General features: G+C 40.0%; 1 protein-coding gene across 4 annotated transcripts; it reads right to left on the bottom strand.

The window, feature by feature from the left end:
- Nucleotides 1–30861: 30861 nt before the first annotated feature.
- On the bottom strand, nt 30862–126730 carry LOC140716924 (D(2) dopamine receptor A-like). 4 transcript variants are annotated; one of them, XM_073030037.1, is made up of 9 exons: nt 126465–126730; nt 82317–82419; nt 73822–74127; nt 54796–54905; nt 50574–50710; nt 44069–44265; nt 42782–42868; nt 40007–40346; nt 30862–32450 (listed from the first exon to the last, which is right to left on the bottom strand). In XM_073030037.1, the coding sequence occupies exons 3-9, from the start codon at nt 74098–74100 to the stop codon at nt 32254–32256; spliced, it is 1347 nt and encodes a 448-aa protein (XP_072886138.1). In that variant the 5' UTR covers nt 74101–74127; nt 82317–82419; nt 126465–126730; the 3' UTR covers nt 30862–32253. The 4 variants fall into 4 exon arrangements, with proteins under 4 accessions (XP_072886138.1, XP_072886135.1, XP_072886137.1 ...); XM_073030034.1 differs by having other exon boundaries at nt 40007–40360; nt 42784–42868; XM_073030036.1 differs by lacking the exon at nt 82317–82419 and having other exon boundaries at nt 40007–40360; nt 42784–42868; nt 126460–126730.
- Between the last annotated feature and the right edge of the window lie 17449 nt (nt 126731–144179).

The raw sequence follows: 144179 nt of genomic DNA, 5'->3' as shown, positions 1-144179 counted from the left end.
CACTGAGAGACCTGATACCTGACCAGGTTCATTTCCCAATACCAGATCAAGTACAGCCTCTCCTCTTGTAGGCTTATCTACATTTTGTGTCAAGAAACCTTCCTGAACACACCTAACGAACTCCACCCCATCAAAACCCCTGGCTCTAGGGAGATGCCAATCAATATCTGGGAAATTAAACTAATAATAAAAAAATGAAATGGATATTGATCTACCACATTGAATAAATTGTACATTCTGTGCACATTTCTTGTCCACCCCACTTCAAACAATATAATCCAAATGTCTACGTAAATCATCAGAGACATGAAGTTGGATGAATTATCCCAGAGTATAAAATATCAGCTGCAGAATGTCTCAGCTCCTTATTTGAGTTCAGGTGAGCTCACACAATGCTTCTCATCCATTCATTTCTTTTGGAATGCAGACAATATTGAATCAGTTTTCAGAGTTTTTAAGGTCTGTTTTCTCTGAAATACGCACATTTAAATAGAAAGATGACAAGGGGAAACTTCAAAAGGACAAGGCAGTATTTATTGCTCAGCCCTACTGCATGAGGGCAAAGGTCACAGCAGTACAGATCCTCTGGCAACTTGTGGTGATTCACAACTCATGACATAACAAATCCTTGGTGCAAATTGCAGGAGGATTTCCACATAAGTAGTGAGTGGATTAAAGTTATTATTTTATCACCAGGTTCTGGGCCAATTCCCTCCTCTTCAATTCCAATCCAGCCCTTTTTCAATTAACAATTAATAACAGTCAGAAAAAGGGATGTAATGTAGCTCCCGACTTTTGTGATTTATGAGGTGATTTAGTGTTGCCAGTGCAGTAAGTGCTTTAGTCTGATTTATGCTGTTCAGTCTTTTGCGCAATCTGACAGGAAAGATTATTCGTTGATATAAAGCACTTCTCTCATCTCCACGGTAACACAAGCATGAGAATGCATCCTCCTTTGTTAAGGAATAATATCCATCTTCACCACTGTTTCAATTAATTGAGAAAAATGCCCTATGATTAAAATGGTACTTAAAATGCAGGGATAAGTTATATTTCAGAAGGTATATTACATAATAAGATCACCAAAGATCAGTTAATTGTGCTTTGGAATTGAATAAGGGTTCAAGGACAATAAAACAGTATTTCAGGTCGAACTCCAGCTCTACCAAAGAGTTAACAAAGTTAACGTTTCATGTCAAAGACAATTCAGCAGAACTGGGCCTGATTGATGGTTTCTCTTTCAATTCCCGCCTACTTGGCCTGATGACTGTTTCGAGTATATGCTATTTTTCTAAAGTGTTCACCGATGGTACCTCATTCCAACTCTATTTTTAAAAATAGATTGTTTTCCCTCGATGGCGAAGGTTTTCGTTTTTTGTAGTTTTGAAGACAAAAGATATCCTTTCATAGAGAACAGTTGTAGCTCAGTTAGTAGCCCTCATAAGCCCAGAGTCAGAAAATAGGGAGTTCAAGTTCTTCACAGACAGTATCATTGGCTAAAGCTTCAGATCAATACTGAATGCTACATAATAGGGGTGCAGTCTTTTGGATGAAGTCAAAACAAAGCACTACCTAACCTTCTGGGGTGTCAAATATCCCCATGGCAAAATATGAAGGAGATTAGGGAGATATTAGAAATCCTTGCCAATATTTATCCTTCAACCAATATCACTAACCAATGTACTGATTTATCATCATCTGATAGAGTGAACTCAGCAGGTCAAGCAGAATCTATGGAGAGGAATAAACAGTCGATATTTTGGGTTGAGGTCCCTTCATCAAGGCTGGAAAGGAAAGAGGAAAAAGCCAGAATAAGAAGGTTGGGGGGTGGGGGAGGAGGAAAAGTACAAACTGGCAAGTGATAAATGAAGCCCGATGAGGGGGAAGGTGGGTGGGTAGGGGGTGGGTTTAAAGTAAGAAGCTGGGAGGTGATAGGTGGAAGAGGTAAAGCATTGGAGAAGGAATCTGATAGGAGAGGTGAGTACACCTTCGGAGAAAGAGAAGGACGAGGGCCAGTGACACAGTAGCTTAGTGGTTAGCGCAACGCTTTACAGTGCAGGTTCAATTCCCGCCACTGCCTGTAAAGACCATCAAGCACCCAATGTGCAGAGATAAAAAGCAAATTATGCAAACAGTAAAAGTAAGCAAGTAACATTCAGAACTGAAGTTTACAAAATTGAGTCCACAGCCATGAAGCCAGTCACAGCCGATTCAGGAGCCCATTAGCTGCAGAATAAACGTCGTGGAGTAGCGAGCCGAATACTAGCCCATCCCTTGCCTCCAGCCTCAATACCTTGACCTTTTCAGTTTGGCCCTGTGCTTAAATCAGTGGAGCCTTGGGTCTTTCCTTGCTCTTGGGCCCAGGCTCTGCCACTTCAATATGCTCCTGGGCCCCACTGCCTCATACTTGACCTTTCCAACCTGGCCTGGCACTTAAATCGGCCAAACCTCAGGTCATTTCTCACTCTCAGACCTGGGCCCTGCCTCTTCGATACACTCTTGGGCCCCACATTGGCTTTCTGTCTTCCAGCATCTTCCACACTTGAGGAAGATCATTTTGATCGTGGTCAGTAACGGAGAATATGCACGGCTGATTTAACTGCACTTAAAATCTAAAACACGTGGCTGAATCAATACTCAAATAACAAAGTTCAAAGTAAAATTTATTATCAGATACATACTATACATGTCACCACATACAAACCTGAGATTCTTTTTCTGTGTGCATACTTAGCTGATACTCTTGTATGCCAATTCAACACCACATTGGATACAGCCCACAACAGTGGCGTCATCAGCAATCTTGTATATGGTGTTGGAGCTGTACTTAGCCACACAGTCCTAGGTGTAAAGCAAGTAGAGCAAGGGGGGGGGGGGGCTAATTACAGATCCCTGTGGTGCTCCTGTGCTGATGGACATTGTGCAGGAGATATTTTTGCCAACCCGGACTGACTGGGGTTTACAAGTGAGGAAATTCAGGATCCAATTGCACAAGGGGTTATTGAGGGTATATCATCATTTCAAAATCCTGGAGCTCCCTGTTTAGCCATATTAATGGATTATCTTCACCATATGGTCTACACCAGTTCACCAACTGAAGTTCAAAGTAGATTGATTATCAAAGTACATATATTACCTGAAAATCATTTTCTTGCGGGCATTCACAGCAGTGGTGGTGGGGTGGAGATATGTCACTACCAGTGGAAGTGTAAAGCGCTCCTTCCCACCGCCAGCCTGCAGGTCACCCTTGGGCAAGGTGTAGCATCTGCTTAGTCCCCCGATCAGGGTCAGGTGAATCCATGGGAGCAGGTGGTGCATATCACAGATCCTGAATATGCGACCACTGGCGCCAGACAGACAATCTCTGAAGGGTATTGATAATAACTGGGGTCACCTGTCTTGTAAAGACACTGCCCAGAAGAAGGCAAATGCAAGCCACTTCTGTAGAAAAATTTGCCAAGAACAATCATGGCCATAGAAAGAACATGATCTGGGTGACATCATATGACATGGCACATAACGAACAAACAAATAATTCACAGTAGGACAAAGAAATACAATAGAATCAATGAAAAACTACACACAAACAATGACTGGCAAACAACCAATGTGCAAAAGAAGGCAAACAGACAGACAGACCGACAGACATACTTTATTGATCCAGAGGGAAATTTGGTTTCGTTACAGTCGCACCAACCAAGAATAGTGAAGAAATATAGCAATATAAAACCATAAATAATTAAATAATAATAAGTTAATCATGCCAAGTGGAAATAAGTCCAGGACCAGCCTATTGGCTCAGGGTGTCTGACAGTCCGAGGGAGGAGTTGTAAAGTTTGATGGCCACAGGTAGGAATGACTTCCTATGACGCTCAGTGTTGCATCTCGGTGGAATGAGACTCTGGCTGAATGTACTCCTGTGCCTAACCAGTACATTATGGAGTGGATGGGAGTCATTGTCCAAGATGGCATGCAACTTGGACAGCATCCTCTTTTCAGACACCACCGTCAGAGAGTCCAGTTACACCCCCACAAGTGCAAACTCTAAAGTGCAAACAGTGTAAATAGAGTCCTTGAAAGTTTGTTTATAGGTTGTGGAATTAGGTCAGTGTTGAGATGAGGTGAAGTTATCCACACTGATTCAGGAGCCTGATGGTTGGAGGATAATAACTGTTCCTGAACCTGGTGGTGTAAGATCTAATTACCTTTCCCTCTCCTACCAACACTGTAGTCACAGGGCGATACCTCAATCAATAAAAAAAAACAAGTTTAGGAAGTATTCCTAATAAGACATCTGTTATGAACCCCGTAACTGGGTCACTTACCAGCAAAGATAGAGAGGTCTGTTGAAGTCTGATGATACTATTTTTAACAGTATTTATTAGTAAAAAGACACAAAAATAATATCAATGCAAACATACAGATAATATACGTCATCAATACTAAATCTGAAAGTGCGGGTATAATAATAATCAATAAGAAATAAGCTCTATCGTTGTCTGGGGATAATGTATTGTCCGATGGAAATATAAAAGTCACTCAGTTCATGCAGGCTGCAGCCTTTGGGGACTGCTGGGTTTGCAATTGTTGGAGAGAGAGAGATTTTGAGAAAAGAAACTTGCTGGCTTTCCTTGATCTGATCTTGATCCGTATTCATCCTTTAGCGAGGCTGTTCCGTGGAGGACTTGTCATCCAGGCAAGGATGGACACACACACATACAAGTCCCCACTGGTCTCATACATTTCTCCTGGTGTGTCTAAAGGGGTTGTTCCCCAGACCCTCTTTTATCCTTACTCACGGGGTCTCAGATGTCAATCAGGTTGGGATGATGCAATCCCTCAAACAGCCCACTCTGGTCATCCCCTGAGGGGTTTCAATGAATAGTACAGTACTCAATACACAATTCCGTCTCCAAGAGACAATAGCCGTTATCAGTGGTTCCGTCTTGCTGAGGCCAGGACACATTCCAAACCCTGTGTATTCTCTCTCATTTCCTGGGTCCCAGACCTGAATTAATAGCGATCTTGTGATTCTCAAAAAGGAGGGGGCTACTTTGTACCCTTCGGCCCCTCAGAGTTGTGGCACATTCGTAACACATCAAATACCTAAAGCTTTCAATGGGATGAAGGGCTGGAGTGTACTTAATGGGTTATTGATGATCTAAGCAGATCTTTTAAGTTAAAGGCTACTCATTGTTGTTAATGGACACAAAGGTATAAAGTCCTGGTCCCTGGGTGTGACAGGAACTTTAATCCAATTCTGTACTTCTGTTTACAGATGTTAATCTAGTTACTTCCAGCAGTTACACAGATTGATGACCCCAAGTGCATAGTGCAAATATTTCTACAACAAGAGATGATTGGACAAAGTTCAGATATTACTGATACATTTTAGCTTTATTAACTTTTATCACTTTCAAAAGTCTTTCAGCAAAAAAGATATTCCTTGAAGTAGCTCATTTTTGCAATACATTCTCAAGAACATACCATTTATCTGCTTAACTAAGGGAACATTAAGTAGTCAAGGTAATGCTTGTTAGAATGTACAAAATGCAATGATAAGCTTATGCACAACCACTTTGCACAAATCGTGATTAATAAAGTAACCTGGTAATCTATTTTGTGCTTTTGTTTAGGGATATACGCTTGCCAGAATACAGAAAGGACATTTGTGCTCCTTCTTAAAATAGTCTTTCACGTCCACTTGAAAGAACAGACTATGCCCCATTGACAAGACAGTAGTTGCTACTATTATGTTTTGTAACTCCAAAACCTAATAGAAAGTAAAACATAGGAGCTGGGATTAAACTCATGTATGTTTAGTTTTACTTAGTGAGGTGCACACATTAGACACTGTGGCATAATGACAAATGTCATTCACATATCTTTACTCGAAATTAAGTATTCCTTGTTGTTTAATTAATTAATCAAACAATATATTTACAATATTTCTCAAATATTAAATGCACTACACCCCTTCCTGCTTAGCTATAAACTTCAAATCAATTTAGAATGCATCTCAATGAATATTTTTTATCCCAACATATCGATGTAATTATAAAGAAGGCAAGACAGCGGCTATGCTTCATTAGGAGTTTGAAGAGATTTGGCATGTCAATAAATACACTCAAAAACTTCTATAGTTGTACCATGGAGAGCATTGTGACAGGCTGCATCACTGTCTGGTATGGAAGGGCTATTGCATAGGACTGAAAGAAGCTGTAGAAGGTTGTAAATCTAGTCAGCTCCATCTTGGGTACTAGCCTACAAAGTACCCCCAGGACATCTTCAGGGAGAGGTGTCTTAGAAAGGCAGTGTCCATTATTAAGGACCTCCAGCACCCAGGGCATGCCCTTTTCTCACTGTTACCATCAGGTAGGAGATACAGAAGCCTGAATGCACACACTCAGTGATTCAGGAACAGCTTCTTCCCCTCTGCCGTCCGATTCCTAAATGGACATTGAATTCTTGGATACTACCTCATTTAAAAAAAATACAGTATTTCTGTTTTTGCATGTTTTTAAAAATCTATTCAATATATGTAATTGGTTTACTTGTTTATTATTATTATTTATTATTATATTTTTTCTCTCTGCTAGATTATGTATTGCATTGGACTGCTACTGCTAAGTTAACAAATTTCACGTCACGTGCTGATGATAATAAACCTGATTCTGATTCTGATATATATAGTATACTGTATAATACAGCTACTACATATATAGATCTCCACAGCATAGCTTCTCATCTTTTTTTTCCAGTCTTGATGAAAGGTCTCAGCCCAAAGCGTCGACTGTTTACTCTTTTTCATAGATGCTGCCTGACCTGCTGAGTTCCTCCAGCATTTTGTGTGTGTTGCCTTGAATTTCCAGCATCTGCAGATTTTCTTGTATTATCAAATTTTTAAATTGTCACTTTTAGGCCTAAAGATTTAATCACCGTGGAGGATTTCTTACTCTCGTGGGATAATATCTTTCCTGATAAGGGTTGGGGTGGTCACTCTACTTGGCAGGAGAAACCTGTGGCTGTGAAACAATCTCAGGTTCTGGGACCTCCTCCACTGTGATTGTAAAGTTGACTTTGGGACTACAGGAAGTTGTTCTGACAGCTCTGGACACCTTTCTTCTCTAACAATTGACTTTGAACTCCTCAATTGATTGTTGTGTTGTCTCCAGATAACATCAGACACAATCTCCGCTGAGTAGGAGAGTGGTCCAATTCTGTTCTTAATGTTTCCAAGTACCAGCTTTCACCAGGACTGTTTGTCCAGGAGTGAAACCTCCTTGTTGGAGGAGCCTCAATCTGTCTCAGCTGTTTGTCCTGCGTACTCCTTCTGAGATTGGTTTTAAGGAGATCTAAGATGCAGGAACAGCATACCTGGTGAGTTGTTGGTTGTAGAGTATGCTGCATTGTGATATGCAAGGAAAAATTTGCAAGCTTCTGACTCAGTGTCTTCTGCTGACATTGTTTGCAGTGCATTTTTTAAACCTTTCCACCAAGCCATTTGTAGCTGGGTGGTACGGTGCAGTTGCAATATGTCTTATTCCATTCATTTTCAGGAATGACAGAAACTGTTCCACAACAAACTGCAGCCCATTGTCACTGACTAAGTGTTTTGGAACATCAGTCCTTGAGAAGAGGCTTCCCAATACACCAACAGTGTGCGAGGCTGTAGTGGAGGCTATTGGGAACACTTCTGGCCACTTTGTAGCTGTACCCACCACTACCAAGATATTCGTGCTCACAAATAGTCCAACAAAATCCTCATGAATCCTCTGCCTGGGCAATGCAGGTCATTTCCAGAGATGGAGAGCAACTGCTCTTGGCATCTTCTGGACGTGTTGGCCTCCCGAACAGTGTATGGTGAGCTGCTCAATCTGCTGATCTATCCCAGGCCAGCAGAAAAAGCTGTGAGCCAACACTTTAATTTTGACTATGTCTAGTTGACTGACATGTAGCTCCTCCAACACTTTAGCTGTCAGCTGAGATGGTACAACAACTCTTAATCCCTATATAAGACAACCTCTGTCAAGGGCAAGTTCATCCCAGTGCTGGTAAAAATGGGGAAACTGGAATTTCTGCTGCACATTCCAGCCATTTTGGATTGCCATGTAGACCTGAGACAGTGTGGGGTCTTTTCTGGTTTCCCTTTGGACCATCTCTGCCATAGTAGGGAGACTTTCAATTTGCATTAGGGAGAATACATCAAAAGGGGTGTCCTCTTGAAAAAAAAATCCTTTTCCAGGGGCAAATGGGAAAATCCATCAGTATTTCCATGATTAGTTGCCCTCTTGAATTTGACCTTGTAATTGTGTCCTCCAAGAAACAGAGCCCATCTCTGCATTCATGCTGCTGCTGTTAGTGGAACACCCTTCTGTGGATTGAAAATGGACACTAGTGGTTGATGATTAGTACTGAGGGTAAACACTCTCCCATGCCAGTACTGGTTGAAACGTTTTACACCCCAAACCAGATGCAGACCTCTCTGTCAAACTGTGTGTAATTTTTCTCTGCAGTGGTGAGGGATCATGATGCAAAGGCTATGGGGCATTCACTTCCATCACTCATTACATGTGACATGACTGTACCTATACCATAAGGTGAGGAGTCACAGGGAAGCTTCACTGAACAATGTGGATGATAATGTGTGAGTACACGGTTTGATATCAACATTTCCTTTGCCCTTTGGAAAGCCACCTCACTCTGCTTTGTCTATTGCCATTTCTTCCCAAACCTGTTATAGTAAGTGACAAATCCTAAAAAGGACTGGATCTGTGACAAATTCTTTGGCCTAGGGGCATCCACCATTGATTGAACTTTCTTAGCACACTTGCGAAAACTTATGCGTCAGTGGTGTGACCACAATAAGTGATGCTTGATTTAAAGAAATCACACTTGTTGCATCATGGTCTGAGCCCATAATCTTCTAATCTTTTCAACACTGTCTTGAGATTTTGGCGATGTTCCTAGTCATCCTTAACAGGAACAATGATGTCATCCAGGTAACCCTGAGTGCCTGGACAGTCTTGCAGCACCTGGTCCATAGCTTTCTGCCAGAGTGCAGGTGCAGATGCTATTCCAAAAATAAGCCTATTGTAGTGATAAAGCCCATTGTGAGTGTTTATGTGAGAAACAATTTGGGTTCTTCTTCTATCTCCATCTGCAGGTAGGCCTCAGCTAGGTCCACTTTCCCTCCAGAAAGGTTTGCAGATATATCCTTTATCCTGGGTAGAGGGCATTGATCTACTTTCAGTACTGGGTTGATGGTGATTTTAAGATCACCACAGATCCTGGCAGACCCATTCTTCTTGGCTACTGGGACCACTGGCATTGTGCATGGGCTCCACTCAATCTTGAAAAGAATTAATTCAGCCTCCATGCGATCTAGCTCACTGGCTACTTTCACAGATGCTATAAGAATCGGATGGTCTTTGTAAACCTGGGATGTGGCATTTTCATTTAACACTATTTTACCCTTGATTTGTTTGAGATTTCCAAAGCCATCCTTGAACACTGCTGTGGCATCATCCAGTACCTTTCATAATTCACCTTCAGTTGACTCTGCTACTGAGGATGTGGCATGCAAATGGTGGATGGATCTCCAATCAACTTGTAGTTGTCTCAGCCACTCATGACCCCACAATGCTGGCCCTGGTGTTTTTACTATATACAATCCCAATGTGGTTTGTTGGTTGTTGTATTTCACTGTTACAAATGTCATTCCTACAGGAGTGATCATTTCTCCAGTATAAGTTCTCAGTTGGATATCTGCAGGTTTCAGTTCAGTATGTTCAGGATGCTGTTCAAACTCATTTTGTGGAATGACTGAAACAGCTGAGCCAGTGTCCAATTCCATTTTCGTTAATTTGCTGTTCACTTCTGGTGTAAGCCACATTGCTTGCCCCTTGTTCGTTTTCATATTGTAATCTCAAGGCTAACCAGTCTCAATCTCATCATTATCAGATCTTTCATTAACAATATGCAGATTGGTGCTCTTTTTGAAACTGCAACTTGACTTTTTATCTTTTTCTCTTCCCTGTGCAGTCCAATTTATTTTTGTTTGCCTGGAATTCTCTTTGTCTATGTCTTGCTTTGTTACATTTTCTGCAACTTTTGCTTTTAAACCTGGATTCGTCTGTGGTGCCACAATGGCAACACAGTTTTTCGACCAGGCAGGTTTCTGTTGAGATGTTGCAATTTTGTTCACACTCACTTTCATTCCTGACTGCAAGTCAATTGTGTGTCCGTCTACTCCTACTGTTTCTATTGATACAGCTATTTCAACCACAATTTTAAATGTGAGTTGTGCTTCAGTTAGGTGTCATTTTTGAATGCTTTCTTGCAAGATTCCACAAACTAAATGATCTCTCGGTGTATTATTAAGCCCATCATTGAACTGACAATGCTCAGACAATCTCTTTATTCAGCCATGTAAGCTGAATTGGTGGCAATTCTTTGGAGGCAGAATATGTATTACCAGTCTTGCCATTCATTATAAAGTTAGTATAGATTAGGTACTGCATTTCAGTCTGTGCCCATCAGCCATACCAAATCACACATCCTGGCCGAAGTTTCTCCCTTAAAAACAGATGATACTGTTGTTATTTATTGCTGTTTGTAGGCACTGGTTGAAATCCTCTTTCCTCCCTGCTGACATTGCATGCACATCTCAAGAATGTGAGATTAGCCCACTGTTCTACCTCTCTGTATACTCATGACTATGTGGCTAGGCACAGCTCAAATGCCTTCTATAAACACTGTTGTTAGCAGAATCTCAGATGGTAATGAACAGGCACACAGGAGTGAGATAGATCCGCTGGTTGAGTGGTGTCATAACAGCAAATGCACTCAAACTCAGCAAGACCAAGGAATTGATTGTGGACTCCAGGAATAGAAAGCTGGAAGAACACAAACCAGTCTTTATTGAGGAAATCTTTAGTGGTGGAAAGGGTGAGCAGCTTCATGTACCTGGATCCAACAGATTGATGCATTCATGAAGGAGGCACATCAGTGGCTTTACTTCTGAGGAAATCTGGTATGTCACCAAAGACAAATTACAAATTTTTCTAGTGATGTGGTGAAGAGCATTCTGATTGGTTGCATCTCCTGTGTACATGATTGCAGAAGGCTTTGGAGCCATCTCCATCATAGCACAACCCTCCCCGCTGTGGACATCTTCAAGAGCTGTTGCCTCAAGAAGATGGCATCTATTTCCATAAACCTTTGCTAGTCAGGACATGCTATTTTCTCATTATTACCATCAGGGTGGATGTATAGGAGCCTGACAATATAACTACTCAATCTTTCAGGAACAGCTCCTTCCCTTCTGGCATCAGATTTCTGAACAGTCAAGATTCCATGAACACTACCTTGTCATTTGTTTCTGCGCTATTTAATTTTGTAATTTTTGTAATGTTATGGCTCTGCACTGTATTGTTGCCACAAAAAGTAAATTTCACATTCTGTAAATCACTAATAATAAATTGCTTTCTGAATTTCATTTGGTTGCTGTATGATAATAGCAGCTTTATAAGTGTATCAGTGATTGAACAATGCTTTGGGTGATCTGAATGTCATGCATAATAGGCATTCTTAATAAATACAAAATCCCGGTTCTTTTAGGAATCGGGACGCTCAGGATGAGAAAGAATGGAATAGAGATGGAACTGCAAAAATAATGTAATAAATTAGCCTGAATATACAAGCAGTATTACTACTATTGTGCTAAAAGTCACAATAATAACTCAGGCACGATCATATTCCTGTTTGTACACTGAATTATCTCAAATGCCAGTTATTCTCTCTTATAAATTAGTATTTGTATGTTCACTCAATTGTTAATTTTATTGAGAATTGTTTCAATATATGTTTAGACTACATTGTGTACCTAGCTTTCCATTCCTCTGTACAGCTTTGTGAATAAAATTTAAGAATATTTGGGAAATTATTTGAATTACAAATTAGTCCAAATCAGGTTGACTACAATGGCATTTGATACATCTCTTTCAATTATGAACAAATCAGTACAATGATAAAATTGGTTTGTCTGCTTCAAACAATACGATTTTCTCATACTTTAAAGTAATTAACTGAGTTTGGGTAAAAATAAAATCTCTCTGAATAAAATTGGTCTTGACAGCAATAGAAAATGCCCTCAAAACAATGAAAGTTGCTCATGGTTTTACAAAATATTTTATTGTGTTATTCATTAATAAGAGCCCATGGTATTTCTGTTTATTTATGGTTTACCATATAATAATTGATACAGAGGTTGAATTAAGCAATTGGATGATCACCACCAATTGATATAACAGCCTAAAATGAAAGATTAATTGAAATTAATTGCTCTTTGGTACTAACTTATTCCACAAACTACAGCCTTGGTTTGGAGGACTCTACAACCTGTGTTCTCATTGTTATTTGTTTACTTTTATTTTTTCTCAGCTCAAACTGGTAAAACCTGAAGTCAGGCATAGTGAAGCACACTCATTTCTCAATTACTAGGAACTTTTATACTATTCTAGTGGTGTTTAGTATTGTGGCTTTCTGGACATTTGCTTAACTATTGCTGTGTAGGCCTAATTGTTTAATGCCATTGTGTAGTGACTTTGGGATGACACCAGTTGTAGATATTACTATTGGGACAATGTATACCCTGTTCATGTGCCATAGTCCTTCAATTTCTGGCATATTTCTGGTGTTTTTTACTTATTGATTTCTGGATGTTATGTATGTTTGGAATGGCTATACCTATTAAGTAAGTTGTTCTTGCTTGTGTATCCTGTATTATTGTATCTGAATGGTTACTATGGATCACCCTATCTGTAAGAATGGATTGGTCACAGTATAATTTGTGTGACTCTGACTCTAGAACTGGAACAGACTTGTACTTATAGTAAAACATGGTGTCCTTTATGAGTTTGTATTTTAAAGCAAGATTTTGGTGAATGAGGTTTGCCACTTGAATGTGCCTGTGTAAGTAATCAGATTGAGTTAAACTGCTGCAGGATCCTGAAATGGGTTGGATTTTTTCTGATTTTTCTTGGCATTTTCTGCATTTATCATCTTGAATTTGTTGGTCTTTTATTATGTATTTTGATATCATTTGTGTTAACCACCTGGTCCTGTATTGCCAAAAGGAACCCATCTGTTTCTGGGAAGAGATCTCCAACCCTGAGCCAGGAGTTTGATGCTTCCTTGTCAACATTTAGTCTGCTCGGATTGTGGGGATGTCTTCCGTGGAGGGCCATGCTCCTCCATTGGTTCACCTTTTCTTCTATAGTGATAATTTCTTCAGTTTTCTGTTACGTGCTTTCATTTAAGTTTAGTGGTGCGTACTTCTTGTCAGAATTGTGTATGCTCACGTGGAGTGCTGAATCCTGTTTTCATTGATAAAAGTATATCCTTAGAAGTTTTATCTGACTGTTGTGTAAATTTTATGTCTGCTATTCTTCGTCCTCCTTCTGCCCTAGGTAGTGTTAATCTGAGTGTTATCTAAAATTTGCCATTTCAGTTCTTATTTTTCTTTGTAAATTCTCTAGATCAAGACCAAGATATTATGCCAAAAGAGTATGTTACTATTTATGAAAGTGTTTATTTCCTTTGTTATATTTCTACGATTGAGCTTGTTTAGCAGATCTTCTTAAGCCTTGAAGTAAATTCTGTTGAAAGTTTTCCCTTTATCGCAGAATGATCTATTTTCTTTGCTTGTTGATATCCCAAGTGCTTGTATGTTTCATATTCATCCATCGGTTGCATTGTATCCTGTTGCCCTGTTTTATATTTTGCTAGCTCTATTGTACCTTTCTTTATGTTTAATGTTTTATGTTTGATTATTACTTATTGCTTATTTATTTTTAGACCATAAGATATAGGAGCAGAAGTAGGCCATTCGGCCCATTGAGACTGTTCTGCCATTCATTCATAGGCTGATCCAATTCTTCCAGTCATCCCCACTCCCCTGCCTTCTCCCCATACCCTTTGATGCCCGGACTAATCAAGAACCTATCTATCTCTGCCTTAAATGCACCCAATTTCTTGGCCTCCACAGCCACTTGTGGCAACAAATTGCATAGATTTACCACCCTCTGACTAAAGTAATTTCTCCGCATCTCATTTTGTATTTGCATAGCTTGTCTTGTTTGGACAATGATATAGGCACCAGGCCAGATTGAAAAGTTCATTCAGGGTGTTGGGTGAGGGATGGGCCAGTTCAGCTCACTGCTCTACTCTGCGCTGAACTAAAGGTCTGTGGACAGACACAGACTCTCTTTGTGGACTTCAGTTCAGAACATCATTCACTTGTGTTCATTGTTTGCATGACTTGTTTCTTTCCTCTCTGCACATTAGGTTGTTGAAGGTTTTCTTTTTTAAAAAATCGGTTCTTTTGGGTTTCTCTGTTTTGTGACTGCCTGTAAGGTGACAAATCTCAAGGCTGTATTATGTATAGACCCCTCCTTTGTGAGAATCGCAAGAGCCCTAGTGAAGGGGGTGGGGGGGGGGGTCAATGACCCAAGAGAGAGAGAGAGAGAGAGAGACGTGCTGAACAGCCACAGGAAATGGGAGAGAGAGGGAGACGTGCTGAATACCACGTTCCACCGGGATGCAGAATAAAGCGACCCTGGCTATTGTCTCATGAAGACCACGTGTAAAGCCCTCGGGCAAAGTGGGCTGGTTGAGAGAGAGATTGACACCTGTGATCCCGTGAGGAAGTATAAAGGAGGGTCTGGGGGGGACGACCCCTTTAGACGCACCAAGGAGACACGATAGCGATCCCGTCGTAGCGGGAAGCCATTTTGAAGGAAGCCACCTGCGTTAGATTCCGAATCGGGAGTCTGTGGCTGGAATCACGGACAATCGCTTTTAACTAACAACAGGAAAGCCTGCTCTCCTGATTCCACAGCTTTGCTTCATAAGGACCTGGGCAAGTGTTCCTTTTCTCACCAATCTCTCTCTCTCCAACACGGGAAACTCAGCGGTTCCCAAAAGGCTGAAGCCTGCCGACTTTTGAATGACTGTTATATTTTTCCAAATGGACAAGATATTATCCCCTAGACAATGACAGAGCTTATTTCTGATTGATCATTACTATACCTGCGCTTTAGATTGAGTACTGATGACTTATGGTATCTGAATGTTTGTATTAACCTTCCTTTTGTGCCCCTTTATAAATAAAAACGTTTAAAAATGGTACCATCAGACTTCAGCGGACCTCTCTATCTTTGCTGGTAAGTGATCCAGTTATGGGATACGTAACAACACTTTGATAATAAATGTCCTTTGGAACGTTGAATCACCTATAGATGCACAGCGGAGAGTATCCTGACTGGTTGCATGATGGCCTTGTCTGGAAACACCAACGCCCAGCAATGAAAACGACTACAGAAGGTGGTGGATACACCGGAGTCCATCACGGGTAAAGCACTCCCCACCATTCAGCACATCTACACGGAGCGCTGTCACAGGAAAGGAGCATCCATCATCAGGGACAGCCACCACCCAGACCATGCTCTCTTTCACTGCTGACATTAGGAAGGAGGTACAGGAGCTTTAGGTCCCACACCACCAGGTCAGGAATAATTATCAGCCTTCAATAATCAGGCTCCTGAACCAGCGTGGATAACTTCACTCACTTCAACTCTGAACTGATTTCACAACCTATGGACTCACGTTCAAGAACTCTACACCTCATGTTCTCAGTATTATTTATTTACTTATTAGTGTAATTACACAGTTTGTCTTCTTTGGTGCATTGATTTTTTGTCAGCTTTTGTGTGTAGATTTTCATTGATTCTATTGTATTTCCTTCTTCTACTATGAATGCCTGCAAGAAAATGAATCTCAGTAGTATATGGTGAGATATAAACACTTTGATAATAAAGCTACTTTAAACATCAAACTTTGAACTTGTGTCTTTGGCTTTGGATAATTAGGGCAGGTTTTGCTGTATTAACCCATTAATATGAGCACCATTGTAACACTTATCCACTGAGCATGAATAGAGAATTCGTGTGTGTGTGTGTGTGTGTGTGTGTGTGTGTGTGTGTATGTGTAGATATAATTTAACTTTATAATGTATTATAAGTAGTGCAAAAGCAAAAATTTAAAGAAGTGGTGAAGTAGTGTTTATGGTTCAATGTCCGTTTAGGAATCAGATGGCGGAGGGGAAGAAGCTGTTCCTGAATTGTTGAGTGTGTGCCTTCAGGATTCTGTACCTCCTCCCCGAAGGTAACAATGTGAAGAGTGCACGTCTTGTGTGATGGGGGTCCTTAATGATGAATGCCGCCATTTTGAGGCATCATTCCCTGAAGATGTTCTTGATGCTGAAGAGGCTAGTGCCTATGATGGAACTGGCTGAGCTATAAATATATAGAAATGAATCAGTGAACGTGTCCATGAAACTGTTGGATCATCATGAAAAATCCATCTGGTGCGTACAGAGAATGTGAAATGTGGTTCTTATCCACTATAGATCATGGGTGGCTTCTCATATCAATATAGTTGACACATGCCTTCCTTCTGAACAAGTTGCATAGTCATAACTGTACCATAACATTCAAGACAAAAGCCCATCAACACCTTCTCAAGGTAAATTCAATTAAAATTGCAAGCCAGGGATTGGTGAGGGTTGGTTCATATAGACCAAGTGAATAATGCCTGTGGATTGTAGCAAATCAGGGTTCAATACAGAGACCTTGATTAAATTATATAGGGTCTCAATATCCTTTCTGAATTAAAGGTAGTATCACAATGTACACTGACAATGTCAAAACCAAGAGCAGAGGAAAGATAAACTCCAATGTAGAGACCAATGACCAGAGTTTATTCATAAGAAGTCCAGCAGAACATTGGTGGCTCAGCCAAGCGACACTGCAAGATGTAACATTACCAAAACTAGGACCCCACGAATAGCACTAATCTGGTGTCTGCTTAAACAACACAGTAACCTGGAATCCCTGATCCCATCAAAATAAACTTTACAAGTTCAAATAGAAAGCACAAGGAGACTACATCACAAAGAGCGAGTCACTCGAGAAAAAGCATAAGCAACTCAAAACAATTAACGACTGGAATTAAACAACAATTAACCAATTCAGGTGCTCTAAAAATCTTGAAGCCCAATGCTGTCTGGCTCCCTGCACAAGCCTGAAGAGGTCATTAGAGGTAGTCACTTAGAATTTCTTTTATATTGTGTAATTGAGGTTTGGTTCATCAGTCTGATTGTGATGGAGCTTCTGAGGTGAATGGTTTTATTTTTGTTCCATGCTTTCTTGATTCATTTGCTTTTTTAGTTGTTAAATCTAGACACTCTGACCTCTTTTATTGTGTTCTGACAATGGCAGAGTCATTTCAAGTAGAGATGTCCTCAGAGGCATAACTAAAATGTCATCATGTACTTCTGAGAAAAGATCTAATCAGAACAAAGGCTTAAAGAGACAAAGAGGCCAACAGTTAAGAAGTATTTATTAATAACTCTATTTCTCATTGAATTCCATTTCTTATTGTAAGTAACCCCACAGCTAATTATCAGTTTGCATTTTCCAGAAAGCATTAAAATTTTGTATGGAGTATTATTTTAATGGTTGAATGGGGCAAACTCAGACAGATCTTCGTAAAATGCAACAATCTTTAATCAGTGGTTAGATTTATACATACTACTTATGTGCTCCAATAATTAATTATTCACACTGCTAAATATAAACTGTCTTGCCATATTCTGTGACTAATACCAAGCCTGCTAATTCTCTTCTGGTTTTGCGTTAGGTAAGTTAATGTGTGTTCATGTGATTATAGAGGCATAGAACATCCCCCTTGAACCCACCCTGCTCACCTTCAACGCATACCCTCTGGTATTAGATATTTCAACCCCGGTAAACCTATCTACTCTATCTATGCCTCTCATAACCTTACAAACCTCTATCAGATCACCCCGTGGTTTCTGCCATTTCAGAGAAAACAACCAAAGTTTATTCAACTCCTCTAAACCAGGCAGCATCCTGGTAAACCTCTTCTGCATCCTCTCCAAAGTCTCAATATCCTTCCTATAGTGGGGCAACCAGAACTGTACACAATACTACAGATGTGGCCAAACGAGAGTTTTATAAAGTTGCAACATAACCCCTTGACTTTCAAACTCAGTGCCTTGACTAATAAGAGCAAGCATTCCATAAGCCATCTTAACCATCTTATCAACTTGTGTAGCCACTTTCAAGGAACTATGAACTTGATCCCAAGATCTCACTGTTCAGCAACACTGTTAAGGATGTTGCCCTACAGTGTACTGCCTCCTTACGTTTGCCCTGTCAAGGTGCAATACTTCACATTTATCTGGGTTAAACAAAGGATAAAAGCACACCCAAAGGAAGTTTTGATCTCTTTCCTGTTTGGTGCCCAATTTCATTAATTGTACATGTTTAACAAAGTGAGGGACAAACTCAATTCAAGGGAATTGTGTAATTATTATCTGTATATAAAGGTTTAATAACAGGGTCATATTAAAACAATGCAGTTGGGAAAATGAATGGAATTTGAGGAGCATGTTTGTGAAATTCACAAGGTATTAAAGACAAACACCTGCATTCTCCAAAACAAATGAAGAGTGCTTCAGTATGTGCGGAGTGCAACTGATCTATATTGTGCTGCATTCTTTGTCAGTCTGATGCTATCCACAACTTCATCAATCTTGTTATCATTCACAAACTTGCTAACCCACCCATCTATATTTTCATCCAGGTCGTTTGCATACATCACAAACGGCAAAGGTCCCAGCATAGATTCCTGAGGAACTCCACTAATCACAGACCTCCAGCTTGAATAAGCCCCTTCAACCACTACCCTTTGTATTCTATGTGCAAGCCAGTTCTGAATCCAAATGGCCAATTTGCCATAGATCCCATGCATCTTAATCTTCTGAATTAGACTTCCATGAGCAACTTAGTGAAATACCTTACTGAAATCCATGTGGACAACATCTACTGCCCTACCCTCATCAATCTTTCTCATCATCTTGTCAAAAAACTCAGTCAAGTTGGTAAGACACAACTTGCCCCTCACAAAGTCATGTTGATTCTCCTTAATTAGGCCAGGGGTTTCCAAATACTTATAAATCCTATCCCTAAGAATTTTCTCCAGCAATTTCCCTACAACTGATGTGAAACTCACCAGTCTATAGTTCCCAGGATTTTCCCTTGTTCCCCTCTTGAACAACATTAGCCACTCGTCAGTCCTCCGGGACCTTCCCTGTGGCTAGGGAGGACCCAAAGGTACTGGCCAAGGGCCCAGCAATCTCGTCTCCTGCCTCCTTCAATAACCTGGGGTAAATCAGAATCAGCTTTATTATCACCAGCATGTGACATGAAATCTGTTAAATCCCATCAGGTTCCACCTTAATATTCATTAGGAGGTCCAACATTTCCTCCTCCTTGATGTCTAAATGCCCTTGTGTATTTGCATACTGAGCACTAATCACCTGGTCATCCATATCCTTTTCTTTGGTAAATATTTATTAAGTACCTCACTCAGATTCTCTGCATCCAAGCAAATGTTCCCCTCTTCATCCTTGGGTGGTCCCACCCTCTCCCAGTTATTCTCTTGCTCTTGATGTATGTCTATAATGCCCTGGGATTCAGTTCGATCCTACTTGTCGAGAACTTTTCATGGCCCCTCCTGGCTTTCCTAATTCCCTTCTTTAGTTCTTTACTGGCTTCTTTATACTCTTCATGTGCTTTGTTTGATCCCAACTTCTCCTTTTTCTTCTGGAGGACCTGGAAAAAACCGAAGTATTCCACAAGGAGGACGTACAGACTCCTTACAGATGATGGAATTAAACTCAAAACTCTGATGCTTTGAGCTGTAATAGCATCACACTAACTACTACGCTACCATGGTGCCCATGGTAATTAATCAATTGAAAAAGAGTAAGTTTTTAGGGAGTGGTAGGATCCCTTTGGACCCAGTTCATGCATATACATCTCTCCCATAGTTATAATTGGGTCTGTTTCCTATTTTTAATCATGTCCCTGTCTGGTTCGTTAGAGCAAGGGAGATTAAAAAAACCACTTAGAAGAAAAACATAGATTTTCACAAATATTCTCAGTTGCAACCTTACAGATTTTAACTCCAAAAAAGTACACAATAAACTGCATTGGATGTGATTATATTACTGTAAAAAAAAACAGATTTTGACACTAGTGTAAAATGAGTGCAAGCTTGAGCTGCATCTCTTCTAAATGGACATGACAAAGTAAAACAGGTTATTAACTTGTGTCGAGGTGTTTATGATGATGAGAGGCATTGATCGTGTGGATAGTCAGAGGCTTTCTCGCAGGGCTGAAACGTTTAACACGAGAGGGCACAATTGTCAGGTACTTGGAAGTAGGTACAGAGGAGATATCAGGGGCAAGTTTTTTACGCAGAGGGTGGTGAGTATGTGGAATGGGCTGCCAGCGACAGTGGTGGAGGCGGATACGATAGGGTCTTTTAAGAGACTCCTGGATAGGTACATGGAGCTCAGAAAAACAGAAGGCTATGTGAAACTCTAGGTAATTTCTAAAGATAAGGACATGTTCGGCACATCTTTGTGGGCCGAAGGGCCTGTATTGTGCAGTAGGTTTTCTATGTTTCTAACTTGCTATCTTTCAGTTTTTGTTATTGTGCATTGACATAGTCTCTACTCCAGTGTGACAAATTGCTCAGCTTACATTTTGTCTTGTGTTACTGTTTGCATCAGAGAAATATTTAATGTATTTATTTAATTTTACTGTGTGGAATAAGCCCTTCCGGCCCTACTAGCTACACCGTCCCAGCAACCCCAGATTAACCCTAACCTAATCAAGGGAAAACTTACAGTGACCAATTTACCTACCCAGTATGTCTTCGGACTGCGGGAGGAAACAGACGCACACGGGGAAAACCCACACATTCCATAAAGCCATGAGATATAGGAGTAGAATCAGGCCACTTGGCCCATTAAGTCTGCTCCGCATTGAATCTATTCACAGAAACACCTTCGTCACGCTAACTGCTACGCACGCGCCCATTTGTCTGATGTTTTCCAGTAAAGGAGACTAACTTTACAATTCATCCCATTTTAAGAGCTAGTTATTAAACAACTGTTCCAGCAGCCTTATCCACAGAAAAAATTATCCGTAAACAACAAGGATGAAGAGAAATCTTGAACCTTTTCCACTCTGTGATATAGTCATTTAGATTTATTAAATAATTTGAGGATTTTCAGACAAAATGTTTTTGTAACTAATTCAGAGTGAACATTATACTCTTTTAACATTTTCCATGTCTAATTTCTGTGTTTTAAATCATCTATCATAGCATAATTTGTAAAAATATTAACCACAACTGCCTAGTTTTATTGGCAGTTTTATTACTTGATCTCTTGCACTTAGAGAACAAATCATCCATATTATAAAGTGCAACATGTCTTTCTTTCCAGTGCTTCTGTCTGTAAGAACAACCTGGGCCTTAATGCTTCTACCTGGCTGGTGACTGATTGTTCTTCCATGCTTCTCTGTCACTGAGAGGCACTCAACACCTCTCTCAAATGGAGCAAGAAATAATCCACAAGAGGAACTCAGTGCATCAAGCAAACTCTGTTGGAGGAAAGGAATTACCGGTATCAACGACCCAGGTCGAGTTTTATTTATTTACAGGTACAACACGGAACAAGCCTTTCAGCCCAGCAACCCACCAGTTTAACAACACACACAAAATTACTGGAGGAACTCAGCAGGTCAGGCAGCATCTATGGAAATGGATGAACAGTCCCTTCTTCAGGACTGGAAAGGAAGGGGGGAAGATGCATGAATAAAAAGGCATGGGAGGGAAAGAGGCTAGCTAGAAGGTGATAGGTAAAGCCAGGTGGGTGGGAAAGCTAAAGGGCTGGAGATGAAGGAGTCTGGTCGGAGAGGAGAGTGGACCATAGGAAAAAAGATAGAAGGGGACCCAGGGAAAGGTACAGGCAGATTAGAAGAGGTAGGAAGCCAGAAATAGCAGAGGAGAGGAGGGGGGGATTTTTTTTTTAACTGGAAAGAGATATTGATATTCATGACATCAGGTTGGAGGCTACCCAGACGAAATTTAAGGTTTGCTCCTGAGGGTGGCCTCATCATGGCACAGGATGATGCCACAGACTGACTTATTAGAATGGGAATTGAATAGGTGCTCAATGAACCTAACATAGCCAATGAAGAGGCTGGCATAGCTGAGGCCCATGCAGGTTCCCATGGCAACCCCTTGAGTCAGGAGAAAGTGTGAGGAGCTGAAGGAGAAATATTTGAGGGTGACGACTAGTTCCGGCAGATGGAGGAGGGTGATCGTGAAGGGGAACTGGTTGGTTCTTTTATTGAGAAAAATATGGAGAGCTTCAAAGGCCTTCCTAATTGGGATAGAAGTGTATCAGGACTGGACATCCATGGTGAAAATGAGGTGGTCAGGGCCAGGGAATTGAAAGTTACTGAGGAGATCAAGAGCATGAGAAGTATTGCAGATGTACATAGGTGGGAAGGGACTGAACCAAGAGGGATTGAATGGAGTCAAGGTTTGAGGACACTAGTTCAGTGGGGCAGGAGCAGGCAGAGACAATGGACCTAACTGGACAGTCAGGTTTGTGGATCTTGGGTCGGAGGTAGAAGTGAGCAGTGCTGGATAAGGGAACTATGACAGCTTTTGGGAGTTCTCCAGATTTGATGAGATCAGTGATGATGTTGGAGCTAGGTGGAGTGGGGTCCTCTTCGAGGCATAGGTATGAGGAGGTGCCTGAGAGATGCTGCCTGGCCTCAACAAGGTAGAGGTCAGCCTTCCTACAGCAACAGTACCTCCTTTGTCTGTGGGTTTGATGATAATGTTGGGATTGATGCAGAGAGAGTAGAGGGCACTGCATTCAGATGGGGTAAGGTTCGAGGAGGAGAGAGGAGTGTTGAAATTGAGTCAGTTTATGTCTCATTAGCAAATAGAGATGAAAAGATTCAGGGCAGGTAGAGAATCAGTGCAGGGTGTCCAAGAAGAGGAGGAGGGTCATTGGTACGGGATGGGAAATTCTTGCCAAGGGAATGGGTTCAAAGATGGAGGCAATGGAAAAAGAGTTCAACATCACAGCGGGCATAGAACTCACTGAGGTGTGAGTGAAAGGGGACAAAGGTAAGGAGGCCCTTGCTGAGTACAGAACATTCCACCTCAGAGAGGAGAAGGTTCGTGGGGATGGTTAAGACACAGCAGGGATTAAAGCTGGGATCAGAGGGATGAGGAGTTCTGGTGGCACCAGAGGAGAGACGAGGGTTGTGGTGTTCGTGGAAGGTGGGGTGGGAGGAAGACCAAGGCTCTGAGGATCTTAGAGTTGACTGTGGATCTTGAGAGATACAGGGTTGGAGAGTGGTGGTGGGAGAAGGGGAACCTGGGGGCCCAGAGGCAGCGAGGAAAGGCTCGGCCTAAAAGTGCTGCTGGTCAAAGTGCAGGCTGGAGCTGGAGCTAGGGGCAAAGTCTGAAGGTGCCTGGAGTCATAGAAACCAGTGGAACCTGGTTTCTGGATCTGCTCGGGGTTGTTGGCGACAATTGTATCACCAGTTTGCCGGTGTCCAGGGCCATTGGAACTCAGCTTGGTGTTGGTGAGATCCATAGTCTGGGGGCATGTGATTGAATCGACGTCCAAGAGAGAAGCAGCAGTCTGGGGCTTTCCAGGGCTGTTGGAACCAGAGTTGGAGATGGCAGGAGTCACCAATTTAACCCTAGATTATTCACAAAACAATTTACAATGACTAATTAACCTACTAACTGGTACCTATTTGGACTGTGGGAGGAAACTAGAGCACGTGGAGGAAACCCATGCAGTCACAGGGAGAACGTAGAAACTTTCCGACAGAGGATGCCAGAATTGAGCTCCAAACTCCAACGTCCTGAGCTGTAATAGTGTTTCACTAACCACTACGCCATCGTCAGATCCCGCAGTCCAGATGTGGGGTTTTGGCCTGAAGCTCTGACGGTTCCTTTCCTCTCACAAGTAAGACGATAAGACATGCCTTTGCAGATGAGCTTCAAAAATGCTGCTTGACCAGTTGAGTTCCTTCAGCAGATTCTTTGTTGCACCGAATTCTAGTTCTCTTGTGTCTCCATGATAAAATGGTTCTCCGTTCAAGGCATTTTAAACAGAGGCCAAAGCTTGTTTTCATGCAGCAGACAACTCAATATAAATTAGTGGGTGTAACTTTCTTGGTCATCAGACTTGAGTGCCTCTGATCTGGCCCTCAGCAGATTAAGGATCTCATGGTTCATCCAGGGCTTCTGGTTGGGGAAGACTCTGAATGATTTAGTGGGGACACACTCATTTACAACTGTTTTTATAAAGTCTATGACAGCCATGATGTATACATACAGAGGTTATAATGACCACCGAGCTCAATATACTCCAGAAAAAAGCAATCTGCTTGAATGGCCACCTGACTTTCAATGTAAATATTCACTTTCCACCACTCTGCCATTACTGATTAACTGGACTCTGAAAATTTACACTCATTCCTCAATCATACTTTATTTACTTGTGCACAAGGAGAACACACTGTTCTGAAGTTTGAACAAAGAATGCATTTTTAATGCAGAATTTAATCAGAGTTACAGTTAACGAGCATCTCAGAATCTGTGTATTTACAAAATCAATTGTCACTCACAATACAAGTGTTAAAAGTCAATAGAAACTGCAAGCTAGCAACTGTGATACATACTTTGAAGTTAGTGAAGTAACTCTCCCCTAGTTGGTGTGTGCCTTGCATCCTTTGATCGCATCCTTATCTTGTCTCCGTTAAGCCCGGTATAGAAACATCAATGCCCTTGTATAGAAAATCCTACAAAAAGTAACGAATACAGCCCAGAACATCATGGGTAAAATCCTTCCCTCCATTATACATTTACATAGAGCGCTGTTGCAGGCAAGCAACATCCATCATCAATGACCCCACCACCACTCAGAACATGCTCCTTTCTCACTGCCACCATCAAGAGGAAATTACAGGGGTCTCGGGACTCACACCACCAGGTTCAGGAATAGTTATTACCCCTCAACCATCAGGCTTCTGAACCAAAGGGGTTAACCTCACTCAACTTCACTTGCCCCATCATTGAAATGTTCCCACAACCTATGGGCTCACTTCATTTTATATTCTCATTATTCATTTATTTATTTTTCTTTTGTATTTGCAGTTTGGTGTCTTTCACACATTGGTTGTTTTTCTGCCCTGTTGGGTACAGTCTTTTATTGATTTTGTTATGGTTCTTGGACTTACTGAGTATACCTACAAGAAAACTAATCTCAGGGCTGTATATAGTGACATATATGTACTTTGATAATAAATTTACTTTGAGTTTTGTACTTTGAATGTTGAAATAGCTCCACTCTCCTGCTGTGCAAAGGGAAGCTATGATCTTCAAAGTCCTTTCTTGCCTGGACTAACTGCACACTATCCTTGCCTGGACATTGTCCTTACCTTCACCTTGCGGCAACTTTTCCAGCTGTAGCTGCATTGTGTACCATCCACAAAATGAACTGCGATAACTTCCCAACTTTTCAGCAACACCTCCCAGACCTGTAACAACTACCACCTTCAACAACATAGACAGCAAGCATGGGAATAGCATTACTCACAAGCTCCCCTTCAGATCACACACCATCCTGACCTGGAAACATGTTGCCGCTGGCAACACCTTCACCTTCACCAACAATACTGGGGAGCGCTATCATCTCTTCAAATGTAGTTAAGAAAGCCAGCATTGCGCACATCTCACAAATGACTGAAAGCAAATTAATGCTTGCATAAATCTCTGATATCATCAGATAATTATGATTGTAAGACATTGTTAAAGAAATGCTCTAAAAGTAAACCACGACAGTGAGCCTGACATCAGTATGGAAAAACTATTGGAAAGTCTTCTAATGGACAGGATATACAGTATAAGTATTTGGACAGACAGTGTGGCTTTGTGCATGGTAGGCCATGTTTAACTAATCTTACAGAGTTTTTTGAGGAAGTTACCAGGAAAGTTGATGAAGGCAAGACAATGGATGTTGTCTACATAGACTTTAAGGTATTTAACAAGTCCTGCATGGGAGTTTGGTCAAGAGGGTTCAGTCACTTGACATTCAAGATGAGGTAGTAAATTGGATTAGACATTTGCTTTGTGGGAGAAGCCAGAGAGTGGTAGTAGATGGTTGCCTCTCTGACTGGAGGCCTAAGACTAGTGGAGTGTTGCAGGAATTGGTTCTGGGTCTATTGTTGTTTGTCTTCTATATCACTTATCTGGATGATCATGTGGTTAACTGGATCAGTAAATTTGCAAATGACACCAAGATTGTGGGGTGCAGTGGACAGCAAGGAAGGCAGTGAACTTGCAGTGGGATCTGGACCAGCTGGAAAAATAGGCTGAAAAATGGCAGATGGAATTTAATGCAGGCAATTGCAAGGTGTTGAACCTCAGTAGGACCAATCAGGGTAGGTCTCACACAATGAATGGTAAGGCAATAAGGAGTCCTGTTGAACAAAAGGATCTGAGAATACAAGTCCATAAATCATTTAGAGTGTGTCACAGCTAGATAGGGTCATAAAGATGCATTGGCCTTCATAAATCAAAAGTATTGAGTACAGGAGATGGGATGTTATGGTGAAGTTATATAAGACATTGGTGAGGCCTGATTTGGAATATTGTGTGCAGTTTTGGTCACCTACCTACAGACAAGATATAAACAAGGTTCAAAGAGTGCTGAGAAAATTTACACAGATGTTGCCGGGTCTGGAGGGCTTGAGTTATAAGGAACGACTGAATGAGTTAGGACTTTGTTCCTTGGAGAGCAGAAGATTAAGGGGAGATTTAATATAGGTATACAAAATTGAGGGGTATAGATAGAATAAATGCAAGCAGGGTTTTTCCACTGAGATTGGGTGGGACTACAACCAGAGGTCATGGGTTAAAGTGAAAAGTTTAAGGGGAATATGAGGGGAAATGTCTTCATACAGAGGGAATGAGCTGGCAGATATGAGCACAATTTCAACGTTTAAGTTTGGATAGGTACATGGATGGCAAGTATAAGGTCCGGATGCGGGTTGAGAGGACTAGGCAGTTTAAAAGGTTCAGCATGGACTAGATGGGCTGAAGGGCCTGTTTTTGTGTTGTACTCTCTATGACTGTATGGGTCATTTTAAATTATACTTGATTAGGCTGGGGTTAAATAGGTGGGTTGCCGGGTGGTGCAGCTCATTGGGTCGAAGGGTCTGTTCTGCATTGTCTCTAAATATAAATAATTAAATATTGATGGTGGGTCAAGCTTTTACTGACCATTCCAAAATGCCTTTACAGATAGAAATATTGCTCAGTTACATATAAAACACACCATGATGCCATAGTAGATTTTCTTTCCTGAAGAACATCTGACAACCAGTAGAATTTTTATGATAATCCCTTAGTTTTATGCCTACCGCTGTGGTTATTGTCATTTTTTGATTGTTATCATTTATTTAATTATTTGAACCTAAATCTCTGAACTCATGTGCTGGGATCAAATCCAGTAATGTTATACTATCAAAAACATAATCCTTTCCATTCTACAAATTATAAACACATTTGCTATATCAATAAACTAAAACTAATCTATTTTTTTCATGTTTAAGGAGTCACAGAAAGTCCATTTCTCAAGGCTATATCCCACATTAATAGTGACAACTATATTGTGCATTATGCAGTATACACAAGATTCCTCAATGTTATTATAGCCAGGGAGGGATAGTGAGGATATGTTCCCACTACCCATTAAATGCTGCCAATGGCGAGCGTCTCAAATAGTCTCTGACAACCTAGACCAGCTCCTAGCCTTCGCGTGTGCTTAGTAGCTAAGCCACAGTGGAACTAACTCTACTGACAGGAGAAGGGGCAACGGTAGGTTACTCGTTCCTTAAAACCAATTGCTTTGGGCAGATGGGGCTCATCAGCCATGGTTGGCAGCTCATCTAGGAGAAGGAAAACTCTGATCTCAAACTTCCACTGATGCGGCTATACCCAGTCATGTGGAAGGCTTTGGGAGTAAAGCCTGGGGGAGAAATTTCCAGAGATGGAGTCCCTAAGGCAGATCAACACTGACTGGCAACTCTCTTGTTGACACAATTGGTGCCAAACTGTATTGGTCTCTGCCATTCTTTTGAATTCATCAGCTGCATGGAGAGGGGGAACCTGCTACATGGACAAAATTCTGCTCTTCATATCATACTGTCCTGGCTTGTGAACCGCGTATACAGTTGGGATGCAATATCCATGGTCGACGACCGAAGGCCTCCAGTGGTATACACAACAAATCTGCTAGGTATTAACGCATCATCAATGTGTTTTGTTGAAGTGATCATCAGAAATTGATACAGTAAACTACTGTCCATGGAGGAGGTGAATTTCTGATTCATCTGAGGGAGGTGTGTTGTAATTATATTAATGCTGCTTGAAGTCGAAGGACAACAAGCAGCAAAACAAACCAGAGCAGCCAATACTCCGAAGGTTTTGAATCTACACATGAAATTGGATTTTAAACATTTAAGGATTGAATAAATCTAATACGCGAGTCAATTCATTGAATGAATTTTTGTTGTGTATTTTCAAACTTTGTCCTTCAAGTAAATAAAATAAATTTGCTGTTGCCATGCCATACTTACATCATATTTCCAATAATTTGCTGTGATTCATTTTACCAAACAGTTTTTTTCTTTGGCATTGTACAAGGTACCAGCTGTCAAACCTTGGGAGGATCTGCTGTACAAAAGATCCTCCAAGGAATGTTCTGGATTGTGTCACCACAGCAACAGGGCTTCAGACAATCTACAAATCCAGGAACAAAATACACCACTGGATAATATCTTGCAGCCTAAAACTGGTCACACACCATGGACAGACTGAAGAAATAGCTGATTCTGGACTAGCAATGGGAGATATTTTTCAATACGTTTATCACTTAAATCTCTACAGGTCTGAGGAATAACCAATCACTGGTTAGGCACCTTCCTACTATTCTATAATCCACAGTGTTTAGCTGGAGAGTGGTTAACCTGTGGAATTCTTTACCACAGGCAGCTGTGGAGGCCAAGTCTTTATGTATGTTTAAGGCAGAGGTTGATAGCTTCTTGATTACTAGTCAGGGCATGAAAGGATATAGGGAGAAGACGGGAGATTGGAGCCGAGAGGAAAATGCATCAGCCATGGTGAAAAGGTGGAGCAGACTCGAATGGCCAAATGGTCTAATTCTGCTCCTATATCCTATGGTCTCATAGTCTTGTGTTCTATGCCATGGTATGGGGTTTGTCCCTGTATTAGTTCTCCCCCGGTGAGAGGGTTCATCTCTATGTGACATATACGTAATGATCTCTCCAGCTTGGCAATTGCCTCGGTGTTGGGCTCAGTAAATCTACAAACAAAAGCCTGCCTTCTCTGTGTAGATGCACAATTTTTTATTAATTCCTTCACTTTGTAGCTGCAGAGAGAAGGAGCTAATATGAACGGCAATCAGTTTCATGGCAATTTATCAAATTAATCCAAAGGAGAGGGACATTTTTATGACATAGCAAATATATTAACATATAATAATATCTTGATTAGATTTTTACCAAACAGTTAAACAATTTAAATACATCACTAACCAAGTAATTGGGATTTGTGGAAGATGTTATCCTTCCTATTTATACATATGAAATGTTTGCTATTCATGCAGCTTGGCTATCTAACTCTGTTTTCATTCTTCTTGCTGCTTCATATAATGTTTCTGTTTTAATCAGCTTTTAGCTGAACTTGTGATCTCAGCAGTTCTTGTAGGGTTATCATTCACAGGCCATCTTAACTTTCTTTGATGAATTGTGAAAAGAAGTCTTCTTGAACTTTTGTCTATAAGGTGAATGTTATTCTACAATACTGTTAAGGAGTTATAAAGATAAAGGACTGGCAATATATTTTTGAGTTAGGATGGTGTTCTTGCTCACCATCTGTTATTCAATATGTTTGAGTTTGTGTGTGTGTGGGAGATGTCAAAGGAGACTTGGCAAATTAATCACGGCATCTTGTAAATGGTGCAAATTTAGACACAGTGGCAAATTAAAAATCTAGACAGGGGTTCCCAACCTTTTTTATGCCATTAAACAAGGGGTCTGTGGACCCCAGTTTGTGAACACCTGATATAGGTAGGGTGATGGAGGGACCACAGATCAATCAAGCACATTTGCCCTAAATGGTGATGGGATTTTGGAGTGCTGGAGATGCCAAAGCATTCAATCATACTCTGGATGAGGTTTGGAGACGGTGGAAAGTACCAATTTCTTGAAACGTACTCACAATGACATAATAAAATATTATTTTATATATTCATTGCAATGCATGTAATGATTGGATTTGATCCATTGTCATTTTATAACACTGGTCCCATCTACTGGGGAGATGGACATTAATTTCAATATTGCTCAGATTGAGGAAATCAGCGCCTTTTAGTGATCACGTACAACTGGAGACTTACAAAATTCAAACAGGATAAATCAGCAAGAAATATGGGTACAAGTAAAAGTGAATTGCAATGAATTGGTAGCTGATTCTAGGTCTCTGAATAATGTGTCCTAGTAACTAAAAGTCTGTAAATGAACTGTTTAATCAGGATCACAACCATGTGAAGCTTGTATCACATGGGTGATCTTGATGACTGGGCCCTTAATTTTAAAGTCATAATACAAGCATTGAAATATTTTAAAGCAGTGGTGAATGAAAGAACGTCAGATCATGGGTGGTACCAGTGATATATCTCCATCACCTGGGACTATTGACAAGAAATAAAGACAAAAATTCTTGCAACCAATGCAGATTTCATTAATGCCCTTTTACTCAATCAGAAAACATCATTTCTGGAACTGCATCAAGCATTTAGAAAGTGCCACACACCGTCAAAAAATGTCTAAAGTACAATATTACACCTTACAGTGCAGTGAAATGATATAGCTTACATAGAGTATATGAGTCAGAATATCAGTGAATCTCTTGTTACTAATGTTCTTCCAAAATTGCTCAATCTTCGGTATCAGTATTTTCATTTATCTCTATGAATATTCTTTCCTCATCCCCTATCCTTTAGCATCTCCTCCGCAATGAATCTTTTCCAGGTAAGATGTTTGGCTACTGATACATCAACGTTTCTTACCCAAGAATTTTTAACATTAACTGTCATCATGTGAACTTCACCTTGCGAAGTTGGTGGGGTTTCACCTTCTTGAATCACCGTAGCCAATGTGGTTAAGTTATCTGAATTATACATTGAGTGTCCACAAGCTATCTGATCTTAGAGAGCATCATGGCCCTCTCACCTAGCTTTCCAAAAAGAAATCTCACATCAGGAACCAGAATTGCATTTTCCTTGCTAGAATGAGGACGTCAAAGAAAAAGCATTGATCAACTACCAACATCAAACTATTGCTTTGCATAACATTCCAGTTTCTCAATATCCCATAGGCATGAAAAGGGGTAGGATGAGACAAACACATTTTACCTAATGTAGCTGGAATTTGATCTCAGCATCATTTGACCTTGCCCAATATGGTCTGCGCATCTTAAGAAGAGCCTTATGATTTTCCTACCTTTAGTATGCCTATTCTACATTAGGTATAAGCAAATACTGACTAGTCTTACAACCTTTGTGATTGATCTAAGGCAACAAATACTACAGAAGATTCCCTTTGGCATCCTGGTGTTGGATCACCATATCTTGTTGCCATGCTATTGAATAGTTTCTTGTTGTTCCAAGCTTGTATTCAGAAGTAGGCGAGTAGAAGATGTCCTTCAACATTTGTCCTTTACTAATGAGAATCCATTTGCTTTTTAGTTACCATTACGTAATTCCACTGACTCACCTAATACAGAGTTCAAAGATGACTGACCAACTTTGCATGGTCATGGAGTAATAATTACATGTAAATTTTGGCCATGCAATTGGACTTTTCACATTACAATGTTGACTATCGATGTTGAAAGGTCAGATCACATCACGCACAAAACCCCATCTCGTCCTTGATGAATAAATTTCTCTTTCATCCTTTGTCCATTCATTTACTTATCCATACCGACACACAAGACAGATTTGGTTTATGTGTAAAGAAGTGTGTCCACAGTGTGTCATTGACAAGCAAAAGCATCATTGTACACTTTCAAGGTAGAGCTTATAAAAAGGGAGTGTGATACATGATATCCTTTGGGTATTCTTTAGCAGTGGAGGATTTTGATGAAAGCTTTTCTGAACTCTATATTGAAAGTGGTATAAATGATCGGGTTCACAGCACTATTGACGTAACCCAGCCAGGTGAAGGCACTGTACAAGGCTTGAGGAATGTTGCATTTTTTACAGTGCTTGTTAAGGATATGGGTAATGAAGAATGGCAGCCAACATATAATGAAGACCCCTAGAAACAAGAAAAGCAGAGATTAATATCCAGCATTCGAAGTACACCTGAAATCTGATAAGGAAGTTGGTCAGATCCCTACCTTCTCCTGCCCACCTTCCCTTCTGCCTCTGTGAAAAATATCTTCAAAGTGAGTGGGAGGTGGAATGATTGGGAAGCTTTTAAAATCCAACAAAAGGCAACTAAAAAAGCTATAAGATGGGAAAAGATGAAATATGAGGGCAAACTAGCCAATAATAATAAAGCAGGATACCAAAAGTTTTTTTTTCAGTTATATAAAGAGTAAAATGGAAGTGAGAGTGGATATTGGACCACTGGAAAATGGTGCTGATGAGATAGTAATGAGGGAAAAAGAAATGTTGAACAATGTGAGGGAAGAGAAATGAGTGCAGTTACTATTACAAAGGAGAAGGTGTTCACAAAGCTGAAAGACTTAAAAGGTACGTAAGTCACCCGGACCAGATTAATTGCACCCAGGAGTTCTGAAAAAGGTAGCTAGAGATTGTAGCAGCATTCCACAATCTCTATCTGATAATTAAATTTGCTGATGACACTACACTGATTGGCCTCATCTCAAATAATAATGAGGCAGCCTACAGAGAAGAAGTCATCACCTTGACACAGTGGTGTCAAGAAAACAACCTTTCCCCCAATGTCACAAAAATAAAGGACTACAGAAGGAACGGAAACGGGCTAACTCCTATTGACATCAATGGATCTGGAGATGAGAGGATGAACAGCTTTAAGTTCCTTGGCATACACATCACCGAGGGTCTCATGGGGTCTGCACATACAGGCTGTGTGGTGAAAAAAGCACAACAGCATTTCTTTCACCTCAGACAGTTGAAGAAGTTTGGCATGAGTCGCCCAGTCCTAAGGACTTTCTACAGGGGCACAATTGAGAGAGCATCCTGACTGGCTGCATCACTGCCTGGTATGGGAACTGTACTTCCCTCAGTCACAGGACTCTGCAGAGAGTGGTGCAGGCAGCCCAGTGCATCTGTAGATGTGAACTTTCCACTGCTCAGGACATTTACAGAGACAGGTGCATAAAAGGGGCCCGAAGGATCATTGGGGACCCGAGTCACCTCAACCACAGACTGTTCCAGCTGCTACCATCTGGGAAATGGTACAGCAGCATTAAAGCCAGGACCAACAGGCTCTGGGACAGTTTTTTCCACCAGGTCATCAGACTAATTAATTAACGTTGATACAATTGTATTTCTATGCTATATTGACTGTCCTGTTGTACATACTATTTATCACAAATTACTATAAATTGCACATTGCACATTTAGACGGAGACATAACATAAAGATTTTTACTCCTCATGTATGTGAAGGATGTAAGAAATAAAGTCAATTCAATTCACTTAGTAATGATCTTTCAAAAATCATCGGGCTCTGGCATGGTGCCAGAGGACTGGAAAATTGTAAATGTCACTCCACTCTTTAAGAAAGGAGGAAGGCAGCAGAAAGGAAATTATAGACCAGTTAGCTTAACCTCAGTGCTTGGGAAGATGTTAGAGTCAATTGTTAAGGATGAGCCTGTGCAGTACCTGGAGACACGGGACAAAATAGGACAAAGTCAGCATGGTTTCTTTAAGGGAAAGTCTTCCCAGATGAACCTGTTGGAATTCTTTGAGGAGATTACATGTAGGATAGGTAAAGGGGATGTAGTGGATGTTGTACATTTGGACTTTCAGAAGGCTTTTGACAAGGTGTCACACATGAGGCTGCTAATTAAGTTAAGAGCTCATGGTATTACAGGAAAGTTACGAACATGGTTAGAGCATTAGCTGATTGGTAGGAGGTAGTGAGTGGGAATAAAAGGATCCTTTTCTGGTTGGCTGCCGGTGACTAGTGTTGTTCCACAGGGGTCAGTGTTGGGACCACTTCTTTCTAAGCTGTATATCAATGATTTAGATGATGGAATAGATGGCTTTGTTGCCAAGTCTGCAGATGATACAAAGATTGGTAGTGTTGAGGAAACAGAAAGACTACAGTGGGGCTTAGACAGATTAGGAGAATGGACAAGAGAGTGGCAAAAGAAATACAATGTTGGAAAATGCATGGTCATACACTTTGGTAGTTGAAATAAATATTCAGACTATTTTCTAAAAGGAGAGAAAACCCAAAAATCTGAGATGCAAAAGGACTTTGGAATCCTTGTGCAGAACAACCTAAAGGTTAACTTGCAAGTAGACTTGGTGGTGAGGAAGGCAAATGCAATGTTAGAATTCATTTCAAGAGGTCTAGAATATAAAAGCAAGGATGTGATGTTGAGGCTTTATAAAGCACTGGTGAGGCCTCACCTTGAGTATTGTGAACAGTTTTTGGCTCCTCATCTAAAAAAAGATGTGCTGGCATTGGAGAGGGTCCCGAGGAGGTTCATAAGAATGATTCCAGGAATGAAAGAGTTATCATACGAAAAACGTTTGGTAACTCTGAGTCTGTACTCACTGGAATTCAAAAGGATGAGGGGGGATCTCATTGAAACCTTTCGAATGTTGAAAGGACTAGATGGAGTAGATGTGGAAAGGATGTTTCCCATAGTGGGGGAGTCTAGGACAAGAGGGCACAGCCTCAGGATAGCAGGGCATCCATTTAAAACTGAGATGCAGAGAAATTTCTTTAGCCAGAAGGTGATGAATTTGTGGAATTTATTACCACAGGCAACTGTAGAGGTGAAGTCATTGGGTGTATTTAAGGCAGAGCTTGATAGGTTCTTGATTGGACACAGCATCAAAGGTTACAGGGATAAGGCTGGGGAGTGGGGCTGAGGAGGTGAAAAAAGGATCAGCCATGATTGAATGAACTAATTCTGCTCCTGTGTCTTATGGTCTTATAAAATAAGTCAAAGTCAGCATGGTTTCTGTAAAGGAAAACCTTGCCTGACAAATCTGAAGGAGTTCTTCAAGGAAGTAATAAGCAGGGTTGACAAAGGAGAGGTAGTGGTTGTCATTTACGTGGATTTTCAGAAGGCATTTGATAAGGTGCTACACATGAATGTGCTTAGCAAGATAAGATCTTATGGCTTTACAGGAAAGATACTGACATTGATAGAGGAATGGCTGACAGGCAGAATGCAATGAGTGGGAATAAAAGGGGTCTTTTCTGATTGGCTGCCAGTGACTAGTGGTGTTCCTCAGGGGTCAGTATTGGGACCACTACTTTTCACAGCTTGTCAATGATTTGGATAATGGAATTGATGGCTTTGTGGCAAAGATTGCTGATGATACGAAGATAGGTGGAGGAGTAGGTATTGCTGAGAAAGCAATGCAAGTTCAGCAGGACTTGGACAAATTGGAAGAATGGGCAAAAAGTAGCAGATGGAATACAGTGTTGGGAAATGTATGATGCATTTTGGTAATAGTGCAGACTATTATCTAAATGGGGAGAAGGTTCAAACATCAGAGGTACAGAAGGACTTGGGAGTCCTCATGCAAGATTCCCAGAAGGCTAATTTACAGGTTGAGTCTGTGGTAAAGAAGGCAAATGCAATGCTGTCATTTATTTCAAAGGAATATAATATAAAAGCAAAGAGATAATGCTGAGGCTTTATAAGACACTAGTCAGGTCACACTTGGAGTATTGACAACAGTTTTGGGTCCCATATCTCAGAAAGGATGTGTTGTCATTGGAGAGAGCCCAGAGGAGGTTCACGAGGATGTTCCCAGGAATGAGGAGCATTTGGCAGCTTTGGGCCTGTACTCAATGGAATTTAGAAGAATGCAAGGGAATCTCATTGAAACTTACCAAATGTTGAAAGGACTAGATAGCGTGGATGTGAAGAGGATGTTTCCTGTGGTGGGGGTAATCAAAACTAAAGACCACAGCCTCAAAATTGAGGGGTGACCTTTCAGAACAGAGGTAAGGAGGAATTTTTTTTTAGCCAGAGAGTAGTGAATCTGTGGTATACTCTGCCACAGACTGTGGTGGAGGCCAAGTCCATGTATAAATTTAAGGCAGAAGTTGATAGTTTCCTGATTGGTCAGGGCATCAAAGGAAATGGCAAGAAGGCAGGTGTATGGGCTTGAGTGGGATCTGGGATCAGCCATGATGGAATGGCAGAGCAGGCTTGATGGGCTGAATGGCCTAATTCTGCACCTATGTCTTATGGTTTTAAAACTCTGCCTACTCTAATGTTGTATACACCATATCCCTTTCACCCATCAGTTCTGAGTCATTGCATAACATCTTTCAAGTTTCTTCTGAATCTGAGGTGAGGCAATATGTCCAAATTGAAATATATTGTCAAGGCTGAAGTCTGCACCCTAGAGATGCAATCCTTCACCTTCACAACAGTGATGGGTTTGTGAGGCCGGGGTAGGCCCTGGAGTGGGGATCTAGTGGTGATGGTCAGACAGGACGCCAAGTACAAACAGAAGTGATTCTACAGATGCTGGAAATCCAGAGTACTCATCCCCCTTGCTGGATGAACTCAGGAGGTCAGGCAGCATCTATGGAGAGAAATAAATAGCTGATGTTTAGTGATAAGACCCTTCATCAGCACTGGAAAGGAAGGGGGAAGAAGCCAGAATAAGAAGGTGGGGGAAAGGGAGATGAGTACAAGCTAGAAGGTGACAGGCAAAACCAGATAAGGGGAAAGGTAGAAGGGTGGTGAGGAGGAATGAAGTGAGAAGCTGGAAGGTAATAGGTGGAAAAGATAAAGGGCTAAATAAGAAGGAATCTGCTAGGAGAGGAGAATGGACTATGGGAGAAAGGGAAGGAGAAAGGGTATCAGAGGGAGGTGATAAGCAGATAAGGAGAAGAGAGAGGGTTAAGAGAAACTGGAAATTTGAGAAATCACTGTTCATTCTATCAGGTGGAGGCTACCCAGACAGAATACAATATATTGCTTCTCCAACCTGAGAGTGGCCTTACTGTGGCCTCATTTTGGGCTCTTCATGAGTTTGGAATTCATAGCCACACAGCTTCAAGATCAGTGACAACAAAAATGTGATATATACTGAGACATCCAAGGCCAGCGAGTACCAATCAACCAGTTCAGTAATACAAACCTTATCTAAGGTGTTCAGGCATTAGTTAAGGGGCATCTGCCTTTAGCTAGGGTTTGATCTTGAACTGGTATTTAGCTTGGTGATTCCTCTCACACTCCCCACCCTATCTGCTTGAGCCCTCTATAGCATTTAACCACTCCCCTGGATCTCAATTTCTGCCTTTTGCTTGCCATGTCTTTCCCCCACCCAAACCCTTGATCATATCTATGACCTCAGTCCCCTTTCCACAGCTATCCTTTTCTTTTAATCTTCAGATTAGATTAGCCTTATTTGTCAAACATACATCGAAATATACAGTGAAATGCATTATTTTGCGTCAAGAATGGGGACAGTCCACAAGTGTTGTTATGCTTTCAGTGCCAATGTAGCATGCTCACAACTTACTAACCCTAACTCATAGATCTTTGGAATGTGAGAGGAAACCGGAGCACCAGGAGAAAATCCACGCAGTCACAAGGAAAATGAAGCAACTCCTTATAGACAGTGGCAGGAATTGAACCTTGATCCTACAACTGGCACTGCGAAGCATTACATTAACTGCTATGCCACGTGCCTTCATGGCCTAGGCCCAATCCTTCACGTGCCATCTCATGATGAATCCTCAGAGGAATGGCCTTTGTGTGTGATGGTGATTAATCTATCATGCAAGGTTCCTTAGGCCTTGAATGTGATAGAATATTACTTCTGGAGGTTTCTTGCACAAAGCTGATAAGACCATCCCCACCACACCCCTCCTTCCAAACCCCATGTCCTGCCATCCAGTTTAACACCGATCCAAGCACTGCAACACTTCTAGGCAACTGCCTACAGAAACTCCTCAAGAAGTATTAACAGTGTTGATAGAGAAAGGTGACCTATTAATCTACACAAACAAAGCACTCACTAAGTAAGCAGGAAGAATATCAGAGGTTAGTCTAAAAAACTATAATGACATTGGGGTGGGAAGGACAGTTTGTGCCAAATATTTCTTTTTATGCCATTATGTCTTTCAATTTCTTAGCAAATACAAGATGCTTATGTGACTTGTTTTGAACTTTAAGGGTGGTAACCCCTTACTTTAGATTTCTCACCTCACTTTCCAATTTCCTTGCAAATTCTTTTCTTTCTTTACAAATCAATCTCCAGAAAAAAAAAAGACATCCTCCACCAATAGCAAGGGAATCGTCTAAGGTTAGAGTTGAAACATATGCTGGATCAGTTTTAGTAGGCCCATGTTATCACTTGAGGGAAAATTCTTCAGCCATACATAAACATGATTCCTTTTTGCTTCAGTCCTAGGATCTTGCTAATTAGCAAGTTTATTTGCAAATAAGCTAGTTGCAATAGTAACTAGTCAATAAAGATCCCTCAACTTCAACTTTCCACAAGAAAATGCAAATCCCTTGCAGAGATTAATTTTATCCCTTTCTTGTAACGGTCAAGATTGCAGTGCTTCCCTTTGAGGTCTCCAATGAGGACCAAGTTTTAGGAAGCTTCCATGTATTCTGCAACTATCAGTAATTAGTTGAAACTTTCCAACCTCATTTCTTGTCAGATTCAATCAATAATGAGGGATAGGTGACTGTGTCCATAAGACATAGGAGCAGAATTAGGCCATTTGGCCAGCCCATCATGTCTATCCACCATTCCATCATGGCTGATTTATTATCTTTCTCAACCGCATTACCTTGCCTTCTCCCTGTAACCTTTGATGCTCTTGTTAAACGGTAACCTACAATATCAACCTCCACTTTGAATATACCCAATGACTTGTCCTCTACAACTGTCTGTGGCAATGAATCACACAGACTCACTACCCTCTGGCTAAAGAAATTCCTCTTCATCTCTGTTCTAGATGGATGCCCATCTATTCTGAGGCTTTGCGCTCTGGTCCTAAACTTTCCCAGTACAGGAAACATTCTCTTCACATCACTCTATCTAGATCTTCCAATATCTAATAGGTTTTCAATGATATTCCCCCTCCTTCTTCCACACTCCAGTGAGTATAAACCCAGAGCTATCAAACACTCCTCTTACATTAACCCTTTAATTCCTGGGATGAGTCTCATGAACCCTCTCTGGACCCTCTCCAATGCTAGCCCAATCTTTCTTAGATAAAGAGCCAAAAAGTTCCAAGTGTGGTCTGACAAAATGCTTTATAAAGCCTTCATGTTACTTCCTTGCTTTTATATTCCAATCTTCTCAAAATGACTGCTAACATTGCATTTGTTTTCCTTACCACTGACTCAACCTGCAAGTTAAAGGAGTCCCAAGTCCCTTTTCACTTCTGATTTTTGAACGTTCTCCCCTTTATTCCTTAAGTGCATGACCACAGACTACTCTACACTAGATTCCATCTGTTACTTCTTTGCCCATTCACCCCAATGACAGGATGTTGGTTACTCTCTGCATTGTGCCTCCACAACCAACATATACTTCCTAGGGTTATTAGATTCCTTCTTCCCATGGTTAACCATTCCAATTAAAAGATATTTGATTTGCAACTAGCTAGAATCAGAAATGAGAAAATGAACAAAGTCAAGGCAGTACTAACCGAGGACAATGGCCAGCATCTGAGTGGCCTTTTTCTCCTTTTGCTGGGAAAGCTTCCGCTTGCTCATGCTCTTGAGCGATGTTCTTGTTTTACCATTTGGCATTGACTGGATCTCAAAAGCTTTGGCCGCTTTGCTTATGTTTTTGGTGTTCCCATTCTTCTCCCCTTTCACCGGGCTGCCCGCAGGAGATGCTAGGCTAGAACTAGCACCCTGGTTGGAGGGAGTAGGCACAGCCAGCTGGCGGTTGGCGGCTGCCGTTTTGAGCTTGGGCTTCTCTAGTGGCGGGCTGGCAGAAGACATCATCTCCATCTCCAAGTCATCTTGGTGGTTGACAGCCTCCTGCACCAAGATCAAATGTCCCAAAACAAAACCAAATAAATACCCAAAGTGCATGCCAGGCCAGTGTAAACCAATAACTATTGAAATGGGACCCTGTAAGGGTATGAGTAATTTTGTCACCAGCTCCAGGAATATTATGACAGGAAGAGGCCATTTGGCCCCAGAGTCTGTTCTGTCATTAAATCTGATACCTCAGCTTTATAAACTGCTCTAGAATATCCCTTGATAACTTCGTCTATTGATTGACTACTTTCTGGTGGAACCAATTGTTTCAACGACCGCAGCTAATAAGAAGAATATTCTGGATATATTTTGCTGAAGGTATCACATTTGATCTCCTTAAATGTCCAAGTTCCAATTTTAAGATTATTTTCCGTTGTTCTTGATCTCTCCATTAAAGCATGTTGTTTAACCACTCCGTCAAATCATTTTAGCATTTATAATTCCACAATTAAGTCTATACAAACTTATTTTATGTGCTCTGTTCTGACAATTTAACCATTGTATTTAACTATTTAACCATTAAATTGTTTAGAGCATTGGTTTCAATTTGATCAACCTGCCTTGTGCCTCCACAGCTAACATATACTTCCTAGGGTTATTAGCATCATCTGTCGCTGGTTGTCCAGAAGCCTTCTGTGAAAGTTTTGCCCTACACTTCTGTTTGTGTGGAGGAGAAAGGGAGAGCAGAGTGCTAAGACATGTCTTTCCTCTATTCATTTTCTAGTTCCCCCAATATAAGCAAGTAATGTTCCTAAAATGTTCTGATAAAAGATCAACAACATGAAACATTAAATTGGTTTCTGCCTTGCTGAGTGTTTCCAGTATTTTCCATTTTTAATTCATATTTCCAGCAATTTTTTCTTTTGTTTTTCAATTGAAATGTTATATTTGAGTCATTCTCAAATAAGTAAATCTGTTTACCTGCCAATTCCACCAGCATCTTTAGAGTTGCTGTCCTCTAAAAGGAAATCAAATTTATTCTACTTAGCAAAATGTTCAGCACAAAATGCTCATGTTCCAGAATATGGCAGATAGAGCATAATACAGCACTGTGCAGGCCCTTCGTTGTCCCAACCCTTTAATCCACTCCAAAATCAACCTAACCTTTCCCTCTCACATAGTCCTCAATTTTTCTTTCATCCATGTGACTCTTAAGAGACTCTTAAATGTCCCTAATGTATCTGCCTCTAACAACACCCTTTCTACACACTTGCCACTCTCAGTTTTTAAAAATATTCCTCTGACATCCCCTCTATACTTTCTATATGTAAAGTTACATCCCCCTGAATTAGTCATTTCAGCCTTGTGGAAAAATGTCTCTGACTGTCCACTTGATCTATGCTTCTTGTTATCTTGTACACCACTACATAGTCATCTCTCATCCTTCTCTCTCTCTCCAAAGCGGAAAGACCTAGCTGGTTCTTATCTTCATAAGACATTCTTTTTAATCCAGGTATCATCCTGGTAAATCTCCTCTGCATCTTCTCTAAAGCTATACTTCCTATAATGAGGTTACCAGAACTGAACACAATATCCCAAATGAGGTCTAACCAGAGTTTTATAGAGCTGCAACATTACCTCATGACTCTTGAACAAATTCCCCACCTAGTGAAGGCTGATACACAATATGCCTTCTTAACCACCATATCAACTTGTGCTGCAACTTTTAGGGATCTATGGATGTGAAGTCCAATATCTCTCTGTTCACCCACAGTTTCTCAAGGAGAGACAAGATAGGATGAATTTGCTTCTCCTTAGAGAAGAGCGGGTAGAGAAAAAAATTATGTGTTAGTATAATGAGGACTTTTGCTGAGCTAACATTTTTCCATTGACAGTAACCAGAAAACATGTTAAAATAATTTTTAGAGAAGCTAGCACTGAGAGAGAAACTTTTTTTTTTAATCCAACATACTATTTTGATCTGATTACATGGCTAAAGGACAACAGAAGTTGATCCAACATACTATTGTAAAGGGAATTGGATTTCCCATTAAAATGGCAAATTTTGCAGGGCCTCATGCAAGAAGCAAGGTGGTAGGACTAAATAGATGGGTTCTTCCGAGTCACCACAGCACAATGGGCAAAATGGACTCCAAAAGCATCTGATCCTATGCATATGGTTAACGATGGAATCAACTGTGATATCAATGAGATGATCTGACAGGGCAGCAGCACAATAGAAATAGGAAATTTTCCCAAATTAAGTTCGTATGACAAGAAGGAGAATACTGGTTCAGACCATGTTTACCTCAGATTATAACTCTTAGCCACAGTGGAGCAGGAATGCTAAAATGAGCAGATAGTCCCAAGAGTTGGTCTCTAGTTCCCAATATTGCCACACAATTAGCAATATAGTTTCCAGCTGTTATCTGCTCAGGCAGCTTGGCATGACTATACTAATTCAACAAGATGATCATATTATAGACACTCACCACTTTCTTTTTATTGGTGGGGAAACTCCCATTTGATTTCACAATCACTGTACACAGCTGCACATCTTCTGGGTGGGTACATTTATCCTAAATGCAAAAATGAAATGTTTATTCCACTTGGAAAGTCTTCCCATTTTGAATAATTTTCCAAATTCCCCATTATTTAAGCTGTAAACCTAGTGGAGGTAATAAGGTAGTAAAATAGAAAATTCTTGCCCAAGAGATAGGAAGTTAGATATATTTATTATATTGGACTATAAGCCATCAAAATGAGTTACTTTGGAGCATAACCTGGTTGTAGCAACAGATCAAAAGTTATTTTTGTGAAAATATCTTAAAAATAGAATTAAAGTGAATCTCCAGGTGATGCATTTTTATAAACTGTGGTTGTGGGAAGAATCCTGCCAGAGGTATCTGAGGAATTCTCTCCTCTTCCAGTTATTCAACAGGATTGATTTATTTGCAAATATATAATTGGAATATGAAGATGTCCTCTGTCTAAAATATGTTATCTCCAGCAGTGCAGCACTCCCTCAACATATTGTGTACAATTACATGGAGCAAAGGTGCAGCTGGTGGATATGAAACTTCACAGCTCCATTGACTGGCTTTAATCTTGATCTGCATTGCTATCCCTGTGGAGTTTGTGTGTTCTCCCTGTGACCAGGTGGACTTCCTCTGGGTGCTTTGATTTCCTCCTACATCCCAAAAATGCATGGGATGGTCAAGGGACATGTATGAAGGGAGTTGAGAAAGCAGCAAGAGTAAAATAGGTTAGGGAATGGTGAGTGTAAAAACAGTGGTTGATGGTCAGCATTGATCTTATGGGTTGAAGGGTCTGCTTCCTATAATTCTATAAGTCTCATACCTCCAAGAGGACCACAACTTTGTCATAGGGTTTGGAGGCTTGTGTGCCTCAATGACCTGGAGAACTATATTGGCTAGAGTCAGGGACCATGTGCTTTGATTCTTGGTAGGGTCACCCATGCCAAACAATTCAAAGGATAGAGGCCAGATTAGGAGTGGTCCACTAGTCCTCCAGGTTTGGAGGTTCAGCTAACAACCCTGACTGGTCAAAAAATAATTGTTATAGAAACAGCAATTAAGAATCTTTCTGTACAGACAGAGGTGAGGGACCTTCATTGCTGCTCTAAACTCCAGTGGCGTAACGAGCAGTAAATATAAGTCTCATTACAGGACTTGAAATCGAAACTAACACTCTTGTACCTCATATGCAAAAAGTAATTGTATAAATGTGCAAAGGATGCCTTGCTTCCAACAGTTTACCTTTAACGGTGCCTGGATCTCTGACTCAAACCTACTGCTTCTCTTGGTGTTCACTCGCTTCCTCCGTTTCCGTAGCACTATGTAAATCTGCACATACACCAGCAGTGTGACGATGAAGGGAATGAAGAACGAGAAAATGGACGAGTAGACCACAAATTCAGGGTGGTGGATAAGGCAGGTGGCATCATTCATGGTGTCTGCAAATTAGACATGTTTCAAGGATTATTCCACACTCACTAACCCAATCTAGACTTTCACCAATCAGGTATAGTTCATAATGTGAAATCTAATGGGATTCTTATCTTAAGAACAACATCCTTTCGCAGCTGCGAGTTCCATTGGCCTTGAAAAAAAATCTTTTTCTCTTTATTTTCCTGAGTTGGCCTGTTTTCAAAATTCATATATTTTCATTTAACTCATCCATAAGTTAGGTACCATCCATTCTTCCTTGCCCATTTATTTTTTGCTCCTTTATTTTTTTATAGTAGTTGTATGCTCTTTATATACATTTTATATCCAATGCATTTACAATTAGTTAAGCCACTGCTGTGATGTAGGAAGGTCATCACTGAACTGTACAGAGCAAGCTCCCATAAAGTAATTATTAGTGAACAAGTAATTGATTTTGTTTTTCTTGAGGGGTAAATATTGGCCAGGGCACCAGGCCCGTTCTTCCTGGAAACAAAAACATGTCTTATGAGGATAGGTTGAACAAGCTTGGGCTTTTCTCAACAGATAAAAGGAGGATGATAAGTGACTTGATAGACCGTAAGACATATGTAGGAGCAGAATTAGGCTTTTCAGCCCATCGTGTCTGTTCAACCATTCCATTATGGCTATTTTATTATACCTCTCACCGCCATTCACCGGCCTATTCTGTCACCTTTGACACCTTTACTAATCAAGAACATATCAATGTCTGCTTTAAATATACTCAATGACTTGCCCTCCACAGCTGTCTGTGGTAATGAATTCCATTGATTCACTACCCTCTGGCTAAAGAAATTCCTCGTCACCTCTGTACTGTGCTATAATTTTCTAGGCTCTATGTTTTATGATCGAAAACCAATTCATCTTCCACATTCCCCTAAGAGGACACTCATGAACATTTATATCAACTCAGGTTTAAGATGTGGACAAACATACAATACTTGTGACAGAGTAATTGCTCAGATACCTATTCCAGGCTAAATTTACATTAAGGTCTGTCCGGTGGGTCACTTGATCCTATAAATGACACTGAGGCCCAAATGCAACCACTGAGCCACAACTTACGCAAAGTGCTGATTGGAAATAGCTTCATACTACCATGTAGTATGGTTAACTGATGCATCTTATCTCACCAGACTGGACCTCAGCGTCTATTCATAAAAGAAACAGCATAGAGGGAGGTTATTGGAACTGTGTCAGCCCTGGAAGAGCTACTTAAGTGGATGCCACTCATCTGCATCTAAGTCTGACTCACAGCTTTACAGATTAAGACCATAAAACAATAAGACATAGGAGCAGAATTAGGCCATTCGTCCCTTCAAGTCTGCTCCGCGATTCCATCATGGCAGATTTATTATCCTTCTCAAACTCATTCTCCTGCCTTCTCCCTGTAATTTTTAATGCCCTGATTAATCAAGAACACATCAACCTCCACCTTAAGGAAACCCAATGACCTGGCCTGCATATCTGTCAGTGGCAATGAATGCAACAGATTCACCACCCTCTGGGAAAAGAATTTTTTTCTCATCTCTGTTCTAAATGGATGTTTTTCTATTCTGAGGCTATACCCTCTGGTCCTAAACTCCCCCCACTATAGGAAACATCCTCTCCACATCCACTCTGTCTAAGTTTTTCAGTATTGGATAGAATTCAATGACATCCCTCATCATTTTTCTAAACTCCAGCAAGTACATGCCCAAGACCATTAAATGTTTCTCATATGTTAACCCTTTCATTCCTGAGATCATCCTCATGAACCTCCTCTGGATCCTCTCCAATGCCAGCAGATCTTTTCTTAGATAAGGGCCCAAATCTGCTCTCAATACTCCTAGTGCAGTCTGACTAATGCCTCATAAAGCCTTAACATTACATTCTTGCTTTTGTAGTCTAATCCTCTTGAAATGAATGCTAACTTTGCATTTGCCTTCCTTACCACCAATTCAATATGCAAGTTATCCTGCACAAGGACTCCCAAGTCCCTTGGCACCTCTGATTTTTGAATTACTGCCCCATTTGGAATATAGTCCATGGCTTTATTCCTTCTACCAAAGTGAATGGCCATACACTTCTCTGAACTATATTCCATCTGCCACTTCTTTTTGCATATTCTCCCAACCTAAGTCCTTCTGCAGACACCCTGCTTCCTCAATACTACCCACCCCTCCTCCTATTTTCATATCATCCACAAACGGCCACAAAGCCATCAATTCCTTCATCCAAATCATGTACTGTGAAAAGAAGCAGTCCCAACACCGACTGCTGCAGCACACCACTAGTCACTGGCAGCCAACCACAATAGGCCCTCTTTATTCCCACTCTCTGCCTCCTGCCAGTCAGCCAATCTTTTATTCATGCTAGTATCTTTTCTGCAATACTTTGGGCTCTTATCTTGTTAGGCAGCCTCATGTGTAGCACCTTGTCAAAGGTTTACTGAAAATCCAAGTAAACAACATCCGCTGACTCTCCTTTGTCTATCCTGCCTGTTATTTCCTCAAAGAATTCCAACAGATATGTCAGGCAAAATTACCCCTTAAGGAAACCATGCTGACATTGGCCTATTTTGTCATGTGTCTCCAAGTACCCCAAAACCTCATCCTTATTAAGAGATTCCAACGTCTTTCCAACCACTAAGATCAGGCTAAATGGCATATAATTCCCTTTATTTTACCTTCCTCCCTTCCATCTTAAAGAACAGAGTAACATTTTCAATTTTCCAGTCCTCTGGAACCATTCCAGAATCTAGTGATCCTTGAAAGATCATTACTAATGCCTCCATAATCTCTTCAGTTATCTCTTTCAGAAGCCTGGGGTGTACACCATCTGGTCTAGGTGACTTATTTACCTTCAGACTTTTCAGCTTCCCATCACCTTCTCCATAGTAATAGCAATGACACTCACTTCTGCTCTCTGGCACTCTCACCTTTCTGGCTCTTGGCCAGAAAGAATGACAATCTTCAAATCAGTGAATTCAAATGAATCAAGGACATTGGAAATGGTCTTTGTTCTTGCCGTGTGCTTGGGGGATGGAGGCTGCCATTTTGTGAAGACACTCTATTCTCCATTTTGTGAGCTTGACATGCTGGGCTTGATCAGTGTTTTAAAGAAGGCACAAAGACTCTTCAGGTAATCTACTGGACTGGAGGTCATTTCCAAATAAGGAGTTATTTGTGAGGTGTTCTTTGGTTGGCTATACCATGCAAGATTGTGAATGCCTGAGGTGATTCGAGCTCATTGCTGACTGAGAACAAAGAGCCATGAGTCAGCAACTGTCCCTTGATGCGGAGAGGACAATAGATGGATGCTGGCTTGGACCAGAGCCAATGACCAGGTGTTAAAGGCCAGACACATGACCTGCGGCCAATGACACGGGAATGCGACATTTGAATTGATAAGAAATGGATATAAAAGTGGATGCTTTGTGGGTGCTGGTGGCGGTAACTTTGAAGAATAACCATCGCAGATACAAGCGAGAAGAACCCTGCGTGAAGCAAGTGGAGAGTGAATCAGGACCACGAGGAACAAGGAACGCCTGGCCAGCGTAAATTCCTCCGCCCGGGTAATACCTTTGCTATTCTTTGACTATCCAGGAGAGTCAGGGATACTTAGCAGGTGTGCGCACAAGGTATTTAGTGTATGAATTCACGTACTTGTTAGTTTGAACAATAAAGGTAATGGTTAGTAAATACAGATCTCTCTGTGCCTCACTCAGAATCGTTGGAAGAGGTAGAAGCGGTATCTCTCTCTCTCTTTTTTCCAACATGGCATTTTGTTAGTCTCTTCCACAGTGAAGACTGATGCAAAATATTTATTAAGTTCCTCCGCCATTTCTTTGTCCCCCATTACTACCTCTCCCCCATCATTTTCCAGCAGTCCGATATATATCCTTGTCTCTCTTTTACCCTTTATACATAGTATCTGAAAAAGTTTTGGTATCCTCTTTTATATTATTGGCTAGATTATTTTTAAACTTCATTGTTTCTCTCTTTATGGCTTAGTTGCCTTCTGTTGGCTTTTAAAATCTTTCCACTAATTTTTGCTATATCATATGCCTTCTTTTTTGGTTTTATGCTGTCTTTCATTTCCCTTGTCAGCCATAGTTGACTCATCTTCCCTCTAGAATACTTCTTCAACTTTGGGATGAATCTTTCCTGTGCCTTCTTAATTTTCCCCGGAAACTCCAGCCATTGCTGTTCTGCTTTCATCCCTTCTCATATTCCCTTTTAATCAACTTTAGCTAGTTCCTCTCTCAATTCTTTGTAATTCCCTTTACTCCAGTGTAATACTGATGCATCCAATTTTAGCATTTCCTTCTCAAAATGAAGGGTGAACTCGGTTGTATTATGATCACTGTCTCCTAAGAGTTCCTTGATCTTAAGCTCGCTAAACAAATCTGGGTCATTGCATAACACCCAATCCAGAATTGTCTGCTCCCCTCGTGGGCTCAAACATCAGCTGCTCTAAAAAGCCATCTTGTAGGCATTTTACAAATTCCCCCTCTTTGGATCCAGCATCCACCTGATTTTCCCAATTTACCTGCATATTGAAATCCCCAATGACTATTGCAGCATTGCCCTTTTTTACATGCTTTTTCTATCTCTCATTTTAATTTGTCGCCCAGATCCCAGCTATTGTTCGGAGGCCTGTATATAACTCCCATCAGGGTCTTTTTACCCTTAACTTGACCCACAAGGGTTCTACATCTTCTGACCCTATGTCACTTCTTTCTAAGGATCCGATTTCTTTTTTCTTTTACCAACAGAGCCACCCCACCCTCTCTGCTTTCCTGCCTGTTCTTTCGATACAATGTGTATCCTTGGATATTAAGCTCCCAACTATGATCTTCTATCAGCCATGACTCAGCAATACACCCATTGTACTTGCCTATATCTAACTGCACTACAACATCATCTACCTTATTCTATATACTGTGTGCATTCAAATATGACACATTCAGTCCTGTATTTAGCACCCTCTTCAAATGTAGCCCCCTGTTATACTTATCCCATTGACTACAATTTTGACTTACCATCTGCCTGTCCTTCCTCAGTCTCATTACACACTACGTTTAGTTGCATACCAACTGCCCCATCCTCAGCCCTATCACTGTGGCTCCCATCCCCCTGTCAGATTAGTTTAAATTCTCCCCAGCAGCTCGAGCAAACCTGTCCACAAGGAGATTGGTCCCCCTCAGGTTCAGGTGTCACCCATCCATTTTGTACAGGTCATACATTCACCAGAAGAGATCCCAATGATACAGGAATCTGAAACCTTTCCCCTTGCACCAACTCTTCAGCCAGGCGTTCATCTGCCAAATCATCCTATTCTTACCTTCACTGGCACAGGCAGAAATCCAGAGATTCTAACCTGGAGCTCCTGCTTTTCAGCTTTCTACCTAACTCACTATATTCTCTCTTCAGGACCTCCTCTCTTTTCCTACCTCTGTCGTTGATACCATTGCTTTCAGCTGTCCACCCTCCCCCTCTGGAATGGTGTGAAGCGGATCTGAGACATCCCGGACCCTGGCACCTGGGAGGCAACATACTATCCGGGTGTCTCTATCACCTGGATAGTTGTGTTCAGGACATGGCAAAGGATATGAATGAGACAATGGAGATCATAATGGTGACCCTTCGCTTGGAACTGTACCAGGTATTATAGATTTATGGGACCACTATTCATCATGAATGGAGCAAGTGAAAACTTCCAAATAAAAACAATGATTTATTGGGACCATATGGCTTTCTCTACTGAGTTTTAGAACAAAACTTCATCTACCATTTACTATATTGCCAATGTGCCACAATTTTTTTTACTTGTTCTTGGGATATGGACACCATTCCAAGGTTGATCCTTAATACTCTTCATTATTCACTCTTGGTAAAACAATAGTCAGTAAGATAAACATTTTTTGATGCTGGCAAACTTTAAAACAAGTATTATTTCTTGAAGATGAACATCTAATTGTTATCATAGTAGGATTTAATAATGTAGGATTAAATAAAAATAAACAAAAGAGACGGCAGGTGCTGATGTCTGGAAGCAAAAATCAAATTGCTGGAGGAACTCAACGGGTCAGGCAGTATCTGTAGAGGTAAAGGGTTAGTTAATGATGTGGTTGAGAAAATAAGGACAACTTCTTTATCATCTAAAAGTCCCTCTGATTTTTTTCCAGGGTACATGGTTGACATTTATATGGTCACGTCAAATTGCATAGCATAATTCCAAACACTGAACATTCACCTTAAATTGTTACTATCACATTATGAGAAGAAGAAAACATGCATATTATAGCTACCTGTCTCATTCAGTCCAAATAGTAGTGGACAGGAAATGGCAAAGGACAAAATCCAGACAATGGAAATCATAATGGTGACCCTTCGCTTGGAGCTGTACCGGGTATTATAGAGCATTGGCATGGCAACAGCAGTGTATCTGAAATATAAGACAGGATACGGAAAAGAAAATGACAAGAGGCAGTAAAGCTTTTCATCCAGCTTTGAACTCTATTTTGCTTTGCAGTTTATAATGCTGAAATATTTATTTATATAAAATTTAGATTTCCCATTGCATTCCAATTGTACACCAATTATTGAAGACAAGTAAAAGAAAAACATAAAACTGTTATACATTGGATATGTAAAATAAAAACAGTAAATTATAAGGATTCTCAGCAGAAACTGGACAGTTTCTGATAAAGGGATACTGACCTGAAAAAGTGATTCTATTTCTTTCTCTGCAGTTGCTGCCTGATCTGCTGAGTATATCAATCACTTTCTGCTTTTTATTTGTACTGTATATCAATTGGAATAAATTTTCCTTCTCACTCCTTCAACCATCAGAACAGGTCACCTACCTGTTTTGGAAGTGGTCAGATTTTATCAGAATGGAGAAAGGGTCTGCTTGAGATCATGGCTGAAAGGATTTCTCATCAGTTTGGCTTTGAAACCTTTAGTATCCTTGGCTGCCTTGAAATTTTCTTATTCACATCCAAGCACAAGCTTTCTGTGGAAGAGTGGTCTAGATCTGCTTTGTATGAAGTAGTACTTCCTGAAATCACCCCGGACACCAAGCTTCTGGTCTGATGTTTGAATTATCTAACTTATCAATACTTTAAATTATCTTAAACACCTCCTTTTGATCTACGGAATTACATATTCCTGCCACATTCCAAAGATGCACAAGTTAGGCTTAGTATGTTGGTGCCTGGAGCATGGCGACACTTGTGGGCTGCCCCCAGCACAATTGTCGGACTGTGTTGGTCATTGACGTGAACAACACATTTAACTGTATTTTTCAATGTCTCGATGTACATGTGGCAAATAAAGCTAAACTAATCTTTATCTTAAGGGACACCAGTTAATCTCCCAAGTTTGACACCCGTGCTGTTAAGTTGGCGCAGGAATTTGTGGTAACACATGCAGTTTGCCCCCAGCATATCCTTAGGTTGGTATTATTTGTTGACATTTCAATGTAGATGGGATAAATAAATGAATCTGAATCTGAATCAAATTTATCCTATTCGACTTGACAGCTATGTAATTTCATTTGATCTATGAGATTCCATCATGGACCAGTTCTGCCACATCCCTGCTGAGGTGATGGAAGGGAGCTTTGCCCTATTGATTGTTATAAAGATGCATGTACCAGTCACTAATGATCCCACAGAATGAGAAATTGTATTAGTCTCATAAAGCATTGGTTGAAGTCACTGTTTGTTCAGGTTTCTAAAGTTAGGCATAAACATAGATAGGACTTATCTAATACTAATGTTCTCCTGATGCAGATTGTGATAATCCTTTCAACTCTCTGGTTTCTGTAACTCTTCATGTTGTGAAATGTGTGGCTGGTGACGGTGTCTGGTTTGGTCCACAGACTATTCACTCTGTTTATGTCTATTAGGGAAGCATGTGATCATTGAAGTAAACTAAATGCGCAAAACAAAACACCTGAATATCATTAAAAAAAGGTAAAATGAGAAAGGTGACTCTGGACTTCAGGACAGGGCAGATTGACCACTTCTCATTGCACATAAATGGCTCCTTCATAGAGAAAGTTTGGAGCACCAAGTTTTTAGGAATGCATGTAAATGGTGGTCCCTCAACACCACCACTTTAGTCAAGAAAGCACAGCATCTTCTCCATTTCCTGAGGAGATTGAAGTACATGGGGCTCCCCCTCCCTCTTCATTCTAATCAATTTTTTTAGGAGCACCATTGAGTGCATCCTGACCAGCTGCATCACTGTCTGGTACGGGAATTGCAAGGCATCTGACTGCAAGACACAACAAAAGGCTGTTGAGAGGATCATCAGGGTCTCTGTTCCACCCATTAGCGATACTTATCAGGAGCGCTAATTATGCAGGGCTCTTAGCATTGTCAATGATCACTCCCAACCATCCCAAAATCTCATTGACCCCCACCCCCCTTACTATCAGGTAGGAAGTAACATGGGATGTAGGATGGGAAGTAGGATGGGAAATAGCTTCTTCCCCTAGGCCTTGAAACTACTGAACTCCCAGCCACCACCCAGGTCTCATCACTTATGAAGTGCCAGTGGTGTTATACTGTTTAACTTGTGTCATAAGTGCATCTTGTATTAAGTGTCAATCATCTGGAATATATTTTATTATTTGTTAATTTATTTATGGTAATATTACTTTATGTGTTGTGCCTGAGTTATATGTTCTGTGTTGTGCACCTTGGTCAGGAGGAATGTTGTTTTCATTTGGCAGTTGAATGACAATGAACTTAAACTTAATGAAGCTCATTAAATTCACCATTTGTACAGTTTAAGAATTCTTAAAACTTGGAGATGAATGAAATCTAGTGTTGTTAAAAATTACATAACTGTTAAATCTAATAGATTAAATGAGGGAGACTAACTGCTGTCTTCACTTTTAAAGATAAAGATGAGACTTGCTTTATTTGGCACATGGAAAAATCAAAACATATAGTGATTGATGTAACCCTGACATGGTTCTTCCTCAAAGTTTTAATGCAGCTGAAAACTTGAAACCAAGTTTCCTTTCATTGCAAAAAAAATAGCTCCAATTTATTTTGGGTATATTTTTCATCAGTCAGCTCAGGGTTATCAGCAGAATGACATTATTTTGGTCTAATTCCCTCTCTTTTAGAAGAATTCACATGATTGAGTGTAAACCATCAGTATCCTTGGTTGCATGTAGTAAGTTTGGAATATAGTAGCTTACGTTTGGTAGATTCTGCTTCTGAAATTCATTCACTCAAGGTAATAGAACAGAATTTTGAAGTGAAATTCAATGTGTAAATGTTGCTCTATTTCTTGTTCATATCTGACCAAGGGAAAAGTATTTCACCTCCATCCCATACGACCATTTGTCAAATGCACATAGAAACTTTATAAAGCACTGGTGAGGACTCACTTGGAGTAATGGGAGAAATTTTGGGCCCCTTATCCAAGAAAGGATGTGCTGACAATGGAGAAGGTTCAAAGGAGGTTCACGAACATGATTCCGGGATTGGAAGGCTTGTCATATGAGGAATGTTTGATGGTTCTGGGCCTCTACTCACTGGAATTCAAAAGAATGAGGGGTGGCATTATCAAATGGGGAAAGGCCTCAATAGAGTGGATGTGTAGAGGATGTTTCCTATGGTGGGGAAGTCTAAGACCAGAGGACACAACCTCAGACTAGAGGGATATCCTTTTACAATGGAGATGAGGAGGAATTTCTTTAGTCAGAGTGTGGTGAATCTGTGGAATTCATTGCCACTGGAAGTTGTGGAGGCCAGGTCAGTGGGTATAATTAAGGCAGACATTGATAGATTCTTGATTAGTCAGGGTATAAAGGGATACGGGGAGAAGGCAGGAGATTGGGGTTGAGAAGGAAAATGGATCAGCCATGATGAAATGGCAGAGCAGACTCGCTGGGACAAGTGGCCTAATTCTGTTCCTGTGAAAACATTGAAACATACAGTGAAATGCATTGTCCGTGTCAATGATCAGCACAGTCTGTGGGTGTGCTGGGGGCAGCCCGCAAGTGTTACCATGCTTCGGGTACTAACTTAGCATGCTCACCACTTACTAAGTCTAAGGTCATGGGGAGAACGTACAAACTCCTTGCAGACAGAGGCAGGTAAGTGAACCCTGACTTACAGGTTGCACTGTAAAGCATTACACTAATTGCTATGCTACCATGTCACCCTTAGTGAATCCAGTTTGACTCCAATACACCTTACCAATAAATCCCTTTAAAAGTGACACATCAAACCACAGCAATTCACCAACCACTACTGGTGGTTGATGAATATCAACTGCTCATGATCAACTAAGGATGGGCAGTAAATATTGGTCCTGCCATTAATACCGAGACCTTGAGAATTGACTAAAAGGATATGATTCCAGGTACCTTGGCACTGTCACACAGTTACAACTGCAGCTGTAGACTTTTACCACTAGGTGGGCCTGATACATTGCTGGAAGCTTCAGCCGTCAATCTGCGCATCTACAACCGTTGAGATACATGGTAAATACATACGTTACCTGTCAATGCTGATGGCACAAAGGTTAAGGATACTCGCTGTGCACATCATGACATCAAGCGTCACGAAGATGTTACAGTGGATCCTGCTGAATCTCCATTCTCCTACCACCTTGGTAAATAGAGAGCTCAGTGTGAATGGAACAGTCACTACGTTACAAGTTTAAAATAATTTAAATAGCAGTCCAGTTGAAGTGCAGTTTATGTTTTCATATAAATGAATACAATACCCATTTCAGCCTCATTAATGCACTTCAGAAACCCCGAGATACAAATGGTAGTCTTTGTTTAGCCCATGCTACTGAAGAGCATTTTGGGAAAAGCAGAGGAACTTCTCCAGAACACCACAATAAGTGGAGGATAGTCGCATATAAATTATGTGCATCCAAATTATATTGTTTGACTGACAGGGAAATCAACCAATCATCTTCACTCTGGCTGGCAATGTTACTGAATGGAAACACCCGTTGCTTTTCAAAAGGCACCATGGGATTTGTCAGCTGCTTGAACTAGAATGCATTCATCTTGAGTTTAGGCCCCATGAGATTATGTTGGAGAACCAGCATAGATTTTGAGATCAAGCGAAAGGAGGGGGTTTTGAACTCACAACCTTCTGTCCCAGCGATGTGAGTGCTGCCACTAAGACGTAGCTGACAGCCTGAGTCACAGCTACCAATTGCTGATTTTCAACACTGATGTGACACAATTGAGCAAAGGTGTCAATATATTGTGAGTTGAAAAAACCTCTGCAATTATCTCAAAACCTTTCTACAAAAAGGCCTTCATTTACTAGTGCCTATAAAATGTATTCACCACCTCCCCCTGGGAAATTTTCATGTTTTATTGTTTTACAACATTGAATCTCAGTGGATTTAATTTGTTTTTCTTTTGATGCTCAACAATTGAAACCTTTTTCTGATCTGTTTTCACTTTGACACAAAGAGTCTTGTTCTGTTGATCAGTGTCAAAAAAGCCAAATTAAATCCACTGTGATTCAGTGTTGTAAAGCAATAAAACATGAAAACTTCCGAGGGGGTGAATACTTTTTATAGGCACTGTATATGATGCCTTTGATGAGAATGTCTCAGAGAACTTCACAGCCAGTGAAGCAAGGCATGATGCTGATGTAATAGTTTCAGCAACCAGTTTAAATTCACTTAGGTTTCACCAGCAATAATAAAATAGCAATCACATTATTTCTTTTTTTAGTGAAGTTGGTGGAAGGAAAAAGATTGGCCAATTCAACTGAAATAACCTGTTTTGCTGTTACATAACCTTTATGCAAAGTTTTGCCATAGGATTAACTACTGGATTTAATGCCTGATCTAAATGACAGTATTTCTAACAGTATGCCACTTCCACAAGAGTATTTTGGAGAACAAGCATAGATTTTGGGATCAAGGGTCTGGACGGGGTTTTAAACTCACAACCTTCTGTCCCAGTGATGTGAGTGCTGCCACCAAGACGTAGCTGACAGCCTGAGTTACAGCTACCATTTGCTGATTCTCAGCACTGACATGACACAGTTGAGCAAAGGTGTTAATAAACTCAAGGCTGAAAAGCTGTACAAGACAGAATACCCTTTCCTCAGCTGAAACATTTTAGTGATAACTACGGGGTGACAAATTGTGTTTGAACATTGTCTTTTCAGCTGAAAGATTTAATGATTGTCAAGAGATCTTGCATGAAGCCTGATGCATTAGTCATTCTTCCCTGTTTTATGCCATTTAGGTTTCTGTCTGCCATTGAAAGCAGGTTATAGTTGAGGCCCTGGTAAACCTGGCTGAAGATTAATCACCATGGAGGGTCATTTTCACTTTGAATAATGGTTAGACAGTAATTAGACAATAATGATTAGTTGTCTATTATAGAACATAGCACAGTGCAGCATAGTACAGGGCCTCTTCTGCTTCTAACTTACTCTAAGATCAATCTAACCATTCCCTCCTACATAGCCCTCAATTTTTCTTTCCTTCTTTTACATTCTTCCAGATCTCTATTTTGACTTAACTTGCTTATCCAACTCCAGCTGAAGACCCAGTCAGTCCAAGAACAGTTCTTTTTGATCATCCAGTCTTTTAAAAAAATTAATTCAGAATTAGAGTAAAATTTAGAATGTCCCGCTCCCATTTTCAAATGTCACATACCCAGTCCCATGAAATCCAGCTGGGAACATGAGCTCTGGATATTTCCTGCAAGTTCTGTTCCTGCTGATACGATGATACCTCAATCGCAGATTTCTATTATTTTAAATGAAGTGGTGTTTCATTCAGTTATTCTTTGAACATTATTGAGGCTGTATGATCAAGATGTATATCTGTTTTATTTATGAATCCAAGAGATTCTGCAGATGCTGGAAATCCAGAGGAACACACACAGAATGCTGGGTGGCCTCAGCAATTCAGCCAACATCTATGGCAGGCATTCCCAACCTGGGCTCCACGGACTCTTTGCTTAATGGTATTGGTCCTAGGCATAAAAAAGGTTGGGAACCCCTGATCAACGGAGAGGAATGTACAGCTGATGTTTCAGGCCAAGACCTATCATCAGGATGATGAAGGGCTTTGATGAAGGGTCTCAGCCTGAACCATTGACTGTTTATTCCTCTCTATTGATACTGCCTGACCTATGAGTTCCTCCCACATTTTGCATTAATTAGTCAATAGTAACTTTGAAATTGTGAGATGTTATGGGCTCAGAATAGCTGCATCAGAGGTTTGATGCACCTTGAGGTGTTTCGATTATACAATGTGTTGTATACACTCACTGGCCACTTTATTAGATACCTCCTCTATGGTTTTCTGCTGCTGTAGTCCATCCACTTCAAGATTTGACGTGCTGCACATTCAGAGATGCTTTTCTGCACACCACTGTTGTAACGTGTGGTTATTTGAGTTACTGTCACCTTCCTGTCAGCTTGAACCAGTCTGGCCATTTTCCTCAGACCTCTCTCATTAACAAGGCGTTTTCACCCACAGAACTGCTGCTCACTGGGTGTTTTTTTTTTGTTTTTTGCACCATTCTCTGTAAACTCTCTAGATAACGCTGTGTGTGAAAATCCCAGGAGATCAGCAGTTTCTGAGATACTCAAACCTCCCCGTCCGGCACCAACAATCATTCCACTGTCAAAGTCACTTAGATCACATTTCTTCCCCATTCTGATGCTTAGTCTGAACAACAACTGAGCCTCTTGACAATGCCCGCATGCTTTTATGCATTGAGTTACTGTCACATGCTTGTCAGATATTTGCAATAACGAATAAGTGTACCAATGTACCTAATTAAGTGGCCACATATTGCAAATGCCAATAATCTGTTCTGTCTGATGCTTCTTACAGCTGTTCCCATGATGTCAATATGAAAGGGGCTCAGGACGCCCACGGTGATCTTGAGTTCTGACTTGCTCCAGAGTTGGAGCAGAACTAGTGAACCTTATGAGTACATGCTTCAAGTTGGATGGATCCCTCAGCAATAGCACAGTTTGGGAAGATAAAATACAGAAAGCATATCGAAGTTATATTTCTTTTCAATATGTACTAAGATGTTCACAGTGCGAAATAAGCACTATTGTACCTGTCTACTGAACTTTGCAGAGCGTAATTAATTATTTTGGGGTGACTACATTTCACCTATTTCCAAATATAAACGTCCCTTACTTTGATGACAATTAAATTTGGAGATAAAGGGAAATACTAATTTGGATAAATGATTATGCATGAAACGTGTTTGTTTTTTGATTAAGCATTGGAATACCTGATATTATATTAGTTGAATTTAAATGAACAGTTTTCACAACAGTTTTGATGGTTACAATAGGAAAAGCCAGCCTGGGCTGCTTTGAAGCTATTCTGCATCCCATTTATACTGTTGTCAGTTTGCAAGGGCAAAAGTAATTCTGTCTAATTGGACAATTTATGTTGATTGTATTGCAGGATTAACAGTCTTAACAGCTCCTCTAACGTAGCATATTTGTGTACTATTTTACTCTTAAATGTCTTATGAGGATAGTTTGAGTGAGCTCGGGCTTTTCTCTTTGGAACAAAGGAGGATGAGAGGGGACTTGATAGAAATGCACAAGACGATAAGAGGCATAAATTGAATGGACAACCAGAGAACTTTGCCCAGGGTGGAAATAGCTAAAGTGAGGGGGCATAATGTGAGGCCACAATAGAGTGGATATGGAGAGGATGTTTCCTATGGTGCAGGAGTCTAAGACCAGAGGAATCAGCTTTAGAATAGGAGGACATCCATTTAGAACTGAGATGAGGAGGAATTTCTTTAGCTAGAGGGTGGTGAATCTATGGAATTCATTGCCACAGGTGGCTGTAGAGGCCAAGTTATTGGGTATATTTAAGGCAGAAGTTGATAGATTCTTGATTAGTCGGGGCATCAAGGGATATGGGGGGAAGGCAGGACATTGGGGATGAGAGGGGAAATGGATCAGTCATGATGAAATGGTGGAGTAGACTCAATGGGCCAAATAGCCTAATTCTGCTCCTATATTTTATGGTCTTATAAATTTAAAGTGTTGGGAGGAAATATAGAGGGAGGGGTATGTCAGAAGCAGGTATTTTACATAGAGAGTGGTGGGTGCATGGGATGCCCTGCTAGGGTTGGTGGTAGAGGCAGATACATTAGGGTCATTTAAGAGGCTCTTAGACAGTGCTTGGATGAAAATAAAATAGAGGGCTATGTGCCAGGGAAGGTTTAGATTGATCTTAGAGTAGGTTAAAAGGTCAACATAACTTCATGGCCGAAGGGCCTGTACTGTGCTGTACTGTTCTATGTTCTAATGCTGAACTCCTTCTCAATGACATAATTCTGTCACATTTGAAGGTTTGTAGCTCTTTGTCAATGACTGGATTTCCGTATATCTGTAAATTGAGATTTGACAGGACATGAATGATTCAATACAATAGCTTTATTTAGAACCACAGAGCCATTGAGAGAAGCAGCATAGAAACAGACCCTTCATCCTCGACTGTTGCCTATCAGAGCTGGTTTTATAATTCCAATGTCATCCAATGGCATTTGGCCTATAACCTTCAAATCTTTTCCTATCCACGTGACTGTTTAAGAATTGCACCGTACTTTCCTGAGCTGAGCTAAGATTTTGTTTCCCTCTTCCATTTAGATAACTACATGGCTTCATCAACACCTTGGCCTCACCCTATCATAAATATTTCCTTTGTGCCCACCCTTCCTGCAGCTTAAAGATAGCTTTTCTTTGTTTTCCGGTTCATATTAATGGTCTTTGGCCTAAGTATTAATAGAATTTCTCTGACCTGCCTAGTGTTTCCATCATCTTACTTCAAATTTGAGGATTTTTTTTATTGATTTTCAAAATCAGCTTTGTCTTTTATTCTCTTTCTCCCTCAAGCTTTCTATTAAATGTGTCATATTCTAAACTTTTCTCAAAGGTGCATAATATCTTCTGTTTATTGAGTCTAGTTTTGGACTCAGCTGCAAAAGGGACCCAGCTTTCATACTGCCTTCCATCTCATAACGTTAAATTCCTGTTAGATCACTCCTTGATCTTCCTAGCTCTGTGCAAGAGTGTCAATCTATTTAGTCTTTCCAGATAATGATTATTTCTCAGTACAGGCTTTTGCACTTGTCCCAAACTCTTACTGCCTTCCCTGCAGATCTCGAATGCATGCACATTGCATAATTATCAAGATATTCAAAACTAAAGTATGGTGGAAATCTGAAATAAAGCAGAAAGTTAACATTCATTAGGATTTCACATTTCCAGTATTGGGCTTTATTCGTTTATATTTATTGAGATACAATGCAGCCCTTTGAGCCACACCACCCAGCATTCCCCTAACCTAATCACGGCACAATTGACAATGACCAATTAACCTACTAACTGATACATCTTTAGACTGTGGGAGTACACCCACGTCTTCCACAGGATAGACGTACAAACTCCTTGCAGATGACACTAGAATTGAACTCTGAACTCCGATGCCCTGAGCTGTAATATCATCATGCTAACCGCTATGCTATTGGTCATTTCAGTTTTCATGTTCTTGCTCTAGACCAGGGGTTCCCAACCTTTTTTATGCCATGGACCAATGCCATCAAGCAAGAGGTCCATGGACTGTAGATTGGCAACTCCTGCTCCAGATACACCTTACATTACTCCAAACACAAGGAAATCTGCAGATGCTGGAAATCCAGAGCAACACACACAACATGCTGGAGGAACTCAGCAGGTCAGGCAACATCTATGGAAATGAGTAAACGGTTGACGCTTTAGGCCAAGACTCTTCATCAGGACTGGAAAGGAAAAGCAAAAGTCAGTGTAAGAAGGTGAGGGGAGGGGAGGAAGAAGTACAAGGTGATAGGTAAAACCAGGACAGGGGGAGGGGTGAAGTAAAGAGCTGGGAAGTTGATTGGTGAAAGAGATAAAGGGCTGGAGAAGGGGGAACCTGATAGGAGAGACGGAAGACCATGGAAGAAAGGGAAGGGGGGGGAGGAGCACTGGGGAGGTGACGGACAGGGAAAGAGGTAAGGTGAGAGAGGGAAACAGGAATGTGGAATAATGAAGGGGGCGGAAATTACTGGAAGTTCGAGAAATGGATATTCATGCCATCAGATTGGAAGCTACCCAGATGGAATACAAGGTGTTCATTATTCACATTACATTAATCACTTACCTATATCAGCCTCTTTCAGCTGATTCAGCCGTCATTCATTCTCTCCTGCCTTCCAATCAATCAGAATTCTTTTCTTCTCTCTGTTCCTTATTCTCAGCTCAGGAAAATGTTTTTTTTACTCAGAATCATTAATTCTGTTTCTCTTTCCGCAAACGCTGTCTGACCAACTATTCACTACTTCTTCAGTCTGCACTCAGATAATCTTCCACGTTATTATTCCGATCACACTCAATAGCTTTCTGACCCTTTCCTTAGGGAGTTTTGCCCAAATGTAAAATGCAATAGGATTAACTAATTCAGCCAGACATCAGGGATTGAGCCTGGAATCTCTGGCCTTTAAAGCTCACTACCATGGTCTCTTCCTTGTTTTACAGGGTGTGATTATACCTAGTTTGGTCATAGCACATAGAAGCCTTCAGACCTGGTTACCACATTTCGGCAGGCATGAGAGAAAATACAGAGAAGCATTGGATTATATAACATTACTCTTTAGAAGGGCTATTTTATCAGTTTTTCAGTACTCAGGGGGTTAATGCTTGCACAAAAGCAGCATCTGGTACATTCTGTCCTGGTGCCACACTCAAAGAAATATCTAAGCAGAAAGAATTACTACTAAGTAAAATGTCAAAGCAGAAAAAATAATACACGAGTAAAGTCTAGAATTGGTGAATTTTATGCACCAACTATTAATTGGGTGATAATTTGATTATAGGTGATGAGAAGATGGAGCACGATGATTAGTTAAAAGCCAGGTAACCTTGTCTGAATCTCCTTTTTAGTGAAACACAGATGAAACCATTAGTGGTTGATTAGACTGTCAGATGTAAATCTGCTTTAAATTTTCCCGGGAGGGTCTATCGCTCATTCAGGAAGCAGCAAGATAACGGTTTACATCCTGCTGGGAAAAGTGTGAAGCAAGTGTAAATTTGAACCTATTCCTTTTGTCATTTGTTTTTGTTCCTTCTAAGATCTGAGTAATAATTCTGAGTGCAAATGTGGTAACAAGCTTTCTTCTCTTGGATTGGTGTAACCATCACACCGATCATTTCACAGCTTTGTCAACTGAGAAGGAAGTGGCCTGTTTTCCTTAAAGATGCATCTCAGTTTTGAAGCAATTTAAAATTACAGCACAAACATGGAGAAAAATAAATTGAATGGCTGAAATCATTTGGAAAGGAAAGAAGCCATTTTGTTTCCAATGGTGGATGTAATCTAAACCTGTTAAACCCGCTCAGAGTATTCAGTGGATGGGTTGATAAACATTTCTGTTGTGAATGGAATGCAGAGAGCTCACCTTGAAGAAATACCATCATTCTGAAATGGACATAAAGAGGGGATCTTTGATCATTTGATAACATTTAACCCAGTGGCAGTGAGAAGCTGTGCACAGAACAGTACAGTACATTCCGTTATGTGAGTGTGTAAGTGAGTTGTAGAATCTGGGGCTGGCAGTTGATGGGAACGTGGGGATAGCATATAAAAGTAGCGCAAATATGTGCTAGGGCAGTGGAGCTGTGTAGGACATATAGGGTAAGAAAAGCTGGATTGAGAGGACATTAGACTAGCAGAATCATTATCTGAAAATGCCAGTGAGTCCTGAAGGATTTAAGATCAAGAGGTGGAACATCACCAACTTCCTAAGGGTAGTCAGTGAAACCCATATTCCAGAAAATGTATCCATAAAATTGATTGAAAAGTGAGACACTGTTCTTTGTGACTTGAACCGTGTACTCCAACCGTACACATTGAGACTCACCACATTCTTCCCTCTCCAACATCAACTGCACATAGACAAGGTAATCGAGGACCAAGCTAACAATCCCCAGCGAACATAGCACTACTTCTAGATCTATAAACTGACATCTTTGCCAAGTCTAGGAACAGAGTGTTGGGAATTTTCTTCAACACATGGAATGCCTTGCCAGGATTGGTGGTAGAGGCAAATATAGAGATAGAGGAACATTTAAAAGACTCTTAGATAGGTACATAGATGATAGAAAAATTGAGACCTATGTGGGAGAGAAGGGTTAGAATGGTCTCAGGGTATTTTAAAATGTTGGCAAAACACAATGGATTGAAGGGAATGTACTGTACTGTTCTATGCACAGCTCGGTGTTCTACACCCCATCTCCTCACTGCCACTGAATTGAATTGAATTGATTTGAATTGCTGTTCTTGGACTACAGTTCAGCATTCAACACTATAGTTCCATCCAGGCTTGACAAGAAGCTCAGAGACCTCGGCCTTGATCCTGCCTTGTGCAGCTGGATCCTGGACTTACTGTCAGATCGCCAGCAGGTGGTAAAAGTGGGTTCCCTCACCTCCACCCCTCTGACTCTCAATACAGGAGCCCCTCAGGGCTGTGTACTGAGTCCCCTCCTTTACTCCCTGTATACCCGTGACTGTGTTGCCACCCACAGCTCTAATCTGCTAATTAAGTTTGCCAACGACACTACATTGATTAGCCTTATCTCAAACAATAACGAGGTGGCCTACAGGGAAGAAGTCATCTCTCTGACACAGTGGTGTCAAGAAAACAACCTCTCCCTTAATGTCACAAAAACAAAGGAGCTGGTTGTGGATTACAGGAGGAATAGAGACAGGCTAACCCCTATTGATATCAATGGATCTGGGGTTAAGAGGGTAAACAGCTTCAAGTTCCTCGGCATCCACATCACCGAGGATCTCACGTGGTCTGTACACACCAGCTGGTACACAACAGCGACTCTTTGACCTCAGATGGTTGAGGAAGTTTGGTATGGGCCCCCAAATCCCAAGAACTTTCTACAGGGGCACAATTGAGAGCATCCTGACTGGCTGCATCACTGCCTGGTATGGGAACTGTACCTCCCTCAATCGCAGGACTCTGCAGAGAGTGGTGCGGACAGCCCAGTGTATCTGTAGTTGTGAACTTCCCATGATTCAGGACATTTACAAGGACAGGTGTGAGAAAAGAGCCAGAAGGATCATTGGGGACCTGAATCACCCCAACCAACCACAATCTGTTCCAGCTGCTACCATCCGGGAAGCAGTACCACAGCATAAAAGCCAGGACCAACAGGCTCTGGGACAGCTTCTTCCACCAGGCCATCAGACTGATTAACTCACGCTGATTTGAGTGTACTCTATATTATATTGCCTGTTCTATTTATTATAAATTACTGTGATTGTACATTGCACATTCAGACAGAGACGTAACAGAACGATTTTTACTCCTCATTTATGTGAAGGATGTAAGAAATAAAGTCAATTCAATTCAATTCAATTCAGTAGGGTCAATTTACTGTAGCCATTTAGCCAAGTTCCATTTGTGAAGTGGGCGGAACTCGGACCAGCTGGAGAAAGTCCATGCAGTCACTGGCAGGAAGTGTGAACTCCACTTAATCAGCATGGGTGGTTGGCATTCAACTTGGGTCTCTGAAGCATTGATCAGTAACTCAACTAGTGGAGCTACTACTGTCCAACACACCATCCTATTTATTGTTTCCTCCCTCCTCCTTTCTCTGCTTAAATCTTGTTTTGTCTCTAATTTTCCCGAATTTGATAAACAGCTATCAATCCAAGACATTACCTTTGTTTCTCTCCTGTCACCTTCCATGAGCTTTCCTTTCTCCTGCAGGGTTAGATTGACCTTAGAATAGGTTAAAAGGTTGGTCCAACATTGTGGGCCGAAGAGCCTGTACTGTGCTGTAAAGTTCTATGTTATGGAGGGTCTGATGGGCAAATGTGCTGACACTTAATTTTATGTTTTAGTTTGGTTCCACATCATAAATAAAATAAAGTGGTATGTACAATTGAAAAGCACTTGTGTTGCTGTTTTGGGTCCAACCATTCTCATCCCATTTCATTCAATGTAATGAAAATTGCAAAAGCTTCATGTTGAACAGAAGATCTCCCCAGATCTGAAATTTATGTTATACTCCCTTTTACTTGGATCACCCCAATGAAAAAAGCACACTTCAAGAAGAAATTCTTCTAATTTTCAAAATCCTGTCTTCTCCAGTCCGTCCCCCCCACCCCCCTCTCTTCTTGTCTCTGAATGTCCTCTTCTACAATATTTGTCATTGAAAAACTGTTTCATGAGACAGGAGTTAGAAGTTTATAAACCGACTGACGGCAGACACTAGCTGGACATGCCAGCAGCCTAGTGGTATAAAGTATAGTGATCGGTATCCTCATTAAATTAGATTAACTGATGTAAGATGTCTGTTTGCTTTACGACATGACAATAAATTATAGAATCTAGTCATCAAACTAATGGGTTGATTCAGTTTGTGTGGCAGGCATTAGTAAGCTTTTTTTAAACCTAGTTTTTTAATATGCCTAATATCAAGAGATGCATCAGGTTAAATCATGCTCTTTATGTCAGATCTTAAGATTTTGTCAATAGAATAATCTCCCAGAGCTCTGGGTTAATTGTGTAGAGAATGCAAATGGACATCCCACCACGAGAACTTCAGTGGAAGAATAAAGGGAAAGAATGAATGAACTTCTGCTATCCAGGGCAAATCTCTATTCCCCACAAGCATGACCTCAATTTTTCTATTTGTTTAATTTGAGATTTAGTTAGGTTTTAAAATTATCATCCTTGTTTTCAAAGCCTTCTATGGGCTTAGCTGTTCCTGTGCCTATACTGCCCCTAGCTCTAACAAGTACTGTAATCCTTCAATTCTGGCTTTGTTTACATATCTATTTCCCATTTTCTATTTATAAATGTTCCTGCCTTAGGATTCACTTCCTTTTTGACAGTCCTTACAGTCCACCTCTGAACGCGTTTCTGGCCGTCATCTCTATGAGCTCTTCAAAGTCCAAGTTTTGTTCAATAATGTCCTTATGAAATAACCGGAGTATTTCACCTTCCAAAAGATAGTGTACAAATCATGTTATTGTTGTTAAAAGCTTTATAACAACCTTTAGCAAAAAACTTCCTTCTCACCTATGTAAAGTGCCATCAGCACAAAGCAGAGAGGGAAACATTGTAACTTGACCCATGGTTAGGTCAGGGTTGACTGGCTTTCTCAGGGACTGCTGGACGGTGGGGCTCAAAGAGCTGAGAGGGCCGACCATGCTGTATCTCTACGTAAATACATTTACTTCAGCTAACCCGCAGAAAGTTCTTTGGTCCTTAGCTCTTTGTTCCATTCAACAGACACAAAATGCTGGTGGAATGCAGCAGGCCAGGCAGCATCTATAGGAAGAAGTACAGTTGACGTTTTGGGCCGAGACCCTTTCTCAGGACTAACTGAAAGAAGAGATAGTAAGAGATTTGAAAGTAGGAGGGGGAATTCCAAAATGATAGGAGAAGACAGGAGCGGGAGGGATGAAGCTAAGAGCTGGGAAGTTGATTGGAAAAAGGGATACACAGCTGGAGAAGGGAGAGGATCATGGGATGGGAGGCCTAGGGAGAAAGAAGGGGGAAGGGGAGCACCAAAGGGAGATGGAGAACAGGCAAGAAGTGATTGTGAGAGGGACAGAGAGAGGAAAAAGAGAGAGAAGGGGGGGGGGGGGAAAGAGAGAATAATAAATAAATAAATACATACATACATACATACATAACTAAATAATTAAGGGATGGGGTAAGAAGGGGTGGTGGGGGGCATTAACGGAAGTTAGAGAAATCAATGTTCATGCCATCAGGTTGGAGGCTACCCAGATGGAATATAAGGAGTTGTTCCTCCAACCTGAATATGGCTTCATCTGGGTAGCCTCCAACTTGATGACATGAACATTAACTTCTCTAACTTCTGTTAATGCCCTCCTTGCCTGTTCTCCATTTTCCTCTGGTGCTCTCCTCTCCTTTTCTTTCTTCCAAGGCCTTCCATCCTATGGTACTCCCCCCTCTCCAGCTGTGTATCCCTTTTGCCAATCAACTTTCCAGCTCTTAGTTTCATCCCTCCCCTCCTGTCTTCTCCTATCATTTTGGAACTCCCCCCTCTCCCTCCCACTTTCAAATCTCTTACTATCTCTTCTTTCAGTTAGTCCTGACAAAGGGTCTCGGCCTGAAATGTCAACTGTACTTCTTCCTATAGATGCTGCCAGGCCTGCTGCATTACACCAGCATTTTGTGTGTGTTGCTTGAATTTCCAGCATCTGCAGATTTCTTTTTGTCTGTTCCATTTGTGGTTTTCTTGACAGTAACCTTGAAAATCCTTCAGTCAATAGCAAATGTTTACATTTGCGAATCCACTTTCACTACAGAGCACTTAAGATTCCAACAACTCTCTGCTGACATTGTTAGCACTTCCACTAGCCTCTACATTAGGGAGACCAGCAGGCCTAGCAGCTCATAACCCAAAAGGGATTGAAACTGTGCCCTGATAGTTACAATGAACAACTTGCTGTAGTTCCTGACTGACTTTCAGCAACTTTGTAAATTAGAATGTACTGTCATTTTTAAGAGTTTCATTACACCAAACATCACTGTGTATTAAAAATTTATTCTCTAGACTAAACCTTGATTACTAACAAGAATGTCCTTTCTTTCTAACTGTGTACTTTTTAAATGTTACCAGAGAGATCATATCCTAAGGTGGTTATTAAATTGAAAAAGGAGTTGTCATTGTATCTCATCTGTGAGGTTTAGGTGTGACTACTGTGGAAACGAGAGGTGCTGAACTAAATTCTTAATAAATTTATGGAACATAGAACATTGAACAGTACAAGCCCATTTGGCCCATAATGTTGTGCCGAGCTTTTAACCTAATATTAATCCAACACTTCCCTCCTGCATATCCTTTCATTTTTTCTTTCATCTGTCCTATCTAAGAATCTCTTAACGATTCCTAAAGTATTTGCATTGAACACCATCCCTGGCAGTGTGTTCCACACACCCATCACTCCTTGTGTAAAAAAACATACTTTTAATGTCTTCCTATACTTTCCTCCAATCCTTAAGATTATACCCTCTCATATTAGCTATTTCTACCCTGGGTAAAAAGGTGCTAATTCTCCATTCTCCCATCTATCAATGCCTCTTATCATCTTATGCACCTTTATTAAGTCAATTTCCATTCTCCTTCACTATAAGGAAAAATATCCTAGCTCGCACAACCATTCCTTATAAGGCATGGTCTCTCATCCAGGCAGCACCCTGGTAAATCTTCTCTGCATTCTTTCTAAAGCTTCTAATCTTTCCTATAAGGACGTAACCAGAACTGAGCATAATATTCTAAGCGTGATCTAACCAGGGTTTTATAGAGCTGCAAGTTTCTCCATCTAATTGTCTGCTTTTATGGTCAGTTCGAGTGTTAGCACCTAAGGAAACAGCGATAACTTTATAGATCTTGTTTTGATTAAGCACTTGTATCTTTCTTCACATCAGAAAGTGGACAACACACTGAAGTGCAGGCCATTTAGCCCAACTAGTTTTGTGCTGGTTTTTATGTGCTTCTTCCATCTCTCTTCATCTCATCTGGTCAATGTAACCCTTAAATTTCTTTCTTCATCTTTGAAAACATTCTTCTAAAACTGAACACCTGAAGTTCACATGGGAGGTGAAGGAAATCAGAATTCACAAAGATAATGAAGGTTTAGGGAAAGAGAATGCACATTTTAAAATTAAGGGAGTTTTTTGCTGTGGGTTGCTTAGTTCTGAAAGGGTGGTAATGAAATAAATGTCCATTAAGAAATAATGTAATAAGGAAATAATTGTATACTATTTAAAGGTTGCAGTGAAAATGCAATGCAGTTGTGTTTGGGTACAACTTTCAAATGATATTGTTAGGTACAATCAAATGCATGATCTTTTTCTGCACGTTTTATTTTATGAAGAGGATAATCCACTTAGAAAATTAATCAACCTATCATTGCTTGAGAAAGTTAAGAAATGTTCCATTTATTTTAAAGTATTTCAATGGTCCTTCAGAACCAGAAGGTTTTGGTAATGTTAGCATGAATTCCTCTTTGAACTGCTGGCAGTGAGTTTCTAGAAATAACTTTATATCAATTGGCATTATTTAATGCAAGAAATAGAGGACTGTCTTTCAAAAGATTATCTTCAAGAGCTGGACTCTATTTGAACCACATTTCAGCTGTCTTCTTGGAGTGCAATATGGAAAATGGCTATATTGCTGAAGGATCCAAGTAAAAAAAATCACAACATACTTCTGATTGGTGCTTTAGAGACTAGTGATTCAGGTTTGCATGAAGACTAGGTCGTAGCTTTTGCTATGGTAGATCAATAACTATGGTACAGTAGAATTCACTGTCCCTAATGCCCAAGTAATACTGACTGAAATATAAATAAAACAAGGGAAAAGCCCTTCTTGAATAATCATCAAAACTATTATGTATAATTTGAGGTTGTGAACACATACATGCATTTGCATCTTATTATTAAGGAAATGAAAGCATAGCCTTTTCAAAAGGTAAAGACAGCTTCTTACATGCACTTCTAATGAACAACATCCTAGAGTTGAAATAGATTGTATCATGATATTACCTGGTCTCCTTCCTTCACAGGTTTGCTAGCATTGTCTGTCTGTTATTAAGAATGCTCTCTCCTTATGACTTGATGTGTTGTGACCTGTGGGGTTAAAACTTGTGCAACTGACTTAAACAAGGGAAGTCAGTGTTCTTGACTTAGTGTTTTATCTCTGTCCAGATTTTGGATTGATCCTTCAATATTCTGTGAGCAAGTCTCCAGATCAGAATCCCACCATAACTGAATTTCCCACATAGCTCCATACCAAAACCACCGTCTTAGTTTTTTACAGTCAATAGTGATGGTAGTGCACACAATGTCTGCTAATAGTTATTACCTGCTATCCACTGTTCCCTCTAAGCTGAGTGGGTGTCATTAGCCCTGTGGGCCTCGGCCGCTTGCCATAGAGCATTTGGTTTCTAAGTTTCTCGAGCACCTCTATTTACTAATTGTTGTCTTAACAAGAGTCATTAAGCACTTGTGCTTTCTGTTTAATCTTGTCAAGTTAACTATGACTGGCATGGGGTTTCCTGCATTCTATGATTACTGAATTTGGACTCTTGACTAGTTCTGATGGCGGAGTCCTTGTTTTTGCGGAGAATTATTTGCCTTCCTTGACAGTGCCTCTGATGCTCTGTTGGTATCTCTATGTCTAACCTCTTGTTTCCATCTGTTCATGGGGAGTCTGGCATTCCTCTGCTCCTTGGTTGAGTCATTGCCATCGCTTACCGTGACAGAGTCTGCCATTCCTTTGCACCTGGGTCCAGTTGTGCCAGCAACCTCTGTGACAGAAGGACTCTGCCATGACAATGGGCCCACCAGAAGGACAACAGTGGCTTGGACATCTGTCAACTAGAGGCAAGGATGCTTTCTTTACTCAGTTCAAATTCCAAGTATACCCGAAGTCTACATTCTGAGTGTTCCTGAGTCTATGTTCTAGGTGCATGTTATTAGCTTCTCCAGTCTATGTTCAAGACTTTTTTCTGAGGTTCTCTGGGTTGACAAGGTTTGTAAGTTCTCCCAAATTCTGCAGTGCTTCTGAGTTATTTTCAATGTTTTCAAGCTATGTGCGTAAAATTTCTGAGCTATATGAGCAATGTTGCTACATGCGCAATGTTTCCAAGCAACGCGCAAAATTTCTGAGTTATATGTGCAAAGTGTCCGAGCTATATGTCCAAAATTTCCGAGCTATATGCGCAGTGTTTCTGAGCTATACGCACCATGTTTCCGAGTTATATCTGCAAATTCTCTGAGCTATATGCGCAAAGTTTCCAAGCCATTTGCACAATGTTTCAAAGCTATATGCACAAAGTTTCCATGCTATATGTGCTAAATTTCTGAATTATATGCACAATGTTTCTGCGCTGCATGCATAAAGTTTCTGAGCTATATGCGCAATATTTTTGAGCTTTATGCCCAATGATTCCAAGCTATTTGCGCAATGTTTCTGCGCAATATGCGCAGTGTTTCCATGCTCTGGAGGAAAAGTTTCTGTACTATATGCATCAAGTTTCCAAGCTATATACGCAAATGTTTTCAGGTGATATGTATAAATGTTTCCGAGCGATACGTGCAAAATTTCTGAGTTCCATGCGCTATATTTTGTGCTATATGTGCAAATTTTCCGAGCTATATGCGCAATGCTGCTGAGTTACGTGCAAATATTTTCAAGTGATATGCGCAAATATTTCCAAACTATATGTGCAAATTTTTCCGAGCTACATGCCAATGTTTCCAAGTTACATGCGCAAAGTTTCTGAGTTAGGTGCAAATGTTTCCGAGAGATAAGCGCAAATGTTTCCGAGAGATAAGCGCAAATGTTTCCGAGCTACATGAGCAAATATTTCTGAGCTACGTGCCAATGATTCAAAGCTATATGCGCAAAGTTTCCGAGTTATATGCACAACATTTCTAAGCCATATGTGCAAAGTACCCAAGCTATATGCACAAAATTTCCGAGCTATATGCGGTAAGTTTCTGAGTGATATGTGCAAATGTTTTTGAGTAATGTACAGAATGTATCTGAGTTACATGTGCAAAGTTTCCGAGTTATATGCGCAAACTTTCCAAACTATATGTGCAAAGTTTCTGAAATATATGCACAGTTTCCGAGCTTTATGTGCGATGTTTCTAAGCTATATGCACAAGGTTTCTGAGTTTTATGCGCAAAGTTTCCATGAGCTATATGCAATGCAGTATTTCCAAGTTACATGCGCAGTGCTCCCACGTTATATTTGGAAATATTTCCGAGTTATATGCACAAATGCTCCTGAGTTATATGTTCTGTTTCAAATTTTCCAGTCTATCTCAAGAGCATCAGGTCTATTCCGGGTTTTCCAGCCCTGTCTTGAATACCTTAGGGCTCCTTGGGCTATCAGGTGCCAGCCTTAGGGAGGGAGGGACTGTCACGAGCCCTGCAGCGAACCGTAGAGCATTGGGCTACTAAGTTTCTCAAGCACCTGTGTTTACTAATTGTTGTCTGAACTAGAGTCGTTAAGCCCTGGTGTTTTCTGTTTAATCTTGTCAAGTTAATTGTGACTGGCACGGGTTTCCTGCACTCTATGATTTCTGAATTTGGATTCTTGACTGGTGCTGATGGTGGAGTCCTTGTTGTGAAGAATGATTTATCTCGCAGTGTTGCTCGGTCGTGCCTCTGAAGCTCTATTGGCATCTCTATGTATAATCATCCCTACATGGGGAGTCTGCTGTCCCTCCGCACCCAGGTCCAGTCCTGCCAGCTGCCTCCATGACAGTGAGTGTGTGGTAACTGAAATGCACACAGTCTTTGCTGCCAGGCAGCTGGAATTTTCTTTTCTATAATGTTAATATAATTTTGAAATTATGCTATTATATTTTTGCAATCTATGTTAATATAATTAGAGTCATAGAGTCATGGAGAAGTACAACACAGAAACAGTCCTTCTGGCCCATCTAGTCCATGCTCATGTTTCCCTTAAACCTTTCACCTTTCACCCTTAAGCCATGACCTCTGGTTGCAGCCCCACAACCTCAGTGGGAAAAGCCTGCTTGCATTTACCCTGTCTATACCCCTCATAATTTTATATACCTCCATCAAAACTCCTCTCAGTATTCTACATTATAAGGAATAAAGTCCTAACCTATTCAATCTTCCCTTATAACTCGGGTCCTCCAGACCCAGCAACAACCTTGTACATTTTCTCTGTACTCTTTCAACCTTGTTTACATCTTTCCTGTAGGTAGGTGACCAAAACTGCACACAATACTCCAGATCAGGCTTCACCAACGTCTTATACAACTTCAACATAACATGTCTATCCATATACTTACATATCTGGTCTCTTAGAATACTTTCCAATAACTTTCCCAAAACTGATGTCAGACGCACCAGCCTATAATTTCCTGTTTTCTGAAATTGTTAAATACCCTGTAACTAATTATGTGTTAGTGAATATAATCCATAAATTTTCTAAATAATAAATGTACCAAAACCTTTACTTTGAAACATTTTAGAGATTCAATGTATTTACATTATCAGTATTTCATGTTACAACACTGTTACAACTTGTAACAATAAACACAGAATGGATGTCAGTAGCTCATTGTTAATAAACCATCGACAATGCTGAACGCCAAAACCGTCTAGTCAAAACATTTTACTTTTGCCATTGTGCCTGTCAGTTGTTTTGACTGCCTGACATCATTTGTCTGAGTTGTGGTCTGTGTTTGTTGGATGTGTGTATGACAAAAAACATCTTTTATAGTGCCACACAATTTTCAGGCTGCGTAAAAAATTTTCTGCTCAGATCAATGGTTGGATTATGCAGCTGTAAAAAAATTAGAGGTAATGTTGCTTATGACCCAATGAACCTACCCATTCTTTGCAACTTCATTGAAGAACTTTATCTCCTGCACTCCTGTTTAAACAAGATTCTGTTTAAGGTAAAAAATGTGCACCTTACCTCCAGGTAAACTACCCATGGCATTACCAAGGTGGCTACAAGAAGGTCTGCCACTGCTAAGCTGACAATGAGATAGTTGGTAGTAGTCTGTAGGGCTTTCTCTCTGGATACAGCAATGCAGACCAGCACATTGCCAAATACAATCACAAAGATGAGAAGAGTCAGGAGCATGGCATAGTAGTTATACTGGTACTTCCTCTCTGTCTTTGTGCCTTTGATTGTTTCTGTCCAGTTTCCATCATAAGTCTCATTGAACATAACCACATCAAAGGGATCCATGGGTGATGAGTAGATCCACCCTGTCGCCTGTAATGGAGATGGAAGAGTCAGTCAGTGTAACCTGGACAATGAATACAAGACAATCAACTAAAGGTGAAGAAAGGTGATAGAGAGAAAACTCCAGAACTGTTACATTGCAGCTTGAGAGGAGCTGGTCCATCTTTGGAATATAGTGTGTGGCGTGCTTAAGCACGGCAGCTGAAAAATGATATGTTTCAAGAACAATGGATTGATTTTCTTGTTTCTCTTTCTCTCTTCCTCCAACCAAACAAGAATGATAAATGAAACAAGAGACAATCTGCAGATGCTGGGAATCCAAGCAATACGCGTAAAATGTTGGAGGAACTCAGCAGGCCAGGAAGTACAGTCGACGTTTTGGGCCAAGACCAAATGGTATTTTTTTCCACAGATGCTGCCTGACCTGCTGAGCTCCTCCAGCATTTGTGTGTGTTACATGCACAGTGGAGCTGTTATTGGCATCTGTGGTAAATAACAATTGCATACAGTGGTACAGATTTTTTGCTTACATCAGTGTGCCTATACAGTCTTGAGGCATTAGTATTATTGACCACTTCTGTAGTATTATGGAAATATTGGAGTAATGAGGAAGTCAAAGCAATTAGTAAAATTTAGTATAAAATAAATTAATGGCATTGAAAATATATTTTTTTGTCTCTTTGGAATGAAGGAGAATGAGAGAGGTGTATAAGATGTTGCCAGAGGCAGATACATTAGGGACATTTAAGAGACTCTTAGATAGGCAGATGTATGAAAGAAAAGTGGAGGGCTATGAGAGGAAGGAGTTAGATTGATCTTGGAGTTGTTAAGAGGTGGGCGTAACGTTGTGGGTTGGAGGGCTTATACTGTGCTGTCGTGTTCTATGTTCTATAAATCAGCAAGACTGCATGATCTGCTATAGTAATGTTCTGAAGTAGATAACAATGCTGCTAGTAGATGAACTGGTTGCCATCTGTCTAATTCAAAGATTCTAGACTGTTTCCTATAGGTTGAAATGCATCAGATACAAATCCACTGTTCAAAAATGGAATGAGAGAGAAATAGGGGTCTATAGAGTAGTTAGCCAGACATCAGTAGAGTGGATAATGCCAACATCAATTATTACTTGTCACTGGGCACCACAAAAATTAATAATAAGGTTGGGATGAATCAGCTTAGATTTATGAAAGGAAAATAACATTTAACTGATCTATTAGTTTATCTGGAGGTTGTATCTTGCACATTAAGGATGATATTTAACAGAACATTTACTTTTGTTTGCTGCCCGCCGTATGTCTCATCAGCACTATGTTGGGAACCTTGTGTGTGTGGTACTTGTTTACTTTTTTTCTTGTTTGCAGGATTTGTTCTTTTTCGTGCTTTAGGAGTTTTATGGTCTTTATTGTGTAGGTTTTTTTCATTAATTCTATTGTGTTTCTTTGTTTTGTGGCTGCCTGCAAGAAGGTGAATCTCAAGGATGTATAATGTATACATACTTTGATAATAAATGTACTTTGAACTTTGAATATGGTATATTTGGACTTTTGGAAGGCTTTTGGTCAAGATGCCAAACAAGACATCATTAAACAAAATTAGACTGGACAATGAAATGTCATGGTGTGGATACAGATGGGTCAATGGACAGAGAGTAGGAGTAAATGCATCATTTTTCATTTGGATAGTGATGTGTTCCAGTGATCAGTTCCAGGGCACCATCTGTTCGCAATCTATATCAATGAGTTGGATGATGAGATCAAGTGTATTACAAACACAAGAGATTTTGGAAATTCAGAGTAACACACACAGACTGCTGAAGGAACTCAGCAGGTCAGGCAGCAGGAGAGGAATAAACAGTCAACATGTTGGGTCGAGACCCTTCATCAGGACTGGAAATGAAGGGGGAATGAAACCAACTGCATTATACTCAAATTTTCAGATGGTACGCCTTGCAGTCTGAACTGGACAGAGAAGATTCAGGGGAATATAGACCAGTTAAATGAGTGGACCAGAGATGGTAGATAGAAAATAATTCAGAGAAATATCAGGTTATCTGCTGATAGAATGGAAGGATAGGTTTTATTTTGTAAATGGTGACAAGTTGAAAGATGTTTGTATTTGGAGGAAGCTGAATGTTTTTGTGTATCTCAAGATTATTATAAATAGTATACATACTTTGATAGTAAATTTACTTTGAACTTTGAATCACTGTTCCACAACCAATCAAGAAAGCATGTGGTATGTTGGTCATTATGAGGCCGAGTTGTTAGCTCAATGCTCAACCCAGCACGAATGGAAAGCACGCAAGGAGCCGGCTGGTTCCAAACCCAGGACCACTTGCCTCGAAGTCCAGTGCAGATGCAACTACACCACCAGCTGGCACTCTGGACTCCCTACCTAACAAAATATGCACTTGTAATAGAGGGAGTACAGAATAGGTTCACTAGATTGATTCCTGAGAAAGTAAGATCTTTGACTGGAGGGAAGATTAAGGAGGCTAGACCTGTACTCTTGCAGCTTGAAGAGATGGTCCTATTGAAATGTATATAATTCCTATGGGACCTGAGAGGGTAATTGCGGTTTACTCAGGCAGGGAGCTGAGAACCAGTGGTCCTGATTGCAAAGTAAGCAATAGGTCATTCAGGACAGAATTGAGAAGAATTTTGTTTCACCTTGAAGCGACTTTGAAATTCTACACCATGGAAGTGATAGAAGCACTATAGCATAACAACAGGCTCTTTGGCCCATCTAGTCCATGCTGAACTGTTAATCTGCCTAATCCCATTCACCTGCACCATAGCCCTCCATATCCCTCCATCCATGTAACTATCTGAACTTCTTTTTAATGTTGAAACCAACCCCACATCCACTACTTCCACTGGCAGGTCGTTCCACAATCTCACCACCCTTCTGAGTGAGATGTTCCCCCACAGGTTCCCCTTAAATATTTCACCTTTCACCCTTAACCCATGACCGCTAATTCTAGTTTCACTCAAGCTCTGTGGAAAATGCCTGCTTGCATTTACCCCTTAAAAGTTTGTATACTTCTATTAAATCTCCCCTCATTTTCCTGCGCTCCAGGGAATAAAGTCCTAACCTATTCAACCTTTCCCTATAACTCAGGTCGTCAACATCCTTGTAAATTTTCTCTGCATTCTTTCAGTTTTATTGATATGACAGTGAATTGATAGACTTTTAGATATTGAGAGAGAAGAGATATGAGGTTAGTGCTGGAAAGTGACTTGAAGGTAAAAGAACAACCAATTTATTGAATGGTAGCACAGGTACAAAGTGCTGAATAGTCTATTCCTAATTTTATTCCTTACACTTTTATATCCCTATCTAGAAGAATAAAGCCATCGAGCCTGGCTTGCCATTGTTAAGATTATGGCTTACCAGGGTATGAATACAGGTGAGAGAGAAGCTAGTCCCAAATTCACTGAATTCATTCACAGGTGGGCACATCTACCAGAAACTGCTGCGTTTTTCCAGTAAAAAAAAATCCAGCTTCCATCTGTGGAGTTTGCATAGGTATGCACTGTATATTCAGCCTGTTGTTTATTTCCCTCATTTCTTAAACATGAGAGTTTCGGCAGATGCTTAAAATCTAAGCAGCACACATAATAATAAACACAAGAGATTCTGCTGATGCTGGAAATCCAGAGCAACGCACAGTAAATGCACAGTCTGGTTAATGTCACTGAAGTAGAAATTCTGGCTGATATTTCCCTTTGTTGGATCCAAGGCTAAATCTAGCATCCTATCTGCTGCTGGTTTCAGCTTCTTGGTCTGGGGAAGAGACAAAAATTCTTTATTGACTTTGAAGTGAATTTAGGCTCTTCTGGATTGCTTGATCCTGTTGTTCTATACTTTATTCATAGGGAGGGCAAGGGGTGCTATTGGGATAACTCAGAAAGGCGGACCTTAATTGATAGAGGTGACATTCATTCTAGGTTGTTTCATTGTACAAAAAAACTGAAATTAAGGTAATTAGTGAAAAGTGATGCATTCATTAAATAGTGACAGAAATGACATAGAATGTTGTGAGCTTCAGAGACTTATGAGCCCCATTCTGGAATTTAAATATACTGAATGATTACTCAGAGGTTTCAAAACATATGAGGCTTTGGCTGTGGAAAAGCAATATAATCTGTACAATCCCTCCAGCTGAACTCTACTTTCTTCAAACAGCCTAGTTAGCAAGTACAAACCAAGCTGATATTGAATAGGACTTATCAAAAAGTGATAGCAGTTCATATATTAGAAAATAAAATAATTTCAATAAGATATACATGTATTGAGAGGAAACATTTCCATACACCACAGGAAAATTGCAACAGTGATTACAGACTCAAGAAAGTATTAAATCTTCAGAGGAGGTTTTCCTTTGCCAAGCTGCTATGTGAATCCAGATGTCACAAGGAGAAGACATTTGCCAGTGTTCTGTCATTACCCCTTGTTGTTTTGCTTTATTTATTAATGATCAGTTAGGAAAACAGAGCCACAGACTCTGAGACATTGTGTCAATTTCCTGAGTTCATGAAATTGCTCTCCATTGGCACTTGCAACTGTTCATTTAAAACCTTAAGGGAAAAGAATATGAAGACATCACAATGTGAGAAATCATATTTGTCTCCTTAGAAGCAGCTCTGCTGTAAGGTGGCAGCAGTGGCCGATGGGCGCCAATAGGTCCTTTGGAAAATCCTTTGTAACAAATCAGGATTTAGAACATGGGGGCCATTCCTTTTCATTGGTTGAACATGTAGTGTGTTTTTAATCAAAGATATTCTCTGCCATAGCTCAGCACATATTATGAATAGAGAGATCCCAACGATGTAAGAACTCCAACTTAGTTTAGAGTTGCCTCTAGCTTAATGGTAGCTCCCTTGTGTCTGGTATCTGTTTCAAAATTTTGTGGCTTCTAGTGCTCTGTGATGTCATGTAAAGTACAATATGAACCCATGGAATTACTGTGTTGGGATTTTGTATCTGTTCTTGATGATCAATCTGGATCTCAGTTCATATGACACACAATAATGAGCTAACTGGACAACTGTTATAATAGCAGAACTTAATTCAATGAGAAAGTTGATTGACTGGTTGTCCAGATCAGCAAATTCAGAATACGATGTTTTTGATTTTGCAGTCTTTAATTTTAATGAGCCAAAAATTGGAAATGCTGCCTTCTGGCACATTGACATGTGTCCATGAGTTTACAGAGTCAACACACCCCAGAGCCAAAGTGTGCACTGGGAATTCAGGCTCAGAACATTTAAGCAATGACTCCTTGCCCATACAATTTGAGTTTTAAGCTATCGTTCAAATGTTTTTATTTCCAGTCAGAAAGAAATAACAATTTTCTCCATTCAAAGACCTGAACAAAGGTGGTGCGTTTAAAAAGTACATTATCTAAGTTTTCTTTGTCTTACCTTATTTAATATGGTTAAATTGTGCTTTGCACTTTAATTTCTCTCAAGAGCCAAAGCCTCATAGTATGGATACTTAGATAGAAGGCCAGTTCAAGACTAGAATGTTTAGACATAAGAAATACAACAGGAACCCCTTGCAATTGCTCCAGCATTCAATAAGATCACTGTCGATGAAACCAATATCCCACAATTTCTCCCTAATATCCTAAGACTTATTCATCTTTGCATTGAATTTGGATGACTGAGTCACCAAAACCCTCGGGTAAAGCTTAAAGCAATTTTGCCATTTTTAAGTTATTGATTGAATGCTACGATAATTGAAATATAAAAAATAAAATCCAAGAATCCAGGTAAACTTGCAGAAAGTAAATAATATCATTAAGCCTCCGCCATCTCACATGCGCCAGGTAAAGTGAGTAATGGTGATATTGAGTCATGATTATAGATAGGTACAGCTTAGAAGCACATCCTTTGGGTCCTTGCTGTGCACCCACCATCAACCATCCATTTACACTCCTCCTACATTCATCTTATTTTTTATTGTCATCAGCTCCCCACAGATTCTATCACCCACTTACACGTTCACCTAGACAACTTACAGTTGCCAATCAACCAACCAATTTGCGCATCTTTGGGACGTGGGAGTAAACTAGAGAGGATGTGAAAACTCTGCGCAATCAGCATCTGAGGTCAGGATTGGACGCGGATGTCTCGCGTTGTGGAGCAACCTCTACTAGGTGTGCTACGGTGCTGCCCTCTGACATTAAGGTTAAAAACACATTTTGTTCACTGATAAACTTTCAAGATTCAAGGTTGTTTAATGTTATTTCCAGTACAGAAATGTAAAGGAGAACAAAATATTTGTTACTCTGAATCCGATGCAGCACAAAAAAACACAATCAGATAAAGAGCACAGTAATAATAAAACTGGTTCCTTAAGGTTGTTCTAGCCGGGGGTTTAATGGGAACAAGCCTCCACTACCTATTAAATGCTCCCAGTGGCATGTGACTCGAATAGCTTCCGATAACCAAGTCCAACTCCTGGCTTTCACATGTAGCTTAGCTACTAAGCACGGCAGAACTACTGACAGGAGAAGGGGCAAAGGCGGGCCACTGGTACCTTAAAACCAGTCGCTTTGGGCATATGGAGCTTGTCAGCCGTGGTTGGCAGCTCATCTAGGAAAGGAAAACTCTGATCTCAAACCTCTGCTGCCTTGCGGTTATACCCATTTATCAGGAAGGCTTTGGGAGTAAACCCTGAGGGAAAATTCGGGAGCTGGAGTCCCTAAGGCAGTTCTACATTGAGTTCACTGCTGACTGGCAACTCCTGTGAGATCACTGGTGCCAAACTGTATCGGTCTCTGCTATTCCTTTGGATTCATCAGTTGCACGGAGAAGGGGAGCCTGCTGCATGGGCAATAGCTTGCTCTCTCTATCATACAGTCCTGGCTTGTGTATTGGTTTGTGTACTGGATTATGTAGACAATTGGGGCGCAATGTCCATGGTCAACCCTGACCCGTGGAGGGCCTTCATTATAAAACACAATAAATATACAGTGGTGCTAGAAAGTTTGTGAACCCTGTAGAATTTTCTCTATTTCTGCATAAATATAACCTAAAATGTGATCAGATCTTCACATACGTCCTAAAACCAGATAAAGTCCTATTAAAGATTAAATAAACAACACAAAAAGATTGTACTTGTTTATTTATTTATTGAGAAAAAATATCTCTGGCTGTCCATTCGATCTGTGCCTCTGATAATCTTATACACCTCAATCAAGTCATGACGGTATTGTGTTTATACCTTTCCAAAGTATCTTTCCCTCGTCATGGGAGGTGACTCATGTTCCCTTTGAAGCCGAGCTTGGTGGTAGAGGCAGATACATTCAGGACATTTTAGAGACTCTTAGATAGGCACATGGATGACAGAAAAATGGAGATCTATGTGGGAGGGAATGGCTAGACTGAATACAGAGTAGGTGAAAAGTTCAGCACAATATCATGGGCTGAAGAGCCTGCACTCAGCTGTAATGTTCTAAGTTCTAAAATTGCACACTATTCCAGGTGTCGTGAGGGAAATATAAATTAAATTAGGAGACAATATCATGCGATCAACCCCATGAATCAAAATGATGGCATTGCAAGATTCATGAGGAACTGCTTGCTTCACGTTGAGGCTGGTAAGAAATGACTGCTGTGAATTCACATATCAAGGATGTTTCATTTAACAGCTTTAAAGGGAATTCCATAAATATCTCTTCTGTAAAACATGCCCTGGATTGCCAAGTCCTTCCGTCCCTCATGAGAATCACAAACGTGTTTAACAGCACTTTAAAATTTGGCATACAAACTGCAAATTCTAACATGGGAAATTATTTTTGCTCGCTCGTATTTTTATGCGAGCAGTTATTGAAACCAAAAGGGAAAACACTTGTAACACCCTGGGAAAGGTTTCATTGCTAATGTAATGGTCTTTTACACACTTTAGATGGTTTTATTGTACAAATCCTCAACCTATTCAGTGTCCCAGTTTAAGAGATCAAGGTACAAATGTAGAAATTAAATAAAAATATGTGATTAAAACCTAAATGGTGTCTTTGAACCAATTTTGCTTTTCCCACAAGTAAAATGAATTAGCAAGATAGTGTGAAATTACAATGAAGGCTGGATCAATGTGACCAACAATTGAATTAATTTTTAAAGCTGATCAATGAAGGCAACATTATCCATACAATATTCTCCCTCTTTTCATGCCCTGCTTGGTAATGATGAATTTATACAAATCTTTACCTTACTTCAGGTGATGATATAGCCAACTGCAATTACATCTAATTAGCTGCTCACAGTCAAAAATGACGTTGTTTTAGTAGAGACAAATTGTCTTTTTATGAATCTAGAGCATAAAAAAGATTAAGATAAAGGTTAAAAAAAATTAGCTTCATTTTTCACATGTACATGGATACATTGAAACACAGAGTGAAATTTGTTATTTTGAGTCAACAACCAACACAGTCTAAGAATATGCTGGGGGCAGCCTACAAGGGTCGCCACACTTCCAGCGCAAATATAGAATGGCCACAACTCACTAACCGTAACCTTTGGGATGTGGAAGGAAACCGCAGTACCTGGAGGAAACCCACGTGGTCAAGGGAATAACGTACAAACACCTTACAGATAGCAGCGGAAATCGAACCCCAATCGGAGATTGCTGGCGTTGTATAGAGATTGCGCTAACTGCTACGCAGCCTATCCATCCAATTGTCAGGTTATAACAATTTTAGGATCATAGTACACAATTCTGGAAGCTTTACAGGCATTTACAGCTGCAAGTTGCCCTTGTGGCATTATTTATCATGTTAAGGAAATCTTGCAGTTTCACACCTTCAGAATAGGAATCTTTTAACAAAACCATTCAATCTTCAGCAGCAAGATTTAAATACCCCTTGGGGTATGTCCTAGCTTGGTGTAGGAAACCCAGCTTAGATAGATCTGCTTTAAATTAATTACTGACCTGGATTCCTTCAGGCTGTACACATCACACATCTCCAGCTCACTTGTGTGAACCCCAAACAATAACCACTTCAAAGTTGGAGGTAAACATACAGCCCAAATCGCCTACCATCTCTCCAAATCTATGATTGAAGATCAAACACTACCTTGGGCTTTGATCCATCATACCATATTTTTGCCCAGGATCTAATCCATGCTTGAATTCTAAACCAGACTTCTCATCCATTATCCTCTCATCTCAACTCTGCTAGTAGAGTTCTCTGATAATTTCCTTTGCACTTGCTGATTCATAGGAGACACGTCCACCCAAGTTGTCCATGACAACCAAGATGCCCATTTAAACGAATCCCATTTGTTTATGTTTGGCCCTTCTCTCTCTAAATTGTCAACCCATGTACCTATCCAAATGTATTTTAAGCATTATTATTGTATTTGTCTCAAACACTTCTTCTGGCAGCTTGTTCCATATGCATATCTGTGTGAAGAGGGTGCCCTAGTTAGTCACACCTCACACATTGAATGCTACTGAATTTTAAGCACCAGACCTCTGATTAAAACATGGTTGACAATGAAGGATTGGCAAGTCACCGTGATCAATGAATTTCTATGTTGGTGTCTATGATCCTCCTAGGTTATCTCCAAGCCTAATCAAAGTTGTAAGAAAGGATTAAGGAGTGAACAAACAGAAATGTGCAAAATCAGCAAAAACTAATGATCTTAATCCAATGCTGTCGTCATAATAAGTAATGAGCACTGATAGCGATGATTCTGTCACAAGAACCTTTGATTTGTTTGAACATTGACTAACCAGCAAAGAGCAACAATCTCATTAATAAAATTTACCAAATCATTCAGCATTTGTTGTGGTTTGATCGCATTCTTTCTCCCAGATTGCTTTTATAATTTATCAACTGGCTGTTGTTTCCAATGAAGGAATTACTCAATATCAGATGTGGTGCCAAACACCTTAAGAAGACATAAATTGTGCTGCGTTTGACTTTAATTCTAATTGAGAATCCAAGGTGAAGGGTTATATATGGCTTATACTGAACAACTCCAGTCAATTAATAACCCTGACCTTATCTCTACCCATGATCTCTCCCCAGGACTTGATCAGCCAACACTATCTCCAAGCCAGGTTTCTTTCTCTGTGATTAAGAAGAGGGACGCCTCACGTCTTAATAAGCTGGTAAGGAAGGCGGGCTCTGTCGTGGGCAAAGTACTGGAGAGTTTAACATCGGTAGCTGAGCGAAGGGCGCTGAGTAGGCTACGGTCAATTATGGATAACTCTGAACATCCTCTACATAGCACCATCCAGAGACAGAGAAGCAGTTTCAGCGACAGGTTACTATCGATGCAATGCTCCTCAGACAGGATGAAGAGGTCAATACTCCCCAATGCCATTAGGCTTTACAATTCTACCGCCAGGACTTAAGAACTTTTTAAAAGCTATTATTAATGCTTTTTGAGATAGTGATTTAGATGCATATCATATTTTTTTACTGAGTTAAGTATTGTATGTAATTAGTTTTGCTACAACAAGTGTATGGGACATTGGAAAAAAGTTGAATTTCCCCATGGGGATGAATAAAGTATCTATCTATCTATCTATCTATTTCTTCAACCAGGTTTGTTAGTGACTTCCCTTGTAAAAGTGTAATATTGATTTATTTAGAGATACAGCACAGTAACAGGCCCTTACAGCCCACGAGCATGTGCTGCCCAATTATATCTATTTGACCGATTAACCTACCAACCCGCACATCTTTGGAATGGGGGAGGAAACCCACACGGTCACAGGGAGAACGTACAAACTCCTTACAGACAGTGGCAGGAAGTGAAGCCGGGTCGCTGGCACTGTAATGGCGTCACACTAACTGTTATGCTACTGTACCGCCTCCAATATATGAATGAAAAATATAAAAGATCCAGTTAATGATAACTTCACTAGGAGTGAAGGACTGAATATAGCTGTGCTCAAGAAGCAATGTTGACATGATGCTAATTGGTAAGTTTGAGAATTTATTTGATTAAATGTTGGCGTGTGGAGGTGGTTCGGTCATAGTATTCCTGTTTTAAAAAAAAACAATGACTTGCACTTATATTGTGCTTTTTAATGCAAAATACCACACAGGAAAAGTTCCAAGACTAAGGTTAGGGTGACCCAACCAAGGAGAGGAAGGGGCAGATGAACAGAGCACAACTTAAAAGTAGAACAAGTTCTGAAGAAAACAAAATAAAATGACACAGGAATTCTGAAGCACACATCAGTTTAGTAAACTACCCGTTTTCCCCTCAATACTGCACGAGTAGTGATGCACCATCAATAACTCTCTGAGACGTGAGGCGAGATATCGGCTTTTATTGACTGGAAGAAAGAACAAGCAGTAGTTGACCACCATACTACATCCTGGAGACTGAGGGCCTGGCTCAGGCCTCAATCGCCTTTATACCGGGGTCTGTGGGAGGAGCCACGGTCAGTAGGAGGGGCCACAGGAGCAGTCAGCAGGGGGCGTGTCCAGACAGGTATATGTAGTTCACTACAAGTAGGAGATGTCAGAGAGAGAATGGAGGAAAAGTACAGAACCTCACAACGGATGTGGGCTGAGGGTTTGGAGCTGGACACGTGAGCCATAGATTCAACAATGCTTTTTAAACACATCCATTAATGCAAACTACTTCAGATGCCACTATGTTGTGCCATTTGCCAGAATATTTTTCATGTTCTATTTTCAAAGTCTTGACTATGTTTATTACTGTATTGTATATTAATACTGCAATTTTATAAGTACCTCCAGGCTCAATTCCTCACAGATATCCATCAGATGCTGTCATCTGAGACGAATGATGTTTCCTCATGATCACATCCAGTCTTTTAATTAGCACAGACTGAAATTTGTAAGTGAAGGTTAACCATCCTGTTATTTGGTTTTGCACAACTTGGCCACAACTGCTTTTACCAAAACCTTGATATAATAGCAATTAAAGGAGATATGACCATCTTCTATTATAGTTATCTACTACTGTCCAGTTATCATGGAACTTTGGCAATTTATTCTATTGGAGACTAGGTGTTTTTTTAGAACATGTTTCCAAAAGGAATATGTAATACGCCAAGTCATGCACTTTAAACTGCGTATTTTTGTCCTTGCTCATGTCAATAACATTATTGGGAAATAACCTTTGTTTATGATGGACCTTGTCTCACCAAAGGTAAGAAGCAAACTTAAACATATTTGGGGCTGACAGACTCAGAAACTAATTAGTTGTCTGGTTGATGGACTTAAGAACAGCTGGAGTAAATATCTTGTTCTTCCCTCCCTGTCATCCTCAACGCGGGTGCTCCCCAGGGCTGTGAGCTGAGCCCATTGCTCACACACGACTGCACGGCCAGACAACAGAGCAAGCACATTGTCAAGTTCGGTGATGACACGACAGTGGCCGGGTTCATCACCAACAACGACAAGACGGCCTACAGAGAGGAGGTGGAGGAACTCGAGGCCTGGTACCAGGAAAATAACCTTTTCCTTAATATGAACAAGACAAACGAGATGGTTATGTTAGAAGAACTCGCACCACTCACTCCCTTTTATATCAGTGGCACAGCAATAGAAACTGTGAGCAGTTTCAAACTCTTGGGAGTGCACATTGTACACAACTTCTCATGGTCCTAGATGCATCCTTCACAGTTAGGAAAGCTCACAAATGCTTCTAGTTTCAGAGGAGGCTGTAGAGAGCTGGACGTTGCACATAAATACTCACATCTTTCTACAGATGAGCAGTAGAGAGCATCCTAACAAGCTGCATCACTGATTGGTTTGGAAATTACACTATGGTGGACAGGAAGGCTCTACAGCTGCCCAATGCATCACCAGCACCAGCCCACTCAGCATCAAAGACACATATACAGAAAGGTACTGGAAAAGGGCTAATAACATCATGAAGGATCCCACTCACCCTGCTCAGGGACTGTTTCCATCAGGGAAGAGTCTACACAGCATTCACACCAGGACTACCAAACTCAAGAACAGTTACATTCCACAAGCAGCAAGGCCGAACAACTCCTCCAACCATTAACCCACCCCTTCACCACTACTTTAGTATTTTTTGTCAGTCACCTTACGTACAGACACTCCTGTACCTATTGTCATTTTATGGACATACAATTAATCTATGTATATAAGCTATCTTATGTATTTATATTTATTATGTTTTTTTAATATTGGGGTGTATGGGGCATCCAGGGAGTGGTACACCTCTAGTGAAGGTGCTTGTTGTGTCCATTCTGGGGCAGCTCATTCACCTTTGGTCCCCACCAGACACTCAGCTCTCACTTATGTCTCCAAGTAGCTCTTTTCACATGACAGCGGCCCCTCCCCAGTACACTGCTTCAGCAGGCGGGCTAAACCAGGTGAGGGTAGCCAGTGGCCTCATGGGACATGCCTGGCCCAGCATGTGAAGTCAGCTCCAGTGGACTGGGCGAATGAGATCCAGTGGCCAGGAAGGTGGGTCTGCAACACTCCAGGGAGAGTGAAAGGCATGACCAGGTACAGAAAACATGATGGTTCTTCGCTGCAACCAAGAAAAACCCCAGTTTCTGATGCTTGTTCGTACCACTGAGCTCCACTTTAAAAACTCTCCTGCACTGGTTTCCTGTCATCGTCGGACATGATGGACAACCACTGTTTTTTCAATTGTTTTTGTTTTGTTTACATTATTGTGTTTTATTGAGCTGCATAGGATCCGGAGTAAGAATTATTTCATTCTCCTTCACACATGTGCATAGGAAGTACTGTAAAACTATCTTGAATCTGATTTTGGCAGTTGCACTTGTCCGGTTTTCTATTCATTTGCAGTATGTGGGTGTAGCTAGCAAGGCCAGCATTTATAATCTGCCCCTAATTGCCAATTAAAGGTCAGTGTGATCTATCTTCTTGAACATTGCAGAATGTCTGATGAAGATTATTGGTAGAAAGTTCCAGCATTTTGATGCAGCTGTAATGAAGTGGGAGGTTTCACATAGAATTCTCATCTTGTTTCATGTGCTAATATCAGAATTCACCAGCAGTTGGCTTCTTCAACCAATGACAATGCACCCATCTTGGCAGCAGCAAGCACAAATCCCACAATGCACTGCCCCATAGACAGTGCTGCAGATCCACTGAGAAGTAAAGTGTGTGGAGAAAGTTAAACCACAGGTGCAAAGAGAAATCACTGAGAAAGCATTGGGATGCACAAAAATAGTGAATTCAAATATTGGCTAACTGTACTTACAACAGCAGTGCCAGCAAAAAAAGCTATTTTCATGTTGGCACAAAGGCTTGATTAAAATCTATGAAGTGTAACATTCAATTTGAAAAGCTAGTTCTTTCAGATTCTGACTCTGGCACAAGTGAGTTTCTCAATGTACATTTCAAGGCAAGGATAAAACAAAAAGTGCTGAAATAGATACGATCACCGTCTACTGAGTGACTGAGTGAGTGGCTTAGGAAGTCATTTATTTGTGGATATTCTTCTTACGGATGCAAAACCATAAAGGTTTATTAGACCAAATAGCAGGGCTAATATATGAGAAAATATTTCATTGATAAGACTTATATTCCATGGAATTTAAAGTGATGAGAGGATTGTCATAAAAACCCATAATATTCTAACAGGTCTTACTATAGGGAGACTGCTTCCACTGGCTGAGAAGTCCGGAACAAAGGGTAACAGCCTCAAGATATGAGGTATGCCATTTAGAATCAAGGTCAGGAGAAAAAGTTTCATTCAAATCAAAGTGAAGCTGTGGAATTGCCTCACGTGGAGGGCCAAGCCATTAACTATGCTCAGGAAGGTCACAGATATATGTCTTAATGGTAACAGGTTCAAGAAATATCGGGTGCAGTAGAAACAGGGTACTGAATTATATGATCAGTCATAATTATATAGAATATGTTTCTAAATCTGTATGTTTACTATATAGAGATCTGTTTTATTATTTTCTTTATGTACAATATGTTGGTAAAAGCAGTTCTTTACTATTAATAACTCTACATTTTGTATTCTCCTAATAATCTTTATGTTCACTCTTTGTGAAGCTTGTAGTATTGAACTCTCATGTTCGATACAGTGATGTGTGTTCTTTCAATGTTGATTCCTGTCATTGAGTTCAATAGACCATTGGATATACTATAAATCTTTCTGTAAGCCTATTTAAGGATTTAGCTGAAGATACTGTAAATCAATTCTTAGATTCTGTATTCATTGCACCATCGTAAATGGGTTGCAAAGTCATTAACCAATTGTATCACGTCTCATCAACTTTTTAATGTATCATTCTTGTAATCAGAAAATTATGTATTATTTTATTTGTTTGTTTATATATTATGGATCTTGTCAGCAAAGCCATGAAGTATTATCCATCCTAAATTACTCTTGAACTGAACAGGCAATTTACCACTTTGTTGGGTGTGGGGATACACGTTACTAGACCAAATAATGATGATGGATCTCCTTCCCTGAAGAATATCAACAAATTTTCTGACAATCCAGAAGTTTCTTGGTTGCTGTTACCGAAACTAGTAATTTTTATAGTGCTAGATTTATCTAATCGCTTGCATTTAATCCCATCACTACCATGGTAGGCTTCAAATGTTTCTCTGATTCAATAGTCTAGAATTGCTAGTCCAGTAAATTTTGATATCAACGGTGCTGTGAGAAGGATGAAAAGATGCAGTAAGACAAAACAATATCATTTTGATTTCCAAGAAGGGCTTTATTTTCTGATCAATTATAAAATCATTTGATAAGCTACCACAAATTGATCATTATAAATTCATGGGCTGTGCAGATTAAGTTTAATAGAGAAAAAATATTTTCTATGTTGGGGAACCATGGTACCCTAGTGGTTAGTGTGATGTTATTACAGCTCAGGGCATTGGAGTTCAGCTTTCAATTCTGGCATTGTCTGTAAGGAGTTTGTACATTCTCCCTGTGACCACGTGGGGTTTCTCTGTTTACTAGGTTAATTGGTTATTGTAACGTGTCCTGTGATTAGGCTAGTGTTAAATAGCTTCTTTAAGGTTGCTGGGCGATGAGGCTTGTTGGGCTGGAAGAGCTTGTTCTGCACTGTATCTCTAAGTAAATAAACAAATACCCTGAGTCCTTGTATTAATATTTACCTGGCATCCTTGTACAGTACCTCCCTGCTCTCTTTTACATTGAACATTATTCTGTTTTTGCAGATTGTATTTTCCTATCCATGTCAGATGTTCATAGTAACCAGTACTTATACAATACTGCCTTGCCTAATGAAACATATATTGGAAATTCTTAAGTGTGCCTCCAGAAGTTATGGCTTCTCAATGAGAGTGTAAAATTACCTCTGTGATTGACACCTTGTGTAATGGTATTCCTTAAAACTGATTAAAATGAAAACCTGGTAAACCGTTCTGTGCTTTGGCTTCTCTAAACTTTGCTATTATTTACTGAGTTATTTTACATTAAAATACAGCCCACATGGACTGCAAACCTACTCACTTCATCCAAAATAAGAACAGGAGCTCTCCCTACCAAGTACTTTTCTTTTTATAAGCAATCAAAAATTATTGGTGGATTATATTCCTAACATATGCTTATGATTTTAAGGAATTAAAAATAAACTTATGGCACTGGAAGTCCAAAACCATATAAAAAAATGTTGGAAATACTGAGCATGTCAGGCAGCATCTGTGGAGAGGAATCCTTTGTCAGATCTAAAGAGTACTTCTGCCTTTAAAAAAAATTATGAATTACAGGGCTTATTTTCCTTATTATCCTGAGTCCTGATGAATGGTCTTGGCCCAAAATGTCAACAGATTATTCTCCTCCATAGATGCTGCCTGACCTGCTGAGTTCCTCCAGCATTTTGTGTGTGTTGTTCAAGGTTTCCAGCATCTGCAGAATCTCGTGTGTGTGTGTGTGTGTGTGTGTGTGTGTGTGTGTGTGTGTGTGTGTGTGTGTGTGTGTGTGTGTGTGTGTGTGTGTGTGTGTGTGTGTGTGTGTGTGTGTGTGTGTGTGTGTGTGTGCGCGCGCGTACGAGTGTTATTTTTCTTGCTTCTTTTCTGCAGCTTTGTGTCACTTGTAAGCTTTTGAATGTACTCTGACAGGTGTACCAATTATTCAAGTGTGACATGAGGCTATGATAGGTACAGTTTATAGGTTCCTCCTTTCTGACTGAAGGGACTTCAGGATATGCAGCTTCATAGTGTGATGCCTGTACCAATAACTGAACTCATCCTTCTCTGAAACTTGGCACTAATAACACCAACAACAAAGAAAGACGATGAATTACTGTTGAAGGAATTGATATACGTGGTGTGGGAGAGCAGAACGAGCTTGGGTTGGTATTGAGGGAGTATTATCTGTAGACAGTATATAATAGGCAAAAGGAAATTCAGTTTTCCATCACTGTGGATTCCTTTGAGACCCTCTTCTGTTGCATTGAACCTGTGCCATAACACAAAGGTCTCAGTGCTCTAACTGAACTGAATTAATTTACTGCAATCAAAATCCCTTTGCAATTGTTGGCTGCCTCTACACAGACAGAACTCAATCTCCAGCTTAAAGTGTTACTTCGTGGTTTATCTCGTTTCTCTGCTCCTGCTTTTCAGCTTGATGCTCTTTTTCAAAATGACGTTTGGTCTTTCATCTGGGCTTTCTATCCATAGAAAAATATAAGAAGTGTTTCTTTCTAACAGCTTAATTCACCTATCCCACCCACCATGCTCATGGACTGTTTGTCCCACTCCCATCAGGGAGAAGGTTATGTATCGTCCACACCAGGACCACCACACTCAGAGACAGTTACTTTCCCCGAGCAGTAAGGCTGATCAACACCTCCCATCCACTAACTCCACCACTACTTTATTAATTACAATCAGTTGCTTTATGGGCATACAATTAATTTATGTATATAAGCTAGCTTATATATTTATATTTACTGTGTTTTTATTATTATTGTATTCTTTATCTTTTGTGGTTGCTTTGTGCAGCATGAGATCTGGAATAACAATTATTTCACTCTCCTTACACTTGTGTATAGGAAATGTCATTAAACAATCTTGAATCTTTAGATTGAATCTTGAAATAATTCAGCTGCCAGGACCAATTTGGGGCCACATTGAGATCCATACTTCATCCCTTTGAAGGGAATTTTAATACTTTTACATGAGGGATTTTATTTCCAGCTTGTTGCATAACACTAGTTCTGAAATTTTGTGAAATTTCCATGGAATTTAATGCACATTAAAGTCTCTCAGACTTTAATGACAGCTCAGCATCACTCTAGGCACCATTTAAGCCTTTATTGGTGTCATTTCCAAAACAATGCTCAAGCAACAAAAAACAGCAAGGAGTTATTTAATGCTCTGGTAATTTGCTACTACATTGATGTTTTCTCTTGACAGGCAAGAAAAGAACGGCAGATAACTAAATGATACACTCAAAAAAATGTCTTAGAGGGAAAGGCAAGTTTGTACGTGTTGGCCTTTTGCTTCATGGTTCAAATATATATGATTATGACTCATTTTTATATTAATGCTGATAGCTGTACAAAATGGCCACATTAAAGTTCATCTTGGTATTGAAATTAAAAGAATTGCAGAGAAGCCAATATCATAATAATTGAGGAAAGGTTGTGCGAGCGAGAACTTTTCTCTTTGGAGAGAAGGAGGCTGAGAGATTACTTGATGGACATGTAAAAGATGATACAAGGCATAGACAGAGTAGACAGGCAAAGCCTCCCAGGCTGCAAATGGCTATTACAAGGGGTCATAGCTTTAAGGTGTTCAGAGGAAAGTATAGGGGTGGGATGTCAGAGGTAGGTTTTTTTACACAGAGAATGATGAATGTGTGGAATGTTCTGCCAAGGGTGGTGATAGAGACAGATATATTAGGAACATTTGAGAGACTCTTAGACACATTTAAACTCTTAGACCAATTAGGCACATAGAAAAAAGGAGGGCTATGTGGGAGGAAAGGGTGACATTGATTTTGGAGTAGGTTGAAAGGTTGGCACAACATTGTGGGCTGAAGGGCCTGTACTGTCTTGTACTTGTTAGGCCTGCACATGCAGGCTCCTCCCAGACTCCACCCAGCTAACAGGAGCCACCTGCCACTTGTTTCCATCTCATCACCTGCAGCCTATTTAAACTGTCACCCACAATCCTTGTTCACCCATCAAACCAGCCAGACTCAATTAGTTGCTCTGAGCCTTCAAACCTTGTTGCTGTGTCCTGTTAAGTATCTGTTCTCTGCTGTTTTGTGGCCCCCTCGTGGCTTGCTATTTTGCAGTTTATTAGTAAAGTGATTGCTTGCCACTAAGTCATCTCCATTGCTTTGTGTTTGGGTCAAGCCTCCTCTACATTTCCTGACAATACTGGTCTATGTTGTATGGTTTAGAAAGCGATTCAAGATAGGGTGCCATGGTGGCATAGCAGTTAATGCATAACTATTACAGATCAGGGCATTGGGGTTTGGAGTTCAGCTTTTATGTCCTTCCTATATGTACATGAGTTCCCTGTGGATGCTCCTGTTTCCTCCCAGAGTCTAAGACATTCTCATGTCTGCTGCTGTTAACTGGTCATTGTAAATTGTCCTGTGATTAGGCTAGGATTAAATCGGTGGGTTGCTGGGTAGCATAGCTCAAGGAGCTGGAAAGGCCTATTCTGCACTGTATCTCAATAAAAAGATAAATAAAAGATTCAAGATTATATAATATCATTCCCAATACACAGCTGAAAAGAAGAATGAAATAATTGTTACACCAGATCTGACGCAGCACAAAAAAACAGAATAAGATAAGGTACATGATAGTAATAATCATAAAACACAATAAATATAAATACTTAAGATAACTTATATACATTGATTGTAGGTCCATAAAGTGATGCTAGGCACAGGAGTGTCTGTACATAAGGTGACCCTGACAGGAAATGATAGGCTTTGGTGGTGGGGGAGTAATGGGGTGGGTTAATGGGTGGAGGTGTTGATCAGCCTTACTGCTTGGAGAAAGTAACTGATTTTTGAGTTTGATGGCATGGATGCTACGCGGCCTCATCTCTGATGGGAGAGGGACAAACAGTCCATGAGCAGGGCGCATGGGATCGGTCATGATGTTACTGGCCTTTATCTGGCACCTTTCTGTATATATGTCCTTGATGGCAGGTAGGCTAGTGCCGGTAAAGCGTTGGGCAGTTTTGACTACCCATTGTGGAGCCTTCCTGTCTGCCGCAGTGCAGTTTCCGTACCACGCAGTGATGTAGCATATTAGGATGCTCCCTACTGTAAATCTGCAGAATGAAAGAGTGTCGGTGTGCATAGTCCAGCTCTCTTCAGCATTGATGAACTTTCTTGATTGTGTAGAATGTTCTGGGATGTTGAGAGGTTGTGTGAGGTGTCCACTCCCAGGAGTTTGAAGCTTTAGAGAATATCAAATGCAAAAACTGCCACAAGTTGAATGTTGGCCTCTGTGCACAACATGCACAAAAAGCTGGAGGAACTTAACAAGTCAGGCAGCATCTATAGAGGGAAATAAACAGTCGACATTTCGGGCCAAGAATGGGCTCGATGCAAAGGATTCCCCTCCATAGATGCTGCCTGACCTGCTGCGTTCCTCCGGCATTTTGTGTGGGTTGCTCAATATTTCTGCATTTGTAGAATCTCTCATGACTCTGTATGTTCAACTGTTTCTAGTCTTAATTTCTCTTTAAGCTTGCTGATTCATTGTAGATTGTAGTTCTGAAGCTATAAGCTGTGTACGAAGCCTCGGCAAAATGGCCAGTCTTCAAAATGCAGCAAAAAGGAAAGCCTACATTCATACTATAGCCATCACTTCATGGTCAATAGAGTCATTTTGAACCAGGATGTCAAAGTTAAAGTCAAAGTAAAATTTGTCAACATGTAGAGTTTAGCCAATAACATTTATTGCCTATATACAAAAATATACTAGCTTGATATTCATTTCCTAGCAGGCACTTTGAGAAAAATAAAAGAAATACAATAGAATTTATGAAAATCTATACATAAACAAAGACTGACAGACAACCAATGTACAAAAGAAGATTAATTGTTCAAACAAAATAATTCTGAGAACATGAGTTATAAAGAGTCCTTGAAAGTGAGTCTGTAGGATCTGTTCAGAGTTGTAGTGTGTGAAGTTATCCACACCGGTTCAAGAGTCTGATGGCTGTAAGGTAATAACTGTTCCTGAATGTGGTGGTGTGGGACCTAAGGCTCTTGTACCTGCTGCCCAATGGTAGCAGTGAGAAGAGAGCATAGCCTGGATGGTGGGGATCTATAATGATGGAGGCTGCTTTCTTGTGGCAGCGCTCCTTGTAAATGTGCTCAATGGATGTGCAAAGGAATTTAAATTTAACTGCTTTTGGGAAATGATTTCAAAACAAGCAAATTGGCCAAGAAATTGGTTTCTGAAGTGTCTTTGCTTGAGGCATGCTGTGATCCATTTTCAGTGTTACATGGAGTAGATTGCGCTGCAGATCATTCCCCGGTGTATTCACTACCAGATGTGAGATTGGACTGGGCACTTCTGCGTGATGCCTTCCTGGAGTTATACACACATCAAGTTACACAACAATTTGCATAACATATGTTTCTGCCTTTACAAATATAAACTGGAACAGAAAACTCCATTCTGAACGTGTGGAAGAATATCAATAGAACTAAGGACAGGTCTTAGACACAATAGATACTACAGATGCTAGAAATCTAGACCAACACACACAAAATGTTGAAGGAATTCAACAGGTCAGGCAGCATCTATGGAGGGCTCTTGCCAGACTCTTCTAACTTTAGACAGTGACAAGTCTCTTGCCCCACCCCAGTACGCAGCTTGTTGACATGGTACTGTATATCCCTTTGAATGAAGGTCAGGGTTGCCTTCCTCTCTTCATCTCCCCCATGCCAGCTAAGCTCACTGTAGCTCCATGGAGAATGCGCCTCGAGGGCTCACACCCTTCTCTGGTTCCTGTGGAATATTGGGAGATGGAAGGGTGTAATCTCAGAATTTCCTTATGTATGTGTGTGTGTGTGGGGGGGGGTGTCTTAATGTTCTTAAGTTTTGTTGAATGCACCTATGTCATTGTTGACTCCATTACTTTTGAAGGGTAATCACTCTTCGAACGGAGAATAACTAGTTTATTTGTACACAGCAAGATCCTACAAACAGAACTATTATAATAACCAGATAACTTCTTTTTTGTGATTTTGAATGGGAGATAAGTTTTGGCCAAGACATTGGGAAGAATTCTGCTACTTTTTGCCTCCACTTAAAAAGTCATAGATCTGTACATACAGCATGGCAACAGACACTGCAGCCCAACTCATCTGTGCAGGTCAGTTTACCACACCCTTGGTTCAGCTGTGAGAGAAGGTTCATTGATCATAAACACAAGAGATGCTGGAAACCCAGAGTGACACATACAAAATGCCGGAGGAACTCAGCAGGTCAGGCAGCATCTATGGACGGGAATAAAGAGCCGATGTTTTAGGCTGAGACCCTTCATCAGGCTACATCGTTGCTTCATTCATCATGTTATTTAACATCAATCCATTGAGTAATGGGGGAATAAATGGCTTGTTATTTTGGACTCACCCTAATCTGTGAAAAATGAAGAAAACTCCCTTCAGTTGAAAAACTGCTTCATTATAGTAAATGGGATCTTTAGAAGAAATCTGAAAGCTTAAAAACCAAGGTAGAAGGAGCATTGAAATTAAGCTGTACTGTACAATGTATTTCTGTTTTATTGTCCAGAACAAAATACAAAAGAAGATGAAGGCTATTCTGCTCTCTCAGCTAACATTTTCTAGAACTAGCTTCTTTTGAGAACTAATCTTTGAAATTGGCTCCCTGCAACCACAGTTTATGATTGTTAATTAAACAAGCTGAACTAAAATAACAATTGATTTGAAAATTATTATGTTGGGAGTCCTTGGTCATTGCAAACCAATAAAAGAGCAGCATTAAAGTGGTAACACTGTTTTTCCAAGCCTTGTTAGAAGCATTTAATTTTCAAGAGCTGCAGTATTTTGACTGCACAGAAAATATAAAGGTAAGAGAATAAGATGTAAAGTAAATAAATAAAGTATTAATTAGTAAATATGTTATAAAGGTAAGGGAAACAGTTTCATTGCTTGAGTGGCTAAGAATTAAATGCATAGTGCCTAACCAGATCAGAAAACCCAAGTACACCTTACTTGATAATGTATATTCACTGATAGAAGTGTATCTTTTATGCATGTAATGATATTTTAGTAAATGTTGCTTATTTGAGAGTTGTGCATGTTTACAAAATTCACTATCTGTTATGCCTGTTGTTTTTGGATCCATGCTGTATGTTTTCCCTGCATTAAAACCCTCAATCAAATCCCATATTGTGATTCTCAGTTAAATGCTTGGAGCCACCTGCTTTAGGGCAAACATAATTCCCATTAACCCTTTAGAAATAACATGCTCTTAAAAAGACCTTTTCTCTGGGTACAGAATATCTGAAGGAGGTTCTGTCAGCAAAACAAAAGGCTGAAATTTAGACAAACCTTTCAGGCATCTTGTGGACAGCAAGGTTACAAGATGTACAGTCTTCAGGGCATGCTAATATTATCTTGAGACTATATGCTGGATTGTAGTATATGTGCTGTGTGTGACCATGTGAACTGTATCTTGTACACTGGCCCCAGGGGAAACATGGTTTGTTTAGCTGTGTACATCTGTATGATTGAATGACAATGAACTTGAACATGAGATTTTGATCTTGGCTAGCTATTAGGTCCTTAGACCCGAGCCAGTGGAAATTTTTCTTGGCCTCATCAGCACGTATCACTCAGTGGAAGGGTCAACTTAGCCATTGGCTATGCCTCATCCAATAGAAAGAGAGTGCTGGGCCTGGCTCATTGGTTGTCAGGCTGGGCACCTGTTTGATCTTTGGTGCAGCACCTCCCAGATACAGTGAGCTGGGTTTAACCCTGACCTCATGCTGCCAGTGGGAAGCTTGCAAGTGCTCCCTCTGTCTGCATGGCCTTATCCCAGGCACTCCTTTGGCTCCCATAACGCAAAAAAAAAAAATCAAGGTTGCTAGGGTAATTGACTGAAATACTGCTGTATGCTGTAGCTAGAATGAAGTTAAGAGGCGGGATTTGCTGGAGGTAAAATTGATTGGGAATTGGGGGAATTAAAAGAATTATAGGATTAATGTAGAACTAAGTGCTTGATGGTCAATGTGAATTCGATGTGCTGATGGTTTGGTGACTTGTCACTTGGAAATAACAAATGAAGCTTTTTCACAAAGCCATCTCAATTCAGTGCATATACCAAGAAGTTGACAAATGACATAACGTTACAAATGCTTTATAAGAGCACAGGCTTTTAAACTTGTGACTCAGGGTGAGATATAGAAGTCTTGACAGCCAAGCAGTATTATTTCAAAGTGGCTGTCATATCTTCATGTATCTTCCTGAAGCTTCTCATTATAAGACTGTCCATAGTTTAAAGTGTACAACAAACCTCTTAAAAATATACAGTTATTTGTCATGGGCAAATATAAGCTCACTCATGGTATGGTATGTACATAGTTAAGAAAATATCAAGGTTTGTGAGCAAACATTCATGTGCACCTTGTAGATCATAGAACAGTATAGCACAATGCAGGTCCTTCGGCTCATGATGTTGTGCCAAACTTTTAACTGACTTTGTGATGAATCTAACCCTTCCCTCCTACACAGCCCTCCATTTTTCTGCCATCCATGTGCCTATCTACGAGTTTCTTCAATGCCCCTAAATGTATATGCCCTACCGCCACCCCTGGCAGGGCATTTCACACAGTCACCACTCTGTGTGGGTGAAAAAGAAAACCTTCATCTACTTTCCTCCATTCACTTTAAAATTGTGCCCCTGGTATTAGCCATTTCCACCTTGGGATAGAAGTCTCTGCCTCTCCACTCATTCTATGCCTCTTGTCATCTTGTACACCTCTCTCAAGTTACCTCTCATCCTCCTCCTCTCCAAAGAGGAAAGTGTTCTTCTCTTTGTAAATGCTAGATTTGACTTTTCTAATGCATTGCAGGTGAGGCTTCCTTGCTGTGGTTATTGAACAATCTAACCATGGGGTTATGCAAAATCAAACTGCTCATCGTCCATCTTGCACCAGGACTCATTTCACCTTCTGTTAGCAGAGCTACATTCTCTCCTGGTTAAACAACCTTTTGTGGTCTCAATCCTTCATCTTTCCATAACCTTCTCTACTTCTACTCTCCAACACAATTACATTTGTTTAGTTCTCATTTGTACTACTACTTGCTAAAACCTTAAGCTCCAGAATTCTCCATAAGACATAGAAAACAGAATTAAGTCATTCAGCCTATTGAGTCTGCTCCACCATTCCATCATGGCTGATTTATTGTCCCTCCCAACCCCATTCTCCTGCTTTCTTCCATAACCTTTGACACCCTTACTGATCAAGAATCTATCAACCTCTGCATTAAACATACTCAATGACTTGGCCTCAACAATTGAATGAATTCCATTGGAATGCTCTGCCACAGATTGCGGTGGAAGCCAAGTCCATGGGTATATTTAAGGCAGAGGTTGATAGTTTTCTGATTGGTCAGGGCATCAAAGGATATGGTGAGAAGGCAGGTGTATGAGGTTGAGTACATTTGGGGATCAGCCATGATGAAATGGTGGAGCAGATTCGATGGGATGAATGGCCTAATTCTGCTCCTATGTCTTATGGTCTAACACTCCTCCTCATCTCTGTTCTTAAGGAATGTTCTTCTATTCTGTGGCTGTTGTGGAAATGTACTTGTAGTAACAAAATGGAACCTATATTGTACCAGAGTACTTTGCTAATATTGTTTGTGCAACATTATGCCAATGGGCCCTGAGTGTATGACAAACTGCAGAAAGACAAGCGGATTCAGTTACTGGAAGAATGCCAGCTACACTGGATAAGCAGCTGAACAGAATGTATCCTGTCTTTGAACAGACATGGGTAGCCAGCACTCTTGTATAAATGAGTGACTATGCTGTCTGTTTTTTCCAAAACTGTCACCGGCTCTTGTGCAGTGCTAGTCTTCCCTTGCTGCAAGTAAAATAAGTGCGCTTATGATTGGTCCACTCTGAGTTAATTGTTTGTTGTAAGACACAATAAAAAGGTGCTCAACACTGTGCTCTCAGGTCCTGAACTCCCAACTATAGGAAACATCCTCTCCACTTCTCCCTCACTTTCCTCCTTTTGGATGCTGCTTAAACATGTCCTTTTGGCAAGTTTTGGATGTCTGCTTAATACTTCCTTTTTTAACTCAGTGTCAGTTTTTTTTTAGTGTTCCTGTAAACATTGGGACATTCTTGTAATTTTCACAATTTATAAATAGAAATTGTTGCTGTGGATAAATGACACGTGGTAGTTTTCATTTGAAAATACAATTCTCAAATCGGTCTCCGTTTGTTTTTGAAGATGGGCTGTTGAAGAGGAATTTCACAAACAGAGCATCAAAATCTTTAGCAACAAACAACCTGCTAAAGGAACTTGGCAGGTGAGCAGCATCTGTAAAGGGAAGTAAATTGTCAAATTTCAGGTTGAAACCCTAGATAAGGAATAGAACATAGAAATCTACAGCACATCACAGGCTCTTCGGCCCACAATGTTGTGCCGACCATGTAACCTACTCTAGAAACTGCCTAGAATTTCCCTCATGCATAGCCCTCGATTTTTCTAGGCCCCATGTACCTATCTAAGAGGCTCTTTAAAGATCCTATTGTATCCGCTTCCACCACCGCTGCCGGCAGTGCATTCCACACACCCACCACCCTCTGTGTGAAAAACTTACCCCTGACATTCCCCTCTGTACCTATTTCCAACCACCTTAAAAACTATGCCCCCATGTGTTAGCCATTTCAGCCCTGGGAAAAATCCTCTGACTATCCACACGATCAATGCCCCTCATCATCTTATACACCTCTATCAGGTCACCTCTCATCCTCTGTCGCTCCAAGGAGAAAAGGCCAAGTTTACTCAACCTAATCTCATAAGGCATGCTCCCCAATCCAGGCAACATCCTTGTAAATCTCCTCTGCACTCTCTCCATAGTATCCACATCCTTCCTGTAGTGAGGTGACCAGAACTGAGCACAGTACTCCAAGTGGGATCTGACCAGGGTCCTACATAGCTGTAACATTACCTCATGGCTCTTGAACTCAATCACATGGTTGATGAAGGCCAATGTATGCCTTCTTAACCACAGTCAACCTGCGTAGCAGCTTTGAGTGTCCTGTGGACACGGACCCCAAGATCTCTCAAATCCTCCACACTGCCAAGAGTCTTACCATTAATATTATATTCTATTTTCAAATTTGACCTACCAAAATGAACCACTTCACACTTATCTGGGTTGAAGTCCATTTGCCACTTCTCAGCTCAGTTCTGCATCCTATTGATGTCCAATTGTAAACTCTGACAACCCTCCAGACTATCCACAACACCCCCAAATTTGTGTCATCAGAAAATTTACTAACCCACCTTTTTACTTCTTCATCCAGGTCATTTATAAAAATCACAAAGAGGAGGGGTCCCAGAGCAGATCCCTGCAGAACTCCACTGGTCAATAACCTCCACCCTTTGATACAAACCATCTACAACCACCCTTTGCCTTCTGTTGGCAAGCCAATTCTGGATTCACAAAGCAAGGTCTCCTTGGATCCCATTCCTTACTTTCTGAAGGAGCCTTGCATTGGGAATCTTATCAAATGCTTTACTGAAATCTGTATACACTACATTCACTGCTCTACCTTCATCAATGTGTTTTGTTTCATCCTCAAATAATTCAATCAGGCTCATAAGGCATGACCTGGTCTTGACAAAGCCATGCTGACTATCCCTAATCAGATGAAGTCTCTCCAAATGCTCATAAATCCTGCCTCTCAAGACCTTCTCCAACAAGGGGTTTTAGATGTGGTTACTTCAAGTGCTGGGTTTTAGATGTTTCAGAAAGGACAGGGAGGGAGGCAAAAGTGGTGGGGGTGTGGCACTGTTGATCAGAGATAGTGTCACGGCTGCAGAAAAGGTGGACATTATGGAGGGATTGTCTACGGAGTCTCTGTGGGTGGAGGTTAGGAACAGGAAGTGGTCAATAACTCTACTGGGTGTTTTTTATAGACCACCCAATAGTAACAGGGACATCGAGGAGCAGATAGGGAAACAGATCCTGGAAAGATGTAATAATAACAGAGTTGTTGTGATAGGAGATTTTAATTTCCCAAATATTGATTGGCATCTCCCTAGAGTGAGGGGTTTAGATGGGTTGGAGTTCGTTAGGTGTGTTCAGGAAGGTTTCTTGACACAATATGTAGATAAGCCTACAAGTGGAGAGACTGTACTTGATCTAGTATTGGGAAATGAACCTGGTCAGGTGTCAAATCTCTCAGTGGGAGAGCATTTTGGAGATAGTGATCATAATTCTATCTCCTTTACAATAGCATTGGAGAGAGATAGGAACAGACAAGTTAGAAAAGTGTTTAATTGGAGTAAGGGGAATTATGAGGCTATCAGGCGGGAACCTGGAAGCTTAAATTAGGAACAGATGTTATCAGGGAAAGGTACAGAAGAAATGCGGCAAATATTCAGGGGATATTTGTGTGGAGTTCTGCATAGGTATGTTCCAATGAGACAGGGAAGTTATGGTAGGTTACGGGAACCGTGCTGTACAAAGGCTGTAATAAATCTAGTCAAGAAGAAAAGAGAAGCTTACAAAAGGTTCAGAGAGCTTGGTAATGTTAGAGATCTAGAAGATTATAAGACTACTAGGAAGGAGCTTAAGAAGGAAATTAGAAGAGCCAGAAGGATCCATGAGAAGGCCTTGGCGGGCAGAATTAAGGAAAACCTCAAGGCATTCTACAAGTATGTGAAGAGCAAGAGGATAAGACACGAGAGAATAGGACCTATCCAAGTCTCTGTAATAGCCACAACGTCATAGTTCCACGTATTGATCTACGCTCTAAGTTCATCCGCCTTCTTTATAATACTCCTTCGGAGTTCCTCTAACAGATTTCCTGTTACTTCACATTCCAGCATGCGCAGTCTCTTGTGTTTCCATCAACATTTTTGGCTGAGCTTAGATACTTTGTTTTAAGAACTACTTGTCCTGGACCAAAGTACTCACACGTTTTCCTTCTGGTTCCAAGGGATAGATAATAGAATATCACAAATAATGTTGTTCATTGAAATTGTATAATATAATATTAGCATGAATAATCTAGCATTAAAACTGGAATGGTTCAAGCAACTGCTGTAGTTTTGAATGTATGTTACTTCACCACGGGCCTCCTGCCTAAAACCATGAGATTGCCTTAGGAAATCAAGACCAAAATAGTGCCCAATACGAATGTTATGTTTCTTGAAAACTAATTCTATTGTCTATTGTATTCAACAGGAAACATTGAAGTGAAAGCCTTTTGAAATTTCTAGTGAATAGAGCATTTTTAATATTTCTTCCATAAAGCATTGTGTTTCATACATATTTAAAATCCCTGTGCCTCAATGATGAACTTTAACTTCATAATAATGTCAACAACTGCATTATTAACTTAATCCAAATCAAATATCCTGATGATCTTTTTTGAGTGAGAACGATCTCAGGGCAAATTTGCACTGTGAACTCTCTCATCCTTGTTAATGGACAGTTTCAGAATATATATGAGCATTTACAATAAATTAAGACCTTTTTTTAATAAGTAAGTTGGGGTACAGCAATGTCCAAGTAAGATGCAGACACATAAGATGCTGGAGGAACTCAACAGGTCAGGCAGCATCTATGGAGAGGAATAAACAGTTGACATTTCGAGCAGAGACCCTTCATTAGGACAGCTGGGTACTTCCAGCCCTGATGAAGGGTCTCGGCTGGAGACCTTTAACTGTTTATTCCCTCCACAGATGCTGCCTGATTTGCTGAGATCCTCCAGCATCTTATGTGTATGTTACTCTAGGTTTCCAGCATTTACAGAATCTCCTGGGTTTACTAAATAATATAAAGGTCACCAATTCCAAAAGTTGGATCTGGAATTATGGAAGCGTATTGAAATATGCACCAGTATCAATTTGTACATTTGGCACAGGTGACTGAGGATGAGATTGTACAGTGAATGTTGTTCAATACAGAAGTGACATGTTCTCCTTCAGTTACAGTATAGTGGAATATTTCACAGTGCCCAGGGGAAGGCATCATTATGCTGCTGAAAGATCAGTGACCTAAAACATCAACCGTTTGCGTCTCACTGCAGATGTTGTCTGACCTGCTGGGTATTCCCAGCATTTTCTACTTTGATTTTAGGCAGATGACACCCTGTACAATAGAGCATTCAGCTTGCATTTTGTGCAATCCATTTCTCGGCTGTTGAAGCACGTCCAGCATGGCTGTTTGAGTTCAAGTATGAAACTGGCAATGCATAGGAGCATGGTTCTTATCCAAACTCATGAATCATTGTGTTACAGGAGTTTGAGATTTTATGATGAAGTTATATAAGTTATACAAGGGCAACAAAAATACAGAAATTCTCTCTTTGAAAGGCAAGAATCTAATCAATGTTTGATAGATTTCTGTTTGTTAGGCAAGACTGTGAGAGATGAGGAGAAAACAGTGGATAAATACAGAACAGCATGATCTAATGGAGAATCACAGCATTGATAAGGGGCTGAATGAATATAACTTATAAGTTATATAAGACATTGGTGAGACCAAATTTGGAGTATTGTTTGCTTTATGGCCACCTACCTACAGGAAAGATATAAATAAGATTGAAAGAGTGCAGAGAAAGTTTACAAGGATGTTGCCAGCACTTGAGGACCTCGGTTATAGGGAAAGGTTGAATGGGTTGTGGCTATTCACTGGAGCATAGGAGAATGAGAGGAGATTTGATAGAGGAATACAAGATTATGAAGGGTATAGACAGGGTAAATGCAAGCAGGCTTTTTCCCTGAGGTTGAGTAAGAGTAGGACTAAAGGTCATGGGTTAAGGGTAAAAGGTGAAATGTTTAAAGGGAACCTGAGGGGAAAGTTCTTCACTCCAAGGATGGTGAGAGTGTGGAATGAACTGCCAGCAGAAGTGGTGGATGCAGGTTTGATTGCAACATTTAAGGAAAGTTTGGATATGTCCATGAATGGGAGGGTATGGACGGCTATTGTCCAGGTATAGGTTGATGGTGCTAGGCAGAATAACAGTTTGGCATGGACTAGATGGGCTGAAAAGCCTGGTTCTGTACTGTAATGGTCTATGACTCAAAGACATTTGACTCAATTAGGATTTTGTAGCTTCCTGTCAGAAATCTGTGAGCTGACATCTATTGATAAAGATTATGTAATTCTATGAAATAACACACTTTTATCCAGTGCCATAAGTGTGTTCTGTTAGAATAAAACCTGTCTTGTTTGATTATTGTGTTTTCTAGCTAAACTCCTGTTCTGGTTGGCTGCTTATTGGCAGTACTCATAAAGACCAGATCAGTTTCAAGCCCACGTTTCACTTCCACTTTCTCTTTCTAATATATGACAAAATGACACTCTTATTCCAGCATATAAGTTACACCAGAAAAAAAACTGACCGAGCCTTTCATGGTGACACCAGATGAAAACTTTATTCAACTGAGGAAGTTGTGTATAAGCTCTTGATTGATGATATCACTTGGCTTCAACATTCTCATCTAAAAAGCCAACATTACTAATGCCAACAAGTGAAAGCATAGCTGTGAGGAGGCCATTCAGCCCCTTATCAATGCTGTGATTCTCCATTAGATCATGCTGTTCTGTATTTATCCACTGTTTTCTCCTCATCTCTCACAGTCTTGCCTAACAAACAGAAACCTATCAAACATTGATTAGATTCTTGCCTTTCAAAGAGAGAATTTCTGTATTTTTGTTGCCCTTGTATTTTCTCTTAAAAACTTGAGTTTAAGTTTAAATGTGAAAAACAGAAAAGATGAGCTTTATTGGTCACACGTGCATCGTTTGCATCAATAACCAACACAGTCCGAGGATGTGCTGGGGTAGCCGGCAAATGTCGCATGCTTCTCAGATCACTTATCTGTAATGTTAATTCCAGCATACAAACCGGTGATCGAATGGGTCAAACCAGTTCTAAAGGTGGTGGAAACGTGTCCTGAGGGTGCAGTCTCTACACTATACGATTGCTTTGATAATATGAACTGGAGAATGTTCAGGGAGGCTGCTACCTTTGGCAACCACGTTAACATCGAGGAATATGTGGATTCTGTGACCAGCTACATACAGAAGTGAACTGAGGATGTTACCATCACAAAACACCTCTGGGTGAGGGCCAATCAGAAGCCATGGCTTACTGCAGAGGTCTGTACATGGCTGAAGGATCGTGATGCTGCCTTTAGATTGGGAGATGCGACAGATTGCAGGGAAGCAAAAACTGTACTCTTCCGCTTCATCAGGAAGGCGAAACGGGAGCATTCTCAGAGAATTTACAGCCACTTCTGTGATACCAGAGACTCGAGGCGCAGTTGGCGAGGAATTCTGAGGATTACAGACTAAAAGTCTACCCTGCGCATCAGTGACCAGGATGCCTTGCTCCCAACAGGCTGAACATATTTTACACCTTGCTTGATGCTGGCGAGGAAAGCACCCCTCCTTCCAGGGAGGCAGACACTCTTTCTGGCTGAAGCTGAGGTGAGGAGGGCACTGGCCAGAGTCAACCCACGCAAAGCTGTGGGGCCTGATAATGTACCAGGTTGGATTCTGAAAGCCTGCACAACTCAGCTGACGGAGGAGCTGATGGATATATTTAACATCTCTCTGGAACAATCCATTGCCCCTCTGGTTTTCAAAATGGCAACCATCATTCCAGTGCCAAAGAAGGCAACAGTAATTACACAAAGAAGGGGAAAATAGCCAAAAAGTGGAAGGCCCATCAAAATTTCGTTTGAAGCCTCACAACCCGGGCCTCTACACCTGCTTCTGCAACTGGATCCTTGACTTCCACATCAGGAGACCATGGTCATCCATCATTAAGCATGAAGGCATCTATCATTAAGGACCCCCAGCATCCAGGACGTGCTCTCTTCTCATTACTATCATCAGAGAGGAATTACAGGAGCCTGAAGATGCATGCTCAATATTTTAGGAACAGTTTTTCCCCTCCGCTATCAGATTCTGAATGAAAAACGAACCAACCAATGAACAATACTGTACCTCACATTTTTGCTCTCTCTCTTTGCACTACTTATTTAATTTAATTTATATATATATTTCTTGATATATTGTATAGTATTTTCATGCTGCTGCAAAACGACAATGTTCATGATGTATGTCAGTGAGAATAAACTTGATTGTGATTCTAATTATTTTTGTTTCATATCCCATTCTCAATCTCAGACTACACTTCTTGCATCCAAATCACCACTATTCAGTTGACCTTCGTGCAAATTACTTATCAAAGCGTTGGCCTAATTTGGAAATAGAAAATTCTACCTTCCTAGCCCCAAGTCAACTCATTGCTGGTTTATTTGGTCACTGAAGTGCCAACAAGCTGCCATTCTTAGTAAATTCAATTTTCTGATTGATTTCTTTTCCAAGTTGGAATCACATTTTATATTACTCAATGTCATTGCGCTGAAATAATCCTGCAATATGTATACATCCCACATGAGTAAATGAGAAAATCACAAAGCATCTGTTACACTTAATCATACCCAATTAGCTGATGAGTTGTTAAGATGGAGTTTGAAGCACACCATTTATACTTATATGAATGAAATTCCTGTTCTGTACCAACTACTTTGCAGAGAATTCTTTTGCTGATTTCATTTCGTGGTTTAATTCTAATAATGGCTTTCCAAAAAAAAAAATCTGTTCTCAAATCTTCAAATTTCATCCTGAATTGTCGGCTATCTTTGTTGTCATTTGCAAGTGTTTGTTGTCATTTACTCGTTGGGATGTGACCAATACTGACCAAAACCAGCTTTTATGGTCTACCCCTATTTGCCCTTTGAAAGTGATGAAGAACTACTTTGAACAATTGTAGTCCTTCTGGTGAAGGGGTGCTTTTTCACCCTTCAAACTTATAGCTGATAAACGGTGGAAAGGCTTTGGAGAGCCAGGAGGTGAATTTGTACCTGCTTTTGCAGTTAGGATATTTATGAGGTCGTACATTTAACTTTCTATTTAAGTCAGTGTTGTGTGTTTAATATTTCAGTAATATTTGAGTAATATTGTAAATATATTTGATCAATCATTCTTTGTTTACATAATTTATTACAGGTTATTTGTAAAAGTACATGAATGGCATATGTCATGACATCAACACGTCATATGGGCATGCCTCACTGAAGAAAAACTAAGGAGACCTGTTTCCTGGCTCCTGTGTTTTCCTTAAATTAGTTCTAGTTTTAGGAGTTACAAAACATAATGGTGGCAATGAGGAAGTTTTAAAACAAACTTGAGATGACTCCCTACCTGTTGAGGTGTAGCACGTTATTTTTTCTTCAGAAATGGAGCAAGACATTCAAGTTTAGCAAAAAAAGACAGAAAACTGATAAAATTCATGGGTTCATAAACTGTGAGTACTGGATGATAATAGTAATGCAGAAATGTCTGGCTACACCGGAAAGATAAATGTGTTCAATTACACATCAGATGTCAATCTGAAAATAACAACAAAGCAAAAAATGCATGAAAGGTCAGAGAGCATCTGTGGAAAGAGAAATAGTGAGTATTTGAGGTCCAAGATCCTTTGTTAGAACTGCAAAAAGAGAGAACTGAAGTTAATTTTTAGCAACAGAGAAGGTGGGAGAAAGAATGGATAGTGTAAACTAAATGTCTGATAGAGCGAGACTAGACATAGAGGTTAAAAGCACATTGTTTCCTTGTCTTGTTATTTTTGCTAATTGCAAAGCTGTGGGATATGCTTAGCAGACATGATTACACTAACAGAAAGAGAAATGCAGAGCCAAAATGATGACAGATATAGAAATGGCCAGTTCTGATAGAAGAAGGAGTGAGCAGCTAAAGTTGGAGAGTGCTTTCCCAATGTTGGTGTCAATTCCATAACCATAGGAGGATAACGTTGGAGGAGTGGACTGGGGTTGTAGTACTGAGAAAGTTACAGAAATCAAAAGTGGGTTGACAAAGGAAGAATCTGAGATCTAAAATATGGTTAAGGAGTTAATTAAAATGGACGGCTAAGAAATCTTGCAGATGGGCAATAAAATTGGAGAGGAGATATTTCTTCTGATCATCCAAGAACAATTTGAAAGCACATCATCAGACCATTTAGTACTCCCATTTCTCTTTTCCAAAACATTCCAAGATACACCTGATAGGATTTTGAATTGATTTGTGTGTGTGTGTTTACAGAGGGAGGATTTATGGAGATCCAATGTTTTGGGTCAAGACCCTTCACCAGGACTCTGGCAGAAACAGTAGCTCTTTATTCCCCTCAAATGATGCTGCCTGACTTGCTGAGTTCCTCCAGCATTTTCTGTGTGGTACTCTGGATTTCCTGCATCTGAAGAATCTCTTGTATTAAGGAGTTAACCACATTCTTTTCTGATCCTTGTTAGTAAATCCTGGAATAACTTTAGGTTCTGTGCCGGTGATGTAGTGGTATCAAGTGGTCGCGGGTTTGAATCCGGCCAGCTCCTTGTACACTTTACACACATGCTGGATTGAGTGTCAAACTAGCAACTTGGCCTCATAAAACAGACAAACACTAAAGAAGCAGCAAGGTAGCTGCCTGATACAACCAACAAGATGTGGGAGGAACTCTGGGTTTCCAGCATCTGCCAAATCTCTTCCAGCAGCCACTCCATTTGGGGCTTCTTGTATCATACTCTGGGATTTATTAGCTTTCAGTCCTAATACTTCCTCCAGCAGTTCTTTTTTTTTCTCTCTAATACTAATTTCTTTTAATTCCTCCTTTTCAATGTTGGCTCAGGTCCTTAACAATTCATATCCAGCAAATTTCTACAGATGTAGACCATTCTAACTGGTTGTATTGGTGGTCTGGAGGGGCCACTGAATGGGATCAGAAAAACTCAGTCAGCTCCATCACGAGCACTAGCCTCCCCAGAATGAGGACAACTTCCAAAGGCAATGCCTTGAAAAGGTGGCATTCACCATTAAGGATCCCATCACTCAGGATATGCCCTCTTCTGTTTATTACAATCAGAGCCTGTAAGCACAGTGGTGGCATCCGTTGGTCTCGAGAGACCATGGATCTGCGCCTGGAGTTTCCAGGGCGCAGGCCTGGGCAGGGTTGTATGGGAGACCGGCAGTTGCCCAAGCTGCAGGCCTTCCCCTCTCCACGCCACCGACGTTGTCCAAGGGAAGGGCACTGGGACCCAAGCAGCTTGGCACCGGTGTCGTCGCAGAGCAATGTGTTGTTAAGTGCCTTGCTCAAGGACACAAACACGCTGCCTCAGCTGAGGCTCGAACCAGTGACCTTCAGGTTACTAGTCTGATGCCTTGCCCACTAGGCCACGCACCAACACACTCAAGGTTTTAGGAACAGCTTCTTCCCCTCCGCCATCAGATTTCTGAATTGACAATGAACCAACCCATGAACACCACCTCATTATTTTTGCTCTCATTTTGCACTCCTTAGTTAATTAAGATCATTAATGGATCAAAAAATATTCTGTAGATGTACAAGTTAACATAGTGCAAATAAGACATATAGTTAAATATACAACCGTATGACAGCACCAGTTATAAATAATGTGTACTGAGGGTGTTCAAACGTTTCATAGCCTTGGGGAGAAGCTGTTACCCAGCCTTACAGTCCTTGTTCATATTCTGAGTTATCTTTTGTTTGATGGTAGGAGGTATATATTTATTATGTATACTGGGGGGGGGGGGGGGCAGCAAAGCAAACAAAGGACCAGGAAGCTGAGCTTTGTAATCCAGGCTGATCTGCCTAATTCTCCTGTCCAAGAGTTAATAAATGATAAAATAAGCTCCAGTCACTTTTATACAAGCCTAAACTAAAATGGTCTTTTCTTTCAATTGAACTACAATTTTCTGTCTCTCAGAGTCCATTAAATTGCTTCAGAAATTGCATCCTCTGCTCTCGTGTGTTATTTTCCTGCAGTTTTCTTTCTGAATTGTAATTAAAGGAGGCAAACAATGAGTAATGGAAGATGACTGCATTGGTATTAAATAGCTAGAAGCTAATGATGATAATAATAATGAACTGTAGCTGTGATTTACAGGTATTTTTACCTCCAAGTGAGAAAACCCAACAAGTCCCTCTCCAGAAATCTAGGTTGACGCACCAGTGCAGAACTTCAGGACTTCAGTTACTGCATTGGGTCCTTTGGGGTATGGTCTTTCAGATGACATATTAAACCATCTATCCTCACAGATAAATGTAAATGTTAGCACAACACTTTACAATACCAGCGATCCAGGTTCAATTCCCTCGCTGCCTGTAAGGAGTTTGTATGTTCTTCCCATGACCACCTGGGTTTCCTCCCACAGCCCAAAGACGTACCAGTTGGTAGGTTAATTGGTCATTGTAAATTGTCCCGTGATTAGGCTAGGATTAAATCGGTGCTTTGCTGGGCGGCATGGCTCGAAGGGCCTGAAGGGCCTGTTCCTCGCTGTATCTCAATAATAAATAAATGCTGGTTGAATGAGCTCTCAAAGTAAAATTTGTAATAATGCTCTGAAGCATCTCACTGCTATGCTTGACATTGTAGGGAATGTTGTAGTGCTTGCCTGTGGGAGGGGATCCATCAGATAGAAAGCAGCTTTAGAAATTCCTAACTGCTAAAAAAATTACCATTACAATGACATAAAATTATTTTCACAGATGTTCCTCAAAAAATAGATAAGTTGTTCTTGGACAGATGAATTATTCATCTGGATTACAAAGCCTGGCAAGCATCTTTTTTTCCATTATTTCCACTGCCTGATATGTACTGACCCACAATGCATTTCATGGGTGCTGGGAACACTGTTACTTCATGCATGTCTGGATACCTAGAGGTAGGAATATGAATTGACAAAAGGCTCAGGATGGTTTCTTCAACAATCGGATCAATAGCATGTTTTAATTGGATATTAGGTGATGTGGTTTAAATACAGATACTCCACAGGTTACAAACACCCAACTGATAGATACCCATACACATGATCAGATTCCGATTCAACTTCAGATTCATTTACTTATCACATATGGATAGAGACACTCAACGAAATGTATTATTTCCTTTAACAACCAACACAAACGAAGCATGTGCTGGGGACAGCTTGCAAATGTTGACGCACATTCTGTCGCCAGCATGGATCAAATGCTTGGGAGATCTGTTGGATGGATGGGATGGATTTGCCAGCTTTGGGCATCTTCTGCCTGGTGGGAATGGGGCATTTCCATGTTCCTTCACCCTACCAGAGCCTGAATAATTCAGGCCTGGGTCGAGCCGAGCAGTGAAACTGGCTGGCAGATGCTCTTCCATCGCAGCTGTGTCTGTGAACCTCGTCCACACACAGTTTTTGTTCATTTTTGACTCATGAACGGCTTGGGTTGGGAACGGTTCTCAGGAACAGAACCCCGTTATAACCTGTAAATGGGCTGCAGTGAGCTGACTTGAATGAGAGAATGGATTGAAGGAACCAAATTGCTCACCCTGATTCCACAGGAAATCAATCTAACTGAATCACAGAGTCAAAGGCAACACTGGCACCAGCCTACTTGCCATCAAGGACGTATATACAGAAAGGTGCTGGAAAACGAATAGCAATGTCATGAAGGATCCCAGCAGTCCTGCTCATGGACTGTTTGTCCACTCCCATCAGGGAGGAGTTTACGTTGTATCTATACCAGGAACACCAGACTCGAAGAGAGTTGTTTTCCCCAGCAGTGAGACTGATCAACACCTCCACCCATTAACCCAGCCCTCCACAACCCCAGCCACCACTACTTTACCGTTTCCTGTCAGAGTCACCTAATGTACAGACACTGTTGTATGTACCTAGCGTTATTTTAATTACATACAATCAATATATATACTCTATCTTATGTAGTTATATTTATTGTGTTTATTATTATTGTGCTCTTTATCGTTTATGTTTTTTTTGTGCTGCATCGAATCTGGAGCAGCAATTATTTTGATTTCTTTTACATTTGTGTACTGGAAATGACATTAAGCAATCTTGAATTTATAAAGATGAAGAAGGTCACTTTTCACACTGTCTCCATGCCTGGTAAGAGAATATCTATTTGTTCTTGTTCTGCTAAGTTCTGGAATGCAGCCAGCAAACTGAGATCTTGCATTGGGATTTGAGCTAAAAATAAAATACTCCCACTGGATCTTTTCCCAGGTACTTCAAAAATCTCCTTGTAAAATTACAGTAATGGACATAAATTACGTCTATAATCACCATGACAGGTGATTATTGGCACTAAGTCAGGAGTTGTTACATTATCTCAGCTTGAAATACAAAATATATTGTATTAATCCCTTTAAGGAAAGATGTCAGTCTGACATCCCATAAATGGGTGCTAAAGATTAGTGATAGTATGGAAAAAAAACCTTCTTCAATTAAAGTCTCATTCTAGTTTTTTATGAGCGATTTAATTTCTCTCGTATGGTGAAATTATTATTGAATATAAATGACTGTCCTGTGGTACTGCCTGTTGATGATAAAGAAATAGTTGACTAATTTAAACTAAATTTATAGTAAAGGCTTTTTCAGATATAAGAGCTTTATACATACATGATTTTCATGTTTTTAATTGCAGGTTTCTGACTACATTAAGGATAATTGTACATGATTATTTTGATCAGAAATCTCAAACAGGGAGAAGTGTAGACAATTTAGTTAGATTGCAGCACATACAAAATGCTGGTGAAACTCAGCAGGCCAGGCAAGAATGTTAAAGTCAATAGGAAATAGTAAATTAGATCCAAAATTGTCTTTGTATAGAGAGGAAAGGGTGAAGATTGCTGGATATTTTCTTTGTGAAGGAAGGTTGCTACCAGTGGGCTTCCTATGTTTATTGCTTCAATAATACATATTATTTATGTATTTTATATATATGGTTTTTATCACATGTAGTACATATGATGTAGAGAAACCCATGGGCTATGATTTAAAAAAAATGTTTGCAAGTGTGAGGTTGACTGTGATGAAGTAAACTTTCTCTGCAGACAAAGAAGAGGCAGATGGAATAATTACGGTAGTAAAATGTGAGATAATGCACTAGGGAACTGCAATAAGGAAATGGAATACATAATAAATAGGAAGCTGCTGGTGGTGGGGAGGAATAAAGGAACTTGGTAAAGGTCTACAGATCCTTAAAAGTTAGGAAGACAGGTCAATAATGAGGTTAAAATGGTGTATGGACTACTTACAAAAAAAAAGACTAGAGATGCTGGGAATCTGCTACGAAAGTAGAAATGCTGGAAATATTCAACTAATTAGGCAGCATCTGTGGAGATTGAAACAGAGTTAATGTTTTAGGTGGTGACCTTCCATTGGAGCTTTCTAACGGTCTTTATGGGTTGATTTGGATGTGGAGGCTTTAAATTAGACATGAAGGGTCATCACTCACACCTCAATATTTCCCCTTGGTTTGAGCCTGGAGCTGACTGCTGACTATGTTTTATTACAATGGAAAGTAGTGCATCACATCATACATATAGAGAAGAAGAAAGTGAGTTTTAAATATTCAGTTATAGGAAAGTTCTAGAGAGATACAAGCCAAACATAGGCAAATGGGACTAGCTCAGGTAGGCAACTTTCTCGGCATGGACAAGATGGGCCAAATGGCATGTTTTCATGCTGTATAGCTTTATGACTCTATCACCTACACTTAGCAGAACAAACATTGTTGGATCATAAAATCCATTTCCAACATCATTCCTGACAACTGCAGCACTGAAGCCACACAACACAGTAATGGTTTTCAGTAGAATTCCTTTGGACACAGATCCTTTTGGACCTCATATTTTTCACATTAAGAATTGATTTAAATGTTATGCTATATTAAATTAGCCATTAATGTTCTTAGAACATCAAAAGACTTTTAAAAGCATTTAAATATGTTTTGAAAGTTGTTAACTGAACTTCTAAAATAAAAATATAATACTGACCAAAGTTTGGATTTTGTCAGGACATCCAACCAAATCTCCACTTTAAATTTAACCAGGAGCCTTTTTGCGGGGAAAAAAGTGTTTACTTGGCAATTCACTGACCTCAAGTAAATCCTTGCAGGGAGGAAATGTACATGGGAATATGAATCAGTTTTAGCAGCTAATTGAGGAGCTGTTCTGTCAAGAGTTCAACACTGAGATGCAGCTGTGGCTCTTTCAGCCTGGGAATGCAGTGCACGCATCAGCGAGGAATCAGCATTTGGTGAGAGTAATTCAGAAAAATGCGATTGAAATAACTTCCCAATGTTGTATCAAGAAAAATTTGTTGCAAAACAAAATATATCATTTACCTTTTAGTTTGTTGATAATTTTGTCGCATGTCAAAAATGTCACCCTTAAAACACAAGGGGGCGCAGATAGCACACCTGATCGTATAGGTTGTGACATTGTTTACAACCTGTTATAATTAAGAAAAGCTCCTTGAATTTGGAGTTGAATCAAAGGAGTCTGCCTTTTGCACATTGGTTGTTTGACCATCTTTGTGTGTAGTTTTTCATAGATTCTATTGTATTTCTTTTTTTTTACTGTGAATGTCCACAAGTAAATGAATCTTGGAGTAGTATATGGTAACATATATGTACCTTGATAATAAATTTACTGTGAACTTTGAACTTTGCAGATTTAGTGTCCTCAGCTTGGTAAGAGATTATTTACCTGCAATTAATAACTGAGCGAGTATTGTTAATGCAAAGTATGAAGGCATGCGCCATGAAATAATTAGGTGCTGTTTTGTTTACCTGACTTCCTCATGATGTGTTCCTTTATCTTTATAGAGTATAATATATCACCTCACCAACTAACCCATTAAGTCTTGAAGTGACTGATCAACATTTTTTTCTGCTTTAGCAGCAAGTCTGTCACAGTTTCTTGAGTTCCTATTCTTCTGCTTTTGCTTCTCCCTATCTATAGCCTTTTTCAGCACTACCATCCGATACAATCATTGTTCTTTTCCAAATCTTATGGCAGGTCTAAAATTCATCAATCACTCTTTCATTATTGATCCTTTTCATGTGGGCCAAACATTTTGAAACTCCCTTTCTCAACCTCTTCTTCACTGATCATTAAAAATAATTTACTGGGCTCTAATCCATTGTAAATCAATAAGCACAGGATGGGGGAGCTTATGAATGGATATGTTGGCCTCACAATCGATAGATATTAATGACTGCCATTGTGCAAGCATTTACTTATCTTGAAGTAAAATAGCCAACTCACAGATTTCCAAATTGAACTTTACAAACAGCTATTCAGTTTCCATTAATAATTAAAAGAGTAAAACATTATTTTAAAGAGTGAATGTGAAGTAATTGAAATCATTATTAGTTTATTACTAATTGTGGTTAATTATTAGATTATTAGTAATAGAAATGAAAATAAATCCAAAACTTTCACAGTTCTTAGTTGGGATCAGGGCACTTCATTTTTATTTTATACAGATATGCAACACAGGAACAGGCCCTATCAGCCCACAAGCCCACGCTGTCCAGTTACCCCCATGTGACCAATTAACCTACTTACCTTTGGAAAGTGGGAGGAAACCGGAGCATCCGAAGGGAACTCACAGAGAGGACATGCAAACTCCTTACAGATAATGATGGAAATTGTATCCAGTTCGTTGGTGCTAATAGTGTTACACTAACCACAACACTACTGAGCCTCTCCCCAAATATCTGCTTAAACTTCAAGACAGGCAGAAAAAAAAATTTTGAGTTTTGTGGTGGCCCAGAAAAATTTTCTGGTGGCAGAAATGACTCTAAAGTGAAGAGAAATAAACAGATCAGCAGCGCTATGGGTTAGGGGTTGCTATACGTAGGTCGTATAGATAACACATGAAGTGGCAATAATCTGAATGTGGATGGGATGCCTTCAGCATTCAATGTGCAAGAGGTGGTGTGGACGCAAGCCACAGTTTCTGTTACTGTCTTCATCAAATTGGCTGTGAAAAGAAGCGAAATCTTCAGCCAGAGGCTGGTGAATCTGTGGAATTCATTGCCACAGGCTGCTGTCGAGGCCAAGTCATTGGGTGTATTTAAAGTGGAGGTTACCTGGTTCTTAATTAGTAAGAGCATCAAAGGTTACAGGGAAATGGAATGGGGTTTAGAGGGAAACGATGGAGCAGACTTGATGAGCTTTATGGCCTAGTTCTGCTCTTTGACTTACGGTCTTACGGTTAAGTCTTGCTACCTTTCCTGGGATGGAATATCGCTGCAGGATATTGTATATTAAGAGGGGAAAATGAGAAAGACAGAAGAAGCCAACAGGGGTCACAGCAGAAATTTAACCCCAGGATGAAAAGAAATGATTGGGGTTTCAACAGAATGGATTCGACAACTTGAGTTAGTGTGGAGCTCAAAGTTTGTCACTGCGTTATGAACTGTAATGGTAACAACTGTTTATTAGACATATATTTATATTAGATATTAAACATTTGGACAGCAAAAAATTCTGCTCATCCTGTAATGTACACTGGACAAGCAGTCTAATATATTGGTCTGAAGCAGTGGAGGAGACAGGAGAGACGATACTTTGAACTTTATTGAAAGTCATAATACAGATGATAACTAAGAAGAGATGCAGAAAGGGGACTTCAAAAATCCTGAAATGCCCTTGGATGAGATGGCAAACTAAACCTATTTTCTTCCTCAAATGGACATAAAAGATCTCTTGCATGATTTTCAGTGTATCAGCGAATACTAACAGGATAACCTCGCAAATACTGGCTCCTCATCCAACCTGGTTACCTGGTCATTGCTCTTCGTGGAATGTTAACCTTTAGTTCATCTTTGAAAAAGTAAAGCCCCACCTAGTGCACCTTCCCTAATAAAATGCATGATAATGTGGTTTAAATAGAGCTTAATGCTGTAGCTGATATACCATCTATGTAAGTAAGACCTCAAAAAAATTCAACACAGAAATATTTTAGATAAAAAGGATGAAATAACTTGTCAAGCAACACAAAATAAATCGAACTTTTTGAAGAGAATTTTTTAAAACTAATGCTTGTTTGCTCCATTTACTTGTTCTTCTTGTGGACTAGGTATGTGTCCATTCACCATAAATTCCGTGTAGTTTGATATCCAGTTGTGTTGAAATCTAACGATTCATGCTTTTCTTCTAAAACTTCCCAACACAAATTAATTTTGGATGCATATGTTTCTCAAAGCAAAAACAAACCCCTGGTTGGAATATGGGAAAACCACATCCCGTTCTGATCCCCAAGGAAGTTCAAATCTTCTAACACAGGATTCCACTCTAGGCTCCACAATCTTAAAATACTGTTCTCTGTACTCTGCAGGGAATCTAAATGTTTCCTACATGAATCACTAAGATGATGTAAATGCTACATTTAATGTCAGTGACATTGCTCCAACTTCAATGACCTTGGAAGCTGTGTAAGTTGCTTAATTACTTGCCTGTCCATCTGACCCATTATGAGTATCAACTCATGATTTCTTTAACTAAACAATTGACCCACATAGATAACAATACATCTGTTCAATTACTGCTTTTGCAAAATGCTCACACTTTTAAGCTTGAAGATCAAACACATAAAGTCAGGGCCTCAGTGTTTCTTTAACTATATATGGAACAAAGCTAAGGAGGAGGAAATGTAATGTGTTCAATATGGTGTAAATGGCTCTCTACACCACAGCAAAGCAACACAGTTTCATTAGAGTAAATAGGTAGATAGATGGTGGTATACAGCTTCATAATCAGATGTGAAACGTATATCTTGTGTACATTTCATGAGTGCACAGTGATATATTAATATTTTGGTTAATAAAGACTCTATAATTTGTTTTGCTCGATGAACTGTTAATTTCCGTAACATGTTCATGAAGCTGTAGAATGTAACAACAGACACCAACTGTATTGATTTATAAACAAGAGATTCTGCAGATGCTGGAAATCCAGAATAACACACATAAAGTGCTGGAGAAACTCAGCAGGTCAGGCAGCATCTATGGAGAGGAATAAACAGTCGCTGTTTTGGGTTGAGACCCTTCAGCAGGACTGGAAAGGAAGCGGGAGAAGCCAGAATGAGGAGGTGGGAGTGGGGACTCTGTATTGATTTTCCTGCCAATGCCTTGATAGCTTCAATTGTTACAAACATCCTAATTCTTATATTGATTTGATTGTAGAATCTCTGCCTCCCCAATGCCCCCACCCCATCTACTGTAATGATATTCTTTGATGTCGTGAAGGCTTATAACTAGAACTAGAAATTCTTTGTTTAATGCATGTGCAAAGATTGCTCTCCAGGTTGTCAAGTTCAAGTTTATTGTCATGGGCATACATACCTAGGGTATACATATCATAAAAATTAGTTCTCTGCAACAGCAGCACAGTACATTATAAACATGATAAAATAAGTTAACAATCTAAAATTAACATAATTTATACACAACTTGCATGACAAAATAGACATAATTACATTAGTGCAAGTTGTAGTAGTGTAAGTTCAGGCTATGAGAAAACAGCAAAGCAGCATAGAGGAAATAGTGTCAGGACAGAATATCATCTTCCACTGCCAGTTACAAACAAAATGCTGGAAGAAATCAGTGGGTCAAGCAACATCTGTGGAAGGAAAGGTCCAATCCCTACAACAAAGCATGAAACGTTGAGACAATTCTTTGAGCGATATGTGCTACGTTCTTCAAGCAGATTGTTTATTGCTTCATAGTTCAGCGTCTGCAGACTCCTGTGCCTCCACCTTTCATTGCAGGCTGTGTACGGAACGAAAGCCCCTGTACTTGAGCGATCTCTCTCTGTCTCTCACTCTCTCATGAGAGAGCCTGTCTGAGATACCAAAGTGCAGGGGTAGACTGTAGTTTTTGATGAACTCTAGATCAAAGTCTTTTTAGGGGCTTTTGCTATTGTTTGTATGGTGGAGGGGTGGTGTAGGAGATTGGTGCTTCTGCTTGAGCAAGTAGGGGAGGGGGTGGGGGCTTTGGGGTTCTGATATTACCATAATTCATTTATTGGGGTTTCTTGTTTCATGGACATCTCTGCGAAGAGCAAGAATTTCAGATTGTATACTGTATACATTCTCTGATACTAAACTGAACCATTGCATTGTCCTTTTGGTCAATAAACCATTCAGTCTAGAGGATTCCTCTCACATGGAAGATATTGACAAATCTGGCATTTAATTCAGATAGGAAATCAGGAATGAACAGCATAGTTCAGCACTGTAACAGTGGGATAGCTAGATCTATAAAACAGGTATATTACTTTCTCTAAGGGACATTACAGAACCAATTAGGTTTCTAGAGCAATCTGTGGTTAATTTTTCATGGTTATTTGTCTCTAGATTTACCAAAATTACTGAAACATAACTTCCTAATTTATATAGGGTAGGGTTTGAAATCAAGATCTGTAAAGTTGTAAAAACATAACCACTGAAACATTTAAGAGTTTGGTGTGGTGCAATGACTAGATTATTGGATACATAATCTAGAAGCCTGAACTAACAATCCAGAGACCCAAGGTTGAATCTCATCGTGTAGCTATCCCATTTAAATTCAGTAAATATGCCGTTTGGGAGAAAAACATCAACAGCTACTCACTACTTTTAGTAATGATTTAAAAACCACCAAAGTGCCAAAAAAAAACATGTTGAATTAATTACAGTTCTCTATTGAAGGACATCTGTCATCTTTGCTTGGTCTGACCTGTAAGTGATTCCAGACCCACCCCATGTGGTTGTCTCGATGAAACAGCCCAAGAGGCCACTACAATGTATCAAAGGGAAATGGCAGTGGTAGTATATGCAAGTCTTGTTGATGTTCTCAGATTCCCCCAAAAAGAATAAATGAAATGTATTTACAGTATCGTGCTGTGTACAAGATGCTGCCTTTGCTTGCATGTGCAACTGAGCTTTAATGTAATTCATTATGTGTGAAGTATTTTTAGATTCAGAGGTGTCATAAAGGCAAGTTAATTGTTTAAACAGAAAATCTCCCAGGGAATCACTAGACCATCTTTGTGTTATAAATGTTCATAAAAAGCTGACAAGCCAATCTGTCATAATTAGCTCTTAAATATGCATGGTTATTATTATTGCTTGTCCAAATAAAGCAGTTTATCATGTTGTTATGATCATGTGATAAGATACCATGCTTGTTATTGGGATTTACAGCATTAAATATGGTGTATGGGGCACATACTTCCTTCTGTTGCATTGTGAAATGACAGGAGAAGACATTTCAACAGATTAAATTCCAAAGTATTCGACTCTTGATTAAAATGCTCCAGTTTCCAGCCCTGGGGCAACTTCAGATGGCTGAGCCTCATCTATTCTGTGTTTGGTTACTTGATACAATACCATGTGGTGGCAGGACTTGCATCTTGGGAAGGAAGGGCAATAGGAGAGCAGACAAATGCAGCCTCTCTAGATGTTAGTAAAATGCTCTGTCTATTTTACCATTTCCACTACAGACTGGGTTATCTGTGTCTTGAGGAGAATTATCTTAAGGGCCAACATGGAGACATGAAGGAACTCAAATTAACAAAAATATTAATATTTCATGCTTATAATATTTATTGAAGACCTTTTTCTGTTTACTGAAGATCATTTCACAATAAAATACAGAAAATTAGTACAACTTAATGTTTTATAGACAATAGACTATAGGTGCAGAAGTAGACCATTTGGCCCTTCGAGCCTGCACTGCCATTCTGAGATCATGGCTGATCATCTACTATCAATACCCTGTTCCTGCCTTGTCCCCATATCCCTTGATTCCCCTATCCATAAGATACCCATGGAAACAAAATTAAGGGAAAAAAACTTAGTTCTAAATATATGAAGGATTGATATGTATCAAAAGATCTGAAATGAATCCAACTGATTCATCTTCGTAAAAGTGTTCTCATTTAATCATAGATAAAACTAACTTTCAATGCCATGATTAAGTTGTCTACATTTGGAAGGCATCAAAATCTACATGAATATGTCACTCACATACTGCAACTTATGTTTATCCCTGAGGCTAAATGAGCAATTCAGGTCTAATATCATTTGTTTAGCAGCACAGTCTCTGTCTCAGAACCATGCATATGTAAGGGGAGTCATCAGCTAAAGGCAGAGGCAGAATACCATAATATAGAGCATAGATATCATTATAACATATATAACCACATCCCTAAATTACTGGGTATACTTAAAACATATTAGAGCATAAAAATAAATATGACATCTCCCTTGGTAATTACAGGAGATGAAATGAGGAATAAGCAACACATCACAAACAAGAGAAAATCTGCAGCAGCTGGAAATTCAAAGCACCACGCACAAAATGCTGGAAGAACTCAGCAGGCCAGTTAACATCTATGGAAAAGTGTTAACAGTCGATGTTTTGGGCCGAGATGTTTCATCAGGACGAGAAAGAAAGAGAAGTCAGAAAGAGAGCAAGAAGTTGGGGGAGGGGAGGAGTAAGTACAAGGTAGTAGGTGATAGGTGAAACTGGGAGAGGGGGAGGGGTGAAGTAAAGAATTGGGAAGTTGGTTGATGAATGAGATAAGGGGCTGGAGAAGGGACAATCTGATAGGAAAGGACAGAAGATCATGGAAGAAAGAGAAGGGGAAGGAGCCCCAGAGGGAGGTGATGGGCAGGTAAGGAGATAAGGTGAAAGGGAAGTAGGAATGGGGAATGGTGGAGAGGAGGGGTGGCAATTACTGGAATTTAGAGAGATCAGTTCATGCCATCAGAGTGGAGGCTACTCATATGGATTATAAAGTGTTGGATTAGAGGAGACCATGAACCAACATGCCAGAATAGGAATGGAAAATAGAATTGAAATGACTGGCCACCGGGAGATCCCGCTTCTTCTAGCAGACAGAGCATAGCTGCTCAGTGAAGTGGTCTCCCAACTTACATCAGGTCTTATAAGCAGGAGGCCATACCGAGAGCACCAGATACAGTAGCTGACCCCAATAGACTCACAGGTGAAGGGCCACAACACCTGGAAGGGCTGTTTGTGGCCCTGAATAGTAGTGAGGGAAGAGGTGTAGGGAATTCTTACTTTCTTTACTCCTTAATATAGATTTTTCTCTCAACATTTTAATTGAAGAATTAAAAGCCAATCCAAATTGGTCCAAAATTCTATTGTTATTGATCTTTCTTTTAATTGAAAGCTCATATGTTACTGGGGACTGTGCGGGAGAAGTTGAACACAACTGTCGAATGTCATTATGCATCCATAATTATAAAGTGTGAAAAACGAATAACAGTGGATCCACATTTCATGTAATTGACTCTACAAAGGCACTTTCCACAACCCTATAACAAGGAGTAAAACATCCTTTTTTTAATCAATTTTGTATTTCAAAGCAGCTTCTGAAGAATTTAGACAACCTTTGATGATTCTTGCTTACTTTACCTTTCTATCACATTAGTAATGCAGACGAATTCATACCTCAGTTGAAGCTGGAACTCAGTCTTGGTCTCCAAAACAGAAACTCCCTACCAATGATATTCTCATCTAATTGCAATGAAATAAACTCTTAGTTACCATTGTAGGAGTAGGTGTGGCTGAAATCTGACTGTTGTTGTCAGGAAATGGAGACGAGGCTTGACCCAAAAGCAGAGCAGCAGAGACAATTCAGTGGTGAATGACAACTTTAATAATAGACCACAAAATAACAAGCCACGAGGAGCCATAAGACAAGAAAGAACAGGAACTGAACACAACAGGCAACAAGGTAAACTTTAGGTAGAGAGAGTGAAAGTCAGAAGCAATTGGTTGAGTCTGGCTGGTTTAATGAGAGAACAAGGACTGTGGATGAGAACTGGGGTTAAGTAGGCTGCAGGTGAGGAGTCTGGAGTGAGCGGCAGGTGAATCCTATTAGCTGGGTGCAGACTGGGAGATATCAGTGGATGTAGGCCTGACAGTATTGAACGTTTTGAAGCTGCATGTCACTGGAAGAACATACCAGATCCAACTATTATCATTCATTGAACACAATATACTGATGCAAATAACACATCCTACGAATGGCCAACTATTCAAAATAGTTAATATTTAAATAAATATATAACACAAAGATGACTGAATTGTGCAATCAGATATTGGAACAGTGTAGCATAAAGTATTACTTTGCAATGCTTTTGTTTAAATATTTAATATTAAGGCATTCTCCAACAAATATTCTATGAATTAAGATGTTAATTACTCTAATTCTAACATTATTTGCATCATCTTGAGAACTGTGTGCAAGTGAATATCATGATTCCTTTTGCCCCACTGATATTTTACTTAAATGCGCATATATTTCATATGAAAACGCCTGGAGAAGGTTTGTAATTGGGTCAAGACTACCCTAGAACACCAGTGAGTTCTCCGTGTTCCTACCAGCACTGGACACTCATCCCTCAGAGAGAAAAACTCCCTTGCCATTGATAAACTAAGAACATCATGGGGTCTGATCCATGAAACTAGCTTGTATCCTAAGGAGTGAATCCAGCTCCTTAATGAATGCTGACTCCCCCGCGAGTACAATTGCATGCATGCTATAACCTGTAGCGCATTCAACCTTCCAGGATAAAGATCTTTCATTTTAAAAGCATAAATGCCGAATCTGGTAGATAAAGACCTAGAGTAATTATCTGCAAACCCTTTAGCTATAAATATTTGAAGCAAAAAAAATCTCAATATATAATGATCCAGTTGCTGAAATGAAAGTGACAGACAAGTCCCTCAGAGTGAAAAATTTCTATATAGACATAATAACACACAAAATATCTGTGTTACTCTGGATTTCCAACATCTGCCGAATACCTTGTGTCTGTGAATAAGCACGTTCAATATCCAGAATTGCAGAGATAATGAGTATTTCTGTTATCATATGAAGAGTTTGTTTATGTGAATTACATTGCAGCCCACTACAGTTTACTTTGCATCCACTGCTCATTGTTTTTCACTCACTCAGACCATCTAACTACATACGTGTTAACTGAAAATAGAAAATGTGAGCACAGTTCTCTTTGCGTGCGAAAGAGAGGTGGGTGTTACTTTGTGAATTTGCTACAATGTATCTGTAACTGTTCAAGTATGAAAGAGAATGCTATCAACCCGAAATCAGACGTTTGAGCGTACAATATAAGCACGCAACTTTAAAAGTCCGCTTTCATCTTACTCCGTTTATGTGTGTCTTTTTGTGCGTGACCAGCAGCATTAAGCACACTGAGTGATATGAACATGCAAACAATTACTTTTTAAAGACAGAATTAAAAATAAGTTTCTGTACTCTGGCACAGAATGAAACTTAAAACAGGAAAGTAGAAGTAACTAACTTTTACTTACTAAGAACGACAGAATTATTTCCCCCTATGAGAAAACTTCACTGACGCCACTCATTATTTTACTTGTTTTTTTCCCTTTGCATTTACAAGCAAAATGAAACGTTAATCCATAATGCTGCCTGGAATAGAGGGAAGTGCAATAACGAGAGGGTGGACAAACTTGAGTTTTTATCGCTGAAGCGGTGGAGGCTGAGAGGGGAGATCTGATAGAAGTTTATAAGATTATGAGGAGCATAGATAGACCGTATCTCTTTTTCTCCAGGGTACCAGAGCGCATGCATTTAAAGTGAGAGGGATTAAATTTCTTAAACGGTGGTAGTAGAGACAAATATATTAGGGACTTTGAAGAGACGTTTAGATAGGCACCTGAAAGTGGGGGAAATGGGAGGATACGGACATTGTGTTGGCAGAGGGGATTAGTTTAGTTGGCCATTTTATTACTAATTCATTTAGTTCAGCACAACATTGTGGGCCGAAGAGCCTGTTCCTATGTTGTACTGTTCTATGTTCTATGTTAAATCGTCCACGTCTCAGGGAACCATCATCAAAGCCATCCGATTCTGACAGCCGCAGCCCGAACGAAACTGTATTCACACCGCTTCTAATTCCCAACTGTAACTAGGAGAGCTGAAATCCAGCACCACGTTTAACACTGTGATTTAGCCAGAACCTCGCGAAAGTGCCTCGGAGACACTAAATCGTTTCAAATGCCCTTTATATGTAAGGACCATTCTTTTAAAAGTTATACCACGGGAATTACGTTCAGGATTTCAAATTAGACCCGACTTTGACACAACCTTAATTTGAAGGCAAATAAAAGTGAACAAATTAAATACACTCAATTTCTTTTCACTTTCCTGAAAGAAAACCCCTGCACACATTTGAATCCATACATTTTGTACTTGTATCTTACCTTACCTAGCCATAGAATGTCCAATCCTCTACCGTGCTGGGTAAATCCAACCACAAATTTCAGCTAAATAAAAGAAAGGAAGATAGGAAGGGCCAATAAACAAAACAAAAGTCCTGATTTGTATCAAAAATTGTGTGGATTGGAGACAGTGAGACACTTTGCCATGGTTGGGTTACGTGGCAGCACACGGTAGCGCTGGCGGAGACTCCGTCCGACCTTCGCTGGGAATTTGTAGGAGTGGAGTAGATCAGCACCAACACTGTCGGACAGCTCCGAGTGTCTGGCGTCCGTGCGCAGGTGGGGCTGCCGTCATACGCATCACCGCATCTAGGGAGGGAGGTTTCGAGCGAGTGTCTGCAAACCGCCACGAACACGAAGAGATGCAGTTAACCCCAAACACTGTTGTCATTATCTATGCAAAAGAAAACTCTGCCAATGTATTGGGAATATGAATTGCTGCATAGCCCCCGTTGTCAAGTGCGCTCTCTGCACAAGCGAACCAATACATCTCACAGATTCACGTCCTCTTACCCAGCATTAATACTTTACACTTATTTCCTAATGAGTCCCGATGACTAAACATATAATACTTTGACTAGATGTTGGTGGTTATTGATGATAATGCTCTTCTCTGACACGTTTCCACTGTAAATATTGATCTTAAAAAAAAACATAACTTCGTTAGAACAAATAATTCTGCTGAACAGAATTCTCTTTATTTCTGCGTTCAATCCTCAAAGTAGTTTAAACAATAAAAAACGATACAATTATTGAGGGAGTTGGTTTAGCCTTTAGGGATAGCGACATTCACAATTTTACCAGATTATTTAGATGCCATCTTGTCCTGCACTGTTTTGTGTACCGTTCGTTCTATTAAAAAGATTCAATTGCAGTGGAAAAAGAAACAGCTAGTGCTTCAAACAGATGCTGTCCGACCTGCTGAGTGTTTCCAGCAATTTGCTTCTGAAACATTCTTTCAAAATAGTTAATATCATACATAAAATGCTGGAGAAACTCAGCAGGTCAAACAGCATTCATGGAAATGAATAAACAGTCGACGTCTCCGGCCGGAACGTCAACTGTCTGTCTATTCTTTTTCATCGACGCTGCCTGACTTGCTGAGTTCTTCCAGTATTTTGTGCATGTTGCTCTGGATTTCCAGCATCTGCAGAATCCCTGGTGTTTAATATAATGTTTATTCTGAACTATTTTATTTTAAAGGAATTTCACTGAAGTCCCCTTTTATGATTAGTCTGAACAGATGATTCATTTTAGGAAGTAAATGTGATAATCGAGTTTTTTTTAGCTACACGACGTAAGACTTTCAAAAATGATTTACAGTGAATTAAGATAGAAATCTTGGCTTTGCAATTTAGGTTCAAAGAACACTTAGCATTAAGAACGTGTGAGAGACACACTGAGAGATGCGGTGCCGGGCATTATTCGCTTAGACTAATTACCGGTGCTTTTAACTTGCAAGGTTTAATTTTACCATCTTTCTTCTCCTTTGTGTCTATGGCAAATGCTACTTCCCACCTAAGCATCAAGGAAGCCTTGTCTGGGTTTTAGCCCGCTAAAAAGAAATAGGAAGGGCTGTCTATATTAAAGCTTTCACTTACAGGTATTTAGATATACAGGAAGAATTGCACTGTGAAGGTTACATTTTATATTTTTAAAAATCTACCTTTGTACATTTTGGTTCTCCAAGCTGGTGGAGATCCAACATACTTACTAAGTGCAGTGGCACTTTGGAGTGCATCTGACCACAAGGCCTTACAAAGGATGGCAAAGACTGCTGAGAAGATCATGGAGGTCTCTCTTCCACCCATGAGAGATATTTACCTGGAGCACTGTGTATGCCAGCCTTTAGCATTGTCAGCGATCCCTTCCATCTACCTAATGATCTCTTTGACCCTCCTTCCCACACTGTAGCATTAGGACAAGAACTGTTCGGATGGGAAACAGTTCCTTTCCCAGGCCCTGGGACTGCTGAACTCACAGCCACCACCCAGGTCTCATCAAGTACAAAGCGTTAGTAGCATTATATGATTTACTGTTTAAATTGTGGCATGAATGCACCTTATGCTAAATGTCAATCTTCTGGAATATATTTTATTGTTTGTTAATTTACTTGTGGTAATATTACTTTGTGTTGTGTGTGGGTTATGTGTACTGCGATGAGCACCTTGGTCCAGAGGAATGTTACTTTGTTTGGTGGTATTCATGTATGATGTGGAACAACAATAAACTTGAACTTGAATTTCCAATTCTGATGTGAGATTAGCTCTTTTTCTCTCGCTACATATATTGCCTGGCCAAGAGTGTTCCCACAGTGTTACCATCCCAACAATGTATCAGAAGAAATAGAATCCCCTTTATCCACAGTTCAAATCTCAGCGTGGAGTGTGGTCAGAATTAACTGAACTAATTCAGATAAGTTGGAGGGGAGATTGATGTGGACAAAAATCTTTCCATCTCAGGGTGGGACTAAGAGTAGAACAGCTAATTGGATGAATAGCGTTCTGTAGAATATTTTCTCAGCACAATAATCCACCATGGAGCTGATCTGAGCAAAAGCTGGAGAACCACAGCAAACCAAATGTAACTAAGAGGACATGTTCCGCTTGTCAGTTCCTACCACCCCAGTGCATCATTTTCTGCAACTTACACCATCTTCAGAAGGATCCTACTATAAACACATCTTTACCTCTCTGCCCCCACTCCCTACTTTCTGCAGGGATCACACTCTCTGTGATTCCCTTGTCCATGTGTCCCTCCCCGCTGATCTCCCTCCTGATCGCCCATTTACCTCCTGCCTTACCTTCATTCAGAGCCCCAAGTAGTCCTTATAGGTGACACAACACTTCAGGTTTTGGGGTCATCTACTGTATCCAGTGCTCCTGATGCAACCTCCTCTATATCGGTGAGAGTAGACGTAAATTGCTGGAACACTTTATCGAGCACCTTCTCTCCACCTGCAACAAGCAGGATTTCCCGGTACCCAACCACTTTAATCCCTAACCCTATTCCCATTCTGAGATGTTGGTCCATGATCCCCTCCACTGTCATGATGAGACCAATCTCAGGTTGGAGGAAAAACACTTCCTATCCCATCTGTGTAGTCTCCAACCTGATGGCATGAACATCAGTTTCTCTAACTTCTAGTAAATTTTCCCCACCCCCTTCCCTCTTCTCTCAACTCCTATCAACTCCCCTGGTACCTCTCCGCCTTCCCATTCTCTGATGATCTACTCTCCACTCCTATCAGATTCCTTATCACTCCATACCCCTCCCTCACCCAAAAGGCTTCATCTATCACCTTGCACTCCTTCACCTCCCCCACCTTCTTAGTCTGCCTTCTTCCTCATTCTTCTTCAGTCCTGATGAAGGGTCTCGGCCCAAAAGGAATTCCTCCAGCATTTTGTGTGTGTAACTATTACAATCTATTAAAGTGAAATGTAGGTGATTACTTCCTGTAAGATGGAGATTCACTGTAGAGGCAAAATTATTAATCCATTTGCAATGAATATTATTGTTCAGTGCTGTTTTACTTTGCATTTAAACATTGCAGTTATTTCAGTTATTAAATATTGCTAGTTAATGAAGGTCAGAGATTTGTATTGAGGGGTGTCTGTTTACCTAATCATATGAATGAAAGAAGAAAAGTAAACTGATATGTAAAGTTGAATGCTGTATTCATACTTTTTTATAACCATATAACAATTACAGCACAGAAACAGGCCATCTCGGCCCTTCTAATCCATGCCGAATGCTTACTCTCACCTAGTCCCACCGACCTGCATTCAGCCCATAATCCTCCATTCCTTTCCTGTCCATATACCTATCCAATTTTTTTTTAAAATGACTAAATCGAACCTGCCTCGACCACTTCTACTGGAAGTTTATTCCACACAGTTACCACTCTCTGAGTAAAGAAGTTCCCCCTCGTGTTACCCCTCAACTTTTGCCCCTTAACTCTAAACTCATGTCTTCTTGTTTGAATCTCCCCTACTCTCAATGGATAAAGCCTATCCATGTCAACTCTATCTATCCCCCTCATAATTTTAAATACCTCCATCAAGTCCCCCCTCAACCGTCTATGCTCCAAAGAATAAAGATCTAACTTGTTCAACCTTTCTCTGTAACTTAGGTGCTGAAACCCAGGTAACATTCTAGTAAATCTCCTCTGTACTCTCTCTATTTTGTTGGCATCTTTCCTATAATTTGGTGACCAGAACTGTACACAATACTCCAAATTTGGCCTCACCAATGCCTTGTACAATTTTAACATTACATCCCAACTCCTATACTCAATGCTCTGATTTATAAAGGCCAGCATACCAAAAGCTTTCTTCACCACCCTATCCACATGAGATTCCACCTTCAGGGAGCTATGCACCATTATTCCTAGATCATTCTGTTCTACCACATTCCTCAATGCCCTACTATTTACCATGTATGTCCTATTTTGATTATTAGTGATTTATGATATGGTGTAGACAGCCATTCTGTTCACTGAATCTATGTTGGCTCTCAGATCAATCCCATCAATCCAATTTCTCCATTTGTTTGCAAGAAAACCTATTCACTCACATATGCCCATTAACACTCACTTTATTCTCCAACCAGACAATCACTGTAAGGGCAATATGCAATAGCCAATTAAACTCAAAACCATTGCCCCTTTGAAAAGTGGTAGAAATCCCAAGGACCTGGGGGAAATATATGTTGTCGTGGAGTGAGTATGCATGCTCAATACATACATCAGCCATGGTCAGGACTGAACCCAGGTGACAGGAGCAGTAAAACAAACATGACCTCCGGTATTGTGGTGTTAAACATGATGATAGACAGTACCTGTAGTAATAATGTGAAAACTTTAGAAGGAAACAAGGCTTGGGAAGATGACTGCCTCATCTTGAACTCTTGGAGAATGAATACTTGGATACCAGTAGTTTGATAGACTGAATGACTTCCTCTCTTGCTCTCATAAATAATTCTTTAATATTCATTGAATGGTGGAAATGATTTTTCATTTTAACACACTGAGGTTTTAAAGAGTGAACAACAGAGTAAGATGGATATGATGAAAAGATTATTTCAAAAGAACAAATCTCAGAGTAATGCTGCTAAGAGTTAGTTTGTGTTTCATTCTTAAGTTCCAGAAGCCATAATTGAGAATGCATTCAAATAAGAGTCACAGGGAAGATCCTTAATTTCAAGGAATGTATATTAACTGACAATAGTATTTGGATATTGGATATCCGAAATAAAAAAAAGGGAAAGCATTGGAAATATTCAGTAAGTCAGGCTGTATCTATGGAGAAAGATAGTTTCCAAAGTGTTTCTTTAGTTAGTGAACACACTGTATTGACATTCTAAAGAAAGACCTGATGTTGTCTCCATTGATGGTACTTGGCAATTCCAGTATTTTGTGCCTTCCTCTGTGCAGCAGCTTGTATGGTAGAGTTTAAAAATCGCTTAGGTAACACAACTTCTTCCATTACATTTTCTGTTCCTTCAGCTTTGTATCTGTCTGATTGGCAATATATGAAACTTGTTGAAACCAGCAACCTTGATTCAAGAATGAAGAGACAGACTTAGTTACCTTAGTCATATCTACTGATCTAATACTGAAATAATTTATCCTTTTGAAAGTAACTCAGTGTTTTTCATATGATTGAAATTTATATTCATTTTCAAGAGGTGACTATTTCAGGTTATTTGTTTTGTGTTTATCAAATTTTGAATCTCTAGAATTAAAAACAATAATACAATTGGTTGATAGCTTATCATTTCTTTTCCATCCCTTTTCAGAAAATCAAACTTTCACTTACACACTTCATGCACTACATACAAATGAGACCCTACATTTATGATTGGGGAGTTATCTTGCTTAAAGGTGAGTTTTAAAATGCATTGATCTTTGTGAAATCTGTATAAAAATAGGCACAAAATGAATTGTGAAAAACTAGCTTTTTGACCAATAAGTTTATCTTTTGTTATCAGCACTAAACACGTTAAAGAGTATCAACAGTTAGTTTTACTCAGCTCCTCGTAATTGGTTCCATTGATTTCAAAAGTAAGTAATGTACAGAGTTGTACCATGCATATTAGATTTTGTAAAACATTGAATGAATGTCTGTTAGGTCAATGACAACTTAACTCTTTCTGAAGCTCGCAGCATATCAAGTCTGTTAATGTCCGTAGAATGTTTGTTGTTAGATGGATTCTTTCTTAAATCTGGCTTATTGGTTATATGTAAATTTTAATGTACTTTAAAAGCCCAAGGAATGTAGTGCATCTGCAGGTGTCCAGACATAAGTGAATGAAGAATCAATGAGTATCCATTAAATTGTAAATGTCTGTCTGGATTCGGGCTATTTGCTTATATGTGTAAACTTTAATGTATTTTGTAATCACAAAGAATGTTGCATCTGGACATGAAGGAATAAGAACAAAAGATCAAAAAATCTGTCTGTCTCTTGATGACTGTGCTTGTGAAACTTGTGTATATTATATATTGACCTGCTTTTTGAGATTTTATTTGGACTTCAGCCAGAGCTGGAAATTGCGATCAGTGCCTAGGACCCAGAGCGGTTTCACAAATGAGTCAGAAATCAGAGTTCCCCTGATAATAGCAATCAAGTGGTGACTAAGAATTGTGAGCTCAGAAATCTTGAGGACTTGTGTCATGTTTTGTGTCTTTTATTGATATCATTTGTTTTATGATAACAAATTAGGCTTAAGTTACTTTGCTGTGCGTACACAACGCTGGAAGAACTCAGCAGGTCAGGCAGCATCCGTGAGAAAAGAGTAGCCAACGTTTCGGGCCGAGACCCTTCATCAGAAATGGGGGGAAGAGAGGGCCGAAGCCCAGTAATAGAGATAGGGGAGGGGGTAGGGCCTAGAGGTGCCAGGTGGAAAACCAATCAGAGGAAAGATAAAGGGGGGAGGGGGAGGGGAGATGTTGGACCTTTATCTTTCCTCTGTTTTTCCACCTGGTGCCTCTAGGCCCTACCCCCTCCCCTATCTCTATTACTGGGCTTCGGCCCTCTCTTCCCCTCCATTCCTGATGAAGGGTCTCGGCCCGAAAAGTTGGCTACTCTTTTCTCACGGATGCTGCCTGACCTGCTGAGTTCTTCCAGCGTTGTGTACGTATTCTTTGATCCACAGCATCTGCAGTTGTATTTTTGTGAGTTACTTTGCTGTGCTTGTACACTTGTTGTCACATCTCCTGGACACTTGAATTGTTGGGTCTTATTAACCCAGCCCATTACAGGAACAGCATCCACCTTTGGCTTGTGTTTAGTCTAGCAATCTAAAGTACATATATTCTTCTAAATATTCAGTATACTTTACATCTTTTTTTTTCTAAATGGCACTCTCAGTCATTGGGGAAAGAGTAGAGGTTTTGTTTATAGTGTTCTCTACTGGCAATTGCTCAATGTTGATCTACTCAGTGATGTTCCCTTGGGACAATGCCAGCACCACTTGGCTCCAGAACCCACCATAGCCTTGATCCAAGTCTGGAGGAACTCTGGAGATGAGGTGAACTTGGCTGCTTCTAAAGCACATTTGATGGTGTGACATCAAGGAGCATGATAAAGTTAAAATCACTGGCCACAACCTGGAGTTGTATACTGCATGAAGGAAGATGGTTGTGTTTGTTGGACATTACTCATCTCAGCCTGAATGTTGTGACTGGTCTATCACACAGCCATGTTCTACACTATTTTTTTTTAAATGCTCCCTGAATTATCTCCCATCAGGTTAGGAGTGGAGATAATTGGACAATTATCCATTCTCAACTCCTCATAAAATGTACAGCCCTTGCACTAGTTCTAGAAGACTTGGCAACCTTTCACCATGGGACAATATACCATGTTTAGTGTGTACATACTGTCAGGCAATGGCCCTCTCCAGTGAGTGAGAATCTAAATAGCTTCCCTCAGCATTCGATTACATTAACGTCACTGAGCCCTCACCACCGACATAACAAGAAGTGGGAGGCATCTCCTAGGTTATATGCTTGTCAGTGTAAGAACATTATACTGACATAGTAGCATAGCAGTAGCATAATCCTTTCCAGTGCCAACTCTTGGGGTTTATCTTCACAGTCTGTAATGACTTTGTACGTTCTCCCTGTGACTGACATGAGTGCCCTCCGAGTACTCTGGTTTTCTTCCCCCATTCCAAAGATATGCAAGATAACAAGTTGTGGACATGCTATGTTGTTGTGGGCTGCTCCCAGCACATCCACGGACTATGTTAGTCATTGACGCAAACTAAGCATTTCACTGTATGATTCAATGTTTTGATCTACATGTAATAAATAAAGCTAATCTTCCTTAGCATGTTGGAGGCTAAGTATCTTGCAGTGAGTGACTTCACTCCTGAACTCTCATAATTATTCCACCATTCACAAGGTAAAGTTAAGAATACACTCAGTGGGCAGTTTATTAGTTACCTTCTGTACCTAACAAAGTGGCCACTGAGTGTATGTTCATGGTCTTCTGCTGCTGTAGCCCAACCACTTCAAGGTTTAACATTTGGAGATGCTCTTCTGCACACCACTGTTGGAACACGAGTTTATTTGAGTTACTGTCACCTTCCTGTCAGCTTGAACCAGTCTGGCCATTCTCCTCTGACCTCTCTCATTAACAAGGTGTTTTCACCCACAGAACTGCTGCTCACTGGATGCATTTTCTTGCCTTTACACACCACTCTCTGTAAACTCTAGACACTGTTGTGCATGAAAATCCCAGGAGATCAGCAGTTTCTGAGAACTTCTGAACAACAACTGAACATCTTGACCATGTCTGCGTGCTTTTATACATGGATTTGCTGCTTCATGATTAGCTGTTTAGATATTTGCATTAGCAAGCAGGTGTACCTAATAAAGTGGCCACAGAGTATATTTGACTTGATGACTTGAATAAATTTCAACCCTGTTCAGAGGTCAGCGATAAAGCTGCCAGTGTTGGTGCCCACTTACCACTCTAATCATTTGCTCCATCTGTCACCAGTATGTAGTGGGCACCATCAACAAGATGCATTGCAGTAGCTTAGCAAAGTGTTTTCAACAACATTACTATGATCTACAAGAACAAGGTAGTTGGTAAAATGGGCAAAACAACAGCAGATGAAATTTAATCATAATAAATATGACCTCATGCACTTTGGGAGGGCCAATGATTAGCAGGGTCCAAGGGAGTATTGAGGAACAGAGACTTATAAGTCCAAGGATCCCTGAAGGTGGCAGTACAACAGTCTCTGAAGATAACAGAGACTGTTCCAAAACATAAAACAAAAAAAACCATCCAGTGAGTAGCAGTTCTGTGGGTGAAAACACCTTGTTAATGAGAGAGGTCAGAGGAGAATGGCCAGACTGGTTCAAGCTGACAGGAAGGTGACAGTAACTCAAATAACCACACGTCACAACAGTGGTGTGCAGAAGAACATCTCTGAACGCACAACATGTCAAACCTTGAAGTGGATGGGTACAGCAGCAGAAGACCATGAGGCCACACAGAGAAACAGGAGGTATCTAATGAAGTGGCAACTCAATGTGTGTATATTCTCACAATATTTAAGAAGTATCTAATAGGGCATTTGAATGATGGAGGCACAGTAGGTGCGTGTACATGGGACTACTGTCGATGGGTATGGAGTCACAGGCCTGCCCTGTATGACAATATGACTGCTCTCTGCTAACAGCTATATGAGAGCAATAAGCTCCTTTTCAAATTAAAGTAGGCAGACAAAGTTAACATGGATTCCTGACACAGAAATCATGTTTAATCAATTTATTGAAGTTTTTTTTAACAGAATAACATACTGTTAGGTATACTTGGATTTCCAGAAGAGATTTGGAAATGTTATTAGAGAAAATAAAAGCTCATAGTGTGGATTCTGGGCTAACAGGAAGCTGAGTGTAGGCATAAATTAGTTTTTTCCGAGTTGGCAGTATATAACAGGTGACGTGTCGTAAGGATTGTAGCATGGGGTTTTAACATTTTAATTTACAAAATGAATTGAATGCAGAGACCAAATATATATACTGATGACACAAATATAGATAGCAAAATAATTTGTGAAGAGAATATAAGGTGGATACAAAGAGATCGGTAGGTTGGATGAGTGGGCAAAGATCTAGCAAATAGATTGTAATGCGGGGAAGTGTGAAATTATTTATTTTTGGCTAGAAAATTATGAAGGATATTATCAAATATTGAGAGAATGCAGAGCTCTGGGATGCAGAGGTAGATATGCAAAAGTATTCAGGTGCAGCAAATTATTCCGAAATGTAACACAATGTTATTACGTAAAGTCAGGAAACTGAATCGAACAGGAGGGAGGTTATCCTACTGAAAATTAGAGTATTGTTAAGATTAAGTCAAGAGTATCTGGTACAGCATCGGTCCCCTGAATGAAGCTGCTCAGAACAGGTTTACTAGACTGACAATTGGGAATGGGTAGGTTGCTTTTTGAGGAAATAATGGACAGGCTGGTCTTGTATCCATTAGAGTTTAGAAGAGGGAGAGAGAGCTTGAATGAAACATATAAGATTCTCAGAGGTGAAGGCAAGGTGTTTGTGAAGGGAATGATTGTTCCTGTGGAGAAATCTAGAACTAGGGTGTCAGTAATTAAAAGTAAAGGAGACATAAGGAACTACATACACTGGAATTTAGAGCAAAATAAAACTGCTGGAAAAACTCAGAAGGCCAAGGAATAAGAATCAGAATCAAGTTTATTATCACTGGCATATGTCATGAAATTTGTTAACTTAGCAGCAGCAGTTCAGTGTAATACATAATATAGAAGAAAAAAACTAATAATAATAAATAAATAAGTAAATCAATTACAGTATACATATATTGAATAGATTAAAAATCATGCCAAAAATCAGAAATAATATATATTAAAAAGTGAGGTAGCATTCAAAGGTTCAAAGTCCATTTAGGAATCAAATGGCAGAGGAGCATCTCTGGAGGCAAAAGGATGTTTGATGTTTGGGTTCCGATGCAGGGTCTCTAGCTGAAATATTGACTATCTCAGGCAGCACCTATGGAAAGGAATATACAGTCGACGTATCAGGCCGAGACCCTTCATCAGGACAGGTCTCAGTCAGAAATGTTGACTGCTTATTCCTTTCCATAGATGCTGCCTGAGCTGCTGAATTCTTCCACCGTATTGTGTGTGATACTCTGGATTTTCAGTATCTGCAGAATTTCTTGACCATCTCTTTGCCTCCACAGACACTGCCTCACCACCTAAGTTCCTCTGGAAGTTTAAATAAAAGTTTGCCAAAGTAAAATGGGAATGAGATGGAGTCTTGTCTAAGTGTTAGGGGCCTTTGGAACTTTCTTCTTCAAAGGCAGGTAGAAACGGTCCTGATGAAGAGTTTCAGCCCGAAGCACCAACTGTTTATTCCTTTCCATAGATGCTGTCTGACCTGCTGAGTTCCTTCAGCATTTTGTGTGTGTTACTGAAATAGAAAAAATATCTTGAACATTTTAAGGCACTGTAAGATAAACAACCTTTTTAAATGGCCTGCTCATATTTCCTATTCATATGCTCGGAAACCATTCTGCTTTAGGAATCCATGGTCACAAATACTGTAACAATTCAGAAAGATTGCTCACTTCGATTTTCTAACCTTAAACCTTGCCTTTTTGAGGGCAAAAGCTGTCGGCGTAGCAATGACGTCTGCACCCTTTGAAAGAATATTAAAAATACTCAGCTCATTCATTCAATAACTAGCTCAGCCCTTAAGGGCGCAAAGTTTTTTTTTGCCCAGATATCTAATTCCACTCCTAGGTAGTATAAGAAATATATATGAACCAGAACTAGACTGCAAGCAGTTGAACATTGATTTCTCTGACTTTTGTTAATTTCTCTCCCTGCCCCTTCTCTCTTTTTCCATTCCCCTCTCTGGCTCCCCTCTTACCCTTCTCTTTTCTTCACCTGCCTATCACCTTCCTCTGGTGCCCTTCCTCCTTCCCTTTCTCCCATGGTACACACTACTCTCCTATCAGATTTCTTCTTCTTCAGCTCTTTATCTTTTCCACCTATCACCTCCCAGCTTATCACTTCACACCCCCTCACCCACCCACCCACCTTACCCCCACCTGATTTCACATATGACCTGTAAGGTTGTACTCCTTCCCTCCCCCTAACTTATTCTGGGTTTTCTACCCTTCCTTTACAGTCCTGATGAAGCATCTCAGCTTGAGACATCAACTATTTCTTCCCCTCTATAGATGCTTCCTGACCTGCTGAGATCCTCCAGCATTTTGTATATCTTAATCTGGATTTTCAGCGGCTACAGAATCGCTTGTTTTAGAGGGTTGACCTAGTTATTTTTTTTATCCTTGATAGTAAATCCTGGAATAACTATAGGTGAAGTGAGCTAGATTGTGATGGGAAAGCATGCTGGGAGATTTCCTAGCTGCCACCGATGTTATGTCAACAGCAGACAAGAGAAGAAAGGAAAAGAGTGGGAGGAATGAAATCTGACATTGAAAGAAAGACAATAAAGAGCAAATATTATTATTATCTAGGAACACAATTAATTAATTCTCTTGCTGGTCTAAAGATATTGCATCTAATTGTAGCTTTTCTACAGTTATCACTGCTGATGAGGAATGACTGTCCATTTACTGGCAAATGTACTTAAATGAATCTCCATAGGGAATCTCAAGATTTTATTATAATCTGTTTAAGGCCATTCTGCTCCACTGTACACCCAGTGGCTACTTTATTAGGCACACCTGCTCGTTAATGCAAATATCTAATCAGCCAATCATGTGGCAGCGACTCATTGCATAAAGCATGCAGACATGGTCAAGAGGTTCAGTTGTTGTTCAGACCAAACACCAGAATGGGGAAGAAATGTGATCTAAGTGACTTTGATTGATTGTTGCTGCCAGACGAGGTGGTTTGAGTATCTCAGAAACTCCTGATTTCCTGGGATTTTCACACCCAACAGTCTCTGGAGTTTGCAGAGAATGGTGTGAAAAACAAAAAAAAATCCAGTGAGTGGCAGTTCTGTGAGTGAAAACACCTCGTTAATGAGAGAGGTCAGGGAGAATGGTCAAAGGAGAATAGCCAGAGTGGTTCAAGCTGTCAAGAAGGTGACAGTAGCTTAATTAAGAATGTGTTACAACAGGAGGTGCCCACTGAGTTTATGTTACCATGGCTCTGCATAACTAGCGCATTTCATGGTGTTCCTTCGCGTTTTGTTTTAGCGATCTCTAAGAATTTCCATAGCTTTATTTACTGTGCTCTCCATGTTTTCTCAATGTCATTGACATAGTGATTCAAAGGTTTAAATTGCAGTTTATTCTAAATTACTGGTCTTCACCTAGAGATCTTTTGGTTATATGTACTTAATTTGGAGTTGCTGTGACACAATCCGTTCTTTCATTATTCATAAAATTCAAATACTTTTCTATACATTTGAGTTACTTTGTCTTATCTAATTAAGTTGTCAAGACACTGCACACTGTCACAAATGTACCGGGGTAATGGCATGGCTCTGGAATCTGCTACAACTTCTACCGAAAATTCCGAATTGTTTATTAGACTGAATTGCTGTGTGATTTCTCTCTAATGATAATGCAGGTGTGGTGGAAGAGTAACATAATATTTACATTTCCTACTCTGAGGCAGGAATTAGTATGTGAGATGACTAGAGATATTTTGAGCATTATAACCTATATTAATGACCTTACTATACAAAATGTCGTTACCTTTTCAGTCAAACATTTTGTTCTTAGTTACTTTTTTGATTTGATGCCAGAGAATATATAAATTGTGAACACATGTTAGCTGAGTCAGTTTGACCTGAGCATCAAATATTTTAATCATCTCTTGAAAGAGTAGGGAAAACAGCCCTGGGAAAGAGGCATATTAAGTTAAAATACCTTTAATCATCTCATTTTTCTCCAAAAGCAAAATACAACAGTGCCAGAAGATCACCAATAAAACAGAAAATATTGGAAACCGTTAGTGGGCTATTCTGCATAAATAGAAAGTATAAGTCAGTAGACTGGCACAGTAGTGTACAGGTTAGTGCAATGGTTTTACAGCACCAATTAGCATTTCATTCCCACCACTGTGTATAAGGAGTTTACATTTCCTTCCCCTGACCACATGGGTTTCCACTCGGTGCTCCAATTTCCTCCCTCATTCCAATGGTTACAGCTGGCAAGTTGTGGGAATGCCATGTCTGCACCGGAAGCATGACAATACATAAGGTCTGCCCCCAGCACAATACTCACTGATTTGATTTGATGTAAACAATGCATTTCACTGTATGTTTTGATTTACATGTGACAAATAATGCTAATCTTTAAGAGAAATGGAAGTTGATATATTTGGTTAATGAAACACAATAGAATCCACGAAAACTACGCACAAAGATGGACAAACAGCCGATGTGTATGAGAAGACAAGCTGTGAAAATCACGACTTTGTTTAAACAGTTCAAATGTTTGCTTCTTAAAGGAAAATTATAGGTTACAGATTGCAGTAATAGTTTGGAAGAAGTATATCCAGAAGTTTTGTGAGCTGCCCACAAAACATTGCCAGAACCATCTATGTAAGTATTCAGGGAGGAATGGGATTGGAATTGGTTTATTATTGTAAGATACAGTGAAAAGCTTTTCTTTGTTTTGCATGCCTCCTAGACATATTTTAATGGAGACAGTATGATCCTTAGCTTATCTGTGACATTTGATTTAAATACGGTGACTTTCTTCTTTCTGTGCTAATAGCTTATAACTAGATTCTTTGTATAATCTATTGGTGTTGCAAAAGGTTATTGCTTGCTATAAGTTGCTGTGAAATGGCAGCTTAGATGTTTAAGCAAATAGCTTTGAAATGTGTGACAAAAGGTTGCAAATTTTACACCAGAGAATTATTATAATTACATGGACTTGCTGAAAAACAAACAATAAAGGATTTTCTAAATTATTGGTTGCTTAATTAGGCCAAACAGCCTTGTCTATTGTTGGCACTTGTATTGACATTGAAGTGGGCAGTATGTTAATAAAGATGTTTTAAGATGGTATATTAATATAACCTCTGGCCATGGACAAAAATGTTATGGAACTAAATTTATGATTGTTTACTAGAGAAAGGGACTTCTGTTGGATATATATTCCGGAATACCATTGAGCCATTTGCTCTGAATACTGAGTAAGCAAAGATATTTTTGTTAGTAACGTATATATCTAAAATTAGATAGAACGTTGCAGCACAGTACAGGCCCTTCGGCCCACTATGTTGTGCTGACCTTTTAACCAACTCTAAGATCAATCTAACCCTTCCCTCCCACATAACCCTCCATTTTTCTATCATCCATGTAATTAAAGATTATTTAAACTTCTTTTACATCAAAGTTAAGCAACAGATCTAATAAATTTTAAAAAAACTTTACTGAAGAAGTTTTGATATGATTGAATAAATGGGAAGGGATAAGATGAGTCTTGAAGAGGCGCTTCATCACCAGCCAAAGAAATATTGTCTTTAAGTGTTGTCATTTGAAACACCAGTGTAACAAAACCCAAAATGTCTGATTCCTGGGCACTAGTTAAAGCATAAATATCAAGTAAAATACTGAGAGAAATTTGCTGATCTTTAGAATAATGTCATGGGCATTTCTATATATCTGAAGGGTCAGAGGAGGCTTCAATTTAATTGCTCTTTCTACAGTTTCTGGAAGGAGATTTGAACTATTTGCTTTCTGATTGTAGGGCAGAAGGGCTACCATCGAGTCATGACTAGCAAAATACCAACTGTCCCTACAATTTATTAGATCACAAGCAAAAAGCTAATAAATCCCCAGGCACTAAAGCACTACATGCATTTGGGATGAAAGTTGGTTTTGACTGGAGCCATTAATGGAAAAGGCTGGTGTTTATTATCAGTGGTGAAATCCACTGCTAGCTGACAAGAAACGTGAGGATGGGCCCTTAGGATCTGCAGTCAGGACAGCTATGTTGTTGGATTTGGATGCAGAATTGTCATTTTCTTGCAGTTTAACTTTCTTATATTTGCTTGTATTTTTGTATAATTGTTCAGTGGATTTTTCAGTAATTGCGGTACAGATGCCTCTGTATTTTTCTATAATATTTTGGTTTTAGTAGCAAGTGTTACATTACTTGAATCTGGCTGTTTTATTGGTTAACTGTTCAATCCTGATGTTGCTATGAAATATATATTTTTCAGGAGATCTGCAATGTCTCATCCGAATAACCTCCTCTCAGATGCAAGGGTACCATTCTCAACCCTGCCTGCATATTTATCTGTAAATCTGGGTCTGAATTTGTTTCTATTGGGTGAATACTTGAATACACATTCAGTAAAGCTTATCAAGTAAAGCTTAATAAAGTATGGACATCCTTTTGCTCAATGAAGCATATTGATGTCACCCCTACTGTTATCCTGCCTTGATTCAAGTAACTCACTAGGGAAGGAATCTGTAATTTTTATTATCTGTGCACTTGGTTTCACATAAGTTGATATTTTTACCACCTACACCATTGGGAAAATAATAGTTGCCTCTTGAATTTAATCTCATATGTTTGGGGATGTCACAGGTCATCTTATTTTATCCATGCAATGATTTTTAATCATCTCAATTAAAAACAAAATAATGTGAATACAGTAAATTTAATGTCTGTTGTACACCTTTGCATAATCTTGTTCCTCTTCCACATCACCTTGCTACACATGGCCCAGAATTGAAGACAAAGTCCAGGATGTTGAATTTAGCCTTTAATTGTATGTCATTCTGATAATTTGGATCAATCACCAGTCCAAATTATTGGAAGCTTTGGTGGTCTGAACACAAAAGACTTCCTGAAAGTAATGAAATAGAACATATACTCAGTGGCCACTTTATTAGGTACAATTGTACACCTGATTTCTAATGGGGAAAAAGATTCTGTTAGTCAATGCCTGTCATAATTTTCTAAACTTCTGTCAATCTCCGACACTCCAGAGAAAACAACCCACATTTCTCTAAAATCTCCTTAGGTTTCATACCCTTTAATTGGACAGCATCCTGGTAAACCTCTTCCATACCATTTTCAAAGCCTGCCTGTCTTTCTTATAATTCAGAAATGCACTCAACACTGCATGAGCGGCCTATTTCTTAGAAGACTTCCAGAGTTTTACAGGGAAGCACTCTAAATGAGACTTATTTGACATCTCCTACTTGAGTGAAGCTGTTTCCAACATTTATGTGGAATCTGAAATAAAATTTTCACTTTGAAATCCATCCTTGCCAACTGTTTTTTTTTCTGATCTCTGTTTTATCTGAAGATATACCTTTCTTTTAAAATTTTGTACTTTTAATTATTTGTAAAAACATCAACTCCATAATCTCAATAAATTTGTGAAATTGCTTTTTCTCTCAGTTGCTTTTTCTGCTAACTTTCTGTTTCTTCTTGCAAATGTTGACCTTTCTTGGATGTTGACGGTTTCTGGTTACTTGCCACATTGACGCTGTGTGTGATTGCACTGAGGTACTGCAAGCTGACAGGCTAATTGACTACAGAGGGAGAATGGAGGCCGAACTTGATCCAGTTGCCAGGCACTTTTTCATCAGCACACTCTAGGGGAGTTAAGTATAACAAGTTCATCGCCAATTTTCTTCCCTGTAGGCCAGCAATCAATTGGATTCACCTCTATTGCCATGACTGACA

Source organism: Hemitrygon akajei, chromosome 26 (assembly GCF_048418815.1).
Source record: "Hemitrygon akajei chromosome 26, sHemAka1.3, whole genome shotgun sequence".
Taxonomy (NCBI): Eukaryota; Metazoa; Chordata; class Chondrichthyes; order Myliobatiformes; family Dasyatidae; genus Hemitrygon; species Hemitrygon akajei.
This window is presented reverse-complemented; position numbering and strand designations above follow the sequence as displayed.

What these genes read in the sequence shown, in the direction of transcription:
- LOC140716924 (XM_073030036.1), bottom strand. Translation starts at nt 74,100, where the DNA reads ATGGATCCCTTTGATGTGGTTATGTTCAATGAGACTTATGATGGAAAC. An exon ending in CCCCACCAATAAAAAGAAAG is followed by an intron (nt 40,361 to 42,783) that starts TGGTGAGTGTCT and finishes TTTTGGGACATT; the next exon opens with TGATCTTGGTGCAGGAGGCT. An exon ending in GATGCTGGCCATTGTCCTCG is followed by an intron (nt 32,451 to 40,006) that starts GTTAGTACTGCC and finishes TCTTGTTTCTAG; the next exon opens with GGGTCTTCATTATATGTTGG.